This window comes from Cetorhinus maximus, chromosome 26, assembly GCF_964194155.1.
Source record: "Cetorhinus maximus chromosome 26, sCetMax3.hap1.1, whole genome shotgun sequence".
Lineage (NCBI taxonomy): Eukaryota > Metazoa > Chordata > Chondrichthyes > Lamniformes > Cetorhinidae > Cetorhinus > Cetorhinus maximus.
Genome location: NC_135904.1, coordinates 19,449,977 through 19,555,994, shown reverse-complemented (window position 1 = coordinate 19,555,994; position 106,018 = coordinate 19,449,977). Strand labels below are relative to the sequence as shown.

General features: G+C 42.1%; 1 protein-coding gene and 1 non-coding gene across 8 annotated transcripts; one reads left to right on the top strand and one right to left on the bottom strand.

Annotated features, from left to right (window-relative positions):
* Positions 1-6,880: 6,880 nt before the first annotated feature.
* On the bottom strand, positions 6,881-102,270 carry cep152 (centrosomal protein 152). Of its 7 annotated transcripts, none has more exons than XM_078530291.1 (29): positions 102,094-102,270; positions 95,631-95,742; positions 84,078-84,181; positions 78,376-78,490; positions 77,593-77,721; positions 66,199-66,367; positions 62,904-63,044; positions 61,902-62,041; positions 59,211-59,411; positions 58,665-58,812; positions 58,205-58,296; positions 57,419-57,582; positions 48,664-48,690; positions 47,296-47,506; positions 45,504-45,632; positions 45,278-45,408; positions 44,973-45,101; positions 44,250-44,385; positions 42,794-42,985; positions 41,611-41,895; positions 36,006-36,137; positions 32,399-33,040; positions 29,109-29,289; positions 26,520-26,699; positions 24,868-24,967; positions 22,842-22,945; positions 14,041-14,197; positions 12,475-12,581; positions 6,881-8,331 (listed from the first exon to the last, which is right to left on the bottom strand). In XM_078530291.1, exons 2-29 carry the CDS (start codon positions 95,715-95,717, stop codon positions 7,157-7,159), a joined length of 5,508 nt encoding a protein of 1,835 aa, XP_078386417.1. In that variant the 5' UTR covers positions 95,718-95,742; positions 102,094-102,270; the 3' UTR covers positions 6,881-7,156. The 7 variants fall into 7 exon arrangements, with proteins under 7 accessions (XP_078386417.1, XP_078386415.1, XP_078386419.1 ...); XM_078530289.1 differs by having other exon boundaries at positions 77,593-77,997; positions 102,094-102,258; XM_078530293.1 differs by lacking the exon at positions 48,664-48,690.
* On the top strand, positions 97,259-97,331 carry trnav-uac (transfer RNA valine (anticodon UAC)). The gene has a single exon. It is a non-coding gene; the product is annotated as a tRNA-Val (tRNA).
* Positions 102,271-106,018: the final 3,748 nt, after the last annotated feature.

The window sequence follows — 106,018 nt, the reverse complement described above, 5'->3', positions numbered from 1 at the left end:
CCAGCGCAATCGCGGCGATCATGTCGGATGAAACGATCAGGCCGAATGTTTGTGCCACTTTGACCAACTTGCAGCCTGCATCTCCGGCCAGCCAGGCATTGTCCAGCCCTGCCCAGGCAATCAGAGAGGATTGAGCTACGCCACGCCAGGTCCATCCTCCGGCTCTTCTTCTCTTCAGCCAGCTGCAGTAGATGCTCTGGATCATCATCGCTTTGACCATCAGTGCAAACAGGAACACCACCAGCAGGGCAATAAGGTGGCCCCTCCTGCTGCACTGTAACCTAGTGAGACCCAGCTCCTCCCCAGGCACCCAGCCAGCCGAATCCGACAGATTCCCAGAAATCTATCCTCAAAACTGTTAACTTCCAAACTTTGCCTCTCTCCTGCTCTGCTCCCCCTTTTGTTTCTATAGATGTTCCGTCCCTTAATCAAGTGGACCTCTAAACCTTGTAAAACTGGATTGATAGTGTAGGATGGAGCAGTTCCAGGTACAAATCACAGATAAATAATAAGTAGAACATGTGATCCATGATGTCCAGAGTGAAGCAACTTGCATTGCCATAGCCTCCAGGGTTATAGGCCAAGCACTGAAAAATGGGATTAGTGTAGTCAGATCTTTGTTGACCGGGTGTGGACACGATGAGCCGAATGGCCTCCTTCTGTGCTGTAAACATCTATGAGTCCATAAACAATCTTACACAGTACAGCGAGGCACAATTATCTACCACTTATCTAGAAAAAAACAAAATCTAAAAAGTGAATGTTAATTTCTCATTGTAGATTTAGGGAAGATTATATTCAGATAGCAACTTTCCCTCTGGGGTGTCAATGGCCTCTTTACAAAACTAGTCACAGAAGCCCAGCCACAATCTCATGCTGTACTAATGGATCCTTACTTGGAGAAATACAATGAGACAAATGTGCTTTTGCAAAGTTTAAGGTATTGTTTAAGCTCTGCTGACATCCTGGGCCAATAGAGATTGTCGCTGACCATACGGATACAATTTTCTATACTGATGGGTGTTGAATAAGCTACAGCCATTAATTTATTATTTAATACGAGTTGCTGTTCCTTAAACATCAATTTCCCCCGGACAGTGAATTTATCAGGGGCAGAGGCATTCACACGCACTTCTGACTTGATCCCAGGCCTGCCGTTTTGGAGTCTTAGCAGCCATTCTTTGAAGTCACTTAGTGTGTTATGTTAAAAGCAAAATACTGCGGATGCTGGAAATCTGAAATAAAACCAGAAACTGTTGGAAAAACTCAGCAGGTGTGGCAGCATCTGTGGAGAGAGAAACAGTGAACTTTTCGAGTCTGTATGACTCTTCTTCACTTTGTGCGTTGTTTAGTTGCTTGAGAACTACTGATTCTAACAGGCAGTAATCAGTTTTGATATTGACCGCTTTCTGACTGCGTACACTTTCAGCGATATTGTCCAAGGTGTGTGGAATGTTGTAAAATATGAGGACTGTTCACCAAGACTTACCTGCCAAGGACTATTCTTGAAATTGATAATTAAAAGCTTTAGCACCATGTATCTTTAATAGATGGTGGAGGATATTGCTCTTGATTTGATAGCCTCGTTTTAGTCTGTAGGATCTAAGCAGATGTGCAGTGTGCATTCTCCTTTAGTGTGACCACCATCAAACTGAACCATGCGGCTGGTGTCATTACAGAAGTGACCTTGTTCTGTCTGAACAGACCATGCAGGGTTTTCTTCAGCTTATCCCTTAAAGCCACAGGTACACAACTTATGCAACTGCAACTTGTCCCACCAAATTGTTTGAGGATATACTCCTTGATAACTGACTTGTAGATGTTGATCATATATACAATTACTCCAACAGATGGTGTTCTATTAATTTCATTATCATTTGTACTTAATGATGTTCATGCTCAGACAAGCCTCTACTCAGAGGGAATACAATCATTGCCATCAACAAGTTTACATTCCAGCTTACACTTATAGTCACCACACTGGACCAGAGCTCATGCCTGTCCTCCAATGGGGAGACTTGTACCTCCATCAGCTGCTATCTGGGTCTTAAGGGAATCAAATGTTGCAAACTTAAAAATCCCTTCTTATTGGTATAGTAGAAGTGGATTATGCTGCACACTCCTGTCTATTTGAAATCTAGGGTAGCTGCCTAAGCTCCAGTTTAAATGTGACACATTTCAATTCATCCATGCCAATTGGACTGACCACACTGATCACTGTCTTCATCTTTTGCTCCAGCTTTGTATGTTGGCAATTCTTTTCCATGGCATTTCACCACAAAATGATTGCTTTTGCTGCACATTTTCCAAAAGGCTGGGCACAACGCTCTTGTGGAACTAGTGTTTCTTCTCACAGCACTCATGAATCTTTGGGGTTTCTGTAGCGTTGTCCTGAAACTTGCATGTCACATTTTGGGGGGCTCCCTGGGTCGCACTCACATGCTGTCTCCTAAGCTCTGATGACTTTGAGTTGCACCACCATGATTTCTCATTTGTCTTCGATATGGTTAGATTAGCTGCTCGAAACTGTCCCTCTCATCGACAACTCCAACACAAGTCAGTCTTAGAGTAATAAAAACAGAAACTGCTGGAAAAACTCAGGTCTGGTAGCATCTGTGGAGAGAGAAACAGTTAACATTTGAAGTCCAATATGACTCTTCTTTGGAAGAAGCTACCAAGGTGTTCTGAAGAAGAATCATATGGGCTCGAAACGTTAACTCTGTTTCTCTCTCCACAGATGCTGCCAGACCTGCTGAGTTTTTCCAGCAGTTTCTATGTTTATTTCAGATTTCCAGCATTCGCAGTATTTTGCTTCTGCTTCACTCTGGTATTGAACTCACACCCTTTGGGAAGTTTGAGGTGCTGTACGATCTTGGTCATACGTTTCACCAGAATCTTGCATTCTCCTGTTGAACATATCTCCCTCAAAAATGGTGTATTCGTGCATGGTTAGCAACACTGAACTTCCTCACCACCACTGCCTTCATCATGTGTTGATACCTCTTTAAATCGTAGGTATGGCAGGTTGTCATAAAGTTCCATCATTTTATTTAAGCATATGAAATAAGTTAACTTCCAGGAGTTTCAGCATGCCAAATCTGCTGCGTCTCTGGATCACACACTCATAAGGACAGAACAAGAGTCATCTGACTATATTCACTGCTCACAGTGCGGTCTCCTCTACAGCGGGGAGACTAAAGTAAACGAGATGACCGCTTTGCGGGACATCTCCACTCAGTCTACAATCATGAACCCGACTTTCCTGTTGCTTGCCATTTCAATTCGCCATCTTGCTCTCATGCTTACATTTCTGTCCTTGGCCTGCTGCAATGTTCTAGTGAAGCCCAATGCAAGCTGGAGAAACAGTACCTCAACTTCTGATTAGGCACTTTGTAGCCTTCTGGACTCAACACTGAGTTCAACCACTTCAGACCATGAACTCTGTGCTCCATCTTGAATTTCTTTAGTGCTGGTCTGTATCTTGCTTTCATGTTTTTGCTTCAGACAGTGCTGACCTTTATTCTGCTATTAACACCTATTCTGACCAAGCTTCGTGTCTTTAATGCTATCATTACCACTCCCTTTGCCTCTGTTCCATGTCATATTTGTTATTTTATCTCCCTCCACTCTCTGACCCATCGCTGAAAATCTCTTACTCCACCTGCACCCCCTTTTCAACAGCATAAAACTGTTCACATTCCTAACTTCCTTCAGTTCCAAAGAAGTCATACTGGACTCAAAACGTTAATTCTGTTTCTCTCCAGATGCTGCCAGACCTGAGTTTTTCCAGCACTTTGTTTTTATTACAGATCTCCAGCCTCTGCAGTATTTTGCTTATAGTTTAGTGTTTAATTCACTACCACCTCTCTTCCAGGAATGCCTGCCTTGAAGAGGTTCTGCCCTTTTCTTCAACAGGATTTCCATTTGTCTCTTTCAACTTGTTCACCTTCATCGCTTTCTATTTCCCTCCTGGTATTTGATGTTTCCCAAAATTCGCTTTCACGGACTCACTTCCCTCCTCAATGACCATCTTCGGCTCCGACTTACACCATGGATTCAAACTCCTCCCCCCGCCTCGGTGCCATGCGCTGCCCTATGTACACAATCTCTCTCTCCAGCAGCACCAACTGACCCCATCTCAAAGCTGTCCTTATCCCCAGTTTTGTTTTATTCTTCCTGTCATCCAATACCTTAACAAGAAACTGTTTCTCTTCCTTATGGTGTGAAGAAATGCAAGTTCCAACAACTTATTAGTACGGACACCCTTTAAAATCCTTTCTCCCTTCCCTCTGACCCCATTCCTCTTCTAATCCCAGCTTTTGCTTACTATACCCTCTGACCTTCTCCTCTGAGGCTGAACGATCTATACTCAGCAAAAGACTCACTTTTATCCCCTTACACCCCCATCTTAATGAATTGAGCGCAGCACAATGTTGAACTCTTCTGTCACCTTTGCCTCAGTGCTCACTTCTTTGGGCAGGAGTTCTCCCCATGCTCAACAGACTCTCACCTGCCACCAGTAGTCTCCTTCCCCCGGACCCTTCTCTGGCCTCTTACCTGCTTTTGATCTTTTCGTTGAACTGTCAGCGTGACATCGGCTGTCTTAATTTCTCTGCTTCCCTCAGCCATTCTAACTTGTCCCCCTCTGACATTCCATTCTCTCAGGTCTAACCCTGACTTTGTTATCAAACCTGCTGACAAGGGTAGTGCTGACATTGTCTGGTATACCCACCTCTACCTCGCAGAGGCTGAGCACCAACTCTCAGACACTTCTTCCTACCTCCCCCTAGACCATAATCCCACCACCAAACATCAAACCATTGTTTCCAGGACTGTCACTGACCTCATCTCCTCTGGCGATTTTCCCTCCACTGCCTCCAACCTCATAGTTCCCCAACCCAGTAAAGCCCATTTCTACCTCCTTCCCAAAATCCACATAACAGGATTGTGCTAGTACATCCATTGTTTCAGCCCCTTCCTTCCCCACTGAACTTATTTCTTCCTATCTTAATTCCTTTTTATCTCCCCTTGTCCAGTCTCTTCCCACCTATATTAGTGATTCCTCTGACACCCTACATCATTTCAACAATTTCTAGTTTCCTTCTCCTAACCACCTCATCTTTACTACGGATGTCCAATCCCTCTATGCCTCCATCCCACCTGACTGAACTTGTTCTCTCACTGAACCAATTTCTCCCCAAGTTGTCTCACTTCCTCCAAATATGAGGTGCGGCTATGGATACCTGCACGGGCTCTAGTTATGCCTGCCTACGATAGGGTTCCCCTTGACCTCAATTTCCACCCCACCATCCTCCATATTCAAAGTATTATCCTCTACCATTTCTGCTAACTACCTCCAAAAACCATCATCCCCTCCCCTCTCAGGACTCCAAAGGGGCCATTCCCTCTGGGAAATCCTGGTCCACTCCTCAATAACCCTCAACGCTTCATCTCCTGCCCACAGCACCTGCCCATGCAAGCGCAGGAGGTGCAACACCTGTCCCTTTACCTTCTCACTGTCCAAGGCTCCAAATACTCCTTTCAGATGAAGCAGCGCTTCACTTGCACCTTCTTCAATTTGGTCTACTGTATTCGCTGCTCACAAAGTGGTCTCCTCTACACTGGGGAGACTAATTGCAGACTGGGTGACTGCTTTGTAGCACACCTCTGCTCAGTTCACCAACATGACTTCAACCTTCTGCTCGCTTCCCACTTCAATTCACCATCTTCCTCTCATGCTCAAATTTCTGCCCTTGGCCTGCTACAATGTTCCAGTGAAGCCCAACACAAGCTGGAGGAACAGCACCTCACCTTCCAATTAGGCACTTTACAGCCTTCTGGCCTCAGCATTGAGTTCAACAACTTCAGACCATGAACACTCTCCTCCATTTTGAATTTATTTTCCTCTAGAGCCAGTCTGTATCTTGTTCTCAATTTTTTGCTTCTAGACAGTGCTGATCTTTATCCTGCTGTTAACATCTACTCTGACCAAGCTTTTCATCTTCAATACTATCACTCCTTTTGCCTGTGTTCCATGACACCTGTCATTTATCTCTAACCTATCCCTGACCTTCCCTTTTGCTTCACCTGCCTCTCCACTCTTTTTCAACAGCATGAAACCAATCACATTCCTAACTTTCTTCCGTTCCGAAGAGGGGTCATATTAGACTTGAAACCTTTTGTTTCTCTCAGCAGATGCTGCCAGACCTGCTGAGTTTTTCCAGCACTTTGTTTTTATTATCTTTTCTTTAGTTAGTTTCCTGTTTAATTAGTTTAATTTAATACAACTATGTTGATTTTAGTTTGTTTGAAGAAAGAGTCTTAAAATGGTGAAATCCTGTCCTTTGGTGATTTCTATCAGTCACTGGGAAATTAATCTCCTAAAAAGTCAGTGGTCTCTATGGGAATTGTAATAAATATAACGTCTCGCGCCCCAAAGTTGCTAACCTAATTTGTGTTATTTATTTTAGCTTTTCTGTAATTAAGAAATAGTGAATTGAGAATGAGACCCTTTTTGTAGTGTAGCATGGGGTAGATTTAAAAGGATTTTGTAGAAAAGTTTTTAAGTGTTCAATGAGTTTCGCACCTAAAAAAAAGAGGAAGCATGTTTTAACTACTTTAGATTTACTAATGCATCACTAATGAACAGCTTATATGGTTGAAGAGTAACAACCACAAGGTTATGTATAAAAAACCCCAATTCAAGTGTGCGCTGATTAGAAGTGACATTACAGAACATGAAATAAAAATCAGATCAAGAATAAATAGAGCTCTTTAGAAGATAATTAAAGACAACACAAAAGCAGTTGCCACTGAATTAGGGAAATGTCAAATTACTGTTAGGTGTTTAAACTACTTTCAAACCAAGACTTATTAAAAAACACAAGAGCACTTTATTACCGTGATATCTCAAAATAAACATTTTGTCCCAAAAACCATCTGAACATAGAAACCAAACAGCAAAACAAATCAGTTTGTGGTATAAAAATAGATTTTAGAAACATAAATATGTGCAAATATATTAGCAAAATCATGAATCATTATGTTGTAAATTAAGAACAGTGACAGATTACTCAATAAAACCTGTAGAATTAGTTCAGTGGCTGAAAGGTGTCTTAAAGATTCAAGGATTTGTTCGTAAGATAATTTTAATTAGTCAAGAAGTAGTAAGAAAAGGACTGTCAAATCCACTGTCCTGCTGAATAGCATCTATATTGGGGATCATGTGCAATGGGTACTTATGGGAATATTCTTTCACATGGTGTAGTTTGCTTGTCTTTGCTATTCCATCATTCAGTGCGAGTTCAGGCTCAGTACACTTAATATATTTATGAGGCTTTGTCCTCATACTCAACTGGCCCCTGTTAAAAACAGAAAGGCTGTTTTCTGCGACTTTTTGTATTTGTTCTGTATGTATCCTTGACACAACTGGGGTTGTTTTATTTGAATAACAAGCATGCTCTTCATCTGAAAGAGAGCTAATTTCAGAGGCTATAGAGGAAATGGAAGGTGACACTTGTGCAGTACCATTTGCCACAGAATCTGTTTTATGTACCAAGTTTGTAGATGAGATTGGCTTAGAAATGCCACTTGACCCTGTGCATATTATAGGTGTGCTACAATCATCTAGATGGCATGTTTTTCTTTCAGTCTGCCTAAAATTGTAAGTGCCCATTTTACAGGACCTAATAGCTTCAAGATTGGAAACACAATCACCATCTCTTTCAGGGGTTTCTTGCACATCTGATGCCCCAGTCATAGGTTTGGAGCAGACATATTCTTCTGAATAATGTATAAAACCTTTTGAAGGCGAGACACCATCCTGATTGTATGCCATTTGCAAAGACGCTCTGTCTGTAAGACTATCAATAGAGCTGAATGTATGTGCTTTGCTGAGACACATTTGGGAAAGGTATTTTGCTGAATTCTGAAAATGTGCAACACTGGCAGCTTTGTGAAGCTTTGGTTTTGACACAGCGCCATTCAATTGATGGCTATCCTTCGTCTTATGCAACAAGGTAGTAGTATCCTTTTGTAAAATGCCAGACTTTCCTTCAATCTTAATAGTAACCGGTTTATGATTTGTAAACAATTCTTCATCTGGAGTGCCATTCTCTGCAGTTGGACCATACACAATCTTGTTCGAACAGTATGGCGCACATACTTTATGAATTTCATTGCCTGTTCTGTGTTTTCTGAATTTCTGGACCAGGTCTTCACTAGAAGATGGTTTCTCAATGTGCTTTGCCTGCACATGCATGGATCCAGTAGCCTCTTGATTATGCTCAGGAATGACTGGAGATTGTTCTGAACTTTTCATATTTGGATGTGCTTTGGGTAGAAGGAAACAAGTGATAAAATGCGTGTACATATTAAGATTCATCCACGTGAAAAATGTAGGTTATTTGGCATTAAGTACCAATGTTGGCACAGGATAAAGAAGGGGAGCAATCTCATCAGGTGTTATAAGAAGCCAGATGCAATACAAAACTTGGCATAGAAAATTGTCTGCAACTTTAAACGCTAAATGGCTTTTACAATAGCTCTTTTTCATCATACAGATCACAGTAATGATGAAAACAATTAGCTATAATTCGGATAAGGAAAACAGTTACATAGCGCCTTTCACAACTGCAGAATGTCCCAAAGCACTTCACAGCCATTAAATTACTGTTGCCATTATGTCCTTTATTTTTGTTATGCTCCGGACACAAAAATTATAAAAGTTGGGGACCATAGCATAGCCAGCTTGAAGTTAAATCGCCGTACATTCTTATTCATACTTAATCAGTCCAACTGACATTCTGTTTGTTTTCCGTTCACATAGTAGCTGATATTAAAAAATATTAAAAATTCACTAACCTGTGGACTATGTTAGCAAAAACACATTCCTTCCTTTAAAGTTAATGGGATAAAGTTTCTATAATGTTGTTCACTGATGATTGCACAGTGTTCAGCATCATTTGCAACTCCTCAGATACTGAAGCAGTCCATGGCCAAATACAGCAAGACCTGGGCAATATCCAGGCTTGGGCTGACAAGTGGCAAGTAACATTCACGCCACACAAGTGCCACGTAAAAACCATTTACAAGAAGAATGAATCTAACCTTCATCCCTTGACATTCAATGGCATTACCATCGCTGAATTCCCCACTATCAACATCCTGGGGTTACTATCGACCAGAAACTGAACTGGATTAACCATATAAATACTGTGGCTACAAGAGCAGATCAGAGGCTAGGAATCCTGTGGCGAGTAACTCACCTCACGACTCCCTAAAGCCTGTCCACCACCTACAAGGCACAAGTCAGGAGTGTGTTAGAATACTCTCCACTTGCCTGGAAGTGTGCAGCTCCAACAACACTCAAGAAGCTTGACACCACCCAGGACAGAGCAGCCTGCTTGATTGGCACCCCATACACAAACATTCATTCCCTCCACCACCAACGCACTGTGGCAGCAGTGTACACCATCTACAAGATGCACTGCAGGAACTCACCAAGGATACTTAGACAGCACCTTCCAAGCCCACAACCACTACCACCTAGAAGGACAAGGGCAGAGAACACATGGGAACACCAACACCTGCAAGTTCCCCTCCAAGGCACACGACATCCTGGCTTGGAACTATATCGCATTCCTTCACTGTCGCTGGGTCAAAATCCTGAAACTTCCTCCATAACAGCACTGTTGGTGTACCTACATCACACACTGCAGTAGTTTAAGATGGCAGCTCACCACCACCTTATCAAGGGCAATTAGGGGTGGGCAATAACTCCTGGCCTAGACAGCAATGCCCACATCCCATGGGGGCAAGCAACCATTTTTCTCCTTGGTCTCTGTAAATGCAGCTTGAGTTGGACATTAGTATGTGCAATCAAGGCTTGAGGTTACTCAATTTTGTATCTCTCTTGGGAAAATATACCATAAATCGCAGCACAAAAGTCACATTTTATTGTCTTAATTCTTTCATGGGATGTGGGCGTCGCTGACTGGGCCAGGATTTTTATTGCCCATCCCTAATTGCCGTCGAGGTTGTGGTGGTGAGCCACCTTCTTGAACCACTGCAGCCCATGTAGTGTAGGTACACCCACAGTGCTGTTAGGGAGGGAGTTCCAGATTCTGACCCAGAGGCAGTGAAGAAACATTAATATAGTTCCAAGTCAGGATGGTGAGTGGCTTTGAGGGGAACTTGCAGGTGATGGTGTTCCTATGCATCTGCTGCCCTTGTCCTTCTGAGTGGTAGAGGTTGGAGGTTTAGATGGTTCTGTTGAAGAAGCTTTGTTGCTGCTGTGCACTGCTGCCACTCTATGTTGATGGTAGAGAGAGTGGAAGTTGAAGGGAGTGGTGGATGGGGTGCCAATCAGGCGGACTGCTTTGTCTTGGATATCAAGCCTCTTGAGTGTTGTTGGAACTCTACTCCACTCTGGATGAATGCAGAGTATTCCATCACATTCCTGGCCTGTACCTTGCAGATGGTGGACAGGCTTTGGGGAGTCAGAAAGGGAGTTAATCTCTGCAGAATTCCAAGCCTCTGACCTGCTCTTGTAGCCACAGTATTTATATGGCTGGTCCAGTTCAGTCTTTGGTCAATGGCAACCCCCTGGGTGTTGATAGTGGGGGATGCTGCGATGGTAATGCCATCGAATGTCGTGGGGAGATAGTTGGATTCTCTCTTGTTGGAGATGGTCATTACCTGACACTTATGTAGCAAGTAACATTCATGCCACACATCAGTCCAAGCTTCAATGTTGTCCAGGTCTTGCTGCATATGGGAATGGACTGACTCAATGTCTGAGGATTCACAAGTGGTGCTGAACATTGTGCAGTCATCAGCAAAGATCTCCACTTCTGATCTTATGATGGAAGGAAGATCATTAATGAAGCAGCTGAAGATGGCTGGGACTACCCTGAGGAATTCCTGCAGTGATGTTTTGGGACTGAGATGATTGACCTCCAACAACCACAACCATCTTCCTTTGAGTGCAGAGTTTCTCCCTCCCACCCACCCCTCTTGATTCCCATTGACTTCAATTTTACTAGGGCTCTTTGACCCACTCGGTCAAATGCTGCCTTGATATCAAGGGCAGTCACTCTTCCCTCACTGCCTTAAATTCAGCTCTTCTGTCCATGTTTGGACTAAGGCTGTAATGAGTTCAGGAGCTGAGTGGCCTGGGCAGAACCTAAACTGAGCATCAGTGAGCAGGTTATTTCTGTGTAAGTATCATTTGATAGCAGTGTCGACTACACCTTCCACTAGTTTGCTGATGATAGTGTAGACTGATGGGGCAGTAATTGGTCTGGTTGGATTTGTCCTGCTTTTTGCGGAACATACCTGGGCAATTTTCCACATTGCCGAGTTGATGCCAATGTTATAACTGTAATGGAACAGTTTGGCTAAGGGCACAGCTAGTTCTGGAGCACAAGTCTTCAGTACTATTGCCAGAATGTTGTCATAGCTTTTGCAGTATCCAGTGCCATCAGCCGTTTCTTGATATCATGTGGACTGGAATGAATTGGCTGAAGACTGGTATCTATGATGCTGGGGACATCAAGAAGAGGTCGCGATAGATGATCCACCTGGCACTTCTGGCTGAAGATGACTGCAAATGCTTCAGCCTTGCCCTTTGAACTGATATGCTGGGCTTCCCCATTACGGAGGATGGGGTTATTTCTGGAGCCTCCTCCTCCAGTTAGTTATTTAATTACCCACCATCATTCATGACTGGATGTGGCAGGACTGCAGAGCTTAGACACGATCCATTGGTTGTGGGATCACTTAGCTCCCTCTATCACATTCTGCTTTGGCTGTCTGGCATGCAAATAGTTCTGTGTTATAGCTTCATCAGATTGACACCTCATTTTCAGGTTTGCCCAGTGCTGCTCCTGGCATGCCCCCCTGCACTCTTCATTAAGGCAGGGTTGATGGTAATGATGGAGTGGGGGAAATGCCAGGCCATTAAGTTCCAGATTGTGATCATATACAATTCTGCAGCTACTGATGGCCCATAGCATCTCATGGATGCCCTGTCTTGAGTTGCTAGATCTGTTTGAAATCTATCCCATTTAGCCAAGGTGGTAGTGCCACACAACACAATGGAGGGTATCCTGAATGTGAAGACTGATCACCTAATATTTTCAGCCCCCAAAATCATGTTTTTGTATACACACAGGGTATAAGCCGTTCCTCCTTTTCAGCCACAACATGCCATACTCTCATTAGTAGTCAGCCTCAACTTTACACTCTACAAATGCATGTTTTATTTATCAGTACCTTATAACTGGGCGCGAGGGATTGAGCAGACTGCACACAGCGTTGTGAAGATGTGTGGGAGTGTAAGGCACGTCCATTCTTTGCATTGGATGCTGGTGTCATTTCAAAATGGTGTCTACCCATACAGGCTGTTCACCTTTATACTTGGTGTATAAGTCAACCCCTGTTAAATTTAATGTTACAAAATACCATACATACCAGCCAGCATTTCAGCTTTACCACGCTTTCGATTTGGAAGAGGAGTTTCTAAAGCTTTGGCCATTGCAGCCAACTTGCTAGCAGCATTCATAATTCTCTTTTCAGCACTGTAAAACAATTACAAACATTTTAATATAAATCTATACTGCCAGCATAATTAACTTGGCTCTTGAGCCCATAATTTCCAAAGGATCATAAACTCATCTTTCAAGAACTGGGCTTTTCAGAAGTAGGTTATTGGCGAGGAGTGTAGGGATCAATAAAAAAATATGCTCTATATTTATTAAAATCTCAAACTAGTAACTTTGTGCGAAGAACTGCTCCCATTCTTGTAACAAGTATTCAACTGCCTACACATTACTGTACTCCAAAAATGGTTTGTGTGTCAATTTTATTTTAAAACATATCAAACTAAATTGAAATGGCACAATTCTAGAGAGCACGAGTTTACTTTTAAAAACTGCACAAGTGAACAAGGCCAAGCTCAGCAATGACAGTCTCCACATTTGAAAAGTCAGCTATGAGGTACAGAGAACTGCCTATGTCTATGGAAGGATGTCCCAGTTTGCTTTGCAGCCCTCAGAAGAGGAAGCTAAGGGACCAGAGAAAATTGGCAAATGAAATGTAGAGCTTAGCCAAATGCAGAGGTTTGAAATAATTTTGAAATGTCCATAATTGTTAGTACTGCTAGTTCTTTGCTCTCCACAGGCAATCATCAACATCTAGCTACCTTCGATGAACATAGCTTTATTCACTAAGATAAAAGCAAAAAACTGCGGATGCTGGAAATCCAAAACAAAAACAAAAATACCTGGAAAAACTCAGCAGTTCTGACAGCATCTGCGGAGAGGAATACAGTTAACGTTTTGAGTCCGAATGACTCTTCACCAGAACTTCCTTAGTTCTGATGAAGAGTCATTCGGACTCGAAACGTTAACTGTATTCCTCTCCACAGATGCTGTCAAGACCTGCTGAGTTTTTCCAGGTATTTTTGTTTTTGTTTTGGATAGCCTTATTCACGTTGGAGCAATATATATCAGGGGAGTGTACATAGTTAATCAGTAAGAAGTCTGCATTAGTTGGTTCTCCACCCTTAAAAAAAAATTTCTACTCTATTGCAAGACTCTGATTTCATTAATCCTCAAAAAGGACATATTAATGATGAGGATGGCAGATTTAAAAGAGTTGAGCCCTGGGGCCCAAAGTTTTGACCTTACGGACTGGGACCTATTAATCTTTGATTTCTGACTATGTTTTATTAGCCTGTGCATCAAAGGGACGTTGTTCCTTTAAGAAGGAACACTGTCTCAAATCTCCTAAAGTTTTACAATTAAATGTCATACATTTCTGCTCAATGTCTGCTCAATCCCACGCGCCAAGTTATAAGGTACTGGTAAATAAAACATGCATTTGTAGAGTGAAAAGTTGAGGCTGACTACTAATGAGAGCATGGCATGTTGTGGCTGAAAAGGAGGAACGGCTTATACCGTGTGTATGCAAAAACATGATGTTACTGGTAACCACAGTAAACAATGGTCTAATAGAAACTGCAACAAAGATTTTTACCCGTCATTCTTCCCACTATCTGTTAGGAGTTGCTGCAGGCAGGTCAAATAATATTTTCGCATTTTTCGTGCAGTTTGTTGACGCTCCTTCAATACTTCTGTACGAATCATTTCAGCTGCTCGCTCCTTACTCTCTTGAATATAACGCATCATGTCTCCTGCACAAATTAAGAAGGTTCTCAGGATACACAACTAAATAATGTCAGAGTTTAAAATCACAGCATTAAACTTTGTTCCTCTGGTAGGAAGTAAATAACGTGCATTTATAAAGTGTACTCTAAAAGCACTTCATTGGACATGAAGCACTTTGGGATGTCTTGAGGTCATGAAGGCCATCACTGTTGTACTGTAAGGAAACTTGACGGCCAATTTGCACATTAAGGTGTGCAAAACAATGAGATGATATTGATTAAGAGATAAACATGGATTCCTCTCCTGCTCTTTGACTATTGCCATGGAATCTTTTATGTCCCACTGAGAAGAAAGTCAGATCCTAGGTTTAACATCTCAATAAAAAGACAGCACCTCTGACAGTGCACTATTAAATCAGTACTGCTGAAGTGTCAACCCGTGTTGTGTGCTCAAATCTATAGAAGTGGGGCTTAAACCCACAACTCTGACTCACTACCACTTCAAGATATTGGTAACTGCAATAAGCCAAGACTTGACTTGCTTTTATAAGTACTTCGAGATTTTTCAACGTAATAAGGTATTTTACGAAAAGCCTACACCTGAGAGAGCGTGGAGAAAGCGGACATGTAAGGAGCACACCAGAGAGGAGAATATATAAATACAGAGCGAGGCTCTGAGCTGTAGCAGCTGCTGGAGAACACAGTTTAAAAAAAAAAAATCAGATTGTGACATCACATGAAAACCATAAGCTGATTGGCTGGTGAGTAACTAATCTTAGAGAGAGTGCGTAAATAGCCGAAAATGAAAAAATAGAAAATCTATATTTTTTCTAAGTGGTAAAGGTCTATTTTATTACTAAGGTTCAAATTAGTACATAAGTGTTGGTAAGGAGAGGCACTAAATAAAATGTATAAAGAGGAAAATAAATTAAATAAATTAATCAAATCGTTAGTTAATTAAATTCAGGATGACGGTGCAGGTGATGTGTTGTGTTTGTAGCACGTGGAGCTTCTGGATGCGAGTGTGATCCAGGGCAAGCATGTCTGCAGTTAAGCGTCTGCGGCTTGAGGAGCTTCGGCTCAGAGTCACCGAGCTGGAGGGAAAGCTGCAGACGCTGGAACATATCAGGGAGGGGAAAAGTTACCTGGATACTTCATTCCAGAAGGAAATCACATCCCTTAGGATAGGGTCTTCTGATTTGGTCAGTGTTTAGGGATAGGGGTGTGAGACTGTGAGTGAGGCAGGTATGGAGACCCAGAAAGCAGGACCGCAGGGGCCTCAGCCCTTTGTGATTGTCCAACAGGTTTGAGGTTCTTTCAGCTTGTTTGGATGAGAGTGGGGGCTGCAGAGTGGATGGGCAAAATGACCAGGACACTGTGGTACAGGAAGCCATTCAAGCAGGGCAAGTAAATAGGAATTTAGTGGTAGTAGGGGAATAGTATAGTCAGGAGATAGACACAGTTCTCTGCAGCCGAGAGCAAGAATCCAGATGGCTGTGTTGCCTGTACGGTGTCAGGGTTCAGGAAGTCTGTTCATGGCTGGCGAGGAACTTGCAATGGGATGGCGAAGATCCAGTTGTCGTGGTCCATGTAGGTGACAATGTCCAATGACATAGATAGAATTAAGAAAGAGGTTTGGCTGAGGGAGTATAAGCAGCTTGGTGCTAAATTTAAAAGGCAGAACTTCAAGGATAATCATCTCTGGATTATTACCTGAGGCACAAGCTAATTTGGCATAGGGTAAAAAAGATTAGAGATAAATGCGTGGTTCAAAGATTGGCATGGTAGAAATGGGTTTTGATTCATGGGGCACTGGCACCAGTACTGGGGAAAGTAGGAGCTGTATTGTTGGGAGGGTCTACTCCTGAACCATGCTGGGGCCACTGTTCTGGCAAATCGTTAACTAGGGTAGTAGAGAAAGCTTTAAGCTAAATAGTTGGGAGGAAAGGATGATGTGAGAGATGATAGAAGTAAAGGGAAACAACAAAGTAATGGAGCAGGGCAACAATTTGGGTAACGAGTACCTGGGTGTGACAGGAAGAGACAGAACATACAATTGTAAGAGTGTACCAGCAAATCAGGCCAGAGATTGCAAAAATGCTTTAAAAAAAAGTTTAAGGCCCTGTAACTGAATGCACACAGTATTTATAACAAAAATGATGAATTGCTAGCACAGGTAAATAAGTGACCTGATAGGCATTAGAGTCGTGGCTGAAAGGTGGCCAAGGCTGAATGTTGAAGGGCATTTAACAAATCAAAATGACTTGAAGGAAGGAAAAGGTGGCAGGGAAGTTGTTAATTAAGGATGACATTAGTTCAGTGCTGAGAGATGACCTTAGCTTGAAAGACCAAGATGTAGAATCAGTTTGGGTAGATATAGGAAATAGTGAAGGTAAGAGGTCACTTCTGGAAGTAGCTTATAGGCTCCCTAACAGTAGTTAGAGTGTAGGACAGAGCATACAGGAAGAAATAAATGGGGTGTATAAGAAAGGTACAGCAATAACCATGGGCAACTTTAATCTACACAGATTGGGCAAATCATGTTAGCAAAGGTAACCTGGAAAACAAGTTAGCATTTTTAGGACAATTTCTTAGAACAGTACATTTTAAAGCCAATCAGGGAGCAAGCTATCCTAGACCTGGTAATGTGCAATGAGTCAGGATTAATCAATACCTCCTGGTAAAGAATCCTCTAGGTGATAGCAATCACAATATGATAGAATTTCATGTTCAGTTGAAAGGGATAAGTATGGGCCCATGACTAGTGTTTTAAACCTAAACAAAGGTAACTATGAGTGTATGAAGGCAGAGCTGGTTAAGGTGAACTGGGAAACTAGGTTAAAAGGTAGGGCAGTAGAGTGGCAGCAGCAAAGTTTTAAGAAGATACTTAATAACTCTCAGCAAAGATTTATCCCAGTGAGGAAAAAAAGGGTCTCTGAGAAAGATGCATGATTCCATGGCTAAATGAGGACGTTAAAGATAGTATTGCATTGAAAGAAATACTGTACAAATCTGCAAAGATTAGTGGTAGATCAGAAGATTGGACAGATTTTAAGAACCAGCAAAGAATGGCTAAAAAGATAATAAAGAGGCAGAAAGAAGATCACGAGAGAACCGTAGCTAGCAATATAAAAACAGATTGTAAGAGTTTCTACAAGTATTTAAAAAGAAAAAGAGTAACTAAAGTTAGTGTTGGTCCTCTAGAGAGAGTGTCTGGGGAATTGATAATGGAAATAAGGAAATGGCAGAGGCATTGAATACAGTGTGTCTTCACTGTAGAAAACTTAAAAAACTTCCCAAAGATTAATGATAATCGAGAGGTAACAGAGAAGGATGAACTTAAAACAATCTTTCTTTATTCATTTACGGGATGTGGGCTTCGCTGGCTGTGCCAGCATTTATTGCCCATCTCTAATTGCCCTTGAGGAGGTGGCAGTAAGCTGCCTTCTTGAACCACTGCAATCCATGTGGTGTAGGTACACCCACAGTATTGCTAGGAAGGGAGTTCCAGGATTTTGACTCCGCAACAGTGAAGGAATGGCGATATATTTCTCAGTCAGGATGGTGAGTGACTTAGATGGGAACACCACCACCTGGAAGTTCCCCTCCATCTGCTGCCCTTGTCCTCCTAAATGGCAGTGGTCATGGGCTGGAAGGTGCTGTCGAAGGAGCCTTGCTGAATTCCTGCAATGCATCTTGTAGATGGCACACACTGCTGCGACTGTGCGTCAGTGGTGGAGGGAGTGAATGCTTGTAGGTGTGGTGCCAATCAAGCAGGCTACTTTGTCCTGGATGGTGCCAAGCTTCTTGAGTGTTGTGGGAGCTGAACTTATCTAAGCAAGTGGGGAGTATTCCATCATACTCCCGACTTGTGCCTTGTAGATGGTGGACAGGCTTTAGGGAGTCAGGAGGTGAGTTACTCGTCGCACGATTCCTAGCCTCTGACCTGCTTTCGTAGCCACGGTATTTCTATGGCTAATCTAGTTCAGTTTATGGTCAATGGTAACCCCCAGAACGTTGATTGTGGGGGATTCAGTGATGGTAATGCCATTGAACATCAAAGGGCGATGGTTGGATTCTGTCTGGTTGGAGGTGGTCATTGCCTGACACTTGTGTGGCGCAGATGTTACTTGCCACTTGTCAGCCCAAGCCTGGATATTGTCCAGGTCTTGCTGCATACGGACATGGACTGCTTCAGTAGCAGAACTGTTGCGAATGGTGCTGAACATTGTTCAATCATCAACGAACATCCCTACTTCTGACTTTATAATGGAAGGAAGGTCATTCTTGAAGCAGCTGAAAATGGTTGGGCCGAGGACACTACCCTGAGGAATTCCTGCAGAGATGTCCTGGAGCTGAGATGACTGACCTCCAACAACCACAACCATCTTCCTTTAGGCTAGGTATGACTCCAACTAGCGGAGAGTTTTCCCCCCGATTCACATTGACTCCAGTTTTGCTAGGGCTCCTTGATGCCACACTTGGTCAAATGCAGCCTTGATGTCAAGGGCAGTCACTCTCACCTCACCTCGGGAGTTTAGCTCTTTTGTCTGTGTTTGAACTAAGGCTGTTATGAGGTCAGGAACAGAGTGGCCCTGGCAGAAGCCAAACTGGGCAACAGTGAGCAGATTATTGCTAAGCAAGTGCCGCTCAATAGCACCATCGATGACCTCTTCCATTACTTTACTCATAATGGAGAGTAGACCGATGAAGTGGTAATTGGCCGGGTTGGATTTGTCCTGCTTTTTGTGTACAGGACATACCTGGGCAATTTTCCACATAGCCGGGTAGATGCCAGTGTTGTAGCTGTACTGGAATAACTTGGCTAGGGGCATGGCAAGTTCTGGAGCACAAGTCTTCAGTACTATTGCCGGAATATTGTCAGGGCCCATAGTCTTTGCAGCATCCAGTGCCTTCAGCCGTTTCTTGATATCACGTGGAGTGAATTGAATTGGCTGAAGACAGGCATCTGTGATGCTGGGGCCTCTATAGAGGAGGCCGAGGTGGATCGTCCATTTCGGCACTTCTAGCTGAAGATTGCAGAAAGTGCTTCAGCCTCATCTTTTGCACTAATGTGCTGGGCTCCTCCATCATTGAGGATAGGGATATTTGTGGAGCCTCCTCCCCGCCGTGAGTTGTTTAATTGTCCACCACCATTCAAGGCTGGATGTGGCAGGACTGCAGAGCTTAGGTCTGATCTGTTGGTTGTGGGATCGCTCAGCTCTGTCCATCACTTATACTTATGCTGTTTGGCACGCTAGTAGTCCTGTGTTATAGCTTCCACCAGGTTGGCACCTCATTTTTAGGCATGCCTGGTGCGGCTCCTGAGATTCCCTCCTACACTCTCACTGAACCAGGGTTGATCCCATGGCTTGATGGCATTGGTAGAGTGGGGAATATGCTGGGCCATGAGATTACAGATTGTGTTTGAGTACAATTCTGCTGCTGTTGATGGCCCACAGCGCCGCATGGATGCGCAGTCTTGAGTTGCGAGATCTGTTCGAAATCTATCCCATTAAGCACAGTGGTACTGCCACACAACATGCTGGAGGGTATCCTCAATGTGAAGGTGGGACTTCGTCTTCACAATGACTGTGCGGTGGTCACAAGACTAGTAATCCAGAGACCCAGGGTAATGCTCTGGGGATCTGGGTTCAAATACCACCACGGCAGATGGTGGAATTTGAATTCAATAAAAATCTGGAACTAAAAGTCTACTTATGACCATGGAACCATTGCCGATTGTTGTAAAAATCCATCTGGTTTACCAATGTCCTTTAGGGAAGGAAATCTGTCGCCCTTACATGGTCTGGCCTACACGTGACTCCAGGCCCACAACAATGTGGTTGACTCTTAAATGCCCTCTGAAATGGCCTAGCAAGCCAAGACCGTCCACCATCTACAAGGCACAAGTGAGGAGTGTGATGGAATACTCCCCACTTGCCTGGATGAGTGCAGCTCCCACAACACTCAAGAAGCTTGACACCATCCAGGACAAAGCAGCCCGCTTGATTGGCGCCACATTCACTCCCTCCACCACCGACACAGTAGCAGCAGTGAGTATCATCTACAAGATGCACTGCAGGAGTTCACCAAGACTCCTTTGGCAGCACCTTCCAAACCCACAATCTAGAAGGACAAGGGCAGCAGATAGATGGGAACACCACCACCTGGAAGTTCCCCTCCAAGTCACTCGCCATCCTCATTTGAAAATATATCGCCGTTCAATCACTGTCGTTGGGTCAAAATCCTGGAACTTCCTTCCTAATAGCACTGTGGGAGTACCTACACCACATGGACTGCAGCGATTAAAGAAGGCAGCTCCCCATCACCTTCTCAAGGGCAATTAGGGATGGGCAATAAATGCTGGCCCAGCCAGTGAAGCCCAAATCCCATGAATGAATGGAAAAAAGCTCCTACTGTTACAGTCATGGACAGATGCATCTGCTGCGGGCAGGTTGGTGAGGATGAAGTCAAGTATGTTTTTCCCTCTTGTTGGTTCCCTCACCACCTGCTGCAGACCCAGTCTAGCAGCTATGTAGTTTAGGACTCAGCCAACTCAGTCAGTAGTGGTGCTACTGAGCCACTTTTGGTGATGGACATTGAACTCCCCCATCCAGAGTACATTTTGCACCCTTGCCACCCTCAGTGCTTCCTCCAAGTGGTGTTTAACATGGAGGAGCGCTGATTCATCAGCTGAAGGAGGGCGGTACATGGTAATCAGCAGGACATTTCCTTGCCCATGTTTGACCTGATGCCAGGAGACTTCATGGGGTCCCAAGTTGATTTTGAGGACTCCCAGGGCAACTCCCTCCTGTCTATATACCACTGTGCTACCACCTCTGCTGGGTCTGTCCTGCCGGTGGGACAGGACATACCCAGGGATGGTGATGGTTGTGTCTGGGTCATTACCTGTAAGATGTGATTATGTCAGGCTGTTGCTTGACTAGTCTGTGAGACAGCTTTCCCAATTTTGGCACTAGCTCCCATATGTTAGTAAGGAGGACTTTGCAGGAGGGCTGAGGATTGCCATTGTTGCTTCTGTTGCCTAGTTTGATGCAAGGTGGTCCGTCTGGTTTCATTCCTTTAATGTGACTTTGTACTGGTCTGATACAACTGAGTGTGGCTTGCTGGGCCATTTCAGAGGGCATTTAAGAGTCAACCACATTGCTGTGGGTCTGGAGTCACATGTAGGCCAGACCAGGTAAGGATGGCAAATTTCCTTCCCTAAAGGGGAAAACCAGATGGGTTTTTACAACAATCGACAATGGTTTCATGGTACAAAAACAGAAAATGCTGGAAAAACTCAGCAGGTCCAACAGCATCTGTGGAGGGAAAAACAGAGTTAATGTTTCGAGTCTGTATGACTTCGTCAGAGCTAAAGAGAAGTAAAAATGTGACGAAATTTGTACTGTTTAAGGCGGGTGGAGCAGGCGAAGCTGGATAGAAGGCCAGCGATAGGTGGAGGCAAAGGAGAGATCGCCAAAGATGTCATGAACAAAAAGGACAAAGGGGTGGTTAATGGTACCACTCCACCTCCACCTATCGCTGGCCTTCTATCCAGCTTCACCTGCTCCACCCCCCTTAAATAGTATAAATTTAATCACATTTTTACTTCTCTAGCTCTGAAGAAGAGTCATACGGACTCAAAACGTTAACTCTGTTTTTCTCTCCACAGATGCTGTTAAGACTGCTGAGTTATTCCAGCATTTTCTGTTTTTGTTTCAGCTTTCCAGCGTTCATAGTATTTTGCCTTTATCTTAATGGTTTCATGGTCATCATCTGACTATTAATTCCAGATTTTTATTGAATTCAAATTCCATCATCTGCCAAGGCAGGATTTGAACCGGGTCCCCAGAGCATAACCCTGGGTCTCTGGGTTATTAGTCCAGCAACAATACCACTACGGCGTTGCCTCCCCTAATCACCAGGGAAAAGGTGCGAGGAAAACTATTAGGCCAAGTTCCCTGGGCCAGTTGGCCTGCACCTAGGGTTTTTAAAGAAGTGGCACAGATAGCAGATGTATTGGTTATAACATGAACCAAAGTTCTGAAAAACTTCAGTTCAAATTAATGCTTCATAAAGTGTTTTCCTTTGAATAACTTCAGTTAGCCCCCACCATTCCCCAAACAACTGGTTAAGAAATGATACACAATCTAAAAACTGGGAGGTAAAATATATTTAAAATGCAAGCATTTTCATTGATTAATCACTGCCCACTCTAAATTTATATCATCCTATTTACGTGAACATCAGAGCATGCGCTTCTCGGATTCCAATCAACACCAACAAAATACATTTTGAAATAGTTGATTGATTGAAATGGCATAATTGGGAATTTGTACCAATTTACACCATCAACAAACCCATCCGAAGGAAACATACTAAAAGAAAAGTCTATTGTGCCAAAAACACAGGAGTATGATTAAGTCAACAGTACAACTATGGACACAAACGGCACTCAATAGCTATTTAAACCCATACCCAAAAACAAATGTATCAATTTCAATCCATTTGATTACTATGATTAGTCGACTACTCCATTATCATTGTAAGATGCATCTATCAGGATTGTAGATGGCAAACTAGATAGACATTGATCTTCTTGCATTTAGTAATTCCCATGTTGCATTCAAAATATGCAAAAAAAAATTAGATTAGCTGTAATTACCTTTAATTTTGTCCACAGCTCTCAAGTACTGATGCCGGATTTCTTCTAATCCTTTTGCAGAGATCAACTTGCATGAATTCTCAGAGATCCAATTTTCCTGTAAACTGAGAGGAAAAAATGAATCGGAGAAAGTAACAATTGATATTACATAAAATAGCAAAGTCCTAAAACGATAGGTCATGTTTAGGAAGTATTCCACAGGTAGAGATTTATTTTATTGTACTTGATCTCATCTGCTGGAACTAACTAAATTTGATACCCAAGATTTACTTGCCTCGAACTAGAAACATACAGATTACATTTATTCCTCTTTCATATTCTGTTAGAAGTGATCAAATCTGTGACTTGACCTGATGATCAATTGACATATATGAAGGCTGCTCCTTGAAGGATCCTCACATTTATTGTCTACAGAGATATTGGAATGAGTATTTTTGTATTCCTAACAAATGACCTGCATCCAATATCATCTATTGTACAACATATTGCTGTAACAGGATTACCTAAATTTTAGAAACTAAAAATTAGCTAGAATAAAATATATCTGGAGATTACTGTTCGTAGGCAAATTGAGGGGTTAACACTACTCTAATTTTGGATGAGTAATCTTACCTCAGCATCAACTTGAACATTCACAATTTGGATTCCAAGTGTATGAGCTCCGACCTACATATTGGGCTGAATTTTCCGTTTGTCGGGCGGGCAGAGCTGACCCAATCGCAGGCGATTGGGGCCGAACCGCCATTTTACGTGGGCAGTCCAATTAAGGTCCGCCCGGTGTGACGTCCGCAGCGAAGCGCTATGCGCTCCCTGTGCGGGCGGGGGAGCCCTAAAATCAAGAGTGCGCTCTTTCAAGCGTGCGCATGAAAGAGCACACTCATCTTCCCGAGGCCTCAGGGAGATCGCCTCGACTTTTAAAAATATTGATAGCGAAAAAAAAAATCCCTTATATGTCCCCTCATGTGACACGTTCATAATTTCCATTACAACTTTATTACAATTTTTAAAACCCTACATGAAACCTCATCCTGCCACTGGATGAGGTTTCATGTTTTTTCTAGTTGCCGCCAGGGCTCCTGGCCTACCCGCCAACCTTAAGGCAGGCCCTTTAATTGTTTAATTGATCCCGTCAATGACCTCAAGTGGCCATTGACAGGTCGGCAGGCCCACAGCTGATTTTGCTGCGCCCCCGCCTTCCTGAAAATTTAAATGGTGCGGGGTGACGTCGAGGGTTCCGCCCGACGTCATCCCATGTCATTTAACACGTCGGCGAACGGGCCCCACCCCCGCTGGTAAAATCCTGCCCATTAGATTAGGTGGTTTGCACATGTGAGAGTTGGGTGTGGAATCCTGCTACTTAAGCAGTTGTTCATTAAAATGGCTTGAGCAGCCATTGAAACAGCTGTATTCTCATCTGGGAGATAGGCAGGGATTTGCAACACAAAATGGCACTTTGCTCATTTCAATAATGCTCCAGTTTAGAGATAGATCCAGGAAGTGCAAGACAGGCAGATTCAATGCTATCTGTATAACTCAGGGCCTGTATCCAAATCTGCAAGATGTCAACATTGAATAAAATACCAAGGTAAGGCTAAACTACAGATTCAAGAAAGCATGACATAAACTTTTACTCAATGGGATATCATTCATGTAATAGTCCCTATCCAAAATGTTCATACAATTTATCTTATGCAGTCTTGCCAGGAGATAAACGAGTAAGATGTTTATCACCGTACATATACTTCAAACTTGCAAGATTTTAAGACTGCTTCTCTATTTGCCAGACAAGATGGCACATAAAAAGGGAACGGATCTAAACCTGAGGGTCCATAAACTACCACCTGTTGATGCCCTTCGAGAAGGCCACCCTATAGAAATAAATGTGCACAAGAGCCAAGGTATAGTGGAGCGTTAGTACCATCCCATATCATGCCATGTTCCCCTACTCGCCAACATACAGATGCACACAACCACAGGCACTGCAATGTTTCCAGAGCTATCAGACTGTGCAAGAACATGAACATACCAAGAATTTGTTTTACTGCTAGCTGATTCACTTTCTTTCAGTCTTCTTATAAGATCCTCCTTTTCACTTTGCATAATCTTTATGGTTCTTTCATGTTCCTCTACGAAATATAGTAATAGAAGAATTTGAAAAGTAATTTCCAATTATTGGACAAGGTGGAAAGATCAAGGTATTTCTTGCTTTTGTGAACGGAAGGACTCTTGAAATTAAATTAATAATTCTAAGTGGAAAGTCCACCATAGCTCCATTTCTTAAGGACATGAAAAATTTAGCTTACTTCAGAATATCACATTACAAGCTCCTGCTTACATAGCGTTACATATCGACAGATTTTCAGCTGAGTGGCATACAGATCAGAATTCACGTTTCAGACATCTTTGAATGCACAAGGTGGCTTAATCACTATTTAGGTAACAAGATTGGAAAATGTATTAATGTCAAAAATAAAAGAACCCAAGCGATAAATCAGTTAAATCAACTTCCCAAAGGCACCAGAGGTCATGAAAATGCTATTTCCTACCACAGGCACAACACTCCTCATTCTGTGAATTTCTGCCTTGCCACATGGATCAATACCTCTTACATCATTAGTATATGGCCATTTTAACCAGGTGACCTCTTCCCCACTTCACATTAGGGGCTTGTTGTAAACTACACCTTTACTTTTTTTAAAACTAGAGGTTGTAGCAGAGAAGCCTTGAATGATATGGATGCAATATAGTACCTACAATGTAATATATATTTATATACATATACAATATATACCTACTAACTAAAGATCTCACTAATCAATTAGGCATTTCACAGCCTTCAGGAATGTCTATGTGTCTAACAATTTCAGATCACAGTCTCTGTCCCCATTTGTTTTTGAATGCACCTCTTAGTGATGACGGTTTTGCTTTTCACAATTATACCTATACCCACCTTTTGTTTCTTTACTTTTCCCATCTTATTTTGCTACGCACCATCATACCTTTTGTCATTTGATCTCTCTTATCTTTCCTCCCATTTATGCCCTTCCGTTTTGTGCTTCCGCCTCCCCCTGCCTTTCCTGGCCTCTGTACTTGCTTAAAACATGTTACATCTCTAACTTCTACCAGTCCTGAAGAAAGGTTATCAATCCAAGACATTAATTTTGTTTCTCTCCCCACAGATGCTACAAGATCAGCTGCGTGCTTCCAGTATTTTCTGTTTTTGTTAATGTAAGCAGGGATTGTGTATATTGACCATTGGGAAGCATTCATAATTTTGAAACCAACAACTGACATTGATTTACAGCTGAAAATGTGTTAACAGAATCAGAGCCAAGTAAAGCAGATCTTCATGTGCCAACAATCAGGTATAGCAATAACACAGGTTTAGGGAAATGACTAGTTACAAAGAATGACTTTCAAAAGCTTACTCAGACTACCCTTGGGATGCAAGAAACAGCATTACACAGGTTTTAGTGAAAAATAGCAATAAATTGTGAAATGGTTAACTCCTGGTATAGACAATCAACAGTATTTCCACAAGAAAAAAAGGTAAGGATGCGGTTCTCAAGAAGGGTAGGAGAAACATGCTAAAGAGAAGGCAACAGCCCAATGGTTTTACATATTTCTCCCAACTCCCCCTCAGATCAGTATCAACTTAGTCTCAGTTGAATTACTGACCTTCAAGGTGCTGTACTTCAGTTTTGTGTTCATGAACAGTGTGCTGAAGCTGCCTATACATTTTTTCCAGCTTTTTCTTGAGCTGCTGGCCTTCCTGTTGAAATTTCTGCACTTGCTGTCTGCATTGTTCTTCATATGGCTGGTATTCAGGACTTAAGTTTTCCTTTCCAGAAACTACATCTGTAAACATATTTTGAAGTGATGTATTAGAAAGAGTTTTCAACATTGTAACATTATAGAAATGCAATTACAACACTTTTCTACATTATCTTTTCAAGGTTTTGGGTCACCTTCCTATGCAGGGACAAAGTCACAATGTGAAAAAAAAGGGCAACTTTAAAATTGATATCATATTGTAATTTAGCTTTAAGTATGTATTAAATATTTATTCTGAAGATGAAGGAGCAACAGGTTTACACTAGAAAAGTTAGAACTTGTCCCTTGCTCTCTAGATACTCAAGTACTGTAAGACCTTTTAACTTACAGCAAGATACATGGAAAACCTTTGCCTCATGTGAAGTAAATCAAGCTTGCCTGGAGAGGAGTGAAAAAGTGGTAATTATTTTTTACGGTTGCATCTCTGAATTGCTAGAGAATTTTAACTTGTGGACACAACGGGCGGTTGAGGTCTGGAAGGCCGTGACTGCCTGCAAGCGTGGCGGAGGCAGGTTGAATCGAGGCATTCGAGAGGGCGTTGGATGATTATTTGGATAGAAACAACGTGCAGGGGTACGGGGACAAAGGCACAAGAGGCGGATGGTAGTGCGTGCCTGACGCTTCCCCCAGTGCGGAGAGGACGAAGACAATATTTTATTTTACTGTTAATCCCAGCCACTTTTTTGGATAGTTGGGGAATTCAGAATTAAGTGCTACCCCCACCCAATTCTTAATAAAGCAGAAGTGGCCAATTAGCCATGGAAGGAGGTGTAACTAAATATTTATTGGGTTAATCAAATTGGAGACTGGCTGAGAAATACAACATTAGTTTGGTTCTGATGAAACATGATTCTTATAGTTTTCCCACCGTCTGGTCTATTTTCTTGCATCTATTACGGATATGGCGAAAGGTGAAAAGAAAGTAGGAAGCAGGCCAGAGGACTGAATTATGAAGCCAGGGATGACAAGGGTAAGTATTTAAGACACTAGTTATCAATAATATAACCTACACAGTAAACAAGCAGCAGCCATGTTACAGTTTAGGTAAAATGATGACAGGGGCTATCCCAAATTGCTTCATTTTCTTAAACATTTTTTGTTCATTTGGAACAAAAGAAAACATTTCACCTGTATATCTAATAAAATTTGTATTTCCTAATTTTGTATAGATAAAAATATCTGGTAAAAACAGATTTGTTTTTTGATGAAATAATAAAAGCTAATGATTTCTTCTCTCTTTAGTTAGTGCAGTCACATGATAGATTTCGTGCAAGATAACTGGGAAAAAGGAAAAATTAAAGTATCCAAAGGGCCAGCTTTTTGAAGGTGTTTACTCAAGGGGCAACATTTTCCCCTCGTTGGAGGGGGTGGGGGGAGAATGTGCAGGAGCGGGCAGGTGGGTTCCCAATCGGGCCGTCATTTTACGTGGGCGGGCCAATTAAGGCCCGCCCAGCGTGACGTCCGCCAGGAAGTGCTAAGAGGCAAAGTGCTGCCTCAGGGAGGTCAGCTCAGAATTGAAACAGTAAATAAAGGTGAGATATAAATTTCACTGCCATGTCCCCTCATGTGACAGTGTCACATGAGTTGGGATATGTCCATAACTTTGATTTTAACACATTCTGGAATTTTTAAATCCCTCATGAAACCTCATCCCACCCATGGGCGAGGTTTCATGTTTTTTCCAAAGGCCGCCTGGCCTCCTCGCCAACCTTAAGGTTGGACAGGCAGGTCCATTAATTACTTTAATTACTTTTTTTAAAAGCCTTAAGCGGCCGTTGACAGTTCAGCAGGTGCGCAGCCGAGTTGGCTGTGCGCCCGCTGAACTGAAAATCTAAATGATGCGGGGTGACATCGGGACACCCACCCAACGTCACCCCGCGTCATTTTACACGTCAGTGAGTGGGCCCTGCCCCCACCCGCCGACCGGACGACACAGCCTAAGGAAATAATGAACAAGTTCAATAATGATAATTTAAGTTGAAAGGGTTTAAATAAAAATATTATTCAAAATAAACTGACATTAAAGGTTAATTTTTGAGTTTAAAAATGAGCATTTCACAAAGATTTTTGAACAATTACTAGTTTATATAACCTTGGCAGAACACCAAAAGCTTAATTTCTACCTTTTTGCTGGCTATTCACCTATAACTAACAGCTGGAATGAACCCTATGCCAGCTGATATTGAACTAAGAAAATTCATTGCCATGCATAATTTTCTCAAATGAAACTCAAGAAGTTGAGCAGTTCATTAAAACAGAAAATTGCTGGACAAAAGTTTAATGAAAGTTAACAACTTGAACTTACCACTGCTGACAACATTTACATAGTCAGAATTATCTGCTGAACAGTTTAAGTCAGTTTTGGAACTATGAACTGTTGCATTAAAATAGTGACCATTAAAAAATTTATTTTGGAATGAATAACTAAAATACCATATTTGGTTTCTCCTTGTTGTGCAAAACTTTTCAGCTTATGCTGTAAATGCTCCAGTTCTTGTTTAAGCTGAAGTTCAGATAATTCCAGTTTCCTAAGCTGTACTTCCTTTTCTGTTTTGTATTTTTCATGTTGTCTTTCAGATTCTTTTAATGCCTTCTGCAGATCCAATTTGCCCTCCTGAAAGAAGGAAACAAGGTACCCAACGTATAAAACAAGCCAGTTAAAATAATTGTCAAACCTTAATTTAGAATTATGAACAATACAGAATCTTTCTTTGCTATCAGAAAGTGATGGAGAAATAAGATCAAGACATTAAAATAAAGAAGGCATTCACTTAGTATAAAAGGAGCACAAATGCCACTCCAAACAAAAATGACTAATTCCTCAAGCAAGAATGTATTTGCCATTACACTACACAGTTAAGTCTGATAGCATAGCATGAAGTTGTGTTGATATGAAGCTAAGAGATGCGGTCAAAGGGTTAGGAAGAATTAGGACAGGAGTTGAGATACTCTTCATCCACATGAAGTCCCATATGGTCAGCGTCTCAAATAGTCTCCCCTAATCAAATTCCTACTGCCCAGCTTCATGTGCCGATCCCAGTTTAGAATTGTGGATAGAGCTCTGGAGCCTGGTGTTTGGCATCTCCAAACCAAACAGTTTTGGGTTGGTAAAGCTAGTCAAGCCTCAATTGGCAGTCTACCTAGGAAAAAACAACTCTGATTTCAAAACCCCAGTGATGGTCGAAATAGCAAAATATATGTCAGCTGGCAGTGCAGAAGATCACAAATAATGCCAATGGACTGGACAGTGATGTCAAGGGTAGGTGAGGCTCCTCAACCTGCTCAGCAGTTCAAGGAGAAGGACAACTCCAAAATCAAACCTGCATCCTTTCAGCTACTACACTTGTGGCATGCATTGCACCAATGTAGTATTAGCTGCCTTGGATAAGGGAGTGGGAGAAGCTTTGCACAAACTCTACCCACTGAAATATATATTTAACTCCCAGTTCATTCAGCAAGTCATCAAACAAAACTTTAAACATATCACGCTCTGTGGAAATGGGGCAATGATGACAGGGACAGGTAGAGGATGCTACTGGCAGTCTTCAGTCATGACCCTGCATACAGGCAGCCTCGGGGTGACGGCCGCTTGCCACAGGTTGGGGCAGATGTGCAGTTCGTACCCTCCTGAGACAATAGCAGGTACAGTGCTGCTCTCACCAATTCTGGGAAGGTGAAGAAAAAATAAGCCTAAACAAAGCCTGCTCTCCCTGCACCTGCCAGGTTACTGCTCCTAGCTGGTCATCCATTCACCACAGTTGAAATGTAAAGAGCAAGACCACCAGTCATTGTATGAAGCTCGCTGCATGGAATGACAGAACACTTCTAGACAGCAATGAGACCAGAGCGCAGAACAGCAATCACAGCCAGAATGCTAAGTAAACACAACATTGACATAGCCGCTCTAAGAGAAACAAGACTCGCTGAGGAGTCTCAACTTGGAGTTTGGTGTAAAGCTTGTTGATTGTTTTGTCCTAGCGATAAGTTTCAAGACAACAGATTTTGAATCAACCTGCCCCTGGCCACGTACTTCAAGATCCCATAGTCACCATCAACAACACACCCCTCCGTTCAGTACAGGGGTTTTACTAATTTGGGAGTATCCTCTCCAATAACATTACACTGGATGATGAAGCAAACTCGGCATTTGGCAGGCTCAAATACTTTGGAAAAAGCATGGAGTTTGTCTCAGAACAAAGATCAATGTCTATCAGGCAGTGGTCCCTACATCAATTCTTTATGGGTGCAAGACTTGGACAGCCTACTGGGATCACAAAGCCAACTCAAAGCATTTCATCTTCACAGGTCCATCTGCAACATCAGGTGGCAGGAAAAATCTCAACACGGAGGTTCTTGCAAAGTGCTGCATACTTGGCATGGAGTGCATGCTCATCAGAGCTCAGTTCCGCTGGGTAGGTCATGTGGTTCACATGGAAGATTCCCAAATACCAAAGGCAGTAATCTACCGCCAACTGAGCACAGCAACCTCCTTTACAAGATGTCCCAAACTTAGTTATGAAGACAATGTGAAAGCCAGCCTCAGAGATTGTAAGCTAGGTCCCAATGCATGGGAAAAAAACCTCAGACAGACCGAAATGGAGATGTCTCTGTCATAAAGCAATTTTGGCATTTGAGGAGGAGAGTCAAGTGCCTTCAGGACAAGTGAGCATGATGCAAAGCCAATATCTCCATCCATCCCTCCAACACCAACTTCATACGCAGTATTTGCAGCTGATAATGCAAATCAAGACTTGGCCTAATGTCACCCATGAGCTGACATCAACATAGGCTGAACTTTTTTTTTTGCTGAACACTCATCCATCGAAGTGAAGGAAGAACTCATCAGAATCCATCATACTAAGAGACCACTGTGCAGATGAGATCTCACCATGTCAGCTTCATGCAGGCTACAACAAACTGGGAAGCATAAAAAGTGGGTTATGGATTTTTTTCCATTTATTTTTGTTGCCATGACCAATTCTCTGAGGCACAAATTCACAATTCTGAAGGGTCATACGGGCTCGAAATGTTAACTCTGTTTCTCTCTCCACAGTGCTGTCAGACCCGAGTTTCTCCAGCATTTTCTGATTTTGGCATAAATTCATGTTGGGCTATATTTCCACACTAGCTATTCTTCATTTGCAAACCTATGCAGTTCTGTGTTGGCTATCACAATTTGGCCAATTCCATCTCCAGGCTCATGCAGACACACTTCAAGAAGTCATTAGGTGTTGATCAGAACTGGAAATCTTCCATTTTATTTTTTGATCTTCCTCCACCAGTTCCAGGTTGCTAAGGTCTATTGGAGTGCTCTTCAAGCTATTCAGGTTGAGTTCAACTAACTCAGGCCTGACAGAGGGTTGATAAATGAAGATTTCTGAACAACCGAGCTAAACATTGCCTTTAAAACAAAGCCACTAGGTCATTCATATGGCAGTGATTAATCTCGCATGGATAGAGCTCTAGTTTTCCCAGTCAGTTTGTGAAGGAATACCCTTAATATAATCTAACCCCTTATTGTTTTATGTAGCTACTTCTCTCAACTAGCTATCTTGTAGTGTTGTCCTTTCATAATATCTTTGTTGAGTGTAGGTATGTGCAACAATATCAAATCCGCCATAAAATTTCCCATCACAAATTCAATTTTAACTACTTAGTATGGATATGAAACTTATAACTTGCCACATCTTTTGAACTGTCACCACAAAGTTAACTGCCTTTACCTCTTTCTGGACAGTCTCAAGGATCTCTTCAACCATTTTCACGCAAACCTTCTGGAGGCGGTCCTTCACTTTAACAACCTGCTCATATGTGGATTTGGCGGTGTTAGAATATTCCTCCATTCTAAAACATGCAGATTTTGACTTTCCAAAGTGTTTGGAGATCTCACTCAGAAAATGTTCAATTTCAGCAACAAGCTCAAATTCATACTGCTGTCTTTCACGATTAATCTGCTCTTCTTGACGAGTTGACCATTCTTTTTGCTTCTCCAGGAGACAAAGGTTTAATTCTGCCTCCTTTTGTGCAAGCAACTCATTTTTCTGTCGGGTAAAGTCCTCTTTAGCTTCTTTAAGAATTTCACTGAGTTTATTTCGATGTTCAGCCAAAAAGGTTTGATAATCCTTTTCATTGAGTTCATGAATTCTATTAATCTCTTCTTGTTTTGCTTTATTCCATTGAGCTCGAACTTTTGCCAATTCAGCTTTAGCTGCTGCTGCTGCTTCTTCTTTTTGAAGTTCTAATTTGCGTCCTAGAGCAAGTATGTTTTCCTGCAGCTCTGCCGTTTTCACACTGGACCCAGCTTTCTCAAATCCTTTCAAAGTACGTTTCCATTTTTCGTCATTTGCTTTCAGTACTGTTGCTACCTGTAAATAACAACCAAGGATCAGTTTACCAAATCCATTTAAGAAAAATTAATATTTTCTTGGACCAAAGTGATCTGATTAAATTAATTAATACAGCAATGGCATGGTTCAAAGCAAATATGCTCTCTCCCACCATATTCCCTCACGTTAAAAAGAAATGTAATCCTAAAACCAAAAAGTCATTGTAAAATGCATTACCTAATGGAAAAGGTTGCAAGTCATAATTTCATAGACCCTACAAATCAGTGCACTAATTAAATCTTACTGATGTCATAAACACCAACAACAAGTTTGCTATGTGCACTAAATATTTAATAGAATGCAAATATATATTATTGAAGGAATGAATGTGCTATTGTAGGTTTGATAGGTCTCTTCAGAGTTCCCAGGTGCACTGGATTTGGGAAAATATTCAAGCATAATGAACAGGACATTGTATTACAGTGTTTAAAAACACTTCAGCTTATCAAATTAAAATCATCAAATATGTTTTTCTCCAAAGTCTATTTCAAGTTGTCTTAATTGTTTTAAAAGATTTGCAACATTCCATATTTTCTGCTCCCAAGCTCTTACCTTGGTAGGAGTCTGGTTACCAAATTACAATATGCAGGAAAACCATAGTTTACATAATTTTTGCATTTCTCTATGACCTCATCACAAAATTGTCTAAAATAATTTGTTTTTTTTGGAAAGGTAGGCAAATGAGGCAATTCTGTGCACCAATAATATCTCTCAAAAAGCATTAAGATGAATGACTAATTAATCTCTTGGCAGTATTGAAAAGAGAGAAATGTTCATCAGAACACCAAGGGAATCCTTTGCTTTTGATAGCTCCATGGGATCCTTAACATACAACTGAGCCCCCAGAACAGCAGAAGGACCTCAGTATAAACTTCCAAAATGACAATCTACTGAACCAGAGGAGTGCGTACCAACCATGCCAAGCCGACAGACACAGAACTATTGCTCATGTCAGTGGATCACTCAGTACCAAAAATTAATAGCAGTTCAAGAATAATTGACTAAACAATTGTCAAGGAAATATAATAATTTTCATAATGTTATTGGAATTTATTGTGTGTGTGTGTGTGCGCGCGTGTGTGGGTGTGAGAATTGAATTAAAGGCAGCTGGCCTGAAGGCTTTGATGTATAAGATGAGCTAGGTTTGAAATGTTAAGTAGGTAAACATGGGGGAAGTTTTAGAATGTAGGAGGTAAAGGGAACATTTGCATTTTAAGTAAACCGGACTAGTTTGAATTCAAAGGAGGGGTGAAATGTTTCACTAGCCAGAAGTTAAGAAACAGTGTGGAGAATTTTCTCCCTGTCCAAGTTGGCGGGGGTTGTGCGGGGGCAGGCGTGGAGCCGATCGGTGCCCCCCATCAACTGGGCGCCGCCATTTTACGTGGGTGGGCCAATTAAGGCCTGTCCAGCATGACGTGCACCTGGAAGCGCTGAGCACTCCGTGTGGGTGGGGGGGAGAGGAGGGGTTGCCTGAGTCAGGAGAGCGCTCTTTTGCTTTGAGGTGCCTCAGGGAGATTAGTTTTAAGTTTAAACAGTCTAATTATGTGTTGTAAAAATTATGACATGTCCCCTCATGTGAAACTGTCACATGAGCTGGGACATGTGCATTAATTTTAATAAAAATTTTTCTGAATATTTTAAATCATTCATGAAACCTCATCCCACCCATGGATGAGGTTCCATGAAACTGCGAAGGCCGCCTGGGCTCTTCGCCTGCCTGCCAACCTTAAGGTTGGATGGGCAACTCAGCTGATTGCCTTAATTGCTTTTTAAATGACGTACAGTGATGTCAGGACGCATGCCCGATGTCACCCCGCGCCACTTTATGCCTCAGTGAGCAGGCCCCACCCCCACTCGTCGAGCCGAAGGTTCAGCCCAGTGTGTTTATTTTTCCCAAAGATTACTGGTAAAATTGGTACTATGAGAGGTTTTTAGTATTAGAGAGGTAAAGTCCAAAGACATAGTGAAACGATGGAACTTGCACTCAAAGGGGAAAATATGTATAAAAGAGAGAAGGCTGTGTGTAAGCGTAGGCATTCTAAAATCTAAAGCAAGTGTGAAAAGCCGCCAGTATCTAAGTCTCAAGCTGCCTACAAAGAACTGAAGTTAAGAAAACTCACTTTAAATCGGATTGTTCAGAGTATCATATTTTGCCTGGGTTTTTTAAAATCTGTGTGTCTTACTGTTGCCTCAACGAAAGTGTAACTGGGAGTTAAGTTAACTAAAGGGTTTAGAAGTTATCATAGTAGTAATTTGTAGATCTATGTGTGTTCTAAAAATCATTTCTTCTATTAATAAAATTTAGTTTTGTAAGAAACCTCTATGATTCAGTGGTATTATTACTGCCGAATTCAAGGCACACATCTCGAAAGTTATACAAATTGCAAAATAGTTATGGCAGTTGTTTCAAGTTCCCCTTTGCGACTTCAGCTGCTAAGCATTACCATCGGCTGTGCCATAACACAATGGAATAGCTTTAGAAGAATGCATTCATGAGAGATAATAAGCAAGCACTGAATGAATGCCCTTACTGAATATGAAAAGCACTACATATCAAAGTGGCTGCTTTTGACGCATAGATAAGACACTATTCTGGAAGTTGTGAATTTGGCACAAAGATAATATAGTCTTTAATCATCAACAAATTACCAGATCCAATTAGAACTGGTGTGGACTTGTATCCTTAAAAGAACATGATTTAATGTATGTTGGTATTATTGTAGATGCTTCGCTAAATGAATGTATGCTAACGAGGTTAAGAAATAATCACATTTTGCAGATGTTTCATTGAAGAAAACTGCACAAAATAAACACTCAAAAGGCTGATACTGTATCTTAGTTTCAGTAATATATTTAGTATTCTAGAACTGAAAATAATGCATTTATAACTAGATGCTGACAGTCAAATCTTTTGTACAAAATGGCTACCCCTACAACATTTTACCTGCTTTGCCACATCTTGTTCATGCTTTCTCTCCCATTTCTTCTCCTCAATTTGTAAGTTGGCTCTGTATTCAGGCAGGCTGGTCAATTCTTCTAACCAACGACAACGTGCATTTGTTAATGCTGCTTCAACCTGAAAGACCAGGACATGTTACTTCACAACAGATTACTGTTAAAAGCAACCAACAACCAAACTGAAGTATCTATAAAATAAAATGGTTGCATATTTAGAAGATAGATACAAGTCACTGCTTAGCAGTTGAATCACCGTTCTTCATAACTAAGCTATGGCTCAACCATCATATAATTCTTTTTGACCAATTTCCTGGTATCAGTTGTTTGAACATCTTGTACTCCCTGCAATATTCTCACTGTCTGAAGCATCTCCACAAAAGGATCATGGAGTACATTTCTTCTTGCTTTCTTGAAGTACTTTATCACTGTGCTGGTGATAATCCAGGGGAAGACAAGGATGGTCTCCTTTAGCCAATGTAAATGAAGGAGCAAGAGCAAATTATATTGAAATGGAAATCACAATTTTATATGCACTAGATGATTTTCCGTGGTATTCCTCAGAGGTGTATGTAGCACAGTAATGATGCTCAGTTCCTAAGGTGAAACAGTAATAAATTCAACTATATCTTTGTAACACCAAGGGAACTAATGATGGAAGAGATGAGCATGGAGGGGGCATAAGCAGAGATGGGAGAGAAAGTAGAAAGAGAAACACATGGATTCAGGGTTACAGCAAGGGGAGGCTTGACTGGTAGGCAAACAGAAAAGGGGGAAAAGCAGCAGAGATATGTAGTGGACAATCTCAACCAAAATGATAAAGAACTCCATGGGCTCCTCACATTTATTGGTGGATGTGATTAAAGGGATTTTAAGGAGATAGCTGGTAGTTAAGAAATTAGCCTGGGGTTTATCTTTGATCTTCAGGACAATCCTAGAATACTGGGTGGTTTTGGCAGAGGAGAACAAGGTCTGAAAGAGCTGGATGGGACCAGCCAGATCCAATGATGCATGGTGATGTTATGTGCCAAACACACTCAAGCCTGCTCGTTAGGTCTGATGAGCTAAAGATTAGAGCTGTTCTGGGAGGAATAATTAGGATGGGGGTGTTTCTTGGAATGAGGACATCAAAAGCCAGAGGTAATGGAGTGGTTGAGAAAATTGACAGCTGCAAAGTATTGTGGTGAAAGGAAGGCCAAAGTTAGGCAATTGGGAGTTTTAAATTGAAGCTGTAAATGCCAGGGGAGGGTATTTTCTACAGAAGGAAATGGGTTCAGAAGGGGTACAGGATAAGGGTGGTAATGGATACAGCGAAGATGTCACAGATGGCCGCCTTGGTTATAGAGAGCCACGGGAGATGGCAAGTTTGAATTGCTTGCCACAAATGTGGGCAGGAAGCTTTTAAGTGGTGGGAAATATTTAGGGAGCACAGGAGGGCAATGAAATTAAGAGAGAGGGCAAGGGCGGGGGGGAGCTGAGATTGAGGTTGAAAACTCAGAATGAGGAATCACTCACGGCACAGATAAGGCTGTGGTGTGGGGTGGGGGGATGTGGGTTAAGGATCTGAGAAATTTGGGGTGTGGCATCTTGATATGAATTAGAAATACATACAAACATACGAATTAGGAGTACTAATTAAGGCCACTCAGCCCTTCAAGCCTGCTCCACCATTCAATAAGATCATGGCTGATCTGATTTTAACCACATTCCTGCCTACCCCAGATAACCTTTCACCCCTTTGCTTATCAAGAATCTACCTACCTCTGCCTTAAAAATGTTCAAGGACTCTGCCTCAGCCAACTTTTGAGGAAGAGAATTTCAAAGTCTAACAACCCTCCAAGAGAAAAAAAAATCCTCATCTGTTCCTAAATGGGTTAACCCTTATTTTGAAACAGTGACCCCGAGTTCTAGATTCTCCCACAAGAGGAAACATCCTTTCCACATGCACCCTGTCAAGGCCCCTCAGGATCTTATGTTTCAATCAAGTCGCCGATTACTCTTCTAAACTCCAGCGGATACAAGCCTAGCCTGTCCAGCCTTTCCTCATAAGACAACCCACCCATTCCAGGTCTTAATCTAGTAAACATTCTCATGCATTTACATCTTTCCTTAAATAAGGAGACCAATACTGTACAGAGTACTCCAGATGTGGTCACCAATGCCCTGTATAACTGAAGCATAACCTCCCTACTCTTGTGTTCAATTCTCCTTGCAATAAACGATAACGTTCTATTAGCTTTCCCTATTACTTGCTGCACCTGCATACTAACCAACCTTTTGCAATTCATGCACCTGGACACCCAGATCCCTCTGCATCTCAGAACTCTACAATCTCTCACCGTTAGATAATATGCTTCTTTTTCATTCATCCTGCCAAAATGGACTACTTCACATTTTTCCACATTATATTCCATTTGCAAGATCTTTGCCCACTCACCTAACTTATCTATATCCTTTCGTAGCCTCATGTTCTCTTCACAAATTACTTTCCTACCTATCTTTGTGCCATCAGCAAATTTAGTAACCATACCATCTGTTCCTTCATCCAAATCATTTATACTAACAATAAAGAGTTGAGGCCCCAGCACTGATCCCTGTGACACATCACTTGTCACACCTGCCAATCAGAAAATGACCCATTTATGCCTACCGTTTCCTGTTAGCTAGCCAATCTTCTATGTATGCCAATATGTCACCCTCTACACCATGAGCTTTTATCTTCTGCAATAACCTTTGATAAGGCACCTTGTCAAATGCCTTCTGAAAATCTAAGTACAGTACATCCATCGGTTCCCCTTTATCCACAGCATCTGTTACTTCTTCAAAAAACTGCAGTAAATTGGTTAAACATGATTTCCCTTTCACATAACCATGTTAACTTTGCCTTGAATTTATCTAAGTGTCCTGTTATATCATCTTTCTTAATAGCTTCTAACATTTTCCCTATGACAGATGTTAGGCTAACTGGCCTATAGTTTCCTGCTTTGTCTCCCTCCTTTATTGAAAAAAGGAGTTACATTAGCTATTTTCCAATCTAATGGAACCTTCCCCTAATCTAGGGAGTCTTGGAACTAATGCATCAACTATCTCACTAGCCACTTCTTTTAAGACCCTAGGATGAAATCCATCAGGACCCAGGGGCTTGTCAACCCACAGTTCCAACGATTTGCTCAGTGCCACTTCCCTGGCGATTGTATTTTTCTCAAGTTCCTCCCTCTCTTCCAATTTTTGATTTACAGCTATTTCTAGGATGTTACTTGTATCTATCGTAAACACTGATACGAAATACCTAATTCAATTCATCTGCCCTCTCCTCATTTTCCATTATTAACTTCCCAGATTCACTTTCCATAGGACCAACGCTCACTTTGTTAACTTTTCTATTTTTTAATATCTATAGAAACTCTTACTATTTGTCTTTATATTTCTAACTAGCTTTCTCTCATACTCTAATTTTTCCCTCCTTATTAATCTTTTAGTCATTCTTTGCTGTTTTTTTATATTCCATCCAACCTTCCGACCTGCCAACCATCTTAGCGCAATTATATGCTTTTTCTTCAAGTTTAATACTATCTTTAACTTTAGTTACCACAGATGGTGGATCCTCCCCTTGGAATTTTTCTTTCTCATTGGAATGCATCTATTCTGTACATTCTGAAATATCCCCTTAAATGTCTGCTACTGCATCTCTTTGACCTATCCCTTAAACTCATTTGCCAGTTCCCTTTTGCTAGCTCTGCTTTCATGCCCTCATAATTGCCCTTATTTAAGTTTAAAATACTAGTCTTAGCCCCACCTCTTCTCTCCTTCAAATTGAATGTAAAATTCAACATTATGATTTAACGCTACCTTCACTATGAGGTAATTAATTAATCCTATCTCGTTGCACAATACCAGGTCTCGTATAGTCTGCTCCCTGGTTGGCTCTACAATGTGCTGATCTTAGAAATTATCCCCAAAACATTCTATGAATTTGACATCTAAGCTACCTTTGCCCATCTGGTTGTTCCAGTCTATAATGTAGATTAAAATCTACATGATAATCGCCATACCTGTCTGACAAGCTCCCACTATTTCTTCTTTGATAGCCTGTCCTACCATGTAATTACTGTTAGGGGGCCTGTACCCCACTTCCACCAGCAACTTCTTGTCTTTATCATTTCTCATCTCTACCCAAACCACTTGTTTCCTGAACTTGGGTCATCCCCCTCTATTGTATTAATGCCGTCTTTAATTAACAGATCCACCCCTCCATCTTTTCCTAACTTCCTTTCCTTCCTAAGAGTCACATACCCTTCAATATTCAGGTCTCAATCTATGCCATTCTGCAGCCACGTCTCTGTAATGGCTATTAGATTGTGCTTATCCCTATTTGCACTCAGTTCATCTGAACTAAATTGCTTCTGTTTAGGTAGGTTTCCCTCAATTGAAAGATACTTGCAAGGTCAGTAGAAACCTGCAGAGAATTACAGTTTCTGAAATGGAACAATCCAGGCATTCAAAAACAATATGCGCAGTCACAGTTATCAGGAAGCAACGAAGCATTATGGTCAAGATTCAATCTGCCAAATCTTCACCTGGCTTTACCAGCAATGGCCCAGAGGATTGTCAATTTGTAAATTGGGCCTATATTCTCTGGAGTTTAGAAGAATGTAAGGCGAGCTCATTGAAATACACAAGATTCTGAAGAGGCTTGATAGGGTAGATGCTGAGAGGTTGTTTCCACTGGTTTGGGAAACTGACACATGGACCCAGTCTCAGGATAAGGGGCTAATCATTTAGGACCAATTTGAGGAGAAATTACTCCACTCAAGGGTCTTTGGAATTCCCTTCTCCAGAGGGCTGTGGATTCTCCATCGTTAAATACATTTAAGGCTGGGATAGACAGATTTTTGGTCTCTCAGGGAATCAAGGGAGATGGGGAGCAGGCAAGAATATGAAGTTGAAGCCCAAGATCAGCCATGATCATATTTAATGGCAGTGGAAGCTCGACAGTCTGTACAGTCTACTCCTGCTCCTAGTTCTTGTCAAATATAGAATAATCAGCTAACCATTGAGATTATTAGAATGCGGTTTTGTAAATACTGTGAAATTGCTAGAAAGCAACAACATTTGCAAACATCATTATTACAGTGGAGCTTTTTGGTAACTCAAAAGCAGCACTCATTAACATTCTACCAATTAAAGCATTAGAGTGACAAGCTGGATAAGAAAGTAGTACTGTTGTCTTCAAGTCAAAGATATCAGGCTGATGTCAAAGATCTTACGCCATTAGAGTAAAAAGGACAGTGTTCTCAGCACTCATGGACCAAATTCATCCCTCAATCCAACTCTACCAAAGACAGAATAATGAGTCATTCATCCAATCGTTGTTTATAGGATGTTGCACTGCACAAAACTAGCTGCCACTTTTTGCCGTTATAAGAACTGTTAATCCAGTTCAAAAGTAAGTAATTTGTGAAAAACTTTGGAATGTCTCAGGGACATGTATGAAATCTTTCAACAACTGGAAGTGCTTTGGAAAGGTCAATGTTTACATATTACTAGTCATTGCTTTTCACATTCTGTGTTGGCAGCATTGTTTGATATCTTACCAGTTTGGCAACATTATCTTCATGCTTTTTCTGTAGTTCTAGTTCAAGTTGTTTCGAGGCCTCTCCAACTGCCATTATATTTTCCTCCTTAGCTTGATGCTCCAGTTTTAAACTAGCAAACCGAGCTTCTAATTCTTGGGACGTATAAACTTCTGTGCCAGAGAACTGCTCAGTTTGACAAGTTTGATCCATCTTAGATGAAGTCTTTTGCTCTACTGCTTCCACAGTCTTATGGAGACGAAGCTGCCATTCTGTCTCAATTGCACGTATTGCTTGGTCTTTAAGCTAATAAAGAAAAATTGAATCAAGCAATGACAATGCTTGAAATTAAAACATCCTTGACTCCGCATCTAGGTGATAGATGTATAAGCAGTGTCTAATAGTCTCTGTACTTCAAAAGTAATTAATTCTGTGAAGCACTGTTTTTCCCCCTCAAATAGGTGTACAAGATCCCACTGCACTATTGAAAGAATAGGAGGGTTCTTCCAGTGCCCTGACCAATATATTTTACCCAACCAACATCACAAAAAACCCAAAAGATGATTAGCTAGTCATTATTACAATATTAGTTGTGGGATCTTGATGTGCATGAATTGGCTGCCACATTTCCCTACTTACGGCGATTGTACTTCAAAGTACTAACTGGCTACAAAGCACTTTGGGACATCCCTAGATCATGAATGGCACTATACAAACAAGTTTTTTTTAAACCTTCAGGATCCCAGACATCCTCAACCTCACATTTAATGGGTTCCTTGCATAATTCCAGCGATTCAGAGAAAACACAAAATGGTAATTAAATAACACTCTAGAGAAGTTTTACTGTTAGTAGTACCAACATTTGAGATTTAGTTACAATAAAATCTATTGTATTTGGGATTAATTTTCTAGTGATTAAATAGAGCAATTAGTTTAGAAAAAACAAAATTGCGAACACAAAGCAACATACACAACTATCAGTACATAAATTGATGTCAAGCTCAAGAAGTAAGCATTTTAAAAAATTCTTTGTAACTCTTTATTTCAGGCAATACCACTAGTAAAATCTGAGCATACAGGAGATTTATTTTCTGAAGCTGAGAATAAATCTACAAGCTCTTCATTCCCAAGATGGTGGTGACAGCAAAGGATCAATAGAGCACAGTTTGACCACATTTACATTATTAGCAAGATGTATTATCACCTTTTGTTGTTCTTCTTGCCACTGTGTTTTGGCCAGTACAACACGCCTCTCAATTTGCTGCTCAATGTCAGTTTCTTTTTCTGCCATCCATTGGTCCCTTGCAGCTAATATTGTAGCTTTGTGTTGTTCTTCCAGCTCAGCCTGCAGGTCACTCAAACGCTCTTTCATTTTTTCTGAAAATGCCTTTTTCATCTGAAATATTAAAATTTACACTTCAAGTACTATATTTAGAGTGCAGTAATATTTATAGTGAGGAGCAAATATTCCTTTTTCTACAAGCAGTATTATATTTGAGAATGGAAAAAGTCCTTATCAAAGGTCTAAAAGCTTATTAATTTTTTGACTGTTTGGATCTGGGCCTACTGCATGACATGACTGCTGTACCTCAAGAATTCTACATTTTTTTTGTTGGTTCATTACTTCTGCCGTTGCATACTAAAAATGTTTTAATGTAATGAGAGCATCTTGGCTTTGAATAACTGACGCTGCATTTTAAAAGTTAAGATCGTGAGTATCCTAGTATTTTGTGGAGATTCCCCAATGTAGAGGTTGCCTGCACAATTAATTAAAAAAAACACTGCCCTACTGCTCAAATGGGACATTTCTATTTATGACAGCAGACATCACCCATCTGAATATTGACAATTGATGCTGTAGTTAAGAAACCAGTGATAAATGCTGCCAGATCTGTGTATTTTCCATGTTTATTTCAGAATTCCAACATCTGCAGTAATTTGATTTTGTGGTACCTCCCCAAATTAGCTTCATTTCGGATCCTAACACACAGATTTTAAACCCATCAAACTGGGTTGAATTTGAACTCAGATTTGAAATGGTGAAAGGACAGTGTTGCAACTAACAACAATAACTAGCCATTCTGGTAATTATATTTAAGCTACTGGACTTTTTTTTTGGCTAATGATCATTATTGTATGAAATAGTAACAGGAATTTGAAAACATACAGAACTTGGGATCTCTCTTCTGATGAACTGGGCATCTTCCAACTAGCCTTCTCGGTAGAAGAAAAACAATTAAAAGATAGTCACCTGATCAAATACAAAATCTGTTTTTGATAATCTACAAGACCCCACTAGCGCCACTCTATTCCAAAGCACAAGGCTTTGTGAAATATATGTATATCAAATGTAGAACTTCTGGCACTCATTAGAACCATCAGTCAGAAGATTTGACAAAATATATCCTCCCAATAGCTACTTTTAGTCAGCCTGGACAATTTTACATTCACCATTCAGCCAGTGGGGCAAGGCCTGAACTTAAGAACCAGTGGCACTAGTGTGAGGTTTTTATTAAATAAAAGTAGGATGAGGAATTTATGTAATGCTGTCTCTAAGTCTCAAAATGAACAGGTATTTAATGATTTCCCACCCCAAATTATGATATGCAAAACTTCCACTGAACATGAATGATAAATATTTTTTCATGTTAAATACTAACTTCCTGTTCAGTTGTTGATAACTTGAGGGACATTTCTTCTCTCAATCTGCTCTCCAAGGAGTCTTTTTCTTTACAGATGGTAATGTAGCACTCTTGCACTCCAGACATCTCGTGATTCAATTGCTCCAGGTGATTGCTACAGCATGAAAAGGATTTAGGAGCAAAAAAAGTTGGTCCAGAAAATAAGACAATTCCATCATACCTTCTTAATCCAGCAAGAAATTTGAGTATCATTTCATTAGTCACAGAACTACCCATACCCAGTTCTAGGTGTATTATATCGCTCAGACATATTCATACTGGCTCATTTTGAACATACTTTATTTGTCCTTTTTTTTGTCTGCAATAGCAATGACGCTGGTGATTTCAATACTCTTGTTTGGGTGGCATTTGCATGTGTACTTCAAACATCAAGTTTACAAAATGACAAGGCCGAAACAGAGTGTGCATGTGTCTTTTGATCATTAAGTGTTTAGCTTCCTTGGCTACAGAATGGTGAAAGATGTTTGTGCAGTATATTTACCTGTATTATGTCAGTGTACATAAAGAGTTTTTCACTAAAATTAATGCAAGCGGCTACAATATGTTGCCATTGCCATACCTGTGATTAGTTAGCGAATTCTACTAGACAACACCAGTTTATAAAACTGAACTACAATTGATGAAGTTATAATTCAAATTAATCAGAATAAGCCCTGTAAAGTCTGTCTATCACAAACTCACTTTACTTGTGTGATCTGCTGTTTATAAAACTCAGTCAGTTGAGCTTTCTCTAATTTGTGCTGCTCCAGCAGATCCTGCTGAAGTCGACATTTGGAATCTTCATGATGTTGCTGATGAATTCGCTCACATCTGCAGTGTTACGTCATACAACAAAAACAAGCATACAAGAACAAGTTACTTTTTTTGTACCACTCACATCAAAGTAAAGCTTTTAATGCATTGGACAGATGCAAAAATCTATTATCTACTATTGTAACTGATCTGAAATACACTAACTACTCATTCAAATAGCTGTAACATTGTACCTGTCAATTGCCTCTTGCTTATCCTGGTCAAAGTCCTGGATCATCTGACGCATCTCATTATATAACTCCTGATTTGCTTCTTTAAATTGTTTCTCACTATCAGTTAGTTTTTCAATCTGCTGTTGTTTATTCTAAATAAGAAAGTAGAAGTTTTAAAGTAAGGATTAAATCAAGAAATGCAATAACCTAGTTGTGCACAAATTTTGAGCTGGAATTCAATTTTCACCTCAATTTCTTTGAGTAGAACCTGCATTTCGCGTTGCAGCTTCTCAACTTCTTCTCGGAGAGCCTTTTCAGAGGTAGATGAGCTGGGTCCTACTGCTTCCAGCTGCTTTTCTAATGTGCTGGCTCTCACCTTAATGCACACAATTAAATTCAGTTATTTAGCTTTAAGTCTTCCCACAGCAGCCGATTTGGCAAATACAAAAAGAAAAAAAGTCTCACTTTTAATACACTCTAATATTTCACAATTAAGTCATGCTTCCAATTGAACTTCCACCATTAAAGGCCAGCTGATGGCATGCAAGCACAAGATGGAGGATTGAGTGAGCTTCCACTCATTGAAAACTGCCAAAAAAATCTGCAGTGTTGGACTGAAATTTATAGAAAAGAAACCCTACTACTCAAGAATGCTGAAGAGCAATAAGATAAATAATTCAAGAAGTCATAAGGAATCAGTTTTCTAAGACTTCAGCAGAAGTGAAGTACATAAAGCCATCTGACTCTTCTCAGGTAATACACCTTGGGATCATGGGTGACTTGCTTCCACTCTGGTTCAATGGGTTCTGAGATGGCCAATAAGTCCAATGCACGATCTGCAGACTCTGCCACACGTGGGGCAGATGGCGCTTGAAAGGGCAGATAGATGGGTTTTTGGGAGGTTCTCTCGGATGTTCCTGACAAAGTCTTTCAATGGATTTGGTGCCTCCCTGAATGAACCTTCTCCATTTTAGTTGGTTACAAGCCAGGGACTGCCATGAGTCAGTGGGGATATTTGACCTCTTTAGTGATGCTTTCAGGACATCTCTAAAGTGTTTCTGTTGCCTTCCAGGGAGTCTCCTGCCACAGCTGAGCTCTAAGTAGAGTAGTTGCTTCAGGAGTCTGGTGTCAGGCATACAAACGACATGTCCAGAAAATCTAACATGCTTTTAGATGCAAGGAACATGCCAAAGCATGTTAAAAAAATTAAGCTAAGCCAATGGGTACCAACCAAGTTAGGAAGGTCTTTCTAAAGGTAGAGCGAGTTGGAAGGCAGGAGGAATTAAACAGGGAGTGGCAGAGTGTAGAACCATGTTGGCTGAACATTCTGTAACCAATGGTGGCATGGAGTGCACAGAAAGCCATTTTTGGGCAGGATATAGGACTCAAGGGAATTGCAAAGACAGAACAGGATAAGCTGATGGTGGAGTATATCTACAAGCATTTTAAATTTAACACAGCCATACAAAATCAGTGAAAATGAATATTATTGAGAGACAGGATATGGGTAAGAGAGTTTTGAGCAAGTTAGAATTTAGGGAGGGTAGAAGACAGGGGCCAGCAAGAAGTCTCAATGTCATGAAGGCATGTATAAGGGCTTTAGAGGCATGTATAAGGGCTTTAAAGGCAAAGGACAGCAATGTTAAGACAATACATAAACCAATCTGGAAGTCTGACACATACAAATAATAGTAGATGAAAATAGCTTGCAGAAAAAAGGGGCAGTTAAAGTTGAACACAAGCACAAAGACTTTTTGGAAAATTTATTTCTAAATGCGATTAAGAGAATCAGTCCACTGGAGACATCTAATTTCTTTTGTGAACGAATGACAAAAACTATTTAAATGCTATTTGACATTTAAATTTAGTCACAAAAGTGTTACTGCACTCAGTTGATGGTCAGTGGATTGAAGCAATTACATTTTCCTTATTGTATGACAAGTAGGTCAACAAAATTAAGTGGGTAGGGATTTTTTATTTTCAATACTACTTCATCAAATATAACATTTGAAAACAATTGAATTACCCATACAACTGACCTCATGACTTCTTGCCATTTTTTCAGTATTTTGTAATTGCTCCTTTAGCTCAGCTATTTGTTTTTGACTTTCTTTAATTTCGTTCTGAAACTGAGTCACTTGATGACGTTTTGTTCTGATGCTGCTTAGTGATCGTTCCAGTTCAGCCTTCAGTTCCATTATCATCTCATCCTTAAACAACATTTTATCTGAACCACCTCGCCGCATTGTGCTTAGAGAAGGGGTAGGAGCAGAAAAGAAAGGGTAAGTAAAGACACAGCCCAGGATATTTTGCTTAATCTTGCCCAAATCTCTCCTTGTAGCTAAATTTTCTAATCTAAAGACTTACATTTGTATTATTTTGACTCAGTCTTTACTGAAACAAAATCTACTTACACATTGGCTACTGGAACCCAAGTAATCACCCACAGAGTAGAAGGTCTGTTTTAAACATGTCGATCTCTGCTTTTGCAAGTGGATAGAAATTACTGCCTATTACTGGCTTCCATTCTCCATTTATTGCAACTCAGAATAAAGGGTGTATGGGAGTGAAAACAGGAACAGGGATTGTGATGTACAATGAATCCAGGCCTGGAGCTTCCAATGCAAACACCATTCCAACTTTCTGCTGCTTGCTAACATACAGCCAGCATTAAATGCGCTGTTGAGTGGCTGCATACCTCAGCAGATGACCCAAGTTTATGTGAGTCCAGCACCCCTTAAAGCCAGTTTGCACCTCTTAGAGGGGAGATGGATTCTGGCCGCAGTAGGTTCTGGAATGGTTGGTGGAATAGGGCCTGAGCAGGAAGAGGAGCAAATTATGGGAGAAAAAAGGGCTGAGAAAATGCTCCAAGGTTATTTGACATTATATTGGGCCTTAGATTGTATCTATGCTCCTCTCCACTACCTGTACTATCAGGGGACCAGAGGCTCTCCAAGGCAACTTTGCAAAGGCAGTGGGACCAGATAGCTATGGCAGTTGATGCTAGAGTCAAGCCCCAAAGATCTGGATGCAGTGCCTTAAAATGTTTAATGATCTCACACAAGTGGTCAATGTCAGCAAGTGTATCTGCAAATGCCATATCCCACTAACTGCATAACTAGCCTCCAACAGAGCTGAATGCACCACACCCCATCATTCACCAATCAACAATCTCTAACAACTAAGAATCATACCATACATTTATAGCTTCATCTCACCCTCATACACTTAGCATTGTTACAAGCCTCATATCCACAGCTCATAGCTTTCATACAATGTCACCTATTCAACCATGACAGCCAGATTGCATAACACTTACTGACACTCTACTCTCTCTCACAGGGCAAGGTGGCATATAACGGGAGGCAGCAGAATCTCACCGACAGGGGAGGAGAAGTGTGGCTTACCCCAACAGACAAGAGTTTCTGCCATCACTGGAGCAGCCATTGTGGAGGCAGGGTCAGAAAAAGTTGGGGGTGGGGGGTGGTGTGTGGAGAAAAAGAGGAAAAATAGGTGCTATAACCATACAAGATGAGTGCATCTTTATCACTAATTCTCCTTCTCATATCCTATTTCATAATTTTTTCAAACTTATTCATTCATGGAATGTGGCCATCACTGGCAAGAGGGGCATTTATGAGCCATCCTTAAGTGCCCTTGAAGCTGGGAGTGAGCCACCCTGGGAACCACTGCAGTCCAGGTCGTGTACATACAGTGCTGTTCGGTGGGGAGTTTCCAATCTTGACCCAGCAATAAAAAGGAACAGCGATATTTTTCCAAATCAGAATAATGTGAGAGGGGAATTTGCAGGTGGCAGTATTCCCATGTGCCAATATATCCTTTTAGGTGGTGCTGTAGAAGGCAGCTTGGCAAGTTGCTGCAGTGCATTTTGTAGATGAGACACACTGCAGTCACGGCGCGCCATTGGCAGAGGGAGTGAATGTTTAAGGTGGTGGACTGGGTGCCAATCAAGTGGGTGGACTGGGTGCCAATCAAGTGGGCTGCTTTGTCCTGGATGGTGTTGCAGTTAGAGTTTTGTTGGAAATCTCATCTGGGCAAATGGAATGTATTGCATCACAATCCTGACTTGCACTTTGCAGGCAGTGAAAAGACTTTTAGAAGCCATTTACTTCAGAATACCCAGCTTTTGGCCTTGGCTTTTGGCCTTGGCCTTTGCCCACAGCTTCAATGTGGCAAGATAAAAGCAAAATACTGAGATCTGAAATAAAAACAACGTGCTGGAAAAACTCAGGTCTGGCAATATCTGTGAAGAAAAAGAGAAACAGAGCCAACATTTCAAATCCAAATGATTCTTCTTTGATTTGACTTCATCTTTGATTTGAAATGTTGACTCACTCTCCATGGATGCTGCCAGACCTGCTAACTTTTTCCAGCACTTTGCCTTTATTTCAATGTGGCCAGTTCAGTTAGGTGGCCTCCTGGATATTGGTGGTGGGGAATTCAGGGTTAGCAATCTGTTGCATGTCACACTCTTGTTGAAGAGAGTAATTTCTTGGCATTGTGTGGTATGAATGTTATTTCCCACTTAACAGTCCACACCTGAACGTTGTCCAGGTCTTGTCGCATGCAGGCACAGGCAACTTCAGTTTCTGAGAAGTTCCAAATGGAACTGAACACTGTGCAATCATTAGTGAACATTCCCACTTCTGACCCTATGATGAAGACAAGGTCAATGACAAAGCAGCTGAAGATGGGTGGGCCTAGGCATTCCAGCTAGGGCTGAAATAGTTGGTTTCCTACAACCACAACCATGACGCTGGACTAGTAATCCAGAGACCCAGGGTAATGCTCTGGGGACCAGCAATGTGGTTGACTCATAAATGCCCTCTGAACAAGGTCAATTAGGGATGGGCAATAAATGCTGGGCTAGCCAGCGACGCCCATATCCAATAAATTAAAAAAAAAATCTTTCATTTGCCCTAGGTATGACTCTAGGCAGTGCAGCATTTCACCTCCATCATCCCTCCAATATTACAACCCCATCGCTCCCCCCAACAATTTCCATTGGGCAAAATCATCCCAGATTTGCATTAAGTGCAGCAGTGGGTGGGGAAAACGACGTTTTACCTGCTGACCGCAAAAGTGGCTTCTCATGCCGTATCGCCCCAATCCCACTACACTAATTATGTGTTTGCCGGAAACACACCTTTTCCACAGCGGTTGGGGTCTCATTCGCCCGCCACGCCATCACCTCACTGCTTCATCACCCTGGGTGCCATATTTAAAGTGCAGTCACGCACACACCTCTGTGCTTCCAGCCCAGGACTGCTACATGAAAGACAGGATGGCCCTGAAAGGCAAAAAGACTACAGCCCCCAGGTTAAATGATGTGCCCCTCAAGCGCCTTTTGGATGCAGTGGAGGTCTGCCGTGATGTCCTCTACTGCCGCTCTGGCCGCAGAAGAGGCAACATTACCACCAATCCGGGTTGGGAGGAGGTGGCAGCAGTGGTCAGCGTAAGCGCCCCACAAAGGAGGACAGCCACCCAGTGCAGCAGAGGATGAATGATCTCCTTCGTTCCGCCAGGGTAAGTCACTCATCTCAACACTCAACTCACCCACTTACAAACCCATCACACATCCACAGGGCCCTTATTCACTGCCAGTTTAAGGCACATCACCATTCATACACTCTCACATACCTTCATTGCCCTCATCCCGTCCATGGGAACACTCGCCACCCATACATTCCAGGCATATTTGTCATCTGGCCCACAAGTATCCTGCTTACACTCTCTCCATCTCTATTCATGCAGGACGAGCTGGCACAGAAGAGGAGAGGTCGCAGACTGGTGGAAGGCGGCCCGAAATCAAAAGGTCCTCACGGACTTTGAAAACAAAGCCATCCAGCTGGCAAGGATCTGGACTGCTCCTGGGCTGACGATACTCTCCCAAGTGAGGATCCAACAGTGCAACATCCATCAGGCAACCGTGCTGTGAGTGATGTGTCCTGTTTCACAAGCCACTGCCATACACTAATTACCTCTTCTTGCTTTCACAGGTACATCTGGGAAACAGCCAAGAGTCCACAACCCAGGGCCTCCAATCAAGTCGAGGGAAGCCAAGAGGAGGAGTTCCGCTGAAACCCTCCTTGAAGACCCATCACAGTGCTCACCTGCACCCTCCACCAGCGTAGAGACACACACCTCAGTGGAGCCTAGCTTTGCAGTAGCCTTGGGATCACAACCTGGTGAGCACATCACACTTCTTGATCCACATCAGGTCGCGGCAGGAACTTCCTAGGTGTCCGTCACTCGGATGACTGCCGGAGGCCAGAAATTTGCTGAGTCCCAGTCGGATGATGAGCCTCTGGACTCAGTCATGTCACAGTTGCTGGAGCTGCAAAGGCAAGCTTGGGAACATCAGGAAAGGATGTCCGCTGCACTCCTCAGATTGCAAGGCATGATGGAGGAGTCCGTTCACCTTCAGGCTGAGGTGTCAGCTGTGGCTCAGTTCATAGCACCCTCGCCTTTGAATCAGAGGGTTGTGGGTTCATGTCCCACTCCCGGAAACCAAGAACTGTGATTGTACTCGAAAGAGTTGCAATCTGTGACTGTTGATAACTCGAAAGAGTTTCAGGCTGAGGTGATAGCGCTGGCATGCCAACGCACTCAGGTCAACACTAGAAGGGTGGCAACTGCCATGGAGACCGTGATCCAGGACGTCACTCCGTCATTGATGCCATAGCTGGCCTCTAACAGTGTGTAGATGAAGGGTGTGGCACAGCCTGATCTCACTCCAGCTGTCCCTTCTCCTCAAGGAGTCAGCCAGGGGCCCTTGGCAGCCATAGGAAGGAGGATCAGCAGGTGTACACCCCCTGTTGGGCCATCCATTCAGGTGACTCCAGGAGTGTTGGCCCATCCGAATCCCATGACCTCAGCAGCTCCAGCTCCACAGGCCGAGGGTGCCACTGCTACACAGCAGGACTCTGAAGCAGGCTGAAACCCTCCAGGTCTCTGCCTTCCACAAGACGCCCAAGATCATCACAGACAGGGTGTAGCAGTCAGCAGGCTGCCTCCGCCTCCACTGTGGATGTCCGGGGAGCACCAAGACGTAGCAGCAGGGTTAGGAAAGTTAAGATGCAACTCTTTTGTTACAAAGCAAATAAACTAAATTAACAAATCAAGGGACAAAGTAAAAGGCAACCCCTTAAAGGGAAACTGCAAAAACAAAAGACAAAATGCAAAGGAAACTTACCAACATTAAATCAAAATATGATTAAAGGGGTCGATAAAACACCCCAGTCCCCACGGAAAGTTAAGATGTAACTCTTTTGAGAATTCAGGTTGTAGGTATTTTTTTTAATTTCATAATTTGCCATGGTGAGATTTGAACTCTTGATCTTGGGGTTACAAGCCTAGTACCATAACCACTTGGCTATCATACCAGAACTAAAGTTAAGATGTAACTCTTTCGAGTACATTCACAGTTCTTGGTTTCCGGGAGTGGGACATGAACCCACAACCTTCTGATTCAAAGGCGAGGGTGCTATGAACTGAGCCACAGCTGTCCTCGGCATGGGTGTTAATCACTTGTACATAATGTTCAGTATTGTTAATAAACTACCAAAAACGTCTCCCAACCTATGGCTCCTTGTTCTGATGAGCAGCGTTAGTGTCACTTAGATGTGAAATCTTGGTTCCTGCACAAGATAAAGACAGGTGTCTCAGTCCAGGGCCTCCTGTGCTTTGTACAGCCTTCAGACCAAAGTGATGGTCTGGCCTCTCACTCCCTAGACATATTAGTGATGCCTGCACCTCAACAGTGCTCATCATTGCTGCTAGAATGTTGTGGGCAGGTGTCAAGAGTTTCATCATTCTCTGTGTGCTTTCAACACCTTTACGGTGGGGCTGTCCCCTATCTCCTCAGCATTTGTGACCAGTGACACTGTGTTTCTGAAAGGGTCAGGTGCTGAAGGGGGACAAAGGATCAGCTGCTTTTAAAGTTTCATGGCTGTGTCACCATGATATGACACTGATCACGGAGCGCAAGTGAGCTGCCCTTAGCCAGACATTCTCAGAGGCTACGTGAAGATCTATGGAATGTCCTCACTGCATGTCGTCATCATCCTCCTGCAATTGAGTGACTATTAGGGCCTCCACTGCGTCTCCATGACAAGAGCATTAGCACAAAGGGTATGTGCGCTGCCGTCAGCCAGACAGGAGTTAAACGTTCACAGGAGTAATGTGAGGATCCATGGTGTCTCCTCACTGCATGTCGGTGTGCTTGTCTCGTCTGGCCAGTGCGAAGGCCACAGTCATCATCGTCTTAGAGGACCTCCTCTCCCTCATTACCATCGATGTCCTCATCAGAGAAGACCTCTAGCTCCTCTCCCCATTGCAGCGCCAGGTTGTAAAGGGTACAGCAGGCGACAATGATGTGTGTCATCCTCTGTGGACTATATTGCAGGGCACCACCAGTCTGGTCCAAGCACCGGAACTTCATTTTTAGCATCCCGATGGTTTGCTCTACCAAGTTGCAAGTTGCAGCATGAGCCTTATTATACCTTCGCTCTGCTGCAGTCTGAGGCCACCACATGGATGTCATCAATCACATCCTCTGCGGGTAGTCCTTGTCCTCTAGCAGCCAACCCTGCAGCCTCTGTGGACCCCGGGAGACGTCAGGGATCTATGACCAACTAAGAATGTAAGAGTCATGGACACTCCCTGAAAACCATGCGCAGACCTACAGGATGCATTTGTTGTGGTTGCACACCAGCTGCACATTCAGCAAATGGAAGTCCTTGCAAGTTGACATAGTTGACCCTTGGTTGTGACGGAGATCTGAGCGCCACATGACTGTAGTTGATCGTATCCTGCACCTGTCGGAAACCAGAGATCTGGGCAAGTCCAATTGCTCTTCCATCCTGGCTGTCTTGGCCCCGGATGAAAAGCAAAATCATGTGCTTTTGGGAAGATGGCATCTGTGACCTCATGGATGCATTTGTGGGTGGAAACTTGTGATATCCCACAGAAGTCACCTGTGGAGCCCTGAAAGGTGCCACTGGCGTGGATGCCCTCCATGTTCCTGTGGCGTCAAACCTTGCACTAGCTGGCAGATGTGACTGACTAGTTGCCTACACAACTGCAGTCTTTGGCTTCACTGGTTGTTGCTCATCTGCAGGAATGAAAGGTGGCGTCTATAGACCCTGGGTCTAGCTAGGCGCCGAACAACAATGGCTCGCTATGGTTCTTCAGCAACATGAGGGAGCCCCTAAGGGTGCTGCTCCTGCCTCTGCACAGCCAGGTGCCTCCGTTGCTCTCTTCTCTGTCGTCCCTGCTCTCTGTATGCCATGAGGCATACAGCTAAGTCACCAGGCTCCATGCTCCTGATGTACTCCTGTAGGATGAAAGAGAGACGCATGGGCTAGCTTGGTTATACTAAGAACCTCTCTTGGTTAAGTCTGAAGGTCCCTAAATGCATCCCAGAGTGTGCTGGCCACCACTTGGATGGCCAGAATTTAGTGCACTGTCTGGCTGCCCAAAACCCCACTCACCTTTACCCCACTCCACCTGACCGATTGGCAGCAGCCTTGCCCATTGGGCTGCATGCTGTGCTCTCAGCTCAGGTGCATGCATTCTCCTAACCCATGCTACAAGGCTAAGCTGTTAGCTTGAACCATGGAAGAGACTGGTCCAAACCAGGATGATGACATTGCAAAGGGCTGTGAGGCCTCCACCAGTGACTGCTTCACAGCCAGCTTTAGCAAGGAGATTGTACAATGTGCACAGCCGTCCAGCTGTTCTGCAGTCCACTAAAATGATCATTTGTTTGCAATTTGTGCCCAAGGGGTGAAAAGCTCTGGGAGCACTTGGTGGCACTTTCATGCCTCTGCACTTCTTGGGTGTGCAGATAAGCTAGAGGCTTGACTCCACGCATGTCAATGTGGCTGCATCTGAACTGTCTCAGCTGCAGAGAAACGGTCCCTTTATACAAGGTTTCCCTAATGCGTGACCACTCCCCCTTGCCCCGACCCAGCATGTACTTGTCCACTCATGCAACTGAGCACACCAAACACCAGCAGGCATGGAAAATTCCGCCCACTGACTTCAATTTTACTAGGACTCCTTAATGCCACACGTCAAATGCTTCCTTGATGTCAAGGACGGTCACTGTCACCTCACCTCTGAGATTCAACTTTCTTTTTTTCGATGTTTTAATGAGGTCTGGAGGCAACTGGTCCTAGTAGAACTCAAAGTGAGCATCAATGAGCATGCTATTTGTGATTAAGTGCTGTTCGATTGCACTGTTGACAACACCTTCATCACTTTGCTGAGTAAAGTATTGGTGTGGTAATTGACTGGATCGGATTTGTCCTTTTTTGTGGACATCATTCCAGATTTACAAATTGCAGATTGTGTAAAACAACTTTTTGCTTCCACCACCATCCCTTCTCCCCCACCATGCACCTCCTCTCAGTACAAGTCTTTGTGCTTTTCTCCTTTCAGATACCCAAAAACTGCCACCTGATTGGGCAACGGTGGATGAGCCAAGACGATGAAGAAGAAACACCACTCCTGCAACCACCAGCTTGGATGCTGGCACTACGTGACTCAGTGGATAGCAAAGGAGGTAGGACCTGCATATGGCAAGACTCTGGGCCTGTGGTCCACAGCCACAGCAGTGAAGGGTAGTAGCACAGGTGCCAGTTCACCCAAGGGTGAGGCCACATACAAGTTCTGCTGCAGAGTACTCAGATGAACACTTCAAAAAAGGGACAAGCTACAGAAGGCAGCTGTTGGCTAAGCACAGGAAATGCTTGGTGCATTGGCAGGCCCGCCAGGAAGCTTGTGTGCAACGTCAAGGAACATGGAGTGTAGCACCAACCTTGCATGGGTTTTTCCAAAGGGCATGTAGCCCATTCTTTCCAACAAGTTCAGCAGTGGCCAACTCAATTAGCACACTTGCAGAACCAAACATAATGCAGTGTGTGATGGGAGATGTCTCAGCTTCCATTGTAGCAGGAGCAAAAGACAACCAACATCTAGGTGCTGCAGAGGAAGCTCAGACTGCTCTCATGCAAGCTCAACTTTCTGCCACGTAAGATTGGGCTGCAGGGCCTCAGTGACCACCCTTTTGCAACTGTGGTAGAATAAATGGGAGATGTTAGAAGTATTGTTTGCTTCAGTCTAGGAGGAGCCTGTGTAAAGTTCACAATCACCTTCACAGGTAACAGCAATGTCCTCCTTGCCCTACGCTGAGGTTACAAATTGTGGATGCAACAGGTGATAGATTTCAGTGAGGATGTTCGTAGTGAAGCTGATACATCAGATATTGTTCTTCACTGAGGTTCAGGTAGGGAAATTAATCCTTCAATACCTTAGGCAGATATAGTCTCCTGCCAACAGCCTTCTCTCCTCCCTCTTCCAGTGGCTTGTCCTGCTCTGCATCACCTCTGTACATTCTCCCCATCATACTCTCAATCAAGGGGAATACCTACTACTGCATCCATGTCTTTAAGCAAGGGGTTTGTGCAGAATCCTTGAAGCCAGGGAAAAATCCTTCAGCACATGCCATACATTCCCTGTAGACTCAATTCTAGAAACAAAATATTTCTATAATTGCAGCAAGAACCACTAGAAATCAATAAGCAAATATCCTGCAAGTAGTTGATGACCCCTTTAAAGAGCACTTGTGGAGGACCCACTTTAATACTAAATACATATTCAGCTGCATTTGCTGGAGTACAAACATTAAAATGGCATTGCTGGCATCAAATTGGCACTCACGTTCTCACCAATTTGGCATCAGAAGCATGAGCGTGCATTGTGAACATTATTATGGAGCTAAAATGGCACTAGTAGCACTAGAAATCCAGGCACTAAGGAGCCAAATTTTACAGACTATTTATCATAATTCTTTGTTCATTGTAAAGATGGCAACATGTTGACTTTAAAATGTATGCTAAAACATCAAATAAAATTATTGATGAATGCACCATCACAAAACAGTAAATGGCTAAGTTCAATAAATATCATGCCATTTACATTGTTATACACCAAAGCAAAATTAATCCTTAAGAGGAAAAAAATAAGGGTTTTGCAAGATACTGTGGAAAAAGATTTTAAACATGAATAATGGTGTACAATGACTGCAACAAGCAATTCACAATCACTATAATTAATGTTCGTTTCAATTTATACCTTTGGAACCTGGGCATTTTCCAGTTCCCATTCTTGATACCAAGGTCCATGTAGGAATCTGATAATGGAAGTTCTAATTCTCCCTGCACATCTTTAGTAAGAGCATCAATCTTAGCAGCAGATTCATAAAGAGTAATCTGTTCCTTCAAGTCAGCCAACTCTTCCTAAAAAAACAAAAAGATAACTAAGTTACTTCAATTTACACAGAATTTGAGGGAAGAGAAACTCTCTCTTTATTTTCAAGGGACTAATTTGGGCACAGCTGAAGGGTGGAGGTCCAAAGCAGAAAAAAAAAAGCAAACAGTTAATTAAAATTTGGCATGCTTCAGCACAAGAACAAAAAAAACTCCCAAAATAGCCCAAACTGCATGTCAGGGTGTCATGTTTCAATAAATTACAGCTCTATAAACGGTCCATCAAACAAAAGTAGTGCACTCTTGCCATGCTTTTGAGCCAAAGTAGAGTCCAGTGGGCGATTCAATTAAGTGCTCAAGTCCAAAGAAACAAAGTACAATTGTTGGACACAATTTTTTTAATATTATTTCTTTCTATTTTTACTTGTTACTGTCATCTTTTTCTTTGTCAATTCCTTTAACTCCTTTTCTGACTTTTTCCCCCTCTCATTTCCTGAAATTTAATTCTATTTGAACATTCAAACATATAGAAAGCCAAACTGATACTAGTGATGCAAGAGCTTACCCAGAGCACTAGTAATCAAAAACATTAACTCAAGAGTTCTAGAAGAAGCATTATATCATTACTTGTGCTTAATATAGTAATGATGACCTGTAAAGCCTTGTTCATGCTGTCACTGATGTTCTTGGCAGACTGAACTTGCTGAAGTTGGATCCGAAGTTGTGTGATCTCCTGCATTGAACCTAAAACACATATACAATATAGTTTATGGTGCTGAAATTTAACAGCGAACAAGTATTTACTCTATCATGGGTTAGAGATTGTGTTCTACAAGATTGTAGTGGCACCTAGTTAAAAAAAGAAGTGTCTGAGCTTTGTGAGGCTTAGCTATCCCAAACAAATTGCACACCACCTCTGGGTCAGGCATGGCAATACCTTTGATGATAAAGCCATCACATTTGTCCCTGTAGGACATGCTGGCTGGGAAATGTGGTCTGGTTACAAATAAGAATAATCAAAAAATGCAGCCAACAGAAAGGACGATAAATTGCTCCATAGACTGCAGATTCGATGCTGGATTTGTTAAGAACGTTGATTGTAGATTCCTAACCTGTTTGCAGTAAATCCCTGCACTGCTGCTGACTTGCTTCTAAACTTTTCGTCAGCCCATTAATTATTTCTGCTTTCTCCAATTTGGCTTCTTCCTGTTGTCTTTGTAACTGTTTCACCTGTTCCTCAAGGCGCTTAGAATTGTCTTTCTGACAGAAGAGGAAGAGGAGAAAGAAAAGGGGAAAGAGACAAGTTTATTCACCATTTTGAAAGCTGAACTGTGCAGGTGACTTGCACAATACTCACAGCTGCAAGTGCAGCACACAAAATTTACTTTTCAAAAATAATGCAATGTTTAGAAGATAAATACAAACATTTCACTATGCGTTAGTTGACATAATTCAGGTTTGTCATTACTGTCCTCTTTTTCTCTCGACCTACAGGTGGAATATACTCCCATCAATTGTTCTATGCAATTGTATGTACGTATTATTCCGAAGAATATATTTTATAGCAGCCAACAGCTATATCAGGCAGAACAATAACTGTAGTGTCAGTGTGGTATAAAAACGAATACTATTCACAATCAAGGATGCTAGATTCTAACCTGTTCTTCCAAAGCAATGCTAGTCGCATCAAGTGTCTGCTGCATGACTAAGATTGATTCCTCATGTTTTTGTTTAAGTGCACCAATGACAGTTTCATGCTGCTCTCTGGCACGAGTGAGAGATTCCGAGCGACAGAGCTCCGTTAGCTGCTGTTGCATACTTTCCATGGCTGCCTCAGCAATCTTCTGGTTCTTCAGTGCCTGCACAGAAATCCCACGAATGTGTATAATTAAACTGAGTATTGAATAATGATTCGGATTCATAGAAACCAAGCTAAATTCCATTGAGATAATACAGCCAGAAGACATTATACATGGCTCCTGTCACTCAAGACTAGTATGGATATGCTTCTGTGGAAAAGTACAAGTTCTAACTCTTCCTCTGAAGCCCGACAATCAATCTTCTAGTATGAACTATCAAGTGTGGCCACAGTCAAGACTGATGCTTGAATTCTCACGAGTTATGGCAATGTCAGCTTTTAGAATGCTATAAAATACATTAAACTCAAATGAGATAATCAAGTTTCAATTTATAAGTCACAGAAACATACATTCGATAGCATGTCTCTTTATTTTTTTTCTCAGCAAAATTAAAAATTAGGACATACACTTAACATGGAAGCTGAAAAATGATCACTTTAATTATGTTAAAAGCCACGATAATGGAAAAAAATGATATTCCTCCAATCTAGAATTGTTTTTTCAGGGCTAGAACAGCTATTCAGCAGTCAGGACACTTGTTAGAAACCCAGCTATAGCTCTTTCAACAAGGCTTAGCTTTTTCAGGGATTTTTAACATAGATATCCCGATTGTAAAAGGAGAGATGCTTGTTAATTAAGCGGTCATGATTGATTGTGGGTTCTAGGGATTTCTACAGCACTGTCTGTGGAGAAGCATAGAATCACTTACAACAACTTCTGGATTTCTGCTTTTATCCTCATATCTGCGCTCCAAAAGTTGCTCTTAGTTTCTGAGGAGCAATGATGGCATAAGCTGACATCATCATCATTGCCACTGTAAAATCCAGGCCAGTGAATAGTATGTGGCTAAATGTAAATGGTCCCCTTTTTGCCTTTGTTCATAGATTTCTCAGAATCATAAAGTAGTGTCCACAAGACTTTGTATTTTTCTTAATTTCATTCTATTGAATGAGGGTTGTTAGCGCTGGGAAGTGGAAAATTTTTCATTGCAGGCATCCAATGTCAGTGTGGCACTTCGGGTAAGTATAGCATTGCTAGATTCAGAGAAAAGTCTACTCTCAAACTCACCCTTAGGGCACCAGTAAGATATTTCTTTCCATTTCCCATACCAACTTGCCATTCTCAGGCTTTTCTAGGTGAATTTGCCAACTAATGCCAATTATGGGGCAATTTTATGCCATACTCACATGCCTACTAGAAACTGAATTGAGTTGGTTTAAAACCATTCTACATGGGACCCATAGAAGTCGCTGACGGATCTGGGTTGAATCAAGGTTCTGGAGCTGAAAATTCTTAACACGCTATGCTGCTCTGCTATATACAATATATTTTGGAAGCTTTTAAGTATTTTCTGATGTTGGTACTGATCTCTGGTTGCAAAAAAACATATTGCATGTAAAGCAATCATTTTTATGGACTATACTTGGGCAACTTGCAGTTCACCTTGCTTAAAACAACTTGGCATGGGCATATACTCTTGTATATTGGTAGAGGCGTTGTCATGGAGAATGCACCAGGGAAGAGTTAATTACCATGTAGTGTGGACGTTGCTGCCATGTAGGTGAAAGGTGCAATCACTTTGCAATACAGGATCTGGTGAACAGCAAAGAAATTATTAGCTAATTAATCTGATTTTGTAAATTTACAAATGTTAATTAGGTTGCTGGGAGAATTGTTGGTTCTTTGAACAGTGCTATGGGATCTTTAACATCCACATGAACAAGGCAGAGTCTCAGCTTAATGTCACTTCTGAGAAACAATTTTAGACAATGTAGCACTCCCTCATTACATGCTTAAGTCCTGGAGTGAGATGTGAACACATAAATGACAATGCTTCCAACTGAGCGAAGCTGATCATTTATACTATAAAATTTAATCATCATTTTGCACTTTTTAGCTGTACAAATAGCTCAAACAACATGCAAGATACAATAAGGAATCCCATTTACACAATTATATAATTGAGCCTGTGATAAACTGCACAACTCTAATATTACATACATTAAGAACTGCATAATAATGTATTCTGTTATCAGGAGAGATTTTCCTGGTTCTGTGCCCAAGATACTTGATCATGTGGATGCAGCAATTATCAAAGGCAAGTAGTTGGAGCGCATAGCTGTCAGGGAACAATCTGAATTCATGAAGGAAAAAAAAATAGGCAGATTCCTTTACAGAGACAGGCTAATTTTCTTGCTTTCCTATGATTCACTATGCCTAGGCATCTGGTATACATCTCAAACTATTTTCTGGGGATAAAGATTGAGCTAAGCCTTTATTTATTTGACAACAAAGTCCCATTGCCCTGAGGTAAAGTATATGTTCCCTTTACATATAAAAAAAATTGCTTTCATTCAGTTAAAAAAGATAAAATTGGCAAAATGTGTAGTTGTCATTAATCAGTTAATCTGATTAGTTAAGTGCTCAGTTTAATTTTGAACGCCTACAGGTGTACAGGCTTGTAGATATAAGGAAATTTTTTATGCTTGCCTCTTCTTCACTGGCACTCAGGTCTTGAACTCTGGACTCCAATGCTTTAATTTGGCCTTCCAGGTGAACTTCGTGCTCTTTTGCATCTTGAAGTAACTTCTGCAACTCCTGACAGCTGATAGCAACACCATCTTTTTCTCCTGTAAAATAACATATCTTAGTGAAAAATAGTTTACTTCCTAGCCGTTTACATAATTTGTAGCACTAGTGGCAACCTGACCTCAATGGTGACACTAACAGATCGACTGCTCAACCCCAGGGCTCAAGTACATAATCTATGCACTTCAGTGCTATATTGTGGAAGTGCTGCATTATTGGAGGTTTTCTTTAATGAATAAGATGCTAAACTGATGCTCTGTCTATTCTGGTGAACAAAGGAGCTCCCATAGTTTATTTTCCAAAGAGTTAGGCATTTCTTCCAGTGTCCTGGCCAACATTTATCCTTCAACCAACACCACCAAAAAAATTGCTTGTGTCACTGATCTCATTGCTGCTTGTAAGACCTTACCACATGAAAACTGGCTGGTGCATTTGCTCTACTTCAAAAACAGTGAAAAATTAGTTACTTGTGAAGTAAGTTATTGCAAATTTTTGGATGTCTTAAAGTACCATATAAATGCAAGTTATTTTCTTTACAGAATCATGCAAAACAAAAATCCTATTTTGATAAATATGCCTTGCACAATATCGTTTCACGGAAGTACTGTTTTACTTTTGCCTCCAAACACAAATAAACTGCTCATGGAACATTCTTCTCACCCACTTTGAATAAATTGTACTCATGCAGTAATAGTAGCAAATATTGATAGTGCCCAAATTAATTAGTAGCTATCAAGATCAAATTCTAACTTATTTCAGAAATGCTAAGATTCAGCACTTCCACGAGATTTGAAGCCATTAACAGAATAATACCAATTAACCAAGAATGTCACTTAATCTCTTTTTAAATAAAGAAATAACAGTCACAACTTAACCTGCTGAAATCCAAGGTTGTTCTATTACCTTTGGTCATGGCAAGCTGGTGATTCAAATATCTGATCTCACGGGCAAACTCCTCCTGTTTGTGCTGCATTTCCTCCAACTGCCTGCCCCGTGCACCGTAAAGTATCTGTAACTGTGCAAACTGATGGGCTTCTGTAGAAGCTGTAGAACGAAGATAACATTCCAACTATTAAAAAGAAATAAGTCTCAAATTGAATGGGTTTAATAGCTATTTGCAAATTTGTGTATTGCAAGAAGGCTTATTTGTAAAACAGCTACAAAAAATAACCCAAAAAATGCAATGTATTGATAATTTTTCTGGGAAATTTCATGTTTACACTAAGTGTCAGTTGCTGTGCTAGCACAAATATTTGTAGGGTTGCAAGACGTATCTTAGCTGAGATTGCCACCAAAAACACAAAGAATAGAACATGAATGGAACAACCACCACCCTTTGAACCTAACATGAGTATAAACACCAGATTTTATTACAAATGCAAAACACTGCAGATGCTGGAATTTTACTCAAATTGTTAAACTTCCCTTTTGTAAAATTTGTAAATCCGGCTGAATATTCATTACCTTAAGCTGCCCAAGATGGGTATTATTCATACTAAAAGAATTCAAACTTGAAACTATCAGCACTGAAAATTAAATTTGTCAGGAAGAAAGCTAAAAGAAAAGGACATTAAACATCAATAAAGATAAGGTTTTAATTGCATCAGAAAGTCTCTCAGTCAACTAATAAGCTAATATTTCGGTAAAGAGGCAAGTTTACCACAGAACATATTTCATTGTATTTGGCACACAATACAATTTTGTACTAGTAATTTAGTACAAAAAACACAGTTATGCCTCATTCGACAGTGTAACTTTTGGCTTTTTGCAGAGAATAATAGTGCAGAGCTAGAAGTTTTCGTCAAATTGTGATGGCACTGGAGATTGCAGTCATGCAACCTCTACAGTTATTTTTTCTTTCATAGGATGTGGGCATCGCTGGCTGGGCCAGCATTTATTACCCATCCCTAATTGCCCTTGAAGGCAGTGGTGAGCTGCCTTCTTGAACTGCTGCAGTCCATGTGGCGTCTGTACACCCACAGTACAGTTAGGGAGTTCCATGATTTTAACCCAGTGACAGTGAAGGAACAGCGATATAGTTCTAGAGTATTACTGTATTAAGTGCTAACTAGCAGCTAAATCGGAGATTAGCAATTCTTCCGTGATCGCTAAAAGAAATGATAAGCAAAACGTTCCATTAAATAAGGGACCTCTTTTGGTAAGGTCAGTTGTCATCAGCAGCAAGGGTTCTTACATTTTGAAACAATTTAAGTGCTCATTTTAATTGATGCAAAAATGAAAAATGTGGGGGATAAATTTAATAAGTGTACTTCCAGAACATTAAGTGAAAGCCAAACGGTTAGTGAGGAGTAATTGATCAGTGAGGTTATCTAAACTATTGGCCCAAATTTTGCTGTGATAATGCAGCAAAACTATCAGAATTTGCTGGCATTACAGCAACTTCAGGAGTCCAGGCATGTGCAGAATAACTCCAGAACAAGTTGCCATCAGTAAGTCTACATTATTCCATCAGGTGCACACACCATCCTGACTTAGAACTATATCGCTGTTCCTTCACTGTCACCGAGTTAAAATCATGGAACTCTCTAACAGTACTGCGGGTATACTGACGCCACATGGACTGCAGCAGTTCAAGAAGGCAGCTCACCACTACCTTCAAGGGCAATTAGAGATGGGTAATAAATGCTGGCCCAGCCAGCGATGCCCATATCCTATGAAAGGAAAAACAACTGTAGAGGTTGCATGACTGCAATCTCCAGTGCCATCACAATTTGACGAAAACTTCTAGGTCTACACTGTTATTCTCTACAAAAAGCCAAAAGTTACACTGTCGAATGAGGTGTAATTGTGTTTTTAAACAGCATACTAACTTCATAATTACTATTAAACATCCACACTGGTCGCAAAAGCTAATTTTATATTTGTGAAACGTCAGATTTCTCCACAATGCCAAAAAACCCCACATATTTTAAAAACATTAAAATTCTATCTTTATTTTAACTTTATCCTAATATAAATCATATATTTACATTTTTAGTTTGTTAAATAAAAAAAAGGATAAATAATTTTAACTTCCAAATTTGCTGTGTGAATACTTCAACTTGACTGGTTGTCAATTTGCTTGCTAATAGTGCTGCTGAAAACTAAGACATCCCCTTGACTTGGTGCAAGATTCATTGCTGACAATAAAATCCCATTTTATAACAAGCAAGATGGGTTGAAGGTCACACTGTTGCAAGTGCGCAATTCCGCTTAAAGGAAATACATTTGCAAGAGGTCTCCACTAAAGGCAGTGAAACAAGTGGCTCTCGGGTGTTTCATGGCAAATTCTTTTCCCCTTTACTCACATCAGATAGAATTGCGTAAAATAAATAAATCTCAATAAAACTCCAGGGGCAGAATCTTTGGCTCGGTGAGCAGGGGCGGGGCCCACTGGCCGAGGTGTAAAATGACACACGGTGATGTCAGGCATGCGTCCCGACGTCACCGCGCGTCATTCAAGTTTTCAGTTTGGTGGGCGCGCAGCCAACTTGGCTGTGTGTCCGCCGAGCTGTCAAAGGCCTATTAAGGCCAGTTAACTAATAAACTGAGCTGCCCGGCCAACCTTAAGGTTGGCAGGCAGGCGAAGAGCCCAAGCGGCCTTCCCATTTTTCATGGAAGCTCACCCACAGGCGGGATTAGGTTTCATGAAGGTTTTTAAAGGTTTGAAAAATTTTTAAATAAAATACATAGACAAGTCCCAGCTCATGTGACAGTTTCACACGAGGGGACATGTCTTAAAAAATTTATTTTTTCTTTATTAAAATTTTTCAAACTTAAACTAATCTCTTTGAGGCAGCTCTGTGCCTCGGAGATTTCTGCGCTCTTTTGCGCACATGCACGAAACAGCACAGGCCCCGGCTCAGGCAACCCCCCTCCCCGCCCGCACAGGGAGCGCTCAGCGCTTCTGGGCACACATCATGCTGGCCAGGCCTTAATTGTGTGTGGGAGCGGGCATGGGTGTGCGCGCAGCCGATTGGCGGCGCGCACACCCACGACTGCACAACCCCCCTGACAGGGAGAAAATTCTCCCCCATATCTCAACAGGTAAGTAGTTCCCTCCATCCTTCTCTGAGTACATTTGCGAGAACTTAACTGCCAACATTAGGTGTACCCTTTGATCCGTGATTCAATGCATTAAGCCCTACAATCATTAATTAAAATGCAGAGGGAATATTAAATCAGAAGTACTACTAACCTTCTCCACTATCCAGGAACTTACTCTGCAGTTGTTCAAGTCTGTTGTCTAAATTTGTTTCGTCTGCTTTAAAAGCCCCTTTAGGTGGATGAACAGCTGGATAAGGGTTATACTTCACTTTGTATAACTCCACAGCTTCATTAGAAATATGTTCATTTGCAATAAAATGCTGCAGGAGGCAAGCAGAGAAAATAATGAAGAACAATTTGACATTATAAAAACTGATTATACAAATAGCAGCATGCAAATTTGACCACAACTTGAACAAAATTGAATTCAGTGAAAGTGCTTAGAGAATCGCAGAACTAACAATTGCAGCTCAAGTGCTATGAGCGAGAGAGCAAGTTCAACAAACAAGTAGTAATTGAAGTTATGTTAACAAAACCAAATCTTTGGCTGCAGTTGTCATCTGAATTCCAAGGTGAAACTCTAGTCCGTAGACACACACAACTATTACTCTCCATACTATAAGTTTGGAAGCAGCTTCACTTATACTTTTATTCCTTTGTTGGCAGCATGGCCAAAGGCACTCATCAATATTGTTAATACTCAGTACAACAGTGATGTAGTCACTGCAAATTTAAAGCAAGAGATATTCTATGACTGATCACTGAAGAAAATCAATATACCATTAAAAGCCATGAGCTCATTGGTATGGATTTTTAAAAGAGTTTACTTCCTCACAATTTTCAGATAAGCATATTAGCACACTAGTTATAATTTAAGGTTATGTTCCTTTCTTTAAGAAAATTGACACATGGTGGAGTTAGGCATTCAATTGTCTCGGGAGATGGTGGACTGTGCTCAGGATCTATGTCACTTCTGTATTGAATATCTCTGTTGCTGTTATAGAAGCCAATTCACGATTGGCAGTCCCTTTTGTAGCTGGCACAGACGAAGCATGTTGGCCAGAGGTCAACTGCTTTTTCCTTCTGATGGGCTCTCTTTTCTGTCATCTGTTCATTTTTGTCCTCTGATTTTACCAGGCCCTTCCTGACTGCCTGAGTCCAGGCACTCCAATCAGCAGCGAGGACTTTCCATACATCAACTTCAATTCCAATTCCGGTCAACTTGAAGTCTCGCTTGCAAACATCCTTGTATCACAGACATGAGCGACCTGTTGGTCTTGTGCCGATAGCAAGCTCACCTGTAGAACATGTCTTTGGGGGTGCAGCTGTCATTCAGTCGGCTCACATGACCCAGCCAGAGTCACCACTGACTCAAGAGGGCAAACATGCTATGGATCCCTGCACACTTGTGTACTTCCATGTTCACCATGCTGCCTAGCCAGGAGATGCCCAATATTTGTCTGAGGCAGCGGAGGTGGAAGCTGTTCTGCTGCTTTTCTTGGCTTACATAAGTTGCCTATGTCTCACTATTGTAAAGGAGGGTGCTAAGAACTCAAGGCTGGTACACAGAGCTTCATATCTTCAATTAATTTGCTGTTGGCTCACATACTACTTCTAAACTTTGACATGACAGCTATGGCAATCTGATTCAGTATTTCAGTATCAAGGGAGGTTGCTGGTAATTGTTGATCCAAGATGTCGATGACCAACAGAGTTAATGTTGATAGAAGGTGGAGTCTCTTTGTGCTGCCCATAACTTTGGTCTTCCTGACACCAATTGCCAGCAAAACTCCTTGAGGAGAACCAATCTACAAGCCGTTGCAAGTGAACTTCAGAATGGGATGCCAGCCCGACATCATCAGCAAACAGCAAGTCACAGACTAGAACATTTACACACTTCGGTCTTGGTGCACAGTCTTGCCAAGTTGAACAGATTGCTGTCAGCTCTGGCATCAGGCAGACAACCTCATATGATTCGCTAAAAGTGTACACTAGTAGCATGGAGAAAGATATGCCAAAGAGAGTTGGCACCACGACACAGCTCTACTTTACCCTGCTGATCTTGAAAGCCTTCGATGATGCTCCATTGTAACCGGCTAAACTGTGCATGTTCTCGTGGAAAGAAGAAATGATGTCCAAGAGTCCAGACAGCAACCTATTTTTCACAGTTTAGAGTCTGTCTTTGCTGAATAGGTTGAAGGCCTTGGCAAGGTCCATGAAGGCAATGTAGCGGTCTGCACTGTTCACAGAATTTCTCCTGTAACTGCTGAAGTGAGAAAATCATTCAACTGTTGATCTGCCAGCCCTGAAGCCACACTGAGACTCAGGGTAGATGCATGATGCAATCTGGTCAGAGCAACGTGAGCAAAGACTTTCCTGACAATACTCAACGAAGAGATGCATGGTAAATGGTACAGTCACTGTGATCCCCATGGTTTTTGCACGAGGTGACTATTTTGTATCCGCATGACTTCAGGCACAAATCTTTCCTTCCAGCAGAGACACAAGACGGTCAATGGCCCTGAGCGCTCTACGGTGGGCTGTAATCCATCATTCATCAGGCAGCTTTCTGCCAAATCCCACAGCAGGGCAGGTACCAAACAGTACTGGTTTCCTCCTTTCCTTTGCATAGCAAAGCTAAAAGGGGGTGCCCTGATGTTTGGGCAACTCAAGGTCTCCATACTACTTTCCCAGGCCTGGCGCCCGGAGAAGGCACCCCAGCTTTTTGGTTTACATTGGCACAACACAGGAAGAAAGCGTTGCCGGTTATAAGCTCTTGCTCAAATCGGCATAAAGCAGAAGCGCCAGGTGTTACTTCCGATGGTGGGAGAAATCATCGCATCTCTTTGGGTAGCTACTGCCTGCCTCAAGCTGGGTATCCCCCAGTCAGTTAGGTGCTGTCCCATCACGATCTGCTTGCTTTAATGGGTACTTTGAACTTAGTGAATCATCTTTCATCAGGTGGGTTACTAATCTATGCATCAGGCAAGATAAATTTAACAAAGACAACACCAGTCCTTCGCATCAAAAGTTGGAACAGAAGGACCATGCACCTTGGCCTTACTGACAATCTTCTGCAGGTTGATGGTGCATGCAAGACAGCTGTGATCGACAAAAAACTTACAAGGCTCAATGTGCACATTGCTGAGCTGTAAGAAACCTAGGGCATAATTTTCCCTTTGGCGTGTGGGGGCGGGCCCCGCACGTAAAATGATACGGTGATGCAGGGCGAGCATCCCGAAATCACCGCGCACCATCATGATATTTCATTGGGGGGGTGCGCAATGGTGTCCAACGTGTACCCACCATTAATTAACGGGCCAGTTAAAGCCCTTGAGGTGCCAACTGACGTTGATTTTTCAGCGCCTGTGCGATCTTCGGCTCGGCGCATGGGAGCAATGGGCAGGCGGGTAGAACACATTTGTATTAACGTCATCCACTGGCGGGATAAGAGAGCTCACTGGGGTCGCAAGTGTACAGTCAAGCATTTATTTCTGAAAGTTTTTGAAACTTGCCTGTGTGATCTGCAGTACTTCAAAACACATACCAGCTGCTTTTTCTGGACTCTTAACCTTCAGGTCAGCGCTCTGCAGTGAGTAATCTTTTCTGGGCATGCAGGTTTCAGGGAGCCTTCCCTTAGCCTGGGAATGGGAGCTGAACTGTCCACTGGAGGCAGCTCCTCTGAGGAAGAAGGGAGGGCTAGAAGGGGGAGGAGGCCAGGAGTGCACAATCAGCCTCCAAGGGAGCCACCTTTGGGAGGACAGGCACAGGCAAAAGGGGCGCAGGGCCAAGGGGTAGTCAAAGGCGGAAGGGGCCACAGAAGACGCCACTATTCTGCTGCCAGGGTATACAGGCGGCGAAGCAGCTACCTCAATATGTCTGAGGTGCTGTGCCGAAGGAGGCTCGTCTCTCGAGGGAGACAGTCAACTATATCTGTCAGATGATAAGGCCTGAGATTTCTGCTAACTGTGTGGGTGAATACCCCATGCCAGTGGTTCTGAAGGTCACAGCTGCCCTCAACTTCTATGCCTCTGGCTCCTTCCAGGGGTCGGTGGCTGATCTTTGCGGTGTCTCCCAATCAGCTGTGCACACTTGTGACAAGCAGGTTACAGATGCTCTGTTCAGGAGTGCATTGACCTTCATCCATTACCATTGGGACCAGGCAAGCCAGACACAGCAAGCCAGAGGCTTCGCAGCAATTGCTGGCTTCCCCCGCGTCCAGGGTGCAATAGACTGCACACATTGGCCATCAAGGCGCCAGGTGAGCCCAGTGCCTTCATCAACAGGAAGGGCTTCCACTCCATGAACGTGCAGATAGTGTGGTCACAGGATGCTGATTTTACAAGCTTGTGCAAGGTACCCAGGCAGCTCCCACAACACCTACATCCTCAGACACTCCGAGGTGCCGGGGCTCTTCAGTGCTCCAGCCCGGCTGGATGGATGGCTGCTGGGTGACAAGGGCTATCCCCTCAGAAGGTGGCTCATATCGCCTCTCCACCATCCAAGAACAAAAGCTGAGCAGCGGTACAATAGGTGCCACGTCTCCACAAGGGCTGTGCTGGAGAGAACCATTGGTCTTCTCAAGATGCGCTTCCAACGCCTGGACCGGTCAAGGGGCGCACTCCAGTACCCCACAGATCATGTCTCGGTGATAGTGGTTGCATGCTGCGCTCTCCACAATCTTGCGCTGGAAAGGGGGGACGCAGTGGACAATGAAGACGTCGACGCAGTGGCTGCGGCTGCACACGATGAGTCCAGCAGTGAGTCCGAGGATTAGCATGCACAGGGAAATGCTGAGGTGGTAGACGCTGACCCGGGCATACTCCAAGGAGTCAGGGATACCCGGGAGGCTTTAATCCAACAAACCTTCAGCTAGCACACCACAGAATGACCTCCAGGACAAGCCTGGGCTGTAGGCTCGATACGCAACACCTAAATGCAAAATCTGCCAGGTTAGGAACAATCACCAAGGAGCGGGGTGCATCTGTCACTTACTCATCCTGCTTTCTACCCTTAACGTCACCATTAGCACATCCTTTAGCTAATATTACCACCGTCAACACCCCTTTGACCTTTTGTTCATGACACCTTTGGCAATCTCTCCTTTGCCTCCACCTTTCACTACCCTCCTTAAACAGCTTATAGTTCTCCACATTTCTATTTCTCTTTAGTTCTGATGAAGCGTCATACGGATTCGAAATGTTAACTCTGTCTTCCTCTCCACAGGTGCTGTCAGGCCTGCTGATTTTTTCCAGCAATTTTTGTTCTTGTTATGAATTTAACATGTTGCTATAGAAACATGATTTTTATTTCATTATTGTGGAAACCAGCATTGTCAGAGAAACTTGGCTGAGAATATCTGAACTATACATGCAGGTCAAAAAAGAGGCATAGTAGGATTTACACAATATTAACACTAGAAAATAAATATATTAATTGTGTCAATATACTTCTTGTTAATGCATACCACCCGAAATAAAATTTACCTTTAAAACAATAAAGCTTAGCAATTTGATTCAACATGCTCTATGATAATTATCAGTTTTGGTTTCAACAAAGATTCAAGGTGATCAACTAGATTAGGAGACAACCATGCAACTCAGCTGAATTTTCCAATTGACTGAAGGCTTTCAGAACTTCTTTCCCTTAGTTTGGTTGGTTAGCATATGACATTCTTCGCAATAAACTGTTGTTGAGGTAACCTTTGAAAGGCGAATTAGTTACTTGAAAAAGAGGAATATTAAATGGGACAAAATGAAAAGGAGCGTAGGTTTAGGTTAGATTGCTCAATGGGCCAAATCGCCTAACTCTGCATTGTGACATTCTATGATTATAACAATCAACTGCATATATTCCCATATTAAGAGTGGACTAGAAGATTTCATATTTTTTGTTCAGCTTTAACAATGAGGAATACAATTTTATTTAAAAATTTTAGGCAACACTAATGCAGAGATAAGGAACTTTCGAATCAGAACACATCAAGTGTGAGAACACCGGGGTTTAATTATAATTTATACAAATTATTAGTCAATCTTATTATCCATTTCAGTGCCCAAAATTTAGCAAGTGCTCAACTTGAGATCTTCACTCTAGCCCAGTAAATAGATGGGGGCAGGACATATACAGAGTTTTAATTATTGTATGCATACTGAAAGTATAGCATGTCCAGGAAATGGTAATCACAGGAATGTCCTGGAGGGCCAAAATATTTCAAATGTGCAGTTAATTACAAAAGGACTAAGAATCAAATTGCAAATTTGATTTGGGGGAAGTTGGTGTTAGTAATGTTGCTGGAGTAGCAATCCAGAGGCCCAGACTAATGCTCTGGAGAAACGAGTTCAAATCTCACCATGGTATTTGCACATGCAAATTCATTTAATAAATCTGGAATTAAAAGCTAGTCCCATTAATGGTGGTCACAGAACCATTGTCAACTGTTATAACAACCCATCTGGCTCAATAGTGTTCTTTAGAGAAGAAATCTGCTGTTCTTACTGGGTTTGGCCTACATGTGCCTCCAGACCTGCTGTAATGTGGTTGATTCTCAACTGCTCTCTGAAATGGCCTAGCAAGCCTCTCAGTTGTATCAAAGTGTTAGAGAAACGTCGTTAAGGATAAGCAGAGTGACCATGGTGAAGGATGTCATTTAAGTAGGGGGAGGGAAGAAGAATGCGGTAATAATAGGAGGCTGCATAGTCAGAGGGATAGATATTGTTCTGCAGTCGAGAGCTCGAGTCCAGATTACTGTGTTGCCTTCCTGGTGCCAGGGTTCAGAAAATCTGTTTATGGCAGGAGAGGAACTTGCTGCTGGAGGGGGAGGATCCAATAGTCGTTGTCCATGTAGGTACCAACAACATAGTTTAGACTAGGAAAGAGGCTCAACATAGAGAGTATGACGAGCTAGGCACCAAATTAAAAAGCAAGGCCTCAAAGGTAATAATCTCTGGATTATCACCTGAGCCATGTGCAAATTGGCATAGGGTAATTAAAATTAAAGAAATGAATGCGTGGCTCAAAGACTGGTATCAGAGACATGGGATCCAGTTTGTGGGGCACTGGCACTAGTACTGGGGAAAGTGGGGGTTGTACTCTTGGGATAGTCTACACTTGAACCGTGCTGGGACCAGTGTTCTAGCGAGCCACATAACTAGGGAAGTACAGTTTTTAAACTAAATAGTGGGGCAAGGGGGCAAATTTGGGAATATGTGGTAAATCAAAGAGTAGAGAGAAGGCAAGAGAGAAAGGTACTAATATGGGAAAGGATAAACAGACCATGACAGGAAGGGACAGAGAGTCCAAATCTAAGAGTAAATCAGCAGATACGGCTAGAGGTTACAAAAATAAAAAGGACTAAACTAAAGGCTCTGTATCTGAATGCACGTAGCATTTGAAACAAAACAGATGAACCGTTAGCACAAATAGAAATAAATAAGTATGATCTGGCAGCCATTACAGGTGACATGGCTGCAGGATGACAGATTGGGACCTGAATATTGAAGGGTACCCGACATTTGGGAAGGACAGGAAGTGAGGAAAAGATAGAGGGGTGGCTCTGTTAATTAATGATATTAGTACAATAGAGAAAGGGATGACCCAAGTTCAGGAAAACAAGATACACAAGTGGTTTGGGTAGAGATGAGAAATGATAAAGGCAAAAAGTCACTTGTGGGAGTGGTGTATAGGCCCCCTAACAATAATACGGTAGGACGGAGTATAAAGGAAGAAATAATGGGAACTTGTCAGCAAGGTACGACGATGGGTGATTTTAATCTATATTATAGACTGGAAAAATCAGGTTGCCATAGGTGGCCTAAATGAGGAATTCATAGAATGTTTTCGGGAAGTTTCTTAGAGCAGCACATTCTGGCACCAACCAGAGAGCAGTCTATACTAGACCTGGTATTGTGCAATAAAATTGGATTAATTAATTAATGACTTCATAGTGAAGGCGCCCCTAAGTAGCAGCAATCATAACATGACTGAATTTTACATTCAGTTTGAGGGAGAGAACAGTGGGTCTAAGGTGAGTCTTTTAAACTTAAATAAAGGCAATTATGAGGGCATGAAAGCAGAGCTAGCTAAAGTGAACTGGCAAATGAGCTAAAGGGATAGGTCAATAGAGATGCAGTGGCAGACATTCAAAGGGATATTTCAGAGTACACATAATAGATACATTCCAACAAGGAAGAAAACTACACCATCCGTGTTTAACTAAAAAAGATAGTAGTAGTAAAAGATAGTATCAAAATTAAAGACAAGGCATATAATTGTGCAAAGATGGATGGCAGGTCAGAAGATTGTGCAGTATATAAAAGACAGCAAAGAATGATCAAAATATTGATAAGGAGGGAAAAATTAGTGTACAAGAGAAAGCTAGCTAGAAGTATAAAGGCAGATAGCAAGACTTTCTCTAGCTATTTGAAAAGAGTTAGCAAAGTGAGCATTGGTCCTGTAGAAAGTGAGTCTGGGGAGTCAATAATGGAAAATAAGGAGATGACAGATTAATTGAACAGGTATTTTGCATCAGTCTTCACTATAGAGGATACAAGTAACATCTGAGAAATGGCTTTAAATCAGGAAATGGAAGGGAGGGAAGTACTCAAGAAAATTACAATCATCAGGGAAGCAGTAGTGAGAAAATTGTTGGAGTTGCAGGCTGACAAGTCCCCAGGTCCTGATGGATTTCATCTTAGGGTCTTAAAAGAAGTGGCTAGTGAGATAGTTGATGACTTACCATCCCTCCTCAGCTGATGAATCAGTACTCCTCCATGTTGAACACCATTTGGAGGAAGCACTGAGGGTGACAAGGGCGCAGAATGTTCTCTGGGTAGGTAACTTCAATGTCCATCATCAAGAGTGGCTCAGCAGCACCATTACTGACCGAGTCCTAAAGGACATAACTGCTAGAGTGGGTCTGCATCAGGTGGTGAGGGAACCATCGAGGGAGAATCCTAGTTGACTTTGTCCTAACTAACCTGTTGTAGGTGCATCTGTCCTTGACAATGTTGGTAGGAGTGATAACCACACAGTCCTTTTGGAGAAGTATCCCATCTTCACATTGAGGATACCCTCCATCATGTTGTGTGGCACTACCACCATAGATTTTGAACAGATCTAGCAAATCAAAACTCAGCCCACAATGCCTCATGGATTCCATCAGCAACAACAGAATTGCATTCAACCGCAAACAGACTCATGGCCCAGCATATACCTCACTACACCATTACCATCAAGCCGGGGGATCAGCCCTGGTTCAAAGACGAGTGCAGAATGGCATGCCAGGAGTAGCGCCAGGCATACCTGGAAGTGTGGTGTCAACCTGATGAAGCTACAACACAAGGCTACTTGCATGCCAATCAACATAAGCAGCATGAAATGGAGAGCTAAGTAATCCCACAACCAACAGATCAGATCAAAAGTTCTGCCATGAATGGTGATGAAAATTAAACAACTAACCGGAGGTGGCTCCACAAATATCCCCATCCTCAACGATGGTGGAGCCCAGCACATTCATGTAAAAGGCAAGACATTTGCTAGAATCAGCTAGAAGTGCTGAGTAGATAATCGATCTCAGCCTCCTCCCGAGGTCCCCAGCATCATAGATGCCAGTCTTCAGCCAATTCGATTCACACCAGCTGAAACAGCTGAAGGCACTGGATACTGCAAAGGCTATCGGCCCTGACAACATATTGCAATAGCACTGAAGATTTGTGCTTCAGAGCTAGCCACATTCCTAGCCAAGCTGTTCCAGTACAGCTACGACAGTAGCATCTACCCGTCAAGGTGGAAAATTGTCCAGATATGTCATGTCCACAAAAAGCAGGACAAATCCAACCCATCCAGTTACTGCCCCTGTCTATTCTCAATCATCAAAGTGATGGAAGGTGTTGTTGACAACGCTATCAAGCGGCACTTACTCAGCAATAACCTGCTCAGTGACAATCAGTTTGGGTACCTCCAGGGCCACTCAGCTCCTGACCTCATTACAGCCTTGGTCCAAACATGGAGAAGAGTTGAAACACCAGAGGTGAGGTGAGAGTGACTGCTTTTGACATCAAGACAGCACTTGACTGAGTGTGCCATCAAGGAGCCCTAGCGGAACTGAAGTCAATTGGAATCAGGAAGGTCGGGGGGGGGGGGGAAGAGAGAGAGAGAGAGAGAGACACACACTTCCCACTGGTTGGAGTCATATCGAGCACAAAGAAAGGTGGTTGCAGTTGTTGGAGGTCAATCAGCTTATTCCCAGGACATCGCTGCAGGAGTTCCTCAGGTAATTTCCTAGGCCCAACCTTCATCTTCACTTCTGCAAAGAGTAACTCACCTCCTGTCTCCACAAAGCCTGTCCACCATTTACAAGGCTTAAGTCAGGAGTGTGATGGAATGCTCTCCAATTGCCTGGATGAGTGCAGCTCCAACACACTCAACAAGCTTGACATGATCCAGGACAAAGCAGCCCACTTGTCTGGCACCCATCCACCACCCTAAACATTCACTCCCTCCACCACTAACACACAGTGGCAACAGTGTACACCATTTACAAGGTGCACTGTAGCAACTCACCAAAGCTCCTTCAACAGCATCTTTCAAAAACATGACCTCAACTACCTACAAGGACAAGGGCAGCAGATGCATGGAAATGCCATCACCTGCAAGTGCCACTTCAAGCCAAAGCCATCCTGACTTGGAACTATATCACCATCCTTTCACTATCTTTGGATCAAAATCAGGGAACTCTCGAACAGTATTGTGGCTGTATCAACACCACATGGACTGCAGCAGTTCAAGGCAGCAGCTCAGCACCACCTTCTCAAGGGCAATTAGGAATGGGCAATAAATGCTGGCCTCACCAGCAACACCCACATTCCATTAAAAGAATAAAATAAAAAGTTATGGCTTTTGCTATACTTATTACCTTGAAAGAAGCAAAATCCTCATCTGCAATTAACTTGTGCAATCTTTCTTCTAGTTTTAAATTTTGAGAATTATATTCATACTTATTGAATGCAAGGTTTGGCAATGCTTAGATTGTAATAAATTCTAATCCAACAGCACTTTAGCATCAGATGTAGGGTCAAAATTTTATTTAAGCTACCTTGACAATGTAATTGCAACCTTTGATGGGGTTTCTTCTACACCAGTGTATCAATTCCATTTCCTAAATCAGTCAGTCTTTCTCAGCGTGAAATGAGACTGGCTACTAGTGCTGAGTTAATGGTATTAATGCTTTCATTGTTGCTACCTTGTACACACTAAGAGCTGGATTTAAGGGTGCCCAAACTATTTCAGAGAGAATACTGATGATCACTGTTGCAGCCTATCATTCTTGAGTTTTATTCTAATTCAAGTTGTGGAGCAGTCGGGACAATGCTCTCACTCACTGTTCCACTTTATTTGGAAATATTGAAAGACCATTTGTTTTCGTACCTCTGCTATAATTAAGTTTATTATGAGATGTGACTAGGCCTCAGTTACAAATCAAACATGAACTAATCTAAAAAGCACCAACTAAATTAATGAACAAGATGTTTGAGAAATGAGCTACCTGCAAACATTCTCGTTGGTCCCTTTGACTTGGTGAGTAATCTGGTATTTTCCCCAATTGGTCATGGAACTCTTCATTTTGTCCATTACGATTTGCCAGTCCACTAATGTAACCATGATAACTTGCTGGCTGAGTGTGAGAATTACGCAGTTGGTAATGGTCTGAATCACAGATTTTCTCATTAATATAGTGCTCATCAATAGCATCCACATTAGCCTCCATACAGGGGAATCTGTAACCCTTGTTTTCATACATGTATCGATGCTCATCTTTGCGATTCTGATTCCACCCATCGAGAAGTGACTCATTCTCAGCCTGACGCTCATGATCTTTCACTTGTTCATCTTCAGCTTTGTACACATAGTCCCTCTGGCATTGATCATGTGCAAAATCTTCATTGTAGTCCTACCCATAAAATATATTTGGGATAATTTGGAAATTAGATTCAAGTATAGAATTTCTACTGCAATTATCAACAAATGCCAATTATTATGAGGGGAACCACAGTGCTGCATCCTGAAAATACAGATACAAAACCATCTAATGCATACAGAGCATCTCTGCATTACTACTTGGCAGCTTAGGCACACCAAGAAAAGATTTACATTCTCAGCCACAAGTCAGAATTTTGTCACAACCTTGTTTGCATACATTACGTATTGCAGATTTGTACAGTGCCAATATATAGCATTTATAAAGAATAAAGGCCTTATAACTAGATCCAGAATTTTTATATTTAGCACATTAAAATACATACAAATCCACCAAAAATAAACAACTCACTCCATTCTGTCCATTGTGTACTGGATATTCAGTGGAATAACTATCTTTATCCCTTGGAGTGTTGCTTACTTCCTGTTCATTCCAATCTCCCTTCTGTTCCCAGGTTTGTTGACCTCTACAAGATAATGACAAGAAGTTAAATATAACAAGCATAGCTAATATTTTCAGCCAATACAGGCTGTCAATTTAGACAATAATCTAAATAAAGCTTCATCCCTATTATTTTAAGTGCAGCACTCATATGGCACAACAGCAGCACATGGTGGCATCAAAGTGACACTGCTAGAGCAGCAGTATTAAAAACAGATATTGACTTTCCAGGAATGTAAAAGCATAGAAATTTCCCTTCACTGTATTTTATGAAAAAACAAAAATATGAAAGACCAATGCTGCAGTGAACATGCATCACTTTTGCTTTATTTTATTCATTTATGGGATGTGGGTGTCGCTGGCTAGGCCAGCATTTATTGGCCATCCCTAATTGCCCTTGAGAAGGTAGTGGTGAGCTGCCTTCTTGAACCACCCTAGTACTTGTCATGTAGGTACACCCATAGTGCAATTAGAAACATAGAAACTAGAAACAGGCGTAGATCATTCGGCCCTTTGAACCTGCTGCGCCATTCATTCATGGCCGATCTTCCATCTCAATGCCATACTCCTGCTCTCTCCCCATACACCCCTTGATGCCTTTAGAGTCTAGAAATCTATCTATTTCTTTCTTAAATATATTCAGTGACCTGGCCTCCACAGCCCTCTGTGGTAGAGAATTTACTCAGAGGGTGGTGAACGTGTGGAAGAAAATTCTCCTCATCTCAGTCCTAAGTGGCCTATCCTGAGATTGTGACCCCTTGTTCTAGCTCCCCCCAACCAGAGGAAACATCATTCCTGCATCCAGTCTGTCCAACCCGGTCAGAATTTTATATGTTTCAATGAGATCCTCTCTCATTCTTCTAAACTCCAGTGAATACAGGCCCAGTCAGCCCAATCTCTCCTCAAATGACAATCCTGCCATCCTAGGAATTAGTCTGGTGAACTTCGCTGCACTCCCTCAATGGCAAATATACTAGGGAGGGAATTCCAGGATTTTGACCCAGTGACAGTGAAGGAATGACAATATATTTCCAAGTCAGGATAGTGAATGGTTTGGAGCGGAACTTCTAGGTAGTGCTGTTCCCAGGTATCTGCTGCCCTTGTCCTGCTGGATAGTAGCGCTCGTGGGTTTGGAAGGTGCTGCCTAAGGAGCCTTGGTGAGTTTCTGCAGTGCATCTTGTAGAGAGTACACACTGCTGCCATTGTTCATCGGTGGTGGAGGAAGTGAGTATTTGTAGAAGGGGTGCCAATCAAGCAGGCTGCTTTGTCCTGGATGGTGTCAAGCTTTGAGTGTTGATGGAGCTGCGCACATCCAGGCAAGCAGAGAGTATTCCATCGCATTCCTGACTTGTGCCTTGTAGATGGTGGACAGGCTTTGGGGAGTCAGGTGGTGAGTTACTCATCACAGGATTCCTAGCTTCTGACCTGCTCTTGTAGCCACAGTATTTATATGGCTGGTCCAGTTCGGTTTTTGGTCAATGGTAAGCCCCAGGATGATGATGATGGAGTATTCAGGCGATGACAATTCAAGTGAATGTCAAGGGGAGATGGTTAGATTGTCTCTTGTTGGAAATGGTTATTGCCTGGCACTTGTGTGGTGCAAATGTTACTTGCCCAAATCTGGATATTGCCCAAGTCTTGCTGCATTTGGACATGGACTGCTTCAGTGTCCAAGGAGTCGCAAATGGTGCTGAACATTGTGCAATCATCAGCGAACATTCCCATTTCTAACCTTATGATGTAAGGAAGGTCATTGATGAAGCAGCTGAAGATGGTTAGGCCTAGGACACTACCCTGAGGAACTCCTGCAGTGGTGTTCTGGAACTGAGATGATTGACCTCCAACAACCACAACCATCTTCCTATGTGCTAGATATGACTCCAACCAGTGGAGAGTTTTCATCCTGATTTCCATTGACTCCAGTTTTGCTAGGACTCCTTGATGCCACACTCAGTCAAATGCTACCTTGGTGTCGAGGGCTGTCACTCATCTTGCCTCTGAAGTTCAGCTCTTTTGTCTATATTTGAACCAAGTCACTAATGAGGTCTGAAGCTAAGTGACCCTGGCAGAACCCAACTGAGTGTCAGTGAGGTTATTGCTAAGCAAGTGGCACTTGATAGCACTGTTGATGACACCTTTTACCACTTTACTGATTGAGAGTAGATTAATGGGGCGGTAATTGACTGGGTTGGATTGGGCCTGCTTTTGTGTACAGGCCATACCTGGGCAATTTTCCACATTCCCAGGTAGATGCCTGTGTTGTAGCTGTACCAGAACAGCTTGGCTAGGGAAAAGGCAAGTTCTGGAGCACAAGTCTTCAGTGCTATTGCCAGAATATTGTCAGGCCTCATAGCCTTTGCAATATCTAGTGCCTTCAGCCATTTCTCGATAACATGGAGTGAATCGAATTAGCTGAAGACTAGCATCTGTGATACTGGGACCTCTGGAGGAGGCTGAGATGGATCACCCACTCGGCATTTCTGGCTGAAGATTGTTGTGAATGCTTATCCTTTCCTTTTGCACTGATGTGCTGGGCTCTTCCATCATTGAGGATGGGGATATTTGTGGAGCCTCCTCCTCCAGTGATATGTTTAATGTGCATTTAACTGATTTATTAACTTTCACTGTCTGCAACAGCTGAAATGATAAAATGGTTTGTGCATTAGTATGCTTGTGTCATGGTGCAAATTGTGTAATTGCACATAAATAAGGGCCTGAATCTTCTGGGAAACTGTCAATTGGCACTCAGCTCCTCCTTTTTTTTGCACCATGCCAGGGCTCCACATTTCTGGCCAGAACCTCCAATCTGGCTTCTCCAGAAATGTGGCGATTAGCTGAAATGGTCCGGCCTGATCATCAGGGAAAAACAAGCCACACCCCCTTTTTTAAGGCACTAGCTGCCATATTCTGGCAAGTAGTGTGTTTAAATGCCCCAAAGCTTTTTGAAAAGCTACAGAAAGATGATAAGTATGTAAGGGTGAGTAAATGGGGGGGAAGAGAGGAATGGTAAGAAGGTAAGGGAGTAGACTGGATGTAAGGTGGGCAAGGGGTAGGGGTTGGTTGGGTCGAGTCAGGGGGTGAAGTTGTGTCAGGGGTTGAGGTTGCGTCAGGTGAAGCCAGGTTGGAGGTTCTGGCCAGAAATGCGGAGCTCTGGCATGGTGCAAAAAAAGTAGGAGCTGAGTGCCAGTTTCTCAGAAGACTCAGACCCTTATTTATATGCAATTACATGATTTTCACCCCCGACACAAGGGTATTAGTTGGGTTGGGGGGGGGAGGAGTGAGAGTGGGTGTCAGGTGGTAGGGTCCAGACAGGTCAAGTCGGGGGTTAAGTGGGGAGTTGGGCAGTGAGGTCAGGTCAGTTGGGGGACGGGGATCACTTGTATAGTTACTCAGGAGTTAGACTAGGATTTTTCTGTCTAACAATTCCTGGCTAACTATCCAGGAAGTAAGTTGGAACTGTCTGAAGTCATCAGAGGTTCAAACTTCCTGGGCAAGTCCCACAGAGTTAGCGTGTTAGGACTTTGAGGGTCTCTGACTATCTGTAGTAGACCTGGGAAGATCTGGGCCAAGGTACTGCAGGACATTATGGCACAGCAGGTGGTAAATGCTAAGCTGCTCAAACCCCAGAGGGAAACTTGATTTATTTTGAGGTGTGGGCTTTGAATTCAGTAAGAGAGTCACCGAGGCTTAGAGGGTTTTCACAAAACTAAATTAAACATTTATTAATAAAAGAAATAATGTTAAGCACGTACATAGGTCTACAAATTACTACTATGATATCTCCTAGCTCCCCTAATTAATCTAACTCCCAGTTACACTTCTGTTGAAACACAGGTTTTAAAAGACCCAGGCAAAGTAACATGATACCCTGAGCAGTCAAATTCAAAGTGAGTTTGAATAGGAAAGGGGTGAAATATAAGCTGGTTTAAGTGTGGGGGGAGTGGTTGTTGGGACAAGCAGCCAGTAATAGGTGGAGATTTGGTTTTTCCAGGTATTTCTGTTTCTGTTTTTGTTTTGGATTTCCAGCATCCGCAGTTTTTTGCTTTTATCAAAGTGAGTTTTCTTAACTTCAGTTCTTGCAGACAGCAGTTTGGGTAGAGAGGCTGGAGGCTTTCACACTTGTTTGATCTTAGAATGCTTTCCCTTGCACACAGCCTTCTCTCCTTTATAAAAGCAAAATACTGCGGATGCTGGAAATCTGAAACAAAAACAAAAATAGCTGGAAAAACTCAGCAGGTCTGACAGCATCTGCAGAGAGGAATACAGTTAACGTTTCGAGTCCTTCATTCAGTTCTGATGAAGAGTCATATGGATTTGAAACGTTAACTGTATTCCTCTCCGCAGATGCTGTCAGACCTGCTGAGTTTTTCCAGCTATTTTTGTTTTTGTTTCTCTTCTTTATACATATTTTCCCCTTTGAATGCAAATTCCCGTTGCTTCATTATGTCTTTGGACTTTACCTCTCTAATAATAAAAATCTATCACAGTACCAATCTTACCAGTAATCTTAGGGGAAAATAAACACACTTTTTAACTTCTCCTGGCTAGGTGAAACATTTCACCCCTCCTTTGAATTCAAGCTAGTCTGGTTTATTTAAAAATGCAAATGTTCCTTTACACCTCACATTCTAAAACTTCACCCATGTTTGTCTATTTAACATTTCAAACATAGCTTATCTTCTGATACATCAAAGCCTTCAGGCCAGCAGCCCACCCCACGCACAGCTGCAGCTGCACATGCACAGAAAGCAAAGGTGGGGGATCAGTTTGCCACTTAATTTGAAGTTATAATAGCTGACCAAAGACACATGAATGAATAGGCAGATTTTGAAGAGGCTTTGAAAACGAGAAAAGTTAATGATCCCTGGGAAAATGGTTGTCGGAAACAGCCTCCAGAAATGAAGCTTCAACCAACCCCTCGTAATCTAGAGCAGAGAATATATTGGCTAGATTCAGCCTGAGGTAAATGACGATGTTCTGTCATTCCTCTTCTGCTTGCCTTCTCCAAGCTGTTCCTTTCTTTACCTTCTCATTCAGAAAAACATAGATCATGGAGCATCTGCTTTAAAACTTTCATCCCACCCTAGATCTTGCACAATGCAGCAACGTGATGATCAAATTTAACAATTCACTGCTCTGGTGTAGCAACCCAATTACAATTAGTACAGTGTATTTATCCTGAGCCCTGATCAATTATGCATGCATATGCAGTACTGTAACAAACCCAATTAAGAAGTGTATTTTAGAAGGGCACAGTTTGAAGGGATCTGATCAATTCCTAAGCAGAGGACACTCTGAGGCCTTTTTCCTGAAATTAACATGTCCCCATTGTAAGACATTGCACTCTCTATGGATTGAGCAATCACATCTTTAAATAAAATATTCAGGCTTAAAATACTGTAATCAATATTTATATTGATGTCAGAATGAATTTCAATAGATTGCATTTTATTAGGCTGCATCTTTGGTCGATATATTCCTTGACAATTATCACTTATTTCTCTTCCTCCCCTTCATAATTATACCCAGTGAAATACTATCTACTGTACTACTACTCCCCACCAATTACATAGAATTGCATGTGAAGTCTATAAGAAAAGTTTTTTTCTTACCCGTTAGTGACATTACAGCCAGTGTAATTCAGTTCTGGAGAAGAATTGTCTCTGCTGTCCTCTAGCATGTCATCTGGAAGACCAGTCAACAGTAACTGGTGCAGCTGAGAATAAAGTATGAGCAAATAATAAAATGTTACTTCAATCACACAGACACCATTTCTAATTTCCACCTCACTGTTTAGAACGTAATTTTTTTTAATATGCATCCATTGCCCACATAAAGCTTTCCTAACCATTGTGCAGCTATGTGCAAAACTTCCTCCACAATGCTAACAATGTCATAGCCTCAACTTGAGTGACCCTCCTCCTACATTGGTGTGGATTTTGTGCATCAGCTGTGCTTCAATTTGTTGGAGGAAATTGCAATTCTTCAAAACAGGCTGGTGCAATTGACTAGCATATTCTATCTTCACCCCTGGTGTCAAGGTTCAAATCCAATCTGGACCGGAGTCACTCTGACCATAAGGGCCATACATGAAAAGAACTTGGGTGTTCTCAATCCAGTCCCTAGAAAACACAGGCCACATCATATCGACACACAATTTTGCATAAAATTAACACTAAACAAGGATTTTCTCTCAAAGGAAAAAACAAATACTCCTACTTCTCATTTTATTAACTATTTGTTCTTGCTCCATAGGCTCTAGAGGAGATAGGAAACAGCTCTAAAATGGGGATTAAAGAGATTTTCCCATTTGGTGGTGGTACATAGTTTTCCACTACAGATCTATGTTATTTGTCAGGAATAGCAAATTGAACAACTTACCCTTAAATATCAACTACAATTATTATTTTCAGACACCATGATTTTAAGATAGTTCTGTACAAGAAACAATTAACTTTACATTCAGTGTACCTTTGTGACATCTAATACTATACTTAAGTCGCAAAGAGCAGGAAGGGCTCAGAAATAGTAAACACCATCATAATAATTTTAAAAAGATTACAAAAATCTTTTCACCCAACACAGGAGGGGAATAAATTGAAGCTTGCAATTTTGAAAGCATATGCATTGAAATATAATGTTAAACAAGTGAGCCTAACAAGTTACTGTGAAAACTGAAATCCACATCATCTCCCAATTTATTTGGATTTCAACAGTGGGGATGATTTTCTGCAGCACTAAAGATCCTTCAAGGTGGCAAAGATAGAGTCCCAAGCCGAAACCCACATTTCACGCAAGGCAGAGAAATTTAATCTAGGAATGTCGTGCAGAGGTTAAGGAGCTGATTGCCACTTAAGATGCCTGCTAGTGCTCATTAAGGAGCTAAACGGCATTTTGGTGGCAACACCCTTTAATGACAACCAACTATTTGGAACACATATAGCACTGATGTGGATTTCAAGCCTAGGAACATAGGACTTAGGAGTTGGCTATTCAGCCCATCAAGCCTGCTCCACCATTCAATAAGATCATGGCTGATCTGATTGTGGTCGCAACTTACTTTCCGGTCTGCCCCCATAACCCTTGACTCTCTTGTCTATCAAGAATCTGTCTAACTCTGCCTTGAATAAATTCAATGACCCAGCCTCCACTGCTCTATTCTGTGGAATTCTCTTCCGCAGAATAATGACCCTTTGAGAGAAAACATTTCTCCTTTCATCTAAAAGGGAAACCCCTTATTCTTAAACTGTACCCTCCCCCCTCCACAAGTGGAAACATCCTCCCAGTCTCTACCCTATCAAGTCCCATCAGGATCTTAAATGTTTCAATAAGATTAATTCTCATTCTTCTCAACTCCAATGGGTATCGGCCTAACCCATTTAACCTTCCTTCATTGGATAAGCCTTTCATCCAAGAAATGATTTGACTGAACCTTCTCTGTACTGCTTCTAACACAATTATATCTTTAGTTTCAAATAAGACCAAACTACACAGTATTCCAAATGTGGTCCCACCAATGTCCAGTACAGCTGCAGTAAAAGCGTCCCTATTTTTATATTCCGTTCCTCTTGCAATAAACACCAACATTCCATTTGTCTTTCTAAATCACTTGCTGTACTTGGTTACTAACTGTGTGTCATTCATGTACCAGGTCACCCAGATCCTTCTGTACCACAAAGTTCTGCAATCGCTCCCTATTTAAATAATATGTTGCTTTTCCATTCTTCCTGCCAAACTGGACAAGTTCACATATTCCCACATTATACTCCCATCTGCCAATGTTTGCTCATTCCACTTAACCTGCCTAATCCCTTTGTAATTTACTTTCCTACCCATCTTGGTGTCATCAGCAAATTTATCTACCATGCATTCAGTCCCTTCATCCAAGTCATTGATGTAGATTGTAAATAATTGAGGCCCCAGCACAGAACCCTGTGGCACTCTAGTTATAACTTGCCAACCCGAAAAAGACCCATTTATCCCTACACTGCTTCCTGTTAGCTAACCAATTCTTTATCCATGCTAATGTTACCCCCTACACCATGTTCTCTTATCTTATGTAGCAACCTTTGATGTGGCACCTTATCAAATGCCCTTTGCTACTGCTTGCTACTTCTTCAAAAAAAAACTAATAGATTAAACACAATTTCCTTTCACAAAGCCATGTTGACTGTGCCTGATCACATTATGATTTTCCAAGTATCCTGCTATAACCTCCTTGATAATGGATTCCAGCAATTTCCATATTACAGATGTCAGGCTAACTGGCCTGTAGTTTCCTGCTTTCTGTCTCCCTCCTTTCTTGAACAAAGGTGTTACATTAGCTATTTTCAAATCCACTGGGACTCTTCCAAAATCTAAGGAATTTTGGAAGATTATAACCAATGCATCTATCTCTGCAGACATTTATTTTAAGACCCTAGGATGCAGGCTATCTGGTCCATGGGATTTGTCTGATTTTAAATGTAATAGTTTTCCCAGCACCTTTTCCCTGGTGATGGTGATTGTTTTAAGTTCATCCCTTCCATTAACTTCTTGATTTTTTAAGTATCTTTGGGAAGTTTTCTAAGTCTTCTACAGTGAACACAGACACAAAATACCTGTTCAACGCCTCCACCATTTCCTGGTTTTCCATTATCAATTCCCTAGACACTGTCTAGGGAATCAATACAAGCTTTAGCTACTCTTTCTTTTTAAATACTTGTAGAAACACTTACTGCCTGTTTTTATATTACTAGCTAACTTTCTCTCATATTCTTCTTTCTGAAGTCATTCTTTGCTGGTTCTTTAAATCTGACCAATCTTCAAGACTACCACTAACCTTTGCAGATTTGTACAGTGTTTCTTTCAATTTGATACGTCCTTAACTTTTTTATTCAACCACAGATGATGCATTCTTCTCAAACAGCCTTTCTTTCTTACTGGGATAAATCTTTGTTGAGTGTTACTAAATATCACCTTGAAAGTCTGCCACTGTATCTTTACTGTCCTACCTTTTTAGTTTCCCAGTTCACTTTATCTAGCTCTGCTTTCATGTACTTATAATTACCTTTACTCAGGTTTAAAACACTAGTCTTAGACCCACACTTCACCACTTCAAACTGAACATAAAATTTTATCACATTACGATCACTGTCATCTAAAGGTTCCTTTACCATAGGGATTAATGATTAATCCTGCTTTATTGCTCAAAATCAGGTCTAGAACAGCCCGCTCCTTGATTGGCTCTAAAACATACTGTTCTAAGAAATTGTCCCGTATACACTTTATGAACTATTACCAGACTATATTTGCCAATCTGTTTCGTCCGAGATTAAAGTTACTCATGATTAGTGTCTTACCTTTCTTACACAGCCCATTTATTTCTTTATGTACTCTGGCCTACAGTGTAACTACTATTAGGGGACCTATAAACTACACGCATATGTGACCCCTTACCTTTACTATTTCTTATCTCTACCCAAACTGGTTCTACATCTTGCTCCTTTAAGCTAGGGTCATCTCTCACCGTTGTACTAACTATATCCTTAATGAACAGAGCTAGCCCACTTTTGCCCAGTTTATCTTTTCAAAATGTCAAATACCCTTCAATATTCAAGTCCCAGCCTTGGTCACCCTGCAACCATTTCTCTGTGATGTCTATCAGGTCATACATATTTATCTCTATCTGTGCTAAAATTCATCCATTTTGTTACAAATGCTGGGCTCATTCAGATTCAAAGCCTTGAACTATGCCTTTTAACATTTTTGCAATCTTTGGGCTTATCTGCTGGTGCAAGTTTGCACACTCTGTCCCTTCCTGCTACACTTGTGGGGAGGTAATGGCATCGTGGTACTGTTGCTAGACTAGTAACCCAGGGACCCAGGGTAATGCTCTGGGGACCCGGGTTCCTGCGACAGCAGATGGTGGTATTTGAATTCAATAAAAAATCTGGAAGCCTAATGATGACCATGGAACCAATGGCGATTGTTGTAAAAACCCATCTGGTACACTTCCTTCCTTTAGGGAAGGAAATCTGCCGTCCTTACTCAGTCTAGCCTACACGTGACTCCAGACCCACAGCAACGTGGTTGACTGTTACATGCCCTAACAAGCCATTCAGTTTGAACAAACTGCTACAAGTCACAAAAAAGTAATGAAACCGGACGGACCACCTGGCATCAACCTAGGCATCGGAGACGACAACGGCAATCTCAGCCCTGTCAACCCTGCAAGTCCTCCTTACTAACATCTGGGAGCCAGTGCCAAAATTGGGAGAGCTGTCTCACACACTAGTCAGCAACAGTCTGACATAAGTCATCCTCACGGAACCATACCTTACAGATAATGTCCCAGAAACACCCCCATCCCTGGAGCAGGTGTCCTGTTCCACTGGCAAGACAGCCCAGCAGAGATGGCGTCACAATGGTATACAGTCGGGAGGGAGTTGCTCTGGGAGTCCTCAACATCGACTCCAGGCCCCATTAAGTCTCATTGCTTCAGGTCAAACATGGGCAAGGAAACCTCCTGATGATTACCATGTACCGCCCTCTCTCAGCTGATGAATCAGTGCTCCTCCATGTTGAACACCATTTGGAGGAAGCACTGAGGGTGGCAAGGGCACAGAATGTACTCTGGGTGGGAGACTTCAACGTCCATCACCAAGGATGGCTCAGTAACACCACTACTGGCTGAGCTGGCCGAGTCCTAAATGACATAGCTGCTAAACTGGGTCTGCAGCAGGTGGTGAGGGAACCAACAAGAGGGATAAACATACTTGACCTCATCCTCACCAACCTGCCTGCCGCAGATGCATCTGTCCATGTATCGATAGGAGTGACCACCGCACAGTCACTATGGAGGTGAAGTCCCGCCCTCACATTGAGGATATCCTCCATCGTGTTGTGTGGCACTACCACCGTGCTAAACTGGATAGATTGCAACTCGACTGGGCATCCATGAGGCACTGTGGGCCATCAGCAGCAGCAGAATTGTACTCCAATATAATCTGTAATCTCATGGCTTGGCATATCCCCCATTCTACCATTACCGTCAACCCTGGTTCAATGAAGAGTGCAGGACGGCATGCCAGGAACAGCAACAGGCATACCTAAAAATGAGGTGTCAACCTGGTGGAAGCTATAACACAGGACTATTTGCATGTCAAACAGCATAAGCAGCAAGTGATAGGTAGGGCTAAGCGATCCCACAACCAATGGATCAGATCTAAGCACGGCAGTCCTACCACATCCAGTCATGAATGGTGGTGGACAATTAAACAGCTCACTGGAGGAGGAGGCTCCACAAATATCCCCATCCTCAATGATGGAGGAGCCCAGCACATCAGTGCAAAAGATAAGGCTGAAGCATTTGCTCCAATCTTCAGTGAGAAATGCCTAGTGGATGATCCATCTCGGCCTCCTCCGGAGGTCCCCAGCATCACAGATGGCAGTCTTCAGCCAATTTAATTCATTCCACTCGATATCAAGAAACGGTTGAAGGCACTAGATACTGCAAAGGTTATGGGCCCTGACAATATTCCAACAATAGTACTGAAGACTCGTGCTCCAGAACTTGCCGCACACCTAGCCAAGCTGTTCCAGTACAGCTACAACACTGGCATTTACCCAACTATGCGGAAAATTGCCCAGGTATGTCCTGTACACAAAAAGCAGGACAAATCCAACCCGGCCAATTATCATCCCATCAGTCTACTCTCCATCATCTGTAATGTAATGGAAGGGGGTCATCAACAGTGCTATCAAGCGGCACTTGCTTAGCAATAACCTGCTCACTCACACCCAGTTTGAGTTCCGCCAGGGCCACTCAGCTCCTGACCTCATTGGTTCAAACATGAACAAAAGAGCTGAACTCCTAAGGTGAGGTGAGAGTGACTGCGCTTGATACCAAGGCCACATTTGCCCAAGTGTGGCATCAAGAAGCCTTAGCAAAACTGGAGTCAATGGAAATCAGGGGGAAAACTCTCCACTGGTTGGAGTCATATCTAGCACAAAGGAAGATGGCTGTGGTTGTTGGAGGTCAGTCATCTCAGCTCCAGGACATCACTGCAGGACTTCCTCAGGGTAGTGTCCTCAGCCCAACTATCTTCAGCTGCTTCATCAATGGTCTTCCTTCCATTGTAAGGTCAGAGTGAGGATGTTCACTGATGATTGCACGATGTTCAGCACCATTCACAACTCCTCAGATACTGAAGCAGCCCATGTCCAAATGCAGCAATTCTTGGAAAATATCCAGGCTTGGGCTGACAAGTGGCAAGTAACATTTGCACCACACAAGTGTCAGGCTGTGACCATCTCCGACAAGAGAGAATCCAACCATCACCCCTTGATGTTCAATGGCATTACCATCACTGAATCCCCCACTATCAACATCCTGGGGGTTACCATTGACCAGAAACTGAACTGGACCAGCCATATAAACACTGTGGCTACAGGAGCAGGTCAGAGGCTAGGAATCCTGTGATGAGTAACCCACTTCCTGATTCCCCAAAGCCTGTCCACCATCTACATGGCACAAGTCAGGAGTGCAATGAAATACTCCCCACTTGCCTGGATGAGTGCAGCTCCCTCAACACTCAAGAAGCTTTACCCCGTCCAGGACAAAGCAGCCTGCTTGATTGGCACCACATCCACAAACATTCGCCCCCCTCCACCACCAACGCACAGTAGCAGCAGTGTATATCAGCTACAAGGTGCACTGCAAGAATTCACCAAAGCTCCTTCGATAGCACCTTTCAAACCCACGACCACTACTATCTAGAAGGATAAGGGCAGCAAAAAGGTGGGAACACCACCACCTGGAAGTTCCTCTCCAAGTCACTCACCATCCTGACTTGGAAATATATCACTGTTCCTTCATTGTCGCTGGGTCAAAATCCTGGAGCTCCCTTCCTAACAGCACTTTGGGTGTACCTACACCATATGGACTATAGCAGCTCAAGAAGGAAGCTCACCACCACTTTCTCAAGGGCAATTTGGGATGGGCAATAAATGCTGGCCCAGCCAGCGAAGTCCATATCCCATGAATGAATAAAAAAAACTCTGGTTATCTTTACCCAAATCACTACCCTGCTGTAGTACCTTGGTATTACCCTTTGATTTGCCACATCTCTCACATGACCCCTCCCCCTGACTATTTAGCTTAAAGCCTCTTTACCACCCTAATTATTCAACTCGCCACAACACAGATCACAGCACAGTTCAGAAGCCCGTCCCAATGGTACAGTTCCCACGTACCCCAGTATTGCTGCTAGTGCCCATTTCTCCCACACTTTGAACCACACATTCAACTCTCTAATCTTACTTACCCTATGCTAATTTGCTTGTAACTCGGGTAATAATCCAGAGGTACCACCTTTGAGGTTCTGTTCTTTTTTAAATTTAACCCTTATCTGCTCATAATCCCCAAGCAGAACCTCTTTCCTAGTTCTACCCATGTTGTTGGTACCAATGGTGATCACGACAAGGATCCTTCCCACCCCATTACAAGTTCCTCTACAGCCTGAGCATATGTCCTGAACTGTGGCATTGGGCAGGCAACATAACTGTCTGGACTCATGTTCTTGACTGCAGAATATTGTGTCAATCTCCCTGACTATACTGCCGCCTACTGCCACTACATTCCTATTAACTTCCCCCCACTTGAATGGCTTCCTGTGCCATGGTCAGCTCGCTCATCCACTCTGAAGCCCCCGCGTTCATCCTCCCAAGCTGCAAGACCTTGAAGTCTACTGGACAATTGCAAAGGCTGAGGCCCTTCCACTTCCACCTTCACAATCACCTTACCTGTCTCACTCGCAGTCACACCTTCCCGTCCCTGACCACTGACCAAATCAGAAGACCCTATTTTAAGGGGTCTGGCCTCCTCCTGGAACAAAGAGCAGGTAAAAATCCCCCTCCCTGATGCATCTCAGTGTCTGCAGCTCAGCTCAAGGTTGAGCTGAAGAACTTTGGCTCCTCAAGTCAGTGACACTGACAAGTTTGCCTGGGATCACACTGGTGTCCAGGAATTCCCACATTCTGCAGTCGCAACACTTCACCCCTGCCTAGCTATTTTTATTATGTGTTAATTAATTTAGGCAATGGTGTAGTGGTATTGTCGCTGGACTAGTAATCCAGAGACCCGGGGTAATACTCTGGGGACCCAGGTTCGAATCCCTCCACAGCAGACGGTGGAATTTGAACTCAATAAAAATCTGGAATTAAAAGTCTAGTGATGACCATGAAACCATTGCTGATTGTCATAAAAACACATCTGGTTCACCAATGTCCTTTAGGGAAGGATATCTTCCATCCTTACCTGGTCTGGCCTACATGTGACTCCAGGCCCACAGCAATGTGGTTGACTCTTAAGTGCCCTCTGAACAAGGGCAATTAGGGATGGGCAATAAATGCTGGCCTAGCCAGCAACACCCAAATCCCAAAATGGTCTCACATGTTCATGAACATGCTAAATTGAATCAGTCCATCCTTCAGCGATGGTTTTCCACAGTTTCTTTTTGTACCAGACCAATTTATGGACTTGCATCCTCCTGAAAGTGTAACGTTGCAGCTCCCTTGAAACTGCCAATTTTGATGAAACATTCCGGATATTTTAATTTAGGTCATGACTGAGGTGGTTGTAGTAGTTTGAGGTTGATCTGCCATATGAAGTCTGACTAATTCCATGGATTGACACTAGTGTGAGGTCATGGCATGCTGGTAGACCTGCAATCTCTAGGCCTTTAGCATCCACAAGGTAGAACATCTGACATCCTGGAGGGTTGACTGTGCTTGCACTCCAAGGCTATGGAACTTGCACATGGAATTAGTGAATTATTGTACACTGAAAGTTTCACAGCGGTAGGTTTTTGCCATGGCCTTCCAAGGCTGTGGATATATGTCTCTTAGAATTCACAAGGATAATATATGTAGCACTTGCCCCTGTGTCAATCTTGGTCAATAACAAGTAGTTGCCAACTTTCTATTGCCAGAAAATTCGAATCTTGGCAAACGCTTTGGCCAGTATGACAGTATTTATGTTTTCCACAAGATTGATGGCGTGAAACCTGTGTTAACCACTGTCTCATTGACAAACCAGAAAATGATGAAGATGTGCACAATCACCTCTGGAGCAGGGAATGAGGTCACACGACAGTACAACGCCAGCTGCTGCACAGGAGGTTGAGGTGGTGTCCTTCTCCCTGCCACTCCTGTGCCTCCCACCAACCGCCGCGCCCTCCCCCCCCGCCCCCACCAACCAACCCCTGCCCCAGGTAGTTACAGGACAACACGCCTCCTTTGGATTTCTTCCACTAGGACTTTCAGTGCCTCATTCCCTCTTTGTTGGTCTCTGCGCTATCCTGCAATGTGGTGCTGCACAGCAGATGATACACTCCATATCTTCAGTGCAAGTGGGTGCAAGGAGTGTACGTGTGCTGCTTCACGAAAGTGGTGGCTCATCAGCAATGCTAAACCTGCAGATATCTGGCTAATTCAAACTATGGTCATTAACAATTAGGACTCAAATTGTGTACTAATACCCAGACTTTCAAACAGGAATGTGTTACTAGTATAGCACCCACTTGGCAAACGCTTTGGCCAGTATGACAGTATTTATGTTTTCCACAAGATTAGTGACTTAGTGACTGTTTACACCCTTTGATCAGAATAACCCCCACTGTGTCTGAACAAGAGAGTTAAATAATTTTTGTAATAATGTAACATTGTAGTTGATTGAGCACCTGAATGTAGCATCTCATTACATATACCTTAATTCCAGAACATCACTTTCTTTGAATAATAAATGATGTATACATTATCTTTACTTCTAGTTCTTTTGTACAGATTCCAGATCTTTGGTAAGTACCCTGAGATAGTACTTGTTAACCGATTCTTCTCATTGCAACAGCTACTTAGAAACACGGTAAAATGAAAAGGCCTCAAGTTTAAGGCCAAATTTCAACAATGAATTGAAACTGATTTTTAATGCTTCTTTCTGATCAGCAGCACAGTAAGGTAAAAAGGAAAATGAGAAGAAAATGTAAAACAGATAAAAGATTTGTGTGAGAAAGGGACTCAAAGCACCTGTTCTGTTGTGAAGAGGAAAAACTTTACCTGGTTCACCCATTCCCTATACTAAATATGGAAAATTATGCGAGAAAAGCTACAAGATGAATGACTACTTCTAAAATGAAACAAAAATTGTTTACAAAACAAGAATTAATAAACAACCACACTAATATGCACCAAGGTGTCTCACCTCTACCAATAGTCTTTTGAGATGTAATTCACAATATTGGTCCCATTTCTGAAGCAACACCCCTTTCCTTCTAATCAAACATTTTCTTGTAATAATGAAACTGCTGGACCACAGAGTATTTGCTTAATTGCTAGTGCACTTAATTGCTAATGTTACAAAAACAGATTATTCAAACAAATCCCTACTCTTATTCTTACATGATGCCCTTATGCACAATACGACTAACCTCAATTCTATTCTGTGGGTATAAAGCAAGAACCTCAACAAATTAAAGGCTTTTGTCACAGCACAAAAAAAATCCAACTCCACACCAACAATTGTAGCACAACATCCAGCTCTAACCACAACCGAGTTCATACAATTTATGCAGAAGGAAATAATGCCAGCTAATCTGAAAAGTCATATCAAAATGGGGACAGCTTCAGACCTCCAGACAAAAAAATTAAATGTTTATGATAAAGTGGCATTGCACGATTTGCTGGCAACATATACTTTTTTTAATAAAATGGATTAGTAATTCTTTACTAAATACAAAGTATACAAACACTGAAATAAAAAGTACTACACTCAGGTGCACTAAAGCATCATTAACAATTCAAGTTTAGGGGACAAATGGAGTAGGTATTATTTCAATGCCCAACCAAGAGCCTTCTTAACAGCATAGGCGTGTATCGGGTTAATAAAGGATTTTGCGACAGAGATGGTTACAATTTACCAAATCGTTATCATTGCTTTTTGACAGTCAATATAGATGGACACCCACAATAAAAGCTTGAAATTTAATTTTTAAAAAGTTGATGCATTTCATTATAAAATATTATAAAAGATCTAACTTTAAAAAAAAATTTCCTAGCACATGAAGAATGGAAAGGGCTGTACATGAAAAATAGGAAAGGGGTAAGGGAGGGAAAGAAATTAGTGTTACCTCTTGCTCTCGTTCATAATCTTCTCTGTCATACTCCTCATCCTCATGTTGGGTTGGCAAAGCCACGCTGCCAAAGTCCATGGACATCTTCAGAGGATTTAGAGAAACAACCCTAACAGAAATATAATAAACTTATAATTCTTGGATTAAAATTCAAATCATAATTACATCACTGACCTACTGACTTCCAAGAACAATTTTAATTTTTAAAACAATGTTAACATTAACATTTTGATTGGATTATTAGTTTAAGATTGTGAAATGCTGTAAATTGATACAAACAATAGTTATTTGCATTCTTGAACTCCTATTGCACATTGGTAGCACTTTTTTTTTAAACCTGTGGTTCAATTCCCACACCAGGGCCTGAGCACAAAAAATCAAAGCTGACACTCTAGTGATGTACTGAGAGTATTGCACATCTTTTGGTTGAAACATTAAATTGAGGCCCTCATTAACTGCTTGTGTAGGTGTAAAAGATCCCATGACACTATTTCAAAGAAGAGCAGGGATTTATCCCAAGTATCCTGGTCAATATTTATTACACAATTATCATAAAAAACTTATCTAGTCGTTATCATATTGCTGTACTTGGGAGTGCGCTGTGTGCTGGGTTTCCTACATTCTAACAGTGACTATACTTCAAAAAGTATTTCATCAGCTGTAAAGCACTTTGAGATGTCTGCTGATTGTGAAAAGTGCTACATAAATGCAAGTCTTGCTTTTTTCATATTTTAATATACATTTGTCAACTTAAAGTGGTTTTGGCTTCATGCATACTTATGCAGTGAGAACCAGGTGTTAAGGCCCAAGTGGAATTTAAAGCAAAGAGGAAGAAAACTGTTCAAATCTCTCCAATTGGGTTTCCTGCACTCCCATAACCATATCAACTTTGGTTGTGCTTAGAACACCCTCCTTCTACACCGCCCCGTCTCCATTGCCCAGACTGTTTAGAAGCCCCCACTTGATTCTACATGGTCTACCCTAATTGTAATCAGAGCATCACCACCCATAGTTTTTCCTACCTCCGCATCATCACTTGAGAAGTTCTCCCAAATAATCCATTACCCTTCAAACCCCCCATCTTCCTTACCTACATACTTCTCAACATATAATCTGCAGATATGAGATCAGCATGACAACATCTAGCTCTAACCTCTCCCACCATCTCTCTCAAACCTTCTAACTCTGTCTAAAATTCAGCCCTGGATAGGCTACAATTTCTTTTCAGCTAAGCATTAGGAAGGTTGACTCCATCATCTTTAGCTCACAGCACAAGCTCTGTATCTCTTTACAGACTCCATTACCCTTCCCATAGGCCACCTGAGGCTTACTGAGACTGCTCCCATTTAATCCTGAAATGAGGATCTGACCCAACAGCCTTGCACTACAAAGACTGCCTACTTCCACTGTGCATCATAGTCCACCTCCATCCCTATCTCAGCCCACCCAATGAAGCCATCATCCATGCCTTGGTCACCTCAAGACACAACTACTTCAATGCTTGCCTAGCTAGCCTTCCATACTCCACCTTCCATTATCCTCAGCTCATCTAAAACCCTGTTACTAATATCCCATCCTGCAAATGGTCTCAATTGATTAACCCTGTCTGCACTGTCCAACACAGTGTTTCTGTAGTGTAGTGGCTATCATGTTTGCCTTACACGCGAAAGGCCCCTGGTTCATAACCAGGTAGAAACATTATGGGAGGTGGTGGCGTAGTGGTATTGGGCTCATATTCCAGAGGCCCAGGGTAATGTTCTGGGGACCAGGATTCCAATTCCACCATGGCAGATGGTGAATTTCAATTCATAAAAAAATCTCAAATTTAAATTTGTCCATTGCCTCACCACCCTATCTCTTGTAACCTCCCCTGGCATTAGAACCCCAATCACTAAATAATTGCTGAATCTCACTTTCCCTCACACTGGTGTAAGGTAATAAAAATATAACTGCAGCAAAATCAAACTACTTCACACTGATGTGATAGCATAACTGCATACATAGATTCTGTCACACGCATATAACTAACTATCTTTACAAGCTTAAACTGTAATTATTTCTGTGGTTAAAATATTTTTGCTTCAAAACAATGAATAATTTTCTTTAGGCAAATAGAGTACAAAGGTTTTGATTTGTTCCAAAATACCAAACACAATGTTCAGTAGCCAAATATAGCATAATTACCTGTAGCCTATCCAAATATAAAGCAAGCCTTATTTTTATTTAACACATTATTATTGCCCAACCAGAAGCACGTAGAACATATTGCTTCAAGCTGAATAAATATGAAAATAGAATGATTTATAATGAAAATCAAGCAACATGTATTTTATAATTGCCAGCAGAACTACATGATGGTTTCCCAATGGATGTCTGTTTTACAGTAGTTAAGTAGTCTTTATATCTCTCTTGCTGACCACCACCAAATTGCCTTCTAGTTTTCAATGTGCCAGTGAAAATGGTAGCATAGCAGTAACGTGACTTCACAAGTAGCTAAGAGGCCAAGGTTAATGCTCCAGAGACATGAGTTCAAATCCCATCATGGCAGCTAGGAAATTCCAATTTAGTTAATTCGTAAAACTGGAATAAAAAGCTAGCCTCATTAATTCAATAATGCACCACACAAATGATAGGGGCACATGGAGCTGGGGGTAATATATTAGCAAAAATAGAGGGTTAGTTAACAGGGAAGACAGTAGGGGTAAACAGGGCATTTTCAAGTTGGCAGGTTGCAACTATTGGAGTACCATAATGATCTATGCTGGGGCCTCAGCTATTAGAAACAATGCACCCAAGAACAATGCATCTAAGCTTGCTGACAACATGAAGTTAGGTGGAAATGTAAGCTGTCAGGAGGACAGAGCCTCCAAAGTGCTATAGACAGGTTAAGTGAGTGGGCAACAAGGTGGCAGATGGAAAATAATATGTAGAAGTGTGAGATAATTCACATTGGTAGTTAAAACAGAAAAGCACAATAGTTTTAAACAACATGAATTTTCTAGTTGTTAAAGTTCAGAGGGTCTTGGGTGAATTTGTACAAGGAACACAAAGTTAGCATGCAGGTATAGCAAGCAATTAGAAAGGCAAATGGCATGTTGGCCTGCATCATAAGAGGATTAGAGTGAAAGAATAAATAAGTCTTGCTGCAACTTTAGAGGGCTTTGATGAGATGACACCTTGCTCTGGGCAGTTTTGGTCTCAATACTTAAGGAAGAATATACTCCCATTTGACATGATATAATGAAGGTTCGCTAGGTTCACCATCTCAGGTGGATTAGGTGAAAGTGGTGTGAACGTGTGGTTCAAGTTTCAGAGGCACAAAGCAGGATCATCAGAAAGACAGCTGATTGAATTTTTTGAGGAGGTGACCAGGCGTGTAGATGAGGATAGTGCAGTTGATGTAGTTTATATGGATTTCAGCAAAGCCTTTGACAAGGTCCCACATGGGAGACTTATAAAGGCAAATGCACATGGGATACAGGGTAATTTGATAAGGTGAATTCAAAATTGGCTTAGTTATAGGAGGCAGAGGGTGATGACAGAAGGATGCTTTAGTAACTGGAAGTCAGTGTCCAGTGGCGTACCACAGGGATCTGTGCTCGGTCCCCTATTATTTGTCATTTATATAAATAACATAGATGACTATGTAGGGGGTAGGATTAGTAAGTTTGCGGATGACACAAAGATTGGCCGGGTGGTTAACAGTGAGGTTGAGTGTCTTGGGCTACAGGAAGATATAGACGGGATGGTAAAATGGGCAGACAAGTGGCAGATGGAATTTAACCCTGAAAAGTGTGAGATGATACACTTTGGAAGGAGTAATTTGACAAGGAAGTATTCAATGAACAGCATGGCACTAGGAAGCTCTGAGGAACTAAGAGACCTTGGCGTGTGTGTCCATAGATCTCTGAAGGTGGAGGGGCATGTTAGTGGGGTGGTGAAAAAGGCATATGGGACACTTGCCTTTATCAATCAAGGCATAGATTACAAAAGCAGGGAGGTCATGTTGGAGTTGTACAGAACCTTAGTGAGGCCACAGCTGGAGTACTGTGTGCAGTTCTGGTCACCACATTATAGGAAGGATGTGATTGCACTGGAGGAGATGCAGAGGAGATTCACCAGGATGTTGCCTGGGATGAAACATTTAAGTTATGAAGAGAGGTTGGATAGACTTGGGTTATTTTCGTTGGAGCAGAGCAGACTGAGGGGCGACCTGATCGAGGTGTACAAGATTATGAGGGGCATGGACAGGGTGGATGGGGAGCAGCTGTTCCCCTTAATTGAAGGGTCAGTCACAAGGGGGCATAAGTTCAAGGTGAGGGGCAGGAGGTTTGGGGGGGTTGTGAGGAAAAACATTTTTACCCAGAGGGTGGTGAAGGTCTGGAATGCACTGCCTGGGAGGGTGGTGGAGGCGGGTTGCCTCACATCCTTTAAAAAGTACCTGGATGCCTACTTGGCACGTTCATAACATTCAAGGCTATGGGCCAAGTGCTGGTAAATGGGATTAGGTAGGTAGGTCAGGGGTTTCTCACGTGTCGGTGCAGACTCAATGGGCCGAAGGGCCTCTTCTGCACTGTGATTCTGTGAGCTTGGTTGATGCCTCTCTTGGCCCAGAGGTGCTCAGCGTTCTAGTTCATCACAAACGATAGCTGCCAGATCAGCACCTGCCTGACAGGATACCAGCTCCAGAAAAGTAACACTGAGCTGTTCTATCCCACTCACTGGTCCCTGTTCGGCTTACAGCCACAGAATCTTTTTTGCAAATGAGCTGTAAACGCTGGGAAATGTTAGATGTTAGACTTGACATTTACAATACTCAGGACTGACAATCAGTCGGGAGCAAACTAAGTTTAAAATGTAACTTTTAATATTCTAATGAGCTTGTATATTGTATATGAGCTTATATTACATACGTACAGAGTTACTTTTATTTTTTAGAATGGTATATTTTGAAACCAAAATGAGAGCAACAAATGAATAACAGTTTGTGGGTCTGTTTCCACAGCTAAATGCCATTGAACTGTGCAAGCTGATTGCCAGAATATTTATAAATTCAACAAAGAACTTGGAACTAGCTGCCCAACATCACACTTATTATTGGGTTTTTAATATCCTTAAAGCATTTTGTTAAAGTGCTTTGTCAGCCAGTTAAAGGCAATGGAATAAAAGAGACAACAGCACCATGGCTACAAAGTTGCTTGAGTGACAGGAAACAGGGCATTGGTGAACAGCTGTTTTTTGGGCTGGAAGAAGGTAGATAGTAAGGCTTCCCAGAGGTCAGTCCTAAAACCACTTATCTACACTAATGACCTTGACTAGGGTTTGCAGGACACAATTTCAAAGTTTGCAGGTGACATAAAACTTTAAGTATTGCAGGCCATGAGGAGAACAGTGGAAAATGTCAAGAGGACATAGACATTCTGCTGGAATGGATGGACACGTGAAAAATGAACTTTAATGGAGACAGGTGTGAAGTGATACATGTTGGTAGGAAAAAACAAGGTGACACAAAATAAAGTGTAGAATTCTAAAGGGGGTGCAGGAGCTGAGGAACCTGAGGGTATAAGTACACAAATCATTAAACACAGTAGGTCTAGTTGAGAATAAGGCATACAAGACCTTGGGTTTTATAAAACTGAGGCATGGAGTACAAAAGCAAGGAAGTGATGATAAACCTTTATAAAACACCGGTTCAGCCTCGATTGGAGCACCATGTCTAATCCTGGGCGCCACACTTTAGGAAGGATGTGAAGGCATTAGAGAGGCTGCAGAAAAGGTTGATGAGAATGGTCTCAGGGCTAAAGAACTTGAGTAACACGGATAGATTGGAGAGAGAAAGTGGAGAGATTTAACAGAGGTGCACAAAAATCTGGGCAGAGTAGATGTGGAGAGAAAAGGTTCCCATTGGCAGGAGGATCAGTAACCAAAGGGCACAGGTTTCAAGTGAATGGCAAAGGCGAGGACAAGGAGAAGTTGTTGTTGTGAAAGACAGCGAGTGGTTGGGATCCGGGAGGTACCGGCTGGCGGTGTGGCGGAGGCAGGGTCCACCGCGGCTTTTTAAAAAGAGAATTGGATAACTATCTGAAAAGAAAAATAAAACACGTCGGGGATAAAAGGGGGAAAAGACAGAGGGGAGCGGGACTGGGTCAGCCGCTCCCTCAGAGAGCTAGCATGGACAGGATCGGCCGAATGGCCTTTCGTGCTGTAACCATCAAACCCGAAGGAGTCACAGTGCATTGACGTGGCGCCTAGATTAATGATGAACACAGTCTCAAAGTAATAAAAAACTCATTTTCCAGATGACCTGACCTGACCGGGGCCGGGGGCGACCGGCGGCCGCGGGGGGTGGGGGTGACCGGGGGGGGGGGGGGGGGAGTGGGGGTGGGTGCCGGGGGGGGGGGGGGTTCGTGATGGTTTTAAATGGTCGGAAGCGGCAAAACTCAAGATGACTGGAACTTACCAAACGTTGAAGTTAACGCCGTTTCATACTAATGTTTAACTCGCGGCCCTGGTGAGCAGATTATACAGCAGTAACTATACCGGGACCCGCTAACTACACTTTATTCCCCGGCCCCCATCAACGGCCACCATAGTTACAACCGCCGCTCTTTCAACCTGCACTTATAACGTCAACTGCGTGACGTGTGTTGATTGGCAACCAGGACAACCATAGATAGGTCAGGGCTGGGATTCGAATCGAGCTATCCTCCAATGGGAGGGCGGGGGGCGGGCGGGACATCCGGCCGCAGACCCGATTGTCCGTTACTGGCGCGAGGATCGTTTTTCCAAACCTGGTGCTCGAGCGCCGCGAACCGAGGCGGGAAGAGCGTGGCTGCCCATTGGTTGCTACACCACCAGGTGGCCCCGCTGTTCTTTCTAAGTGGGTAACGGCCATAGCAACGGATGATTGACAGGTGGCGGTAAGCGATTTTAAGAGAGAGAGAGAGAGAGAGAGGGGGTGAGGAGGAGGAGGAGGAGAGTGTTTAGTATCAGCAAATGCTGTCAGTAGCAGGAGCTCTCCCTTTGCAATGTTCTAGATTTTGAGGAGCCCTGGAACATTGGCAAGTTGTTTTAAAGCATTTACAAACCCCTTGAATTGAGGATCCTGCATAACTTTGTCGTTTGCTCTTGTCAGTAAGAATACCCATTAGCAACAGGGAATGTCCAACTGGTGAAAATTATACATAGTTCAGAAAAATCAGCTTATGAAAAATAAATTGTTAGAAATAATAGATTATAATAAGAGAAGGGAGGGGGTGGTGTAGCAGGAATGTCACTGGACTAGTAATGCAGAGACCCAGACTAATGCAATTGATAAATGTGGAATATAAAGCTAGCCTCAGTAATGGTGACCATAACAACTATCATCGATTGAACCCTTCTGGTTCACTAATGTCCTTAGGGAAGGAAATCTGCATTCCTTACATGGTCTGGCCTACATGTGACTCCAGACTTAGCAATGCAGTTGACTCTTGCCTGCCCGCTGTAATAGCCTAGCAAGCCACTCAGTTTAAGAGCAATGTTATGGCATAGCCGCCGATGGTAACTGCTGAGTTGTTTAAATCCCAAAGGGAAACTTGAAACAACTGCCACAACTTGCTTTGCAACTTGTATAAATTTTGAGGTGCATGCCTTGAATTCAGTAGTAATAAGACCACCAAATCTTATAGGTTTATTACCAAACTAAATTACAACTTTATTAATAGAAGAAATGATTTTAAGTACATACATATATCTACAAATTACTGCTATGATAACTTCTAAATCCCCATCTTAATCTAATCCGTTACACTTTCATTAAGGCAACAGTAAGATATGTAGATTTTAAAAGTCCCAGGCAAAGAAACACGATACCCTGAACAATCCAATTGAAAGTGAGTCTCCTTAACTCAGTTCTTTGTAGACAGTAGCTTAAGGTGTAGATGTTGAAGGCTTGTTAGAACACACTTGTTAGATCTTAAAATGCCCACCCACACAGCCCCTTTTGCATTCTCCTTTGAATGCAAATTCCCATTGTTTCACTTTGCCTTTGGACTTTACCTCCATGATCATAAAAAATTATCATAGTGCCAATTTTACTAGTAATCTTTGGGAAAAATAAATACACTTTCTGAATTTCACCTGGCAAGGTGACACATTTCTTTGAAAACAATCTAGTCTGGTTTATTTAAAAATGCAAATGTCTTTTTACACCTTACATTCTAAACTTCCCCCATGTTTACCTACTTAACTTTTCAAACCTAGCTCAACTTCTAATGCATCAAAGCCTTCTGACCAGCTGCCTTTAATCCAATTAAGTCTCTCTCTCACACACACACACATATACCACTATTTTACAACAAATTCCAATAAGATTATTATATCTTCCTGACATCCCCCCTCCTTATTGAAAAAGGAACCATCATAATTTAAAAAGACAGCTTCATTTTTATTAACCCATTTTATACTATCTCTTATACTTATCTATATACTTACACTATTACATTACCAGATGCATGCATTAACATAATATATATACAAATCCTTCATATCAACAGAAATCATTTCAGTTCAGTGTCCAGGTTTTAAATGTCCAATTTTCCCTTTAAGCTTCAACTCTTGATAACGCATCTGCAATCAGATTTTCTCATTCCGCTACATGTATTATCTGTAGATTAAATGGTTGCAGTAATAAACTCCAACTGAAAAGTCTTGCACGTCTGTCTCGAAATTTGTCCAGAAACTTTAAGGGATTGTGGTCTGTATAAACAATTGTTTCTGACAAATTGTTTGCAACATAAATCTCAAAATGCCGCAATCCTAACACCAAACCCAAAGTCTCCTTTTCGATTGTTGAATATCTTCTCTCTTGTACATTCAACTTCCGTGAAAAATACCCTATCAGTTTTTCAATTCCATTTTCTTGTAACAGTACGGCCCCAATGCCTATATCACTTGCGTCAATGGCCAAGTTAAATTGCTTGATGTAATTGGGTACTGTCAAAACTGGTGTTGTAATCAATACAATTTTCAAACTGTCAAATGCCTTCTGACACTCCTGTGTCCGTGAAAACTTCTTGTCCTTTTTTAATAGTTCTGTCAATGGAGCAACCACACTGCTAAAATTTGGTACAAATTTCCAATAAAACCCACTCATGCCCAGAAATCTCAAAACTTCTCGTTTTGTTGTAATCATGGGGAAATCTATGATAGCCTTGACTTTCACATCTCTTGGAGCCACCTGACCATGTCCAACTGTATGGCCTAGACATGTAACTTGCGCTTTTACAAATTCACTTTTAGCCAAGTTTACCACCAAATTAGCTTCCCGTAATCGAGTAAATAATTCTTCCAGACGTTGTAAATGCTCCTCCCACATCTGACTGAAAACTATCAAGTCACCAATATAAACAGAACAATTGCTCAGACCTGCAATTACTTTGTTTGGCAGTCTTTGAAATGTTGCAGGTGCATTTTTCATACCATACCATATGACTTTAAACTGATATAGTCCATCTGGCATCACAAAGGCTGATATCTCCTAGGCTCTCTCCGATAATGGTACATACCAATATCCTTTTAGCAAGTCAATCTTTGTGATAAATTTTGATTGTCCCACTTTCTCAATACAATCTTCCAACCGTGGAAAAGGATATGAATCTGCTTTTATCACCGCATTCACCTTTCAATAGTCCACACACAGCCTGTGTGTTTCATCCGGTTTCAGTACCAGCACAATAGGTGAACTCCAGTTACTGCAACTAGACTCAACAATATCATTTTGAAGCATGAATACAATTTCTTTCTGTACTTGTGATAACTTTGCCGGATTGAATGTTGCCTTAGTGAAGATGAAACTTCTACAGACACATCAGGTGTAGCTAAATTTGTCCTTCCCAGCTTATTTCCACAAACAGATTTGTGTGTCCACAATAGCTTCCCCAAATCATTCTGACACTTGTCTGGAAGATAACTCAATATTACATTTAATTTTTCAAGTACCCCCTCATTATCCTCTAGCTTGACTAGAGGAAAATCAATTTCAGAATCCTACATTTATATTTCTTTCTCATTCTCATTATCTACCACCACTAACACCTCCTCTTCCCTGTGAAAGTACTTTTTAAGCATATTTGCATAACACACCCTCTGCTTCTTTCTTCCACCTGGAGTATTTATTAAATAATTCACTTCGCTCAGTTTCTTTTCAATCCTGTAAGGCCCATTAAACCTTGCCTTTAATGAGTCACCCAGTACTGGTAACAGAACTAATACTTTTCCCCTGGCAACAAAACTACAAGCTGTAGCCTTCCTATCTGTTTTCATTTTCATCACTTGCTGTGATATCTTTAAATGTTCCCTAGCTAACTCACATGCTCTGTCCAATCTCTCTCTAAAATTTGATA

What these genes read in the sequence shown, in the direction of transcription:
- cep152 (XM_078530289.1), bottom strand. Translation starts at nt 95,717, where the DNA reads ATGTCCATGGACTTTGGCAGCGTGGCTTTGCCAACCCAACATGAGGAT. An exon ending in AAAATGCCCAGGTTCCAAAG is followed by an intron (nt 48,691 to 57,418) that starts GTATAAATTGAA and finishes TGGCTGCTCCAG; the next exon opens with TGATGGCAGAAACTCTTGTC. An exon ending in CAGCAGATCACACAAGTAAA is followed by an intron (nt 44,386 to 44,972) that starts GTGAGTTTGTGA and finishes TTCATGCTGTAG; the next exon opens with CAATCACCTGGAGCAATTGA.